At 43.3% G+C, this 126,217-nt stretch overlaps 3 protein-coding genes and 1 long non-coding RNA gene across 7 annotated transcripts in view; 2 read left to right on the top strand and 2 right to left on the bottom strand.

Annotated features, from left to right (window-relative positions):
- The first annotated feature begins 12,315 nt into the window (after positions 1-12,315).
- Positions 12,316-69,163, top strand: TMEM255A (transmembrane protein 255A). 2 transcript variants are annotated; one of them, XM_072955565.1, is made up of 10 exons: positions 12,413-12,605; positions 19,256-19,398; positions 27,912-27,974; positions 30,076-30,165; positions 42,207-42,275; positions 43,744-43,815; positions 44,214-44,302; positions 51,494-51,656; positions 56,091-56,234; positions 66,606-69,163. In XM_072955565.1, exons 1-10 carry the CDS (start codon positions 12,548-12,550, stop codon positions 66,762-66,764), a joined length of 1,050 nt encoding a protein of 349 aa, XP_072811666.1. In that variant the 5' UTR covers positions 12,413-12,547; the 3' UTR covers positions 66,765-69,163. The 2 variants fall into 2 exon arrangements, with proteins under 2 accessions (XP_006215952.1, XP_072811666.1); XM_006215890.4 differs by lacking the exon at positions 43,744-43,815 and having other exon boundaries at positions 12,316-12,605.
- An 85-nt stretch (positions 69,164-69,248) lies between these two features.
- On the bottom strand, positions 69,249-76,790 carry ZBTB33 (zinc finger and BTB domain containing 33). 3 transcript variants are annotated; one of them, XM_072955564.1, is made up of 3 exons: positions 76,579-76,776; positions 74,924-74,988; positions 69,249-74,230 (listed from the first exon to the last, which is right to left on the bottom strand). In XM_072955564.1, exon 3 carries the CDS (start codon positions 74,226-74,228, stop codon positions 72,210-72,212), a length of 2,019 nt encoding a protein of 672 aa, XP_072811665.1. In that variant the 5' UTR covers positions 74,229-74,230; positions 74,924-74,988; positions 76,579-76,776; the 3' UTR covers positions 69,249-72,209. The 3 variants fall into 3 exon arrangements, with proteins under 3 accessions (XP_072811665.1, XP_006215951.1, XP_072811664.1); XM_006215889.4 differs by lacking the exon at positions 76,579-76,776 and adding an exon at positions 75,808-76,567; XM_072955563.1 differs by lacking the exon at positions 74,924-74,988 and having other exon boundaries at positions 76,579-76,790.
- A 6,490-nt stretch (positions 76,791-83,280) lies between these two features.
- On the top strand, positions 83,281-92,585 carry LOC107034689 (uncharacterized). The gene is made up of 5 exons (XR_012067506.1): positions 83,281-83,715; positions 87,112-87,238; positions 88,566-88,636; positions 88,809-88,946; positions 91,251-92,585. It is a non-coding gene; the product is annotated as an uncharacterized lncRNA (long non-coding RNA).
- Positions 92,586-120,173: 27,588 nt separating this feature from the next.
- Positions 120,174-126,217, bottom strand: part of LOC140692035 (uncharacterized) — a 6,051-nt gene continuing 7 nt past the window's right edge. The window contains exons 1-4 of the mRNA XM_072956715.1: positions 125,977-126,217; positions 125,627-125,810; positions 124,325-124,370; positions 120,174-120,764 (exon numbers count right to left, since the gene is read on the bottom strand). The exon at positions 125,977-126,217 is cut by the window's right edge and continues 7 nt beyond it. Of these exons, the coding sequence (XP_072812816.1) occupies positions 120,261-120,764; positions 124,325-124,370; positions 125,627-125,810; positions 125,977-126,073 (831 nt within the window). The 5' untranslated portion in view covers positions 126,074-126,217 and the 3' untranslated portion in view covers positions 120,174-120,260. The remainder of the gene's footprint in view (positions 120,765-124,324; positions 124,371-125,626; positions 125,811-125,976) is intronic.

Genomic DNA, 126,217 nt, shown 5'->3' with positions numbered 1-126,217 from the left:
AGCATGATCCAATTATATGCTGTCTACAGACATCCTTTGGATTCAAAGACACAATTAAGTTGAAAGTAAAAGGATGAAAAAAGATGTATCATGAAAACAGTAACTAAAAGAGAGTTGACATACTAATATCAGACAAATAAACTTTATGACAAAAATTGTTACTAGAGACAAGGAAGAACATTTTATAATGATAATAGGGTCAATACTTCAGGAAGATATAACAATTATAAATATATACACACCTAAAAAGAGACCCCCCCCCAAACTACAGGAAGCAAAACCTGACAGAATTGCAGGGAGAAATAGACAATTCAACAATTATAGCTGGGGACATTACTACTGAACTTACAGGTGTTTTTTTTAAAGGCATACTATGAATAATTATATGCCAACAAATTAGATAACCTAGGTGAAATGGACAAATTTCTAGAGACACAAGTCATCAAAACTGATTTAAGGAGAAATAGAAATCTGAATAGACCGATACAAGTGAAATGAATCAGCCATCAAAAATTTCTACCAAAGACCTCCCCCTCCCCAAAACAATAACACAAACCAGATAGCTTCACTGGTGAACTCTACCAAGTGTTTAAGGAAGAATTAAAACCAATCCTTCTGCTCAAGCCAAAAACCTAGAAATCTTCCTTGACTCTTCCCTTTCCATCACCCCTCCCCCATGTATCCCAAGTGCTTAACACAGTGCTCGGCGTATTAATAAGCATGTATTCATTTATTCAATGAATATCGTGTTCTTACCATATTCCAGGTACTGTTCTAGGCATTAGACCTACAACAGCGAACAAAAGTCCCTGACCTCATGCGACTTACATCCTAGAGAATGAATGAATGAGTAAATCTTTTAATACTTAAATCAGGTACCACTTCTCCCACCCCTTCTCAGTCCTCTCTCTGTATCCAGCATACACCTTTACCATTGCATTTAGTTTTCTGTGCTGAAATTATCTTTTTTTTACAAGACCCCCCCCACTTAACTGTGAACTCCTTGAGAGAGAATCTTATTTATTTATTGAATCTTATTTATTTCTAGGACCTGGTACATAGCAAGTGCTCAATAATGATTTTTTCTATACTATTCAAGGTATCCTCTAACTTTGAACACCATCTCCACCCTCTCTGGTTCAGTTCCGCCTCTAGACCCTACCACACACATACACGACTTGATGTGGTCAGGAACACCAGTCAGTTCTTTGTTTTTCCTGGATTCCAGATTCATTTCACACATAGGACCTTGGGGTGGTGCCTCAGGCAAAGCCTGCAAGTCTTGAAGTCATCTCAGCTGCCCGCGGAGAAGAGACTGCTCAGCCCTTTCTTTGAGTTTAGAGGGGTTTGTTACAGCCTGGTCATTCTGATCCGTTTGGTCCTGAAAGGCTACCCTTTCCACTGTAAACTGGGGTCTTAATAATTCCAAGCTCTTGCCTCGTCCTGGGTTAAATCCCTGCGGTGAGTCTGGGGTACAATCTGGAGGGGTTAAGTGGAAGATTTTCAAAGTGGGGAAATAAAGATCAGCAAGAAAGTGTGACTAGTGCATTCAGCCCAGCTCCACTCCTGGGAGGACATCTCAAACCACAGCTCCTGGTGAGGAAGGCCCAGCACAGTCAGCTTGGACGTAAGGCACACCGGGTCATTTGAGTGGTGGGACGTGGCAGTCCCCTCGATCCCTGCCGCACTTCCTATCTGTTAGGGAGTATAAATAATGCCGACCGCAGGATGTCTGCAGGTCAGTGTAATAACCGCCGTGCTTCTGTCAGGAAAGTGGGCCAAGAAGGGTTAATTAGACCAAGGGACTCCAGTCATTTTGGGGAGGAGAGACTATTTTTCATTCCACATAAGCCTTGAGAACACCTGTGCGGGGCGGGGAGGCACGTGTGCTTGTGTGTCTGTGTGAGAGTGTTGGACGAAGCTGTCAGTGAAGGCCTTGAAGCGGGTGGGGGGAGCACGAAGAGTGATGGATTTGAGGGACTCGGGAACGGATAATAATGAAAGGAGGGGGTTAGAGGAGCCGACGGGGAAGACCCTGGGGGCAGGAACGAGGCTGACAGTAAAGGTCCTGGGAGTGGGGAGGGGCTGACAGTCTGACCGCGGCGACCCTACCCAGAGCCCTGGCAGGGCTGCGGCTGCTGCCTGCATTTCCTTGCTAGTTGCTCCGGTGTCCCAGGCGGGCCCCCGTGGGCTGGACTAATACCGTGCGTGCCCCGCCACAACGCCAACACATCAAACAAGGCGCCATTAGGACAGGATCGTTTTCCTCCAGGCAGCTGCTTGCTGCAATCATTCTGCTGATTAAATTTCATTCTGGAAAGTACTGCACAGACATTAATCAGGTGTCACAGCCACTCCATCCTATAGAGCCAAAGCCTCGCTGACCTTTAAAAATACACCAAACAGTTGCTAGAACACATGTCCCCTGGGAGGATAGGTCCTCAGGCCAGCCCACAGAAATCTACGCTCTTCTTGCCCCCTTCCAAGCCATCCTCCTCTCTCCTGGAGATAGAAAAGGGTAACAGAGACCTTTCTGACACTTTTGCCTGGGGGACTCTGGTCAGCTGTCCATCTTGGCGGTGCCAGCAACCCCCTACATAGGTGGATTTGAAGGTCTGGAAGGTCTTCCCCATCTCAAAATAGCTTCCCCACTGGCCTGTGCCACCGCCTGACATTTTCACTGTAATAAGCACTCCTCCCAGTTAAAACATTGTAGTCTCCAGAAATCCCCTGCTTAAATAAGACAAACTAAAACTGGTTTATCTACAGGAGAGAATCCATAAATAATAATGGCACCTGACAATCACATAGCACTTTTCCTTGCTTTTAGTGGACTTTCCCCTCTGTGATCTCGTTTCATCTCTACATCAGCCCTTTGAAGAAGATACTATTATTATTATCCCCATTTTGCAGATGTCAAAATGGAGGCTCAGAGAGATTAACTGACTTGATCAAAGGCCTAGGGCTAAAAAATGGTCTCCTGATGCCAAGCCTTAGGTGCTCTCTGTCATGCTAATACAAATGAATACTGGCAACGGAGAGTTCTAAAAAAAGATATGTTTTCTACATACAGGCACATGTAGAATAGATAAACAAGATTATACTGTATAGCACAGGGAAATATATACAAGATCTTGTAGCTCACAGCGAAAAAGAATGTGACAATGAATATATGTATGTTCATGTATAACTGAAAAATTGTGCTCTCCACTGGAAATTGACACAACATTGTAAACTGACTATAATTCAATAAAAAAGTTAGAAAATAAAAAAATAAAAAGAGATGTGTTTTGATGGGGGTGCAGGCAATGGCTGGTGTCACCTCCAAATAGGGTGTCGGAGAAAGGGCTGTCTAGCCAGAAGACTAATGGAGACAGTGAGCCCCTGAGTGTAGAGGAGGGAGATGGGGGGGTAGGAGCAGTTGAAAGCAGCCTGGTCTCCTTCAATTCGAATGTTAGTATTAGTGCACCCCAACTTTTCTCCCAGCTGGTAGGTGGCAAATAAAGTGCCTTATCTTGCTGCCAGAAGTGGTGGAGAGATGCTGGATGTAAGTGGGGAAGGGAAGTTCACATATTTGTGTCTCCCTGGGTTGGGCTGCCCTTGGTGCCATGTACCAGCAGCTTCTGGCCGCCCCACTCTCTTCAGGCAGTGTCCATTCAAGTCCAGGGCATTAAGATGAAGACAGAGCATTACAACACTGTATCAGTAATATAAGACAGTGCCCTGTCCTTAAAGTGTAATATCATTTAAAATGCAGTGTGTAGTTGACTGCAACTCAATTGGAAAGGATGCCTTGGACCATTTGGGACGCTACAGAACATTTGGCATAGCCATTAAAAAGTGTCCTCCAGAGCCCAGGAAACTAATTGCAAATGGTTAGGTAATGCACTGCTGATGGAAAGAAGATTTCCCCTTAAGTTGATTCCATGGAATATGTACAAGGATGTTTATTGCACTATTGCTTGTAACTATGAAAAACTGGAACTAAATTAAATGTCCAACCATGGGGAGTTGGTTAAATAAGTCTGAAACATTCCCATGATGGAATGTTATATAGTTACTAAAAAAAATGAGGTAAACCTATATATACTGACATGGAAACATGCCCATGAAATAATATTGTTTTTTTTTTCAAAAGTAAGTTACAGAATAATATTTATAGTTTGGTTCCATTTTTGTTCTCTACCTATGTGTGTAACTCTGTGTGTATGTGCACATATGCTTGTTGTATATGCGTAGGAAAAGTGGAAAGGTCTGGAAAAATATACACCAGGCTTTTTATCAGGTTACTTCTGAAGAGTGACATTGGAGAGGGAAGGAATTTCACGTTTTAATTTCTACACTTCTGTATTGCTTGAAACTTAGGTGCATATTTCACTTTTGCAACTGCTGACTGTTTGTTAAAAGAAGGCAGCCTTTACTGAGCAGCCCCTCCTCGTTATAGCAGGATCTGGGTTCCTAGCAGGGCTGAGAGGCAGGCATGGAGCTGGGTGCATGTAACCTTCAACAGAACTTCTTACCCATCCAACTGAACTGCAGTGCTACATTTCTTTTTAACAGCAAGACACTGAAAGACAACCTTACTAAGATACCCTCTCTACTAAACAAAATTGCTCATTCTATCCCTGTCTCTACTCTGTCTTTCCCTCAAACTCCCACCACCCCATCACACCCCAGGCAGAATTTCTTTTATCTTCCCACAGGTCAGTTTCCCAGAAAGCTGTTCCTTTCAGGCAATCCACAGAGTAGACAGCCCCCTACTGGTGTAATTTCAGGGGCCTAGAAAGAGCTGGACCAGAAAAAGTACTCGCCACGGGCCAGCACCAACAAGCTTTAATCACACAATTAAAGAGAAGTACAAATTCCCTTTACAGAGGTGACATATTGCCTGAAACTTGCACTCTGGCAAGGCAGACTGAAAGCAGAGCTCTGTGTGTGTGTGTGTGTGAGAGAGAGAGAGAGAAAGAGAGAGAGAGAACCAAAGTAGGTGAGTCCTAACTCCAAGTACACAGCACAGGGAGGACAGAGTACAATTTATGAAACATTTACCTGTTTGTTTAATTTGTTTATCAGATAGAATTTGGAGGGCTTGGGGGGCTAATTTTAATAATAATACATGCTCACTGAATATATTTGAAAGATACAGAAAAGGATAAAGAAGTTAGTCACCTGTAATTCTGCCTCCCAGAGATAATTACAGTGAATGTTTATGACTTTCCTCTTAGTCATTTTTCTCTGCATAGATACGCAATTAAAAAAATCAGGATCAAACTATACATGCAGTTCTTAGCCTACATATTCACTCATCATTATAGCTATTTCTATGTTCTTAATATTTGAAAACAATTTTCATAGCTATATAATATGAGCATCATATGGCTGTGGTATCATCTGGTTAATCATTCCCTTAATTTGGGGCATTTCTGGTTTTTTCCAGTTTTTCTCCTTTTATAAATAACATTGCCGTGGACATCCTTGCACATAAATCTTAGTCTGGATTTCTCTTTCCTTAGTACAGATTCCCAGAAGTGGAATTACTGGGTCACAGAGTGTAAACATTTTTAAAGGCTCTGTGGAGCAGTTTGAACTGGGAGCAAATATATTGATTCCAAGAAACTACCGAACACAGAAATCCTCTCCAGTCCAAACCTGAACAAAGCAGTTGGACACACACTCCCACCCGCAACAATGCCACATCTATTAGGTGTTTAATGAATGTTTTTGATGGGGATAAAGGAAAAGAATGTACTGAGCTCTGTAATTAATTAGAGGAAGGAAACAAAGCAGTTACAACTTCACTGAATCCTACCCCGCTATCCCCACCAACCGCCATCTCTGGCAGGTAAACCAGGGCATTCGTGAAACCCACCGAATGATCACCAGACCTATTCCTATGGGCTTAAGGCCACTCACCCTCATCTCCTGCCCTTTTTCCCCCTGATTATAAAGCAGTACATCCAGTGAATTTTTCTGTATGGATTTTTTTCCCTTCAATAGAGAGTTTACTGTATAAAATATGTTAACCATGTTTACTCATTGGCTGATCTCGCTCTAACCTTAACCTTTTGTGATGATTAACCTCTGTCACATTTATTCTAAAATTCAAAAAAGCATTATCTAGCCATTTTGAATATCAAGATTTCCCTAGTGTATTCATTGATGCTTGTGTTATTGTTCTCTGTTGCTGTTTTCTGCCTTCAAATTAGGAAAATGTGAAACTCTGTGGGAAAAAAAAAAACCTTTGATTTTAAAAAGAAATTACCTCCTTTCTGTAGTAAGAAACAGGTTGTTCTTCAGAACTTTTCTATCAAGAAGTTACTAGACATATGTATACTGGTATCATTTTTACGCTTTTGTTAATGTTTCCAAAGAATGTACTTTGAAATCAGAATCATTTCTTTATATTCATTTTCGTATAATTCTCTTGATGCTCTTAGGAGCATTAGAACATATTAATGATTAGTGATCAGAAACAAGCTGTAATTTCCACTCCCTGCCTTTAAGAGCTAAGTAGGTATTGTAATACAAGTGGAAGGGAGCTTTATTGTGCAAGAATGAACTACCATTGGGTTTGATTGATTGAAGATGAACTTTGATGTGGTGTATTTGAAAGCTATTAAATGCACCTTACAATGCTTAACAAAAGTATATTATATTATTATCGACAAAGTTTACGTTTTAAAAGGAGTATTTAACTCTCAAAACAAATAAAAGTAAAAAACAGTGTACGTGGAGAAAACTATCGGGAAAAATGCATTCTAACCCATGAATCGCTGTTACCTCTGGGGAGAAGAACTGTGGGGGAGAGGGTAATTGCTGCGTCATGCGCCTCTTCAGTGTCATGTTTTCTTTCCGTAAGCAGAAAAAAGCAAGGGATAAAAAGTGCCATATATTTAACAAGTATTTAAGACCCTACTATGTACCAGGCATAACTAAGTGATCATTGTAGAGATTTTGAAAGCTGCGTGCAAAGACAACCTGGGGTATGTACAACAGAGAGCAGTAATGAATAAAAGAAAACAACCGAGCAGTTGGAGGTTTCTAAGGTACTTGTGGACTGTGACACTATGTTGCCTGCCTTCTAGGACTGCCCTCAGCCTCCGGCTCCAAGATCTGTGATTCCCACTGGACGCCTGGTACCCAGCTGAACCCCAATCCGGCTCTTTGACAGGTCCTTCCCGTCGCTGACTGTAACCAGGTGTGTTTCAAGTGCTACAACATCTCCTTTGCAAAGTAAAGCCAAGAAGGTGTGAGGACACAGTTATTTTCACATGCTGATGGGGAGAATGTACTTTGCTATAAATATTTTGGAGGACAACTTGGCGATATATATTAAAAGCCTTAAAAATATTTGGACTTTATAAAACTCAGAGTAGTGGTTACTTCTAGGAGGGTTATTGGCTGAGAAGGGGGTCAAGGGAACCATCTGGGATGTGGGAAGGGTTCAACATCTTGATCTGGTGGTGGTCACAAGAGTATATTTATGTAAAAATTCATTGATATGTATACTTAAGACCTGTGTACTTTACCATATGTTGATAAAAATGTTTTTTTTATTTTATTTATTTTTTATTTTTTTTATTTATTTTTTTTACATTTTTATTGATTCATAATCATTTTACAGTGTTGTGTCAAATTCCAGTGTTCAGTACAATTTTTCAGTCATACATGGACATATACACACTCATTGTCACATTTTTTTTCTCTGTGATTTATCATAACATTTTGTGTATATTTCCCTGTGCTATACAGTGTAATCTTGTTTATCTGTTCTACAATTTTGAAATCCCAGTCTATCCCTTCCCACCCTCTACCCCGCCCCCCCCCCCCGGTAACCACAAGTCTGTATTCTCTGTCCATGAGTCCATTTCTGTCCTGTATTTATGCTTTGTTTTTGTTTGTTTTTGTTTTTTAGATTCCACATATGAGCGATCTCATATGGTATTTTTCTTTCTCTTTCTGGCTTACTTCACTTAGAATGACATTCTCTAGGAGCATCCATGTTGCTGCAAATGGCATTATGTTGTCGGTTTTTATGGCTGAGTAGTATTCCATTGTATAAATATACCACATCTTCTTTATCCAGTCACCTGTTGATGGACATTTAGGTTGTTTCCATGTTTTGGCTATTGTAAATAGTGCTGCTATGAACATTGGGGTGCAGGTGTCATCCTGAAGTAGATTTCCTTCTGGGTATAAGCCCAGGAGTGGGATTCCTGGGTCATATGGTAAGTCTATTCCTAGTCTTTTGAGGAATCTCCACACAGAAATGTTTTAATTAGGAAATATATATTTAAAACTTTTGAACCAAAAATTCCACTGTAATATTGTATCTTATGGTAATAAGGATGCAAATATTTAATTCACTGTGTTATTTATAATGTTGAAAAATTAGAAACTTCTAATATATCCCATAACAGGGAGTGATAAGTAAATGATATTCCATCCATTTAAAATCACGTTATGGAAAATGGCTTCTTAGTATTGGAAAACACTTATGATGTAGTGTTTGGTCACTAAAGCAGGTCACAGAATAGAAAGAAAACAATAATAAAGTAAAGGCAAGTACCAGCTTTGTTCCTTGGTGCTGTGGTGATGTTCCTGGTACCTGAAGAAAAAGACCAGCTGACAATGGGAATGTATCGAGTTTCATGGGCAAAATAACACCATCAACCATGGTTCTCCTCTGATTCTGCTGTTTGTGGTGCAGGCACTGGGTACTAGGCATTGACCTAAGGTAGTCGGCTGGGTAAAACTCAAGCCTCGATTAGGGATGTTGGACTCTTTCCAGTTCTCTGTTATTCTGAAGCTCCTCTCTATCTTTGGTCAACTCAAGGATGGGAGCTGAGAGGTAGGTGGTGGTAAATCATGGTGGAGAGGAATGGTTAGGATGTAAATGTGTGTGTATGTATGTGTGGGTGTGTGTGTGTGTCTCTGCATTTGTGAATACTTGTGTGGCCACTATTTCAAATATGCATGAATGCACGTCTGTGTATGTACACATGGAGACATGATCCCTCTAGCCCACATTCCCAAATTTGGAATCAGAAAGGTACCACGCTAATTTAACCAAGTCAAACTGATCATCAAAATAAGGTGGTGATGGGGGGAGAGTATGGCTCCGTGGTAGAGCACACGCTTAGCAGGCATGAGGTCCTGTGTTGTATCCCCAGTACCTCCTCTAAAATCAATAAATCAATAAATCAACCTAGTCACACCCTCCACCAAATAAATTAAAAATTAAAAAAAAATAAGGTGGTGATGGAGTGTTCTGGCTATTCCCAGGGTGAACGTGCTAGAGACAGAGCGCCATCTGGCATTTTTCTAGTGGTCTGAAGGCTTCTGGGGAGCACACTCATCACTGGTTTGAAAAAGACAGAGAGAAGCAGGCTGCAGCCCCATTGGCAAATGTCTCCTCCTGCTATAAAACAGTTTGTAACCTACGGCAACATTGTATGCTTGATTAAGCTTGCAATGAAAAGGATTTATTTTAAGCCATTTTAATAATTTCTCTTTTATCAGAAGCTAACCAAGCAGTTTTATAGTAGCCCTCATTAGCATGAAAGACCTGTTCCCTCATCTAGGTGGCTTGCCTATTGGTAAATTTCACAATGAGCTGATTTATGTGTAAAACGCACAAGTGTTTTGACGTGAAGAAAATCAGAATAGAGCTCCAGAAAAATTGCCTCTAGCTTTTTAATTGTCTAGCTCATTCTGAGTTAAAATAAACTTTATTTTGGTGGAAAGGGGGTCTTCGTACCAGGCTTGGTTGAAATGTGTTGTGGGTCCCCCCTCCCCCCCCCCCCAGTTCCCATTCTAGTCCCTCCCCTTATCCCAGATCCTCTGTCCAAACAAGCCACCACCTCTGGGGAGAAGACTGCTACTATTCTCTGATCTGCCGCAGCTGCTACTATTGTCACTGCTCCTGGTCTCAAAGTCATTTTTAACTTGAGTGAGCCTGCTGTGTTCCAAGTCCCATACGGTACCCCGTGAGACAGTTCGAAGGAAATATGCAGTACACAGTTCTTTGAAATAGCCAACTCCTCTAGTATTTTTTTAAAATAGTGTTTCATTTCCATGCAGGATTCAGACATACAGATGTTGCATACAGCAAGGCTCACCCCCATTAAGGGCCCCTCACTAGTTCACGGCTTTGATTATAAAAGTCACATTACAGATGCCTTCTGTATCAACTAACGGGTAATGTTCTCTCTAAAATGAAAAGGCCTGACTCTGTCCATGGAAACCAGCATGGTAGCAAGTTTCTCTTCGGCTTCTTCAGGGATCTCCAGCTGTATGGTTGCTATTGAGGAGTCCAAATCCCTAAAGAAGGTGTAAAGCTGTCTTTTACAGCCTGTATAAAAACTGCTTTTCTTTGAGGCTACTTTCACAGAAACAAAATTAGTTAATTATGAACTCCTGAGAAATCAGTGCTGGTTGCTAGAGTTCTTTGCATTAAATGCATGAGATATTTAGAGTGGGGGAAGGAAGCGAGAGTAAACAGAACTAAAGACAAACATGGCAAGAGTGTAAATATGGACTTTCTCTCCGCCTTTGTGGAGCTTGTGGCCACTCTGACACAAGCCAAACATGCTTAAGACACGCACGTCTACAAGAGTGGGCCTCTTGTCTGGATCTAGGACATAGATCACAGGTTTCTAAGGCACATCTATGGTGTAGGGCTGCTGATAATACCTGACCCCTACGGTGCCCAAGTTCTTTATAAAGGGCCTCCTTTTCAGTTTTCAGGAGGCATCTTTTCTTCCTTTGGAAGATGGGAAAGGGCAAGGGCCCCTGGTTCCATTTCCTGGATAAAGAAGCAAAGCTTTGCAGTAGGTTAGCAAGCCAGAGCTGGAAAGACCCACGTTCTCTTCTTCATCCCATCAACTCTCAGGAAAGTTTTATACTTGATTTTGGGGGTATTTTGGGGGTGCAGGTGGAGAGAGGGTTGCAGCAGTCATCAGGGGGAGGTGGCAGGAAGGAGACCTGGCAAGCAGAACCCGGGAGCTCTCACTGGGAAAGAACGGATGCCTTCGAACAGGTGAATTCTCTGGGACTCTGGGCCCACAGGGCTGAGTTTCCTAAAGGAGCTGTAGCCCACTGCTCTCCCCTTCCTTACCTTCCACATCCCTTGGCCACCAGGCAGAAGCCTCAGGGCACTCCAAGGAGGCCTCATCCTATTCTGCTGCTGTTTGGGGGACACCAGAACCACCCTCTGGGCCAAGGGCATAGTGATTCCAGCCCAATATCCTAATGGGGTCTGGAGGGACAGGCTGGGGAAGGATGTGGCTGTTCTCCAAGATCAAGAACATTCCTACCACAACCCGTTTCCCTTAGCAATCCACAGTAGATCTGTCAGCCATAACTTTCTCACTCTTTTCAAGACTATTTGTATTTTCATCCTGTTGCACCTCTTGGGGCTAATGAATTCCTTAGGCTCTCAGTATGCAATGTAGAGTAACATTTCTTTTCAGCTGCCGTAGCAGGAGAAGCACTGACCTGGGAGTCCAACAGATCTAGGTTCAAATCCCACCTCTATCACTTACTGGCTGAGTGAGTACAGGAAATTTTCATCCTTTCTCTGAGACTCAGTTTCTTCATCTGTAAAATGGGATTATCAATACCTCTTCTTCCTGCCTTGCATGGCTGCTGTGATGAGAAAATGAGATCCTTGACATAAAAGAGCCTGGAGCAAAAGCACAAACAGGGGTGCTGATACAGAGTCATATTTGCTTTAATTGAATCTCCTTCTAGCTCTTAGGGGGCTGTTGGTTCTAGAATTCTCAGATCTGGTGAATAAGACTGTGTTCCCTTGCTCCATCTCTGCATAATTTTATACACTCTAGTCACATCCCTTCCCAGACTTCATCCTTCTAGACTAGAGTCTGCATTTGTTTAATCTATCTTCATATGGCAGCCCCCTCTCCCTCCCCCATTCCTTGATTATAGAGTGGCCCTTCTCTGGATCATCTCCAGCTCCATTATGTCATTCTGGAAGCACTAAGACCAAACCTACACAAATGTGTGTGTGTCTCTGTGTGTGTGTTCTCAGCTCTGAACCTCTTACTCTGCCCTCTCCCCAATTATAAATACTAGAACAAGATGCTTGCCCAAGACCCTCTTCAAACTACAGAGAAGGCCGGTTGGCCCCAGGCTGTAGCCTCCCCCTCTTTCTCTGCGCAGCCCTGGCCTCAAGGGGCTAAAACAGCTCCCTGTCTGGCTTTGGAGGCTGGGAGGTGGATAACTAGGATGGGGGGGCCGAGGGGGAGGGAGGAGGGGGGTCTTGCGCAAGCGCACGTCGCTGCTCGGACCGCCAATGCTGCTGCCTCCTGGAGCAGAGGGAGGCAGGAGAGGAGCGAGGGAGAAGAGGGGAGGGGGAGGGGGAGGCGGCACTTGGGCTGCAGCTCGCAACCAGAGGCAGCCTCTCTCAGCTCTCGGGAGGTACCGGGAGCGGCAGCCGCCGCGGAGTAGGATGCTCTGCGGGGCGCCCTGAGCCGGGGGCGCGTGAAGCAGCTTCGGGGACCGGGGCCACAGGGCAGCTTTCACCATGCATCAGTCCCTGACTCAGCAGCGGTCCAGCGACATGTCCCTGCCGGATTCCATGGGTAAGTCTAGCCGCCCTTCCTAGGGGCGGCGGCGGGCAAGGGGTGAGTGCGCTGCCCTCCGGACTAGGAGCGCCCCGGCCGCTCCGACAGCCAAGGAGCGGGAAGCTGGGCGAGGGAGGGGGTCCGCGCGCCCCAGCTTCGGAGTCTCGGACCAGAGCCCCAGGGGAGCGGCCCGGCGGGGGCGGGGACGATGCGCGGAGATCTGAGCGCCCAGATTGCGTCGGAGTATCCCTGCCCCGGAGTGCGGGTGTGTGCGTGTTTGTGTGCGTGTGCCGACAGACTTGCAGCTGGTGGTAAATCCCAGCTGTCTGGGGATCAAAACACTTCCCTGCAACCTGCGCCTTCGCTTTCCATTCGACGCTCCCTCTTTGCAAAGTCCCCTTCACTTCTAAGAGCTCGCGACTAACGATAATTAGAAGAAGCAGGGTCCTCGCCCCCTCCCAACTCTGTCGACGCTGCCCTGAAATTCAGAGCTGCAGTACGGGGAGGCCTGACTTGCACCTCGCTGATGGGGGGGTTTGCGCAACCCTGGGGGATGGGCGAGGGGGAGAGAAGAAAGGAGAGGGGCTGGCAGGAGGGGAATTCCTGAGGAATCACTCAAGAAAGCCCAGCCTGACCGTCTGCAGCGGCAGGATCAACATTCCTTGAATTTGATTCCTATTTTGCTCCAAATGCACGGAATGTGCGTTAGTGTGAAAAGGGGGGGGGGGGAAACAAGTGAAAGCGCGAGAAAGAAAGAGCCAGCGCTCGAGCCCGCGCATCTTCTGAAGTCGCGCTTTCCCACTCTGGGTGGAAGGGAGGGGGAGGGGGGAACCCACTAGCTTGATTTGGTTCAATATCTTTCCTTATGGAAACTGGGGGACAGCTACCTCCAGGCACCAACTTGGCTGCCCCTCGAAGCTGCTTTTTGGTAGTTACAAACAAACAACCCTACCCCCCCCCCCGCCAGTCCCCGTCAGCTTTTAGGCACCTTCCCAAGCCCTATGATTTCACTGGGCGGAGAAATTAATTTGGAGCCCAGGAGAGCGGGAGGGGATTGTCAAACCATGATCCCACCTAATCTTAAAATTCGCCTCGGATATACTTGAACCAAATCGAATTCTCTCTTTCCAACATACTTTACATTCTGCAAAATCCCTCCGTCCCGAATTCTTGCCATCCAGTCTGCTCAGGTCTTCTCCGAAGAATTTGCGGGAACATCGAGGGGAGGGGGCAAGGGAGAGGGCTGAACCCCCTATGTGAGCGCCCTACTGCTTGCAAAAGACTCAGTTTCAGCAGAATTCGTTCACCGCAGGGGCCCCAGAAAGTGTTATCTCCTGGATGGTGGAAAGATCCATATTTTCAATGGTTTTGCATATTCTGTATAAGAATTTGCTCTTTTTTTTTTTTAAGGGCGTAGTTATTTGCAACGTGGTACAAATGAGGCCAAGGACTCGGGTCCGAATCCAGAACCCAGCAGTACCAGACTCCCCCCCAGCTCTCTCCCCAACACACGCGCACACACACACACACGCACACGCGCGCACGCACACAGAGTGCACTCCTCACCTTGGCCAGCTGTGGCGCCAACGCAGCCCTGGCTCCCCGACGCCAGGCTGGTGCGCGAGGGAGGGCTGGGTGGAAGAGTGCGAGGCTTCGGCCGCGCGCATCCCCTCAGCGGGCCACAACCACCTGCAAACGCGGCCCCCAGCGCCGCCCGTCTGCCGGTTTGGGAGTGGGCAGGTTAGGGGCCCCGGACTTAAAGCGTTGCTCCTTGGCACGCTGCTCTGTGTGCTGGGGAGCAAGATGAAGAGAGTTCTTTCTCCGGCTCCCAGGGGCCCTCAGCCAATCACGCGTTTTCCGAAAGATCTGCGCAACAAGAAGATGAGTGGGCTTCGCCCAGCCCAGAGTCGACACTGCGGGAAAAGAGTCACAGATCCCATATGGACGCGCGAGCCCGCTCCGCGCAGCCGGCTTCGTAAAGCCCGCAGACCGAGGGCACTAGCAAATTCCCGAGTCGGTGGTAGTCCTGGGTTTCCAGAGTTTGGACAGGGGAGTATCCTCGGAGTTCCCTGGCGCTGGTCCCGCACAGCCCAGGCCTGAATCAGCGTCTAGGCTGTTTAGGAGCTACTCCCACTTAACTCAGTCCTGGCAACGCCACCTTCCCTTGCATGGGGGGAGGGGAAGTGGGGGTGGGTGGGTTAGTGTTTCAGCCTCCAAGGGCAGCATTTCTGAGGGGATTCCCTCTACAGGCAGTACACAATCGCAGCCAAAACAATAAAATATAAAATACACAGACACACACTGCTCCAAGGTGCCTGCACTCTATGCTTGCCGGCTGCCTGGGGATGAGCGATTAGTCCAAGGCTCCGATCGGAGCAGGCACTTGGCTGGTAATTTGATTCCAGCGCCCCTTCATCCCACTCCCAGCAACCCCCATCTCCCTTTTGGCAACACCGCCCCCAGGCGCTAAGGCACCTCCACTACAGCGGGGCGCTCCTTCCCTTGTAAATAACACATTTGTAATCCACTGGTGGCCTCGGGTGTCTCTGGTCAAAGAACTGCCCAAAGGGGGGATTTCAGCACCTTTAAGGAAATGTTTGGGAGATTGGCAGAGCCTTCAGGCTCTTGTGTGGGCAGCCACCTGTATCCACGGATGCTCAATGCTGGGACTTCCTGGGACCCTCCCTGTGTGGCAAAGCTGACTCAGGTAAGCAAATCCTAACTGGTTCAAATATCTGCCCGAAGAATTAGTCAGTCAGCAACAACGTAGTGCACAGGACAGTATACTGGGCCTCCATCCTTGCTGCACTCTGATAGAGATTCCATACCCTGTAATCAAGGGGGAATCAAGAACATGTACAAGGTAAAAAACAAGTGAGCAGAGACAATCATCCTGCCTTCTGGCAACCCACTCTTTGGTTCCTGTCAGATACATAATCCTGGAACTAGTGGACATCATGGGTTGTGGACCAGACCCACAACTACAATTGGAATTGTAGTAGTTATAATTAATATACTGAGTGCAGTATCTAGGAAGTCAGGGACATGAAATAATGAGTGGTTAGAGTAGAATGAGCTTAATCAAGAAAAACTTCTTGGAGGAGGTGAATTTTGAACAGGTTTTGAAGGAAGGGAGGGACTCAGGTTCAAAGACTGCAGTGCAGGTTGGGGCTCTGACCAGGGGGGGAACATAGAGGAGGGAGAAGCTGGCTGTGTTTGGAAGGGTAGAGACAGCAAGTAATTGGGCGCTTTTAGAGCAGAGCATCCTGGTCGTCACGAATCTGGGGTGGAGGTGGGGCACTGCAGAGAGGGAGGGCTGCAGTAGTTCTGCAGGGAGGCTGCTGGGGGCGGGGGGGGGTGGCAGTGACGGGATTCAGACTCTCCCACTGCTGTTGGTTGCAGGGGTGGTTGTTGTTGCCTAAATAGAAAAACACTGGGCGCCAAGTAGACAGGCCAGTGAGAGACATTGGGGTTGTGACCCTAGTTGGCCAGAAGGCTTTTAGTTCTGGGGAGCCCTTGGGTGTACCCTGTTTTAAAAAATCAATTCTATGAGCGTCGCCCATATTTATTCACCCAATGGCCCCCACAGTCTTTTTGATGAGAAGGGAAGCGATTCTGAGATGTTGCCTCTTGTTTATTCAACAAGTATTGACTGTTCACTCGGTATCAGACACGGTGATGGGCGCTGTTTTCAAATACCTGCTCCTTTATTTAAGTACCTCATGGTGTCTGAGGTTTTTTGATATGTTTATTTACTAAACAAAATCGGAATAAGGTTTTCCTGTGTTTACAGGAACATCTAAGGCAGGTCCCACATTGTACCCTAATAAGAACAGAGCTCTAATTCTCCCTTCTCAAATAAAACAACCAGCAGGAAAATGTCCTAAGCAGACACACTAAGTTGCCTTTTGGGAGCCTGGGCCACACCTTCAGAAGACCGGTGCCTCTTGCTCTCAGTAGATGCGACTTTTAAGTCAAATTGACACTAAAGATACACGGAGGGGTGACACTTGTCGAAAGGATTCACCCTGGGGTTCCTTACAATGGTCAACTCCCCAAGTGCAACTAGAAATAACTTCATTTTATGCAGTTTTAGTCCTTATGGTGTAAAATAAGGGGTGACCTGGGGGAGGGCGTGAAGGGACAGAGAATAGTCAAGGGAGAGTTTTCTTAGGAATTTTATCCAAAGCTAATCCTATCTGGAGGCAAGGCCCCTGTGGAGCTGCAGGATCTCTGCCTGGGTTTCTCAACTGACTGGATTTTCAATTCAACTTCTAAAGCAGGAGGAAAAAAAAAAGATTTTCAAATGACACCATGTGGTTTGCTGAGTCACTTTTCTGACCTGGCTCTTGTGCTTTTAAGAGTTAGAGTGATATTTGCAAAGGAGACCCAAGAGCTGTGAACAAGATCAGAAGCCAGTTGGCGGGGAAGGAGCAGACGAGTGATACCCACGACATTTAGAAAACCCGTACACACTACACACACACTCCCCCAAATCCAGTCTCTAAGGCGATGTGTTTTCCCTGTGAGGTGTTGAGACACTTTGGTGTGTCACAAAGGTACTCTCGGTGTATCCAGATGTTTCCTCACTCTGTTTTGCCAGTTTGGGGCTGGGGAGGGCCAAGATGGTGTGAGTGACAAAGGAGAAGGCAGACAGGACTGGGAGGTGATGTTGGTAAGTTCGTGTTAGAGCCCCTCTGTGGAGCCAACAAGCACATTCACTGAGAAGCAGCCCATCATCAAATGGACTTAGGGACCTCGGTTTAAAGACTCATTTAGGATCCCTAGGAATCTCGAGGAAGGATAACTAACCTTCAGATAAGCAGGAGAAACCAATTCTGCTCCTCCCCCCCCCAACCCTTCGCAGTTGGAGTCTCCCACTGGGCTCCTAGTGTTTACCAGAAGTCCCCTCCCCATTTGCATCCCAAATAGCCCTCTCACACAAAGGGCCCTGATGTCACAGGTGTCTCAAGCGGTCCTTCTGTTTTCTCCCCTAGAGGCTGGACTCAACCCCCCCTCCCAGAGGAGCCTCGTTTCCCAACTCTCTTTACCTCTCCTCCCAAGGTGTGATGTGGCGCTTTCATCTGTGGGTGCCTCGAAACGCTCAAGCCACTCTACATTTCGATGTAAAATGGTCTTAGAATAGTATCGTATTAGAAATGACCCTGATGAGTCACGGCCCTCACTTTCCAGGCTGACGTCAGGGGAGAGACCGCCAGCCCCTCCCCCCTCCCTTGGAGCCTTGGGCAGGGACCGCACGAGGGGAGCCGAGATGGCTGGTGGGCTCAGCCAGGGGGGCGCTCCTGACGTTCTTCTCTCTTCGAGGAGGGGGAATCTGCCCGGGGCTGCATGGCCAGCCGCAGCCCCTCCCTCTCACCACCAGCAGGCCTCCGGGGTCTTGCTGCTTTTCTCGCCTCCCTCCCCCTTCCTTTATCCCCTCTCCCCTCCGTCCCAGTGGTGCAGTCTGGGCGGCTTCACCGGCAGCTGCTTCCTGAGGCTGCAGTGAGGCCTCCCAGAATGACAGGGTCCTCGGAACAGTCCCCAGTGGCCTCTTTAGGCCTATAAACGACAGCCTAGTCACCTGGGTGGGCGACCCCATTATCAGGCTCCCCACCGCTTCATCTTACCCACTGGAGAACTGGTCTCTCATAGCAATTCCCCCAGTTGCTTATTTTTATGATGATGCCTAGGTGGTAACTCATCCCTGGTCTTTCCTGTTGAGAACCCCCTCCTGTGCCAGAGAAACGCATTCAGAGTGTTGAGTGGTGCTCCATTCCTTAAAAAAAAAATTAAATTGAAAAGCGAGTCTAGATACCATTTTTCTATCTGGCTTAATAAGCCTGTTTTCGAAAAAAATATTGGTCTGCGCTATCATGTCTGATAAGCACTGAGTAGGAGAATGGGTTTCTCATCATTCGTATTTATGTCACCCTCACATAAGCCTAAACGGTATAAGTTATAATCCTCTCCATCTACCTCCCCCGATACACATCTTTGTGGACTAATAGCCTCCAAAGACTTAGTTTATTACACACACTTGTTATATGGCAAATCTTGCCAACACACCATTTTAAAGTTTATACATGAGGTGGCAAATGTCAGAAATAAATGAAAGAAAAAAATCCCAGTACCCGGCTTGCTTCTGATGTTTGCACTGAAAATGAAATTTCGTATCTTCAGCTTATGAAAAAACTCTTCTTAGTTGCATCTTGGCTTTAAAATATTTTCATTTAGCCGGGGCCTTCGATAGCTCAGTTGGTAGAGCGGAGGACTGTAAAATATTTTCATTTAATACCTCCACAGTACACTTTCCATTTATCATATGCCTTGTAATTTGGCCTAGAAAACCACTCCACTAAATAGGTATGACACATCTTTTATAGAATGCCAAAAGCAGAAAATTTGTTTAGCTTTGGTTTTACATAACTGGTATGATTTCTTCTGTTGTTTATTTTCAAACTGGAAATATATATATTATTATTATTGCAAACGTGGCATCTGATGGCTGCAAAAAAACTAGAGCTCTATCTCTTCCCCAGAATCCCACTCCCCAGAGATAACCCCAGTCACCAGTTGGAGTAGGAAAGGAGAACCTTCCTAGTGATTCTTCTAAGTCCATCCCTTCTCTCACTGAGATAAGCAATTTCTGTTTCTCCGTGTGTTTTCAGGAGCCTTCAATCGGAGGAAACGAAACTCCATCTATGTCACCGTGACTTTGCTTATTGTGTCCGTGCTAATTCTCACGGTGGGCCTCGCTGCAACCACCAGGACCCAGAATGTGACTGTTGGAGGTTATTACCCGGGAGTTATTGTAAGTATAGAACTCATAGGTAGGTCTCAGTAGCTTGCTGGCTACAGACATTCGGGTTCTACTCTGATGGTTTTCAATTCTGTCTGAGTTTTTGTGTTTGCTCAGCTTTCCCCCTTTACATATCTCCACGTTTACATAGAGAGGCCACTCTGGGCCCGTTTAGAAGAGCACTGGACTAAGAAACAGAAGAATCCCAGCCTCGTCTCTTAACTAGCAAGTCATGTCCTCGGTTTTCTGATCTAGGAGATGTTACTAACTAGCAGTGTTAACCTTAGGCTGAGGTCCTTTCCTCTCTGGGCATCTGCTTTCCTGTATATAATAGAGGTCACCTGATCTTACCTGAAATCTGAGGACCTTGGCAACCTGACAGTCTATGACCTACAGCACTGATCTCCCAAGTGATCCTGCCCTCCTATCAGGTAAATTGTGAAATAGTTACTCCTAAAATATGTATATTTATTCATTTACAAATTATATACATGTTCATCAAGCATACAAAAAAGGAAATGCAAAAATTTGATAAAATGAAATATACATTAATGTTTAATATCTTCATACTAATACTAAAATTTTGAAGAATGACATGCACTTCACATGAAGTCTGTCATTAAAGAGAGTGATTATAAATCCTTATTTCAAATAGCCTCCTAGATAATTTTGACTACTTTTGGCTGACTTCTTATCAGATATGTTTAGATCATCATTGTCGTCACTGGTTTTTAACGTGATCTCACAGCGTGGCTGACAAAGAGCTCACCCTGAGAGTTCCAAGTGTCAGTTCTGTCATTTTCCTCTTGCTCGCTGTGTTTACATTATTAGGGTCATTTTCATTTTGCGATTTCTCAACAGGAGTCTTTCCAAACCGCTTGTCTGTTTTGTTGGGACTAGTTTAGTTAAGACTAGATAAGACTGTCCAGGCATATGTAAACTGCCCCACCACCAACCCTTTGCTGCTTGGAACTTGCCCTCCTCCAGAAGGACAGCTCGCCTTGTCACCTGGCATTCACACCAACGGAGGGCGCCAGTGACAGTCTGTTTATTGAATATGTAACATATAATTTCTTTCTTCTTCTTTTAGATAAGTGAAAAATAAGAAATGAGAGTTCAAGTAGTTTCTTTCCACATTTCAGTGGATTATTTTCCCCGTCCCTGGGGTGCCTGCAGTCCACTCTGGAAACCATTGAACCCTGCACACAAAACCTCATTTTATAGCAAATCATCATGTTGTATGCTTTAAATACATACCATTTTATTTGTCAATTACACCTCAGTAAAGCTGGGGGAGAAACAAACAAAAACCTCATTTGGATCTACACACACTGCTGTTCAACCCAAAAACCTAACTCTAAAGTTTGGATCATATTTTTAATCTCAATTAAATGACTTCCCAACTGTAACTGCTAGAGAAGGGAAGGGAACTTTAGGATGGTTGGTTTTTTTTCTTTCTCATTTTAGGTTAGCAAAGAGGTCAGACGTCTTTGTTGTTGTTTTGTTTCTTTTCGTTCTCTCTCTCTCTTTTTTTTTCTGGAGAGGCGGGGGTTGGAGAGAGAAGCAAAGGAAGGGGAAGGGATTAAAGATGGATGCCTTTGAGAAGCCAGCGCTGTGAGTGACCAAGCCTGACGCCTGTTGCCTAGGTCACCAATTCCACAGTCAGCCTCCTCAATAGCCCTATAGCCAAGCAGGGGCCTGACGTGGGCTGTGCCTCCCCGCGGCTGAAGGCTGCCCGCCCCGCCTGGGAAGCTCCTTCCTCACAGGTCTCTGGCAGGCAGGGCTCCCCCCAACCCAGGGCAGGTGTCCCACAGACACCGTTTGGTGCCCTCTGTTAAGCATGTGATGTGAGAACTCACCCCGTCCACTTCCTGTGGTGAGGCAAGAAAACCAGTCGTCAGCAAAATTGGGTTTTATTTTTAAACACAAGAAGGGGGAGTGGAGGGAGGAAGAGGGGTAAGATTGCATTTTGGTGGCTTGGAAAAGCAATTTATAGGGTCTGCGTGACTTTGTGTGCTTCAGGTAGCTGCATTTAGTAAAAGATTTCTGACTGATGAGCCACTGCTCAAGCCAAGATTCAGACTCTCCCTGGGTGGGGGAAGGTATTTTCCGTGTCATTTAAGAGTAGCAACTGCTATTCATGAACGGGGGCTCTGAACCTTCTCTGTGGAATATCTGCCTGTGGGTGGCTGGGTTGGAATACATTAACAAAGGAAGGAGGGCGCGTGATTGTTGTTATTCGAGTACCTGATGTTCAGCTAGCGCTGGAAGTTAAAGCGCTGGGGGCGTGTGTGTGTGTGTGTGTGTGTGTGTGTGTGTGTGTGTGTGTGTGACTAAGAGCTCGTTTGGAAATGTTATAGGAGAGCCATCCCTAGCAGTGTGCCCTATGGTTTAACCTAAAAAATTTTGCTTTTATAGTTCCTGTAGATTGTTTCTTTAAAATGGGTTTTAATTATAGAAAGTGAAGGGGGAAGACTGCAGATTGAAGACCAGAAAAATCCATTTGAGTTTATAGGTCAGGTCATTTGTAACAAATGCAAGAACGACTCATACCTCGGAAACAATAAACTCCTGAGAATCCAGACTTATGTGAGCATGCAGTGCTTTCACTAATTGAATAGTTTGGTTATTAGAGAGGTGCTGTGCAAACTCTGAGCCAGTGGTTTCCCTACCTCGGAGTGCATTTTAATGAACACTCCAAGGGAGTGTAGTTCAGGTGGATCAGCAACCACCTGGAACACTAAAACAGTAAAACCAGAATGACCATACTGTGATATTTTAAGATTCTGCACTATCAATTGGTCGGTAGGAATATAAATGACCATTATATAGACTTGTGAAAAAATGTCAGGTTAATGGGAACTCTGCAGATTATTGGTGACTCTGGTTAAAGCTGTACATGAGAATTTAAATTTTTAAAACAGGCAAATTAGGGAGCAGTTTATTAGATTAAAAGAAGACTTACCATGCAATTCGTTTCAATGTTGAGATCTCAGGCATTTCAAAATGTGACTATATTTGCAGAACTCTAAGTCACACGAAACTTTTCTGAGGCATCTTTATTTTGCCAAATGAGATGCCCTTGTACAGGGAGGTGCATTTTGATAGGGTGTTTGCTACTCTCCCTGAGCTGGAATGTGTTATCATCATCCAAAGACACATATGCAACATGCATTTTTAAAGGTGTGCTAATCTGTACAGGCTGAACTGTACAATTTTTTTCAACATGAAAACCAGCACAGAAAGACAAACTGGCTTAGGACTTGTACTGCCTTTGAATATTCAAGACCTATTCCATTGCAGAAGAGTTCCAGTGAGCTTTCTACTCTGGAGGCAGAACCTCCTCCTAAAAAAGGAAGAACCTGTGTTGTAAGAAGCCGAAAAAGTCAGGGGAGAGAGCCTGCACCTCTGTAACTCTCTTAACCTTTGATCCAGGAGAATGATGCCTCTAAATGTGTTTCCCATGCAACCCACAAGATGGAGTTGGCCACCTGATCAGGGCTTTCATTCTAGCACTCTCTCCCTCAGCTGTTGTACTGCTAGGGCCCACACAGCCTGGGTTTTCTTTCAGGAAAGAAATCAGGAGTTTCTGCCTATTTCCCAGGTGGGGGGGTTTGTTAATCAAAAATTACATCAGTATTACCATGGGATAATAGGAGACAGAGACAACAGGGCTCATGAAGAACAATCAGTAGTCCAGAAACCTTCTCTAGGCCAGGGCAGCGTCTGCTTCACATGTGAAGACTCTTGATAAATCCAACAAAGTTTTGACTAACTTGAATGTTCAGGAAATGTAAGGAGCTCCGGGTACTGGGATTTGGTGGTTTATTGTGAATTAGGCAGAATTTTTTTCCACCTCTTGTTGAAAATGTTTCTAAACTATAAGATCATTCTAAGATAAAGTTCCTAGCTTAGTAAGTACATTTCAAAGATGAGACTTGAGTTTTGATTGGCTAGATAAGATTAACCTTCATTGGCTTCCTGCTGCCTCAGCACTGTCATTCAAAGCTCTCTGAAGACACCCTAGGCCTGGGCTCCCCTACCTCTCTTTTGCCCAGATTGTCAATTCATAGTCCTCTGAACATGACTTGGGTTGGAATGCCCTCCCTGAATGCTTTCTCTGTTTATCTAAATACTCTGTCCTATCCCAACTTAAACTCACAGTTAGGACATTTCTCAACCACTGGGATCCACAGTGGTGTCTACCATCTTTGAACTCCCTACCATAGATTCCTCCTACTCATGGTTCTTAGAAAATACTCACATTCTCCTGTGTGAGAAGTCGGGCTGTATTTTCATTTACCTTTGTTTATACAGGTCTGCAATCCCTTATCTGAATCCAGATGTGTTTTCAAATTTAGACTTGTTTAATTTCAGAAAGATTACACAGCGCATATATCATACATTATCTAACATCCCAATGGGGTCTTGAGATCTACCCCGTAATCAAATCCCTTCATCTTTCTATAATAAACTGTGAATTTTTATACTAAGTAGATAAACATTATAAGATAACCTCACATCAGTTCAAAGTCAGGTTTTGCCACCAACTTAGTTACAAAAAGCCCTTTTGGTTTTAAGAGCTTCATGGATTTCAAGATTAAGGAAAGGGATCGTGGACCCCTTTACCTAAATATAGCTTCTCGAGGCTGAGTCTCATTGGTCTTGGTATCATATCCCACCTCACTTCATGGCTTCCAAATCACAGGTCTAGCACAGTGCCTGCCACAGCATAGCTGTCCAATGAATACTGAATGATTATTGAATGATTAATCCTTTTGAGCCTCAGCCCCAGTGGATGGGAATAGGCTTAAGTTATAATGCCCAGCCTAGAAAGAGGCCTTGAATCTGACTGATTTCTAATGATTTGTCTTTTTTCCTCTACAAGTGGAAGGCAGCCAAAACAAAGCAAACTGGTTATTTGTTCAGGTAATGGGGAGTCAAGATGGGGGTCCAAAGGTCCAAACATTCCATGATTCCCCGCAGTTTCTGAGGGATGACCACAGAACTTACCTTTCGGAGGCCTTGGGAGAGCAAGCAGTTGATTAGAAGCAGCTGCCCAGTTTCAGGAAATTCTGTTGACTTTTCCTTCTTTACTTTCACCCCCTCAGCTCTTCCTCAAATAGGACTTCTCAGTCCAGCCCTGTAGAGAACTTCTTCCCTAGGGGGCAGCGGTGAAGGTCACTATTCTGCTAATAGTGGCCACAAATGCAGTAAAGCGTGGCTGGAAGAACACCAGCTGTTAGTCAGGGGATCTGAGAGCTAGTCCTGGCCCTGCCGTGAACTTGCTCTGAGTGGGGACGAGTCCGTACAATCATCTAGGCCTCCATTTTGCTATCTATCAAATGGGAATGTTAGGAGCGCCACCAACCTCTGTACCAGTCCTGTGACCAAAATGGACGGCAAGTGCCTCTTTAAGTTAAAATGCTTTTCAGTTGTAAGGTAGTTTTAATGACACTGGTGAGTTCATCACCCTGTCACCCAGATGAGTGAATTTCTCCAGCCAGGATTTAATAGATGTTAGTTTCTCACCCAGTGAACTCTACCTATCTTTGATCCCACCTAAAAATGTCTCCTCCTCTGTGAAATCTTAGACTTACCATGTATTTAGCAGCCTAGCAGCTGATATACAAGTCACGCTACATATAGACCTTATCTCATTTAATCCTCTGAGCAGTCTTGTGTGGTAGGTACCATTATGACTCCCATTTACAGATGAGGAAACCAGAGCACAGGGTGGTTAAGGAACTAGCCCAAGATCACACAGTTTATAAGTAGAGGAGCCAAGGATATAACACAAAATGAATTATTCTCTACTTCTATAGCGTTTTCTTTGTACCTCGCCTGTGGTCCTTAACCCGCAGTCTGTCTCTCCTGCACTATACTATGAACTACATGTCTTTTTATTAATCTGACAGAAGTACTTAGTGAATGTTAGAAAATGGAATGAACCGGAGTGGAATAGAAATGGAATGAAAGAAAAGGGGAGGGAACTGGGGTAAGTAACTGGCTGGCCTGGAATTTCCAGTCCCAGAGCGCCTTGTCTTTCCAGCCAATTCCATGAGGCTTCAGCTCACCTCTTCCAGTCTCTGTCATTGGAGTGGTTTGAGAATGTCAGGAACAGTGTGTGGCTCTGCCTCCTGTCTTAAGGCAGAGACTCCTGTTGGGGCTCAGCAGCCATTCAGCGAATATCTGTGGAAAGCGATGAACTGTTCAGTCAAAGGGCTTCTTTTCCATGTAAGAAGCTGTCTCTGACTTTCTCTCAGTCTCCACAAATGGCCCAGAGTGTCATAAGCACAGACTATTCATGGAATTCTTTCTGAAAAATAAAAGCTGGGGAACATATTGGAAGGGGAGATAAGATAGAATACAAAACTCTTAAGAAATAGAGCAAATAGTGACAGGATTTTCCAGCTCAAATCAGGTTAGAGCTGCTCAAAATTTAAATGTCTTTAAAAATAGTAATAATAATCACTATAACAATAACATTTACTGAGTACTTACTGTATGCTAAGCACTATGCAGAGTTCTTTGGCTGTAGCATCCTGGCTAATCCTTACAAAAACCCTATAAGATAGTCACTACTGTGGTCCCCATTTTCCAGATAAGAAAACTGAGGCTTAGAGAGGTCAGTCTACTTGTTCAAAGTCGGACAGACAAAGTGGAAGAGCTGGGGTTAGAAGCCAAGCTACTCTGATGACGTGGTGTCAAAAATTTTTTTAATTGAAGTATAGTTGATGCACAATGTTGTGTTAGTTTCCAGTGTACAGCAAAGTGATTCAGTTACACACACACACACACACACACACACACACATTCCTTCTCAGATTCTTTTCCATCATAGATTATTACAAGATGTTGAGTGTAGTTCCCTGTGCTATCCTGTAGGTCCTTGTTTTTTTATCTATCTTACATACACATAGTGGTGTGTGTCTGTTAATCACAAACTCCTCATTTATCCTTCTCTCTCCCCACCATTTCCCTTTGGTAACCATAAGTTTGTTTTCTACACCTGTGAGCCTGTTTTTGTTTTGTAAAAAAGTTCATTTGTATCATATTTTAGATTCTACATATAAGTGATATCATATGATATTTTTCCTTCTCTGTCTAACTTATTTCACTTAGTAATGATAATCTCTAGGTCCATCCATGTTGCAGCAAATGTCATGATGGCATTCTTTTTTTGTGGCCAACTAATACTCCATTGTGTGTATATACCACATCTTCTTTATCTGTTCATCTGGCGGTGGATGGTGAGCAGATGTTAATCACTATACTTAATCACAACACATTTTAATTACATTTCAAATAAGACCAGGTGGGAGACAGGCATAGTTCAACTGTTGAGTGAGGCATATCCTCTTCAGTTTCTGTTTCTCAAGAGGGGCTGCTGAGTCGTCCTGCAAAATGAGTCCTTGAGAATTTGTATTCATTCCTTCCCTTCATTCTCATTCATGCTTGGGTTTCTGAGACAACTACCCAGTCTCCCTACACTGCCCCACCCCAAGCTCATGGCCAGTCTTTGGGTCCATTAGATTTCCAAGCCTAGCTGTAGGGCTTGGGGGCCTCAGACTGAAACAGCTGCCCCTGTGAGCCAAGGTTAAGGCTGCAGATGGAAAGCCTGGTCATTAGTGAGGCTAAAGAGAAATGTAAGTACATTGCTGGAGTTGTGTTAAGATTTACTAGTCCATTCCCATCACTTTTTACTTCTTCCACTTTCATCCCTGTCAACAGCCATTGGTTAGTGATTGTTTTCAACTGAGGATGGCAGACTCAATCCACTAATGGCAGAACTGGGAGGAAAGTGGGATCTGCTACACTGAGCCATCATCCCAGCCACTTAGACAAGGAAATTGTTTTTCAGGGTTTTACACTGCCATTTCTGTTCACCCTTTAATGAATGTTTTCTGTCCATAAATGAAGCAGAGATGGAAGAGGAAGTGAATAAGTGCTAACATAAATTGCAGTAGGTCAACCACAAATACAGGCTTTCAAAAAATAGTTTTTTTTTTAAGTCTAGGTTAAGGTGCTTGCTGATTCCTAAAGTACTCCCTGGGTTTGATTAGCATGCCAGATGCATCAAAAATTGCTATTTCAAACCTTTATTTTGTAATTCGTGCACCAGGGTAGAAGGTCTCTTTTCAGACAAAAGATAATGATCAGAATATAATGCGTGCTTTTCACAATTATCTGTCTCTTACTGACTCACCAGTTACATGGTAGGTAATGGATACTGAAATTGAAATAAACAGGCTATGAAAAGTGATGGTTGACTTTTACTTTTTGCTTTTGGGCACATGAATTTCTTTTTAGGTGTGATTCATATCCACAAGGAAAAATTGGCAAATGGTGGGAGAAAGACTTTTCTTGCTCAGACTGTATTTGTGTAAGTAACAGCTGCATGGGCTTTAGCATCTATACCTCAGGTATTTTCTGTTATCCTGAACCATATCCCGGAGCTGGAATGATCGTGTGGTTAGGCTGACCATTTTCCCACATGCTTTGTGTGCCCTGTTGCTTTGCAGCTCGGCTTTGGATCGTTCCTTGGAATCATCGGCTCAAACCTTGTGGAGAACAAGCGGCAGATGGTAAGTTTTCATCGCCGTAAAATCAAATTCTTCATCTGAAAAAGCTCAACATTTCTATGGATAACACATTTCTTAAAGTTGCCCAAATGGGGCCACAAAAGAAACGGCTACTTGGACTTTTCTGCTAAGCCTCCAGGGAACTTGGCTTAAAGTGATCTTGCGACATGGAACTGGTTCTCACCTTGCCAGACGCTCCCTCAGTGACCTGGCTCGTCTCCCCTAAGTCACAGGTGTAAAATAATCTGTATCTTGCTTGCCCTTTGCTTTCCTCCTCACTTTCAAAGGAGTGCGCCAGCCTATCCAGTCGGGCTATTGTCCTCACCAACAATGCCTTTGCTCCTGTGATTTCCGCTGCCACAGCCCCGGCTTCCCAGCCACCCTCACACCTTCCTCTCTGATGCATAATCTTTGGGGGGAATTTTCGCAGAGGGTTCCTGCCTTTTAGGCAATTCCAATCTAGGGAAATTTAATTAACAGAACAAATATATTGAGGGCACAGGAAGGCAAGATCAAACTATGAAGCCTTCCCTTTAGTTCAAGCCTAAGTATGTGGTAAGGTTGAGAAGAAGGGTAAGCATGTAACAGGAGGTGAAACTTCCCAAGTTCTACGTCCTCATGGGGGCCCACAAGGGCCAGCTGTTATATTTTCCTGCTTCAGCCTGAGAAGGCTTCCTAGAGGGCAAGAGAAAAAAAGTATAGACCCAACTGCAAGCATATTACAGTTTTATGGGCTTGTAAATCAAGATGCCTGGTGAGTGGTCAGATGGTGGACTGATTAGCTCCCCTGGTACAAGTCTCTGTGGCATCTAGACTTAGATAATGGGGTCTATTTAACAGCAAGTTTAATCAGATAACGTAATAGCTCCAGGGACAGAGAACTCTAACCATATGTTCTCCCCCAGCAATGTGGGGAATCACCCTCGGGGGAGTTCTAATGGTTCTCTTCTTCCATTTCACCTGGGTTCTCCCGCTGCCAGTTGTGTTTGCACTTTGGGTTTAAATTATTCAAAATAACAGGGGAGTTCTAATTGTAGAGCTGATCATAGCACAGCTAATAATGCCAATTTCATGACATCTTTCATCCATTATTTACCAATTCTCTGTAGCACTGTGAAGTGAGATTTATGGGGCGAGGTTTCTGAACAGCGCCCAAAGGGCATTAAGTCTTTCTTCCCAGCCTGTTGAGATGGGAGAACCTTAGGGTGGCTTTGACTTTGATTTCCTCCTTCTCCCTTCCTGGAGAGCAGCTTAATGCCACGTAATTCCCCCCCTTTCCCTCACAAACACCTCAAGGAGGGTGTTTGAGGGTCAACAGGGACAGAGGCTCAAGCAGCACCTGTCCCTGCCCTTGGAAACACCTTGAAACACCTACCCCTACATTGGATTGGAGTATCACCCTTGTAATGGAAGACAATTATGAAATTTTCTGTTATCTAACATGATCAGAGAATAAGGTTCCAGCAAACATTTTTTCTTACTTGAAAATGTTCATATATACCACACAGTTTCGGAGACTTCAACCCTTGTAAAGTGTCTTTGACACCTAAGCTTTAATAAGTTGAGTGTTGTCTTTCTTCAGCGTTGCCAGGCCATGAAGGCTTGTGAGGGGCCTTAGAATCACCCCTGTCTTCATCCGTGCCCACCGTGAGGGGTCGGGAAGAACAGTGGACTAGGAGTGGGCGGGGACAGGCTCTTCTCTAGACTGGATGATGATGCTGTGCATGCTGCCTCCCCTCTCTGAGCCTCCAATTCCACAATAAGTAAAATAGGGAGTTGGACTACATAATGTCAAAAGCCCAACATTTTTCTGAGTCTGAGAACAGAAGAGCCACGCAGTCTGATTCCTCAGCCTCCTCTTCCTTTGTTGCTCCCACTCATGGAGTGAATTTCTTAGCTTGCCCTCAAAATGTGAGATGCGCTTTGGCCGCCCTTCTATGCACCCCACTCCCCAGCTCCCACTGATCCCGTGGGACTGAAAAGAGCATCCCTGCGAGGTGGCAGCCAGAGTTCTATTTGGCTGCTGGTCTCTCAGGGATCGCCTGGTCTCTGGAAGCGGTGAGAGTGGAAGGCTAACAGACACTTTTGCTTTGTACCCCCGCAGCTGGTGGCTTCTATCGTCTTTATCAGCTTTGGTGTGATTGCGGCCTTTTGTTGCGCCATAGTTGATGGGGTCTTTGCTGCCAGACACATCGTGAGTATTTTTAGTCCTGGATTAAAGTAAATGTGCAATACGATGAGGCTGTATCGAGTGTGTGTGTGCTGGGTGTGTGCTCAGTGCTGTGAGGGGTACAGAAGAGGGAGAGGGCGGTATCCCTGCCTCAAGGGGCTGACATCAAGGTGACGACATCCCAGGAAACACACAGGCATGTAGAGAACTGGGTCTAAGCTGAGGGGTCTAAGCTCTAATTGGTTTATCTTGGACTCGCGGTCAGGGCAGGCTTCCCAGTGGTGGAGAGGCTGGAGCTAAGCCTTGTTTGACATGTGGGCAAGATTTGGAAACTTCAAAAACAAGGACATTGGGGCCAGGAGACTGGCCTGGAATTTGTGTCGGGAGTGAGGAGGTGTGGAGAGAGCAGCAAGAAGCCACATGACTTCCTGAGAGCCTCGAAGGTGGCAGAAGTGACCTCCCTCCCCTTCAACAGCAAGACAAGAGCTTGAGGACACACACATTTCCGCGGATACCTGAACTTTGCTGCCCCTATAGCAGAGGTTGGAGAGGAGCCCTCTGATTGGGGTCTGGAGAAAGCCCCAGATCTACAAGGCTCCAATCAGAGCCCTGTCCTGGAGTTTAGGTGCCAAATGCTCCCTTCTCTGGAGAAGTCGTGCCTCAAGAAAGGCCGTTTTACTCCTGAAACCCACACCTATGCTCTTTCCCCAGGGAAGCCTGGGATTTGGGTCCTTCCCACGGGGCTGTTTCCAAGCCCTCGCCCTGCTTCTGGCACTTTCCATTTCATAGAATTCCAGAAATCTGGCCGAGGACCACCTTCTCCATTGGGCTCAATAGACACAGTCCCTACGACCCTGGACTTTCAGGGTCCCCTAAAAATATTATAGTTTCTTTTCAAATCAGAAGAAAAATGATGAACTTTCTTGCCAGAAAAACAGGCTTTCACAAATATAAATTTACTTGTCTTTATATCAATGCAGTCATAAGTTATAATTAAAATAAATAAAGCATAACTTTCAATATTATTTAATGGAGGAAGGGAGGAGTTCATAAAAGCAACAGTCCCAGGGAAGTGATACTGTAGCCCTGATCTGGCCCCTACACCAAAATCACAGCAACTTACTGGGACCCTGCAATAAACTCAGATGCTCATTTTTTCCACAACTGAACCAACACTGAAAATGAAAACAGCCTGTGAACCAGTTGGAATTATGTGTTTTCTAAAACAATTGAATTAGAACAAAATTGTAATATCAGAACATTCTATGGATCAATGATGCTTTATTCCATTTCTGTCATTGGCTAACAGGGCAGGTCACCCTGAAGTCATTTATGGGTATCATTGGATCCAGAGAAGGATGATTTGCAAGATGATTATTTCAGTTCCAACTTGTTCTAAGATTCTCCTCCCAGACATAAGAGTCAGTCTCTCATTTGTCAAGATGAGAGGAACTCATATGGTCACTGCTGACATCTCAGGAGATAATTTCTGGGCGGGGCAGGGGTTGGGGGAAAGTAAGGGGTGGGAGAGAGAAGCCTTTTGCCCAGTCTTCTTTTGGGGCTGGAAATATGTAGGCTCCTATATCAGACCCATCCTTTTGATTTTAGCTGAGAGCAGCCATCTTTTTCTTCTTAAAAAGGTGAATGACACAACAGGTACCATCCACAATCCTACCACCCTAACATAGCAATTCTTATCATTTTTGCATATTACCCTCTGAGTATATACCTACTTTTGTAGTCTGCTTGCATTCATAGTATGTGTGCTATTTTGTTTCAACAGAAGCCATCTTATTAACAATAATTCCTTTTTTTTGTGTAGTAAATTTAGTGGTTCAGTGTGCCTTGACATCTATTATCTCATTTGAGACCCACAGCAATCCTGTGGGATATGTAGGGCAGGCGTTATTATTTCCATTTGACAAGCACTCCTCACTCGGAGGCTGTCTCCATGGCAACATAGGCCTAGTGGCCAAGAAGCCTGCAGTAGATTTTGATGGCATCATGAGCTAAAATGGCTTTCTCTTTTCCCTCCTCCCCCCACTCCTAATTTTTCTTAAAATAGCTTTATTGAGATAGAGTTCACATCCCATATAATTTACCCATCTGAAGAATATAATTCAGTGAGCTTTAGTACACTCACAGTTATGTGCAAACTATCACCACATCAATTTTAGAAAATTTTCATCATCCCTTAAACAACCCCATACCCTTTAGTTGTCACTTCCCTAATCCCCCTATTCCCCCAAGTCCTAGGCAATCACTAATTTACTTTCTTTTTCTATAGATTTCCCTATATTAATTAACATTTCATATTAATGAAATCATATATGTGTTCTTTAGTGACCTGAATTCTTTTACTTAGTATAATGTTTTTCAGGTTCATCCACATTGTAGCATGTCTCAGTGCTTCATTTCTTTTTCCAGCCTAATAGTGTTCCATTGTATGGATATACCACATTTTGGTTATCCATTCACCAGTTGATGGACATTTGGGTTGTTTCCACCTTTTGGCTGTTATGAATAATGCTGCGATAAACATTTGTGCACAGATTTTTATGTGGACACATGTTTTCATTTTCTTTGAGTATATGCCTATGATTGGAATTATTGGGTCATGTGATGATTATGTTTAACCTTTTGATGAACTGCGAATGGTGGCTGCACCATTTTATGGTCCCACTGGAAGTGGATGAGTTTGCCAATCTCTCCACGTCCTGCCAATTCCTGTTATTATTTGACTTTTTAATTCTAGCCATCCTAGTAGGTATGAATTGGTTTCTCATTGTGGTTTTGATTTGCATTTCCTTAACTCCTAAACTCTACTCCTAAACTCCTGAGGTTTTTGATCACTGGCATCAGTCAAAGGCAAAGGGAGAAAAATCCAAATTATATTTACTGGAAGTTTCTTCTAGTCTTTGACTCTAGGCTCTTTGTACTTCCTGCCGTTAGTGGCCTGTGATGGAGCTTTGGATTTAGGGGTTTAGAGTAAGGCTGGATAAGTCTTTGAGAAAACCTTTCTGCCTATACTGTCCCTGTCCTAAGATATCTGCCAGTCCTCACTGACACCAGCTTCCCCTCAAAACTTACCTTCTGACCCATCCCTCTAAATGTGTCTCATTCCTTCTCTCTCTTGTCCTCTATTTCCTTCCTTCCTCCTCCCCTAATGTAGCCATTCACTAGCTGGAAAAGTCACTTTACCTTCTGGTGCCAGTGTCTCCTCTTCCAGAGGGATGTAACAGTAACCTGGTTGCCTTTCAGGGTTTAATATGAGGACGATGGGAAATAACAGGTGTGAACGCACCTAGAGAGGGCAGGGCATAGTGCACACAACACTCAGTGGAAAGAAGTCTCCTCCCCCACCCCAAGAGTTGCTAGGCCTTCAGATGTAGAAAGCTGCCACGCCCTCGCTGAGTGGCCTTTTCTTACCTCCCAATCCTGTAGGCTTGTTCCTACCCAGGTGGTCTCAGTGTAGGAGAGCAGCCAGAGGCAGCACATGGGTGGCCATCACACGTGTCTGTCTTCATTTAGGGCAGTTGGTGGCTGAGTGCTCTTTGCAGAACCAGGAGATCACGAGGGCTATGACCAGCACATCAAGCCTCCCTTTATGTGTGATAATAATGACGCCTGCCATTGCCCCAAAACGGGAAATAAACCCTCCAGGTGTGAACATGAGAACTTGTTTCCAGCCGGACTCCAGGCTAAGCCCACTGGACAATGTACTTTCAGAACATGGAGCAGTTAGGAGGTTCATGTAGAAGCAGCTGATGGAAGGTCCTAGGTCCGTGATGGGGCAGCAGGCTGGGAGGCAGGAGGCACTTGGGTGTCAGGTACAGGAGATGTGCAATCACATGGTAGACTCCCCCTGCCAGGGTGATTGAGCCAAACCCCTAAGGTCAGTTTGCATAAACCACTTGTCCTGTCCTAACTGCTTTTGGCTGAAGCCCCCTGTCACTCAGGGGATGATTAGTTCTTTAGTGTCCCCCTGAAACTGGGCAGCATCCCCGCCCACAGACTTTCATGCAACACCGGATTGTGTCCGTCTGTTCAACCCCAGCCCCCGTGCCTGAGAGCTCCATCACCAGGCAGCTGGCCAAACCAGCAGGGTAAGTCAACTGTCCTTGAGCCCCATGTTAGTTTTCTGGGCTGTAGCAGTATTTCCGGAGTTCACTGTCTTTATCTAATCTGCCTAGTTGGATGAAAAAGGTTCATAGTTCAATTGAGTTAAAACCTACAACAGTCTCAGTGGCTGCCCATCCCCTTGGGGCTTGCTTCCTGAGTTCTTCCTTCTGGAAAAGCTGTGGCAGTGACAGCAGGGAGTACGTGTCAGCCAGCCCTGTTCCTGTCCCCAGGTGATAATGAGACCTCATTATTGGAGCTTCCCTCCCTCCGTTCGGGAGTGTGATGTTGCAATAACCTGGAGTTTTGACTCTTGTTCCCTGGGGATTCTTTGCAAAAAAACAAAAACTAGAAATAAAAGAAAACTAGAACAGAAATTTCAAGAAACCCATTTCTTCTCTTTTTTGATTGAAGTATAGTTGATTTACAATGTTGTGTTAGTTTCTGGTGTACAGCTTAGTGATTCAGTTATATATATATGTATTCTTTTTTGTATGGGTTATTACAATATATTGAGTATAGTTCTCTGTGCTATTCAGTAGGACTTTATCTGTTTTATATATAGGAGTTTGTATCCACTAATCCCAAACTCCTAATTTATCCCTTTCCCCCTTTCCCCTTTGGTAACTGTAAGTTTGTTTTCTATGTCTATGAGTCTCTTTCTGTTTTGTAAATAAGTTCATTTGTATCATTTTTTAAAGATTCCACATATGAGTGATATCATACGATATTTGTCTTTCTCTGTCTGACTTACTTGACTTAGTATGATAATCTTTAGGTCTGTCCATGTTGCTACAAATGGCATTATTTCATTATTTTTATGGCTGAGTAGTATTCCGTTATGTATATATACCACATCTTCTTTATCCAATCATCTGTGGATGGACATTGAGTTTGCTTCCATTTCTCAGCTATTGTAAATAGTGCTACTGTGAACATTAGGGTGCATGTATCTTTTCCAATTAGAGTTTTCCCCAGATATATGCCCAGGAGTGGGATTGCTAGGTCATATGGTACCTCTATTTTTAGTTTTTTAAGGAACCTTCATACTGTTCTCCATAGTGGCTGCACCAAATTACATTCCCACCAGAAGTGTAGGAGGGTTCTCTTTTCTCCACATCCTCTCCAGAATTTATTGCTTGTGGACTTTTTAATGATGATCATTCTGACCAGTCTGAGGTGATACCTCATTGTAGTTTTGATTTGCAGTTCTCTGATAATTAGCAATATTGAACATTTTTTTTCATGTGCCTATTGGCCATCTGTATGTCTTCTTTGGAAAAAGGTCTATTTAGGTCTTCTGCCCATTTTTTGATTGAATTTTTTTGGTCATTGTATGATTTGTTTATATATTCTGAAAATTTAGCCCTTGTCAGTCGCATTGTTTGCAAATATATTCTCCCAGTCTGAAGGTTGTCTTTTCATTTTGTTTATGGTTTCCTTTGCTGTGCAAAAGCTTATAAGTTTGATTTGGTCCTATTTGTTTACTTTTGGTTTTATTTCTATTGCCTTGGTAGACTGCCCTAGGAAAACATTGCTACAATTTATGTCAGAGAATGTTTTGCCTGTGTTCTCTTCTAGGAGATTTATGGTGTCCTGTCTCATGTTTAAGTCTTTAAGCCATATGAGTTTATTTTTGTGTATAGTGTGAGGGCGTGTTCCAACTTCACTGATTTCCATGTGGCTGTCCAGCTTTCCCAGCACCATTTGCTGAAGAGACTGTTTTTTCTCTGTTGTATATTCTTGATTCCTTTATTGAAGATTAATTAATTGTAGGTCTGTGGGTTTTATTTCTGGGCTCTTTATTCTGTTCCATTGATCCATATGTCTGTTTTTGTGCTAGTAACACACTGTTTTGATTACTGTAGCTTTTTTGTATTGTCTGAAGTCTGGGAGGGTGATGCCTCCAGCTTTGTTCTTTTTCCTAATTATTGCTTTGGCAATTCTGAGTCTTTTGTGATTCCATATAAATTTTAGGATATTTATTCTGATTCTGTGAAAAATGTCATGGTAATTTGATAGAGATCACATTAAATCTGTAGATTGCTTTGGGCACAGTGGCTATTTTAACAGTATTCATTCTTCCAATCTAAGAGCATGAGGTATCTTTCCATTTATTTAAATCATCTTTAATTTCCTTTATCAGTGTTTTTATAGTTCTCACCTCCTTGGTCAGGTTTATTCCTAAGTATTTTATTTTTTGATGTGATTTTTAAAGGAATGGTTTTTGTACTTTCCTTTTCTGATATTTTATTGTTAATGTATAGAAAATGCAATGGATTTCTGTACATTAATCTTATATCCTGCAACTTTGGTGAATTCATTTGTCAGTTCTAGTAGTTTTTGTGTGGATTCTTTAGGGTTTTCTATATATAGTATCATGTCATCCACATATAGTGACAATTTTACCTCTTTTCTTCCAGTTTGGATCCCTTTTATTTCTCTTTCTTGTCTGATTGCTGTGGCTAGGACTTCCAATGCTGTGCTGAATAGAAGTGGTGAGAGTGGGCAACCTTGTATTGTTCCAGATTTTAGTGGGAAGGCTTTTTGATGAACATAGATGAAAAAATTCAGTTTTTCACCTTTGAGTATTATGCTGGCTGTGAGTTTGTCATAAAGAACTTTTATTATGTTGAAATATGTTCCCTCTGTATCCACTTTGGTAAGAGTTTTTATCATGAATGGATGTTGAGTTTCACCAAATGCTTTTCCTGCATCTATTGACATGATCATGTGGTTTTTGTCTTTTCTTTTGTTGATGTGGTGTATCACATTGATTGATTAGCGTATGTTGAGCCATCCTTGTGACCCTGGGTTGAATCCAACTTGGTCACGGTATATGATCTCTTTTATGTGTTGTTGGATTTGGTTTGGTAATATTTTGTTAAGAATTTTTTCATCTATGTTCATCAAAGATATTGGCCTGCAATTTTCTTTTTTGGTAGTGTCTTTGGTTTTGTTATAAGGGTGATGGTGGCTTCATAGAATGACTTTGAATGTGTTCCCTCCTCTTCCATCTTTTGGAAGAGTTTGAGAAGGATTGGTATAAGTTCTTCTTTGTATGTTTTGTAGAATTCCGCAGTGAAGCCATCCAGTCCTGGACTTTTGTTTGCAGGGAGTATTTTTTTTTAATTAGATTCTGTTTCACTTCTAGTGATCAGTCTATTCAAATTACCTATTTCTTCTTGATTTAGTTTTGGTGGACTGCATGTTTCTATGTTGTCCCATTTTTTGGCATATAATTGTTCATAGTATTCTCTCTCTCTCTCTCTATTTTTGTATATCTGTGGTATCAGTTGCTATTTCTCCTCTTTCATTATTTTATTTATTTGGACACTCTCTTTTCTTCTTGGTGATCCTGGCCAGAGGTTTGTTGATTTTGTTTACTCTTTCAAAAAAGAAGCTCTTGGTTTTATTGATTTTTCTATTTTTTAATCTCTATTTTATTTATTTCCTCTCTGATCTTTATAATTTCTTTCCTTTTACTGACTTTAGGTTTTGTTTGTTCTTCTTTTTCTAATTCTTTTAGGTGGTAGATTAGGTTGTTCTTTTGAGATTTTTCTTGTTTTTTGAGGAAGGCCTGTATTGCTGTGAAATTCCCTCTTAAGACTGCTTTTGTTGCATCCCGTAGATTTTGTGTGGTTGTGTTTTCATTGTCATTTGTCTCAAGGTATTTTAAAATTCATTCTTTGATTTTATCATTGACCCATTGGTTTTTAGTAGCATGTTGTTTAGTCTCCATGTAATCATTTTTTTCTTGTTTCTCTCTCTGTGGTTGATTTCTAGTTTCATGCCATTGTGGTTAGAAAAGATGCTTGAAATAATTTCTATCCTCTTAAATTTGTTGAGGCTTGTTTTGTGTCCTTGTATGCAGTCTATCCTAGAGAATATTCCATGTGCACTTGAAAAGAATGTATATTCTGGGGTTTTTTTGGATATAGTGTCCTGAAAATATCAATTAAGGCTAACTGTTCTATTGTGTCATTTAGGATCTCTGTTGCTTTATTGATTTTCTGTCTGGAAGATCTGTCCATTGATGTTAGTGGGGTATTTATGTCTCCTACTATTAGTGTATTTCCATCAATTTCTCACTTTATGTCTGTTAGTATTTGTTTTATGTATTTACGTGCTCCTATATTGGGAACATGTATGTTAATGAGTATAATATCCTCTTCTTGTATTGATCTTTTATCATTACATAGTGTCCTTCTTTATCTTTCTTTACGTCCTTTGTTTTAAAGTCTATTTTGTCTGATATCAGTATTGCTAACCCCACTTTCTTGTCATTTTCATTTGCATGAAATATCTTTTTCCATCCCCTCACTTTCACTCTATGTGTGTCCTTTGCCCTGAAGTGGGTCTCTTGTAGGCAGCATATTGTAGCCTCTTGTTTTATTATCCAGTCTGCCACTGTATGTCTTTTTTTTTTTTTTGGAGGGTAGAGGTAATTAGGTTTATTTATTTATTTATTTTTAAATGGAGGTACTGGGGATTGAACCCAGGACCTCGTACATGCTAGGCATGCACTCTACCACTGAGCTATGCCCCTCCCAACTATATGTCTTTTGATTAGAGCATTTAGTACATTGACATTTAAAGTAATTATTGATAAGTATATATTGCCATTTTAAACCTTGTTTTCCAGTTGATTTTATATTTCTTCTTCATTCCTTTCTTTTTCTTTTTGTTTTTACTTTTGTGATTTGATGATTTTTCTTTTGTATTATGCTTGAGTTCTCTTCTTTTTGGTTTTTGTTACTCTATAGTATGCTTTTGATATGTAGTTACCCTGTTTTTCAAGTATGTTAACCCATTACTGTATCTACTTGCTTTAAACTGATAGTCATATAGGCTCAAACACATTCAGGAAAAAGAAAGAAGAAAAAAACCCTACATTTTCTTACTCCTCTCCCTCACATATTATTATTTGGATGTCCTCTTTTACATCTTTATGTTTATTCTTTTGCTGTTCATTGTAGTTATCATCACATTTCCAATTGTGATTTTCTCTATTCTGTAGATTATTGCTTCTTTTCTGTTTACAGAAGACCTTTCAATGTTTCTTTTAGGATAGGTTTAGTATTGCTTTATTCTTTTAGTTTTGGTTTGTCTGAGAAATTCTTTATCTCTCCTTCTATTCTAAATGATAATCTTGCTGGGTAGAGTATCCTAGGTTACAGGTTTTTCCCTTTTAGGACTTTGAATGTATCTTACCACTCCCCTCTGGCCTGTGAAGTTTCTACAGAGAAATCAGCTGATAGCCTGGGGGTTCCCTTGTAACTAACTGTTTTTCTCTTGCTGCCTTTAGAATCTTCTCTTTATCTTTAACTTTTGCCATTTTAATTATAATATGTCTTGGTATTGGTCTTTGGGGCTCATCTTGTTTGGGACCCCCTGTGTTTACTGTACATGGATATCTGTTTCCTTCTTTAGGTCTGGGAAGTTTTCAGGCATAATGTCTTCAAATACATTTTCAATCCCTTTTTCTCTTTCTTCTCTTTCTGGGACCCTGTTATGCATAGATCAGCACGCTTTATATTATCCCATAGGTCTTTTACCTTACTTTCTATTTTTTTCATTTGTTTTTCTGTCTGTTGTTCTGATTTGGTGATTTTCATTATTCTATCTTCCAGATCACTTATTCATTCTTCTGCATTATTTAATTTACTGTTTATTGCCTTTAGCTCGGCTTTCATCTCAGCAAATGAGTTTTCTAATTTTACTTGGCTCCTCTTTATAGTTTCTATCTCTTTATTACAATGATCTGCATTTCTATTGATAGCCTTTCTTAATTCCTTCAGTATTTTTATTATCTCCTTTTTGAACTTGTGATAGTAGACTGGAGAGGTCTCTTTCATTGTTTGTTCTTTAAGGAGATTTGTCTTGTTCTTTTAATTGGGAGTGGCTCCTTTGATTCTTCATTTTACTTATATTTCTGACTCTGAATTTAGGAGTAATAGTTATCTACTGTGATCTTGAAGGGTTGTTTTTTTCAAGTGGGAGCACCCCTGTGTAGACTGTGCACATCTAATATTTTTGCCATGAGGGCTGTTTTTAGTATGGATGCTTGACACATCTTTCTTCCATGTATGCTGGCTGTTATCCCCTTGATAGGGGGTGTGGTTGGTGTAGTGGTGACCAGAGCCTGCACTGGATGTTGAGTAGGGCCTCCTCTTGGCTCTGTGGTTGTCACAGCTCTGTCGGGGACAGGATCTGCTCCCCACTTGTTGGCATAGAAGCCCCCAGATCCATTTCTGAGCTGCAGTGTGAGGTATGTGGGACTGGAGCGCTTCCAATGGGAGAGGAGCCACTGAGTATTCCTCCACAGGAGCTGTCCACTGGGAAGTGCACTCTGTGATGTTGTCTGTCACCTGTTGTGTAGGCTCACAAAGTACACTGTTGTTGGCACTGCCCAAGGCCCTACCTCAGCCATGGGAATTAAAGTAGCCTGTCCGGGTGTCCCTCAGGTGCTATGCTCACAAAGTCACCAGTGCATATCCACTGAAGTCAGGCATCAGGGCTCACCATACTTGCATGTAGTCACGCAGTTGGATCCACTTTGGGAGCTACAGAGTCAGCCCAAATTCCAGCCCTGCCTCTGCATGTGTACCCACTGCTAACTCCAGACCTGCCCCAGCCATGCACCAGTAATCTGCTCAGATGTCCCACAAGGCACTGAGCTTACAAAGGCACCGGTGGCATAAATCCACCAAAGCCACCTGGGACACAGCTCAGATTTCAGCCCTGCTTCCGAAGTTACATGGCCCCTGGAAATAGACTCAGATTTCTGCCCTGCCTTAGCTTGGGAGCAACCTGTCAGCACTTGTGCTCTCCCAGAGCTCTTAGAGGCAGAGCTGTGCTGGCTGTGAGCACACTGAGAAGGGGGCTGCTATAGCAGGGTTCTGCTCCTCCCTTTGCATGCACACATTTACAGTGGGGCTTCTACGGTGGAGCAATGCTGGCTATGAGCATGCTGAGAAAGAGGCTGCTATGGCAGGGTACTGCTCCTCCCTTCATGTGCATGTCTTAACAATGGGGTTTCTATGGCAGAGCCACACCCCTGTAAGCATGCCAAGAAAGAGGCTGCTATGGCGAGGTCCCGCCCCTTCCTTCACTCAAGTTAACAATGGGGCTTTTTATAGCAGACCCAGGCTCCATTGCACACACTCCCAGTTGTGGCCCATACCACACTCCAGCCCAAGGAGCCCAGTCATCTCCCTGGGTCTGTCCTCTAAAGCTTGAATTTCAGCATCTAGCCCCAGCGTGTACCAGCAGATGTGCGTCTTGGGCTGAGGAGTGCAGCGAGGGGGCATGGACCCTCTGTGCTGGGCTCTCTCTGTTCTGCCTGCTGCAAACTGGCTGCTGCATTCTCCTTCGAGCCTCTGAAGCACCCTTTCTGTCCTGGCTGAACTCCCCACTGGTGAAGGAGCTTCCCAGGGTGAGGGAACCTTTCCTCTTTCACAGCTCTCTCCCAGGGGTACAGGTCCTGTATCAATTCTTTTTTCTTTTTTTGTCCTACCTGGTTATGTGGTGATCTTTTTTGTAGTTTTGATTGTATAAGATCTTCTGCAAGAGTTCAGTAGGTGTTCTGTGAGAATTGTTCCACATGTAGATGTATTTTTGAGTACTTGTAGGGGGAGGTGAGCTCCATGTCCTTCTCTTTCACCATCTTGATCCTGAGCCCATTCCTTGATAAATTTCTTAATTTCCCGTTAAACAAGTGGCCCAGTAGAAAGAAGTTATTAGAACATTTTTATCTGATCCTCACATTCTCAGGCTCCCTAGATGGGCAACTTTCAGAAATTAACCCACCCACTGTCTGCTCTTGGGGGGCGGTGTATGTGTGTGTGTGTGTGTGTATCCAAAAATTTTACTACAAATTAGAGCACCTGAGGCTTTACTTTCCAAAGCCAAAACCCACTTTGGTTTGGTGTTTCACTTTCTAGGATCTGAAGCCACTCTATGCCAACCGGTGCCACTATGTCCCCAAGACATCCCAGAAGGAAGCTGAGGAGGTAAGAGCCAGAATGAGGCTGCATGTCTTACCTCTTGGGAAAGTTTCTGTTCTGCCTGGAAACCCCTTCCTTTAACTCCTTTACTCAGGCCTACACCTTGTTGTGAGGTTTCTTTAGTTGATTTGTTCAGTGGGTCAGAGCACAGTGCTAATGGGGCTATGGTCATAGGTTAGAGCATCAGGAGGCCTAATCAGATTTACTTTGTTCTGTGGCCACAGGCTGCCCCTCTGACCCTAGCAGGCATCCTCTCAGTGTGTGGCTTTGATCCCACGAAGGACAGATGAGAGTACAGAGGCCACAGGGCAGGCCCCTCCCCCATTGCTGTGGCTGATGGTTCAGCTGCCTGGACTCTATGTCCAGCTGGAAGAGAAGCAGGAGCCCCACCAAGGCCCCAGGCCTGGACCAGGGAGGCAGAGCCTGAGTCCCACATTCAGGAGGTGTCAGGAAGCCAAATGAGGGTAATTGAGAAGCCTGGTCCACTTTGACACTCTGGGGAGACCTGGACTGCTGGTCTGGCCCCTCTGATGACACCTCCAAGAGGCCAGTCTCATAATGCTTGCAGGGACACACACAAGGTGCGTCTCTCCTGCCCTGCACAGCTCTTCTTGCATTCCATGTGGCCTCACACAGAACTTGAGGCAGTGGGTGGTGAGGTAAAGCTCGACTCCAGGTCATTTTTGGGCAGCTTTCATTTCAGTTCACAATCTTCCTTCCCCATCCCAGAGACACATTTAATATGAAACTCTACCATGTGCTTCTAGGAACCTCAACCATTTGGTACTCTATTAACCTCAAATTGAAAGTCAACCTCCCCCTCACCCCCAAGAATAGTTAGAAAAATGGTAACTTTGTGATTGGGAGAAAAGGGAGACAAGTGGATGTAAAATGGCAATCACATTGCCCAAGTTCAGGGGAAGCCATTCTCCATAAAATACAGTGTGAGCAGTGCCCTTGGAGTCAGGCAAAGCGGTGGCCCTGCTCCAAAGGCATTGGGGAAAATACTTCAATTACAGCTCTTCTATCAACTTGTTCCATTTTCCTTCCCCAGTCACCAATTTACCATTTTTCGAACTATTCTTGGGTTAGGAGGGAGGAGCAGAAGTGTGTATGTGCCAACAGCATACCAGAAAGGCATGAGCTTTTGTATGAAGGACCCAATATAGAAAAATGTGCCCATTTACCACCAATATTCTCTATAACACAGCAAAACAAATTTACAAACACTCCATTGCATCTGTATGGGAGTCTGGGAAAGCCTGGAAAATTTCTCACAAGCAAGAGACAGTAAATGGAAATTACTTTTTAATTTTTTTTGCAAACTCAAGATGTATAAAATGTCATTACTATTTTCTTGATTTCATTGTGATCACTTTCTTGTGTTAACTTGGTGACTGTACAGATGTTAATAATGACTTCCACAGGTTTGCTTGTAACCCTGGTCCCCCTAACCCTATTTTTCCTATATAAGGTCATAAGTTCCTCAACCAAAAATTCTCCTTCCGCGAGGGTTATGAGGAACCTTACCCAGGCAGCTAGAGAGGTACTATTGTACTTCAGAGTGCATGTGATGGCCCCTCTGTCTTCCCTCCCATCTGATCCCCATCCCTCCTCTACCCTGATTTTCCTTCCGCTCATATCTTCATTTCCTACTGTCCACTTGTTCTTCTGTCTGTCCTTCCATCTGTCCTTCCTCCTCTCCATCTCCATCCTTCAGGGATGGGGCACTGAGGGCTGTGGCTGTGGCTGGACACGAGCCCAGCTACACAGTAACTTACCTCACACACAGGTTCAGCCAGCCACCGACCCAGCCCCATCCCTCGTGTTCATTTCACAGCCATCCTTACCGTCTCCATCAGTCACTAACTCAAGTTTCCAATCCCAGAGGGTCCCACCTCCTATCCAATGCCATCTCATCTCTTCACTGTTGTGTGCCCTCAGGTGAACTGCCCTCACCTCAGCCGTGGATTCTGCACACCTCGCATCCGGGGCAACACCTGCTTCTGCTGTGACCTCTACAACTGCGGCAAGTGAGTGCTGAGGTCCTGGGCACAGGGATGATTATTTGGTCACAATGGCGTGAAAAGGGCTAATGTGGGGGAAGGGCGCCTGGTAGGGATCAGAGAAGTAGAAGACATTGGTCTGCCAACAGATTTCAGCTGACATGCATTAACTGCCTTCTCTGTGCCAGGCATCGTGCTCAGTGTTCTCAAATATCTGATCTCATTTAATTCTTATCTGTGATGTATGGAGAATTATTATCCCCATTTTACAGATGATAAGAGTGAGGCTCAGAGGCAACGGACAACTAGCCCAAGGTGACACAGAATTTAAAAATGGTAGAGGTAGGATTCAAACCCCATTCTAAGTCCAAGTTCAACAACACTCAACAAATAGTCATTGAGCACTTTGTGCCTGGCCCTGTTACAGACACTGGAGATTCAGCAGCCAACAAAACAAGGTCCTTGCCCTCGTGGAGCTTATATTTTATTAGGGAAGAGTGTCAATAGACATGTGAATATATACCATGCCAAGTGTTGATCAGAGCTCTGAAAAAAAAATGAAGCAGGAGAGATAGGTAGACAAAGTGGAGAGTGTGTGTGCCCCATTATATGGAGTATCCAGGAAAGACCTCTTTGAGGAGGTGAAATTTGTGAAGAGCCCTGAATGATATGAGAGGGCAGCCCAAGTAGGTACTTGGGGAAAGAATGTCTCAGAGGGAACAGCAAGTGCAAAGGCCCTGAGGCAGGAGCTGGCTTGGTGCTCGTTCTGCTAAAGCATGTTTAGGTGCCAGGAATACAGAGACTCCTGCTAAGTTCACAAGCTAGTAAGGATGACAGACATGGGAGCCACTGATTACAATAGTGTGTGAAGAGATCCATGGACATACTGGGGAGCCTCATGACACAAATGACTGAAAGTCAGAGTTGCTGGGGGCAGGAGGTGGTGTCAAGGAGGAGGTGATGTGGGAGCTGGGACTTCAAGGATAAGTAGGGAGTTAGGAAGCAAACCCAAATGGGGTGGAGGTGGAGACGGTATTCACAGCAGTGGTGATGGTGTGGGTGGTTACACAAGGTAGTAGGAGGTGAGAGCAGGACTGTAGTCACAGATCAGATCATGCAGGGCTCATTGGCCATGGGATGCCTTTGGACTTGTCCCTGTAAGCAATGGGGAGCCATCGAATGGTATGGCATGGAAGATGATTTGAATGGTTAGAGACTGGAGGCAGCTAGGGGGGCCACTTTAAGAGTCCAGCCCAAAGGGAATGGAGCCTAGATGTAGTTGGTTTGGGGACATTTGAAAGCAAGGAGTACTTTTAAGAGTAATTTAGAAGGTGAAAGAGACAAAAATGCGAGAGCAGGTGATGCCAAGCCTGAGTGGACAGCCATGCATGTGGGGCATGTCAGCCAATGCCTGCCACGGACATATTTTCTTCAGACTCTCAGTGCAGGGATGCTGAGGGCCAGAATGGGGAGGGTGGAAAGGAGGAGTTGGCCGAGGGGGCCTGGATGGAGGTAGATCGATCTAGAGGGGACACATGGAAGCACCCCTTCCTTACTCACTCCCTGCTCTTGGTGTTGGGGGGCCAGTTTCTCCTGTTTGAGAGTTAAGACTGACAGATCAGGGGTGGGGTGCGGGGGGAGGAGAAGAGGGACTCATAGCACTGGTCTCATTTCATTACAAGGCTTGGCAGCAGAGGAAGAGAAACTTAAAGACTCAAATGAGGCTTGGGGATTATCTGGAAGGTTCAATTATTCATGTTATAATAATAACTAACACTTGTAAAGGACTTCCCGCCTTCACAGCGGTGATGGAGAGCTGGCTATAATTGTACTTCCTGAGCCCATCCTTCCAAAAATGATCAAAGGAATGGAAAATAGGTCCTTGGGGAACTGGAGTTATTCTGCTATCTTTCCTCTTGCCTCCCCTTATCCCTCCCCCTGCTCTGTCCTTCCCGGTCTTTTTACCTTCTCAATCGTCTCGACACCTCTCCTCCACCGGCTCCCCTCTTCGCACTCCTTTTCCATTTCGCGGCCTCCTGCGCCCGAGGCTGGGAGGTGGCCAGCCCTGGGCCTGAGACCCCAGGAGGAGAGAGGAGGCCTGCTGGGAGAGAGACGTGATTCCTGGCTGGCACACCTTTGTCTCTGCAATTAGGTGTGTTTCTGGAAAAAAAGATTTGACTAAACTAAACCCTACTTTAAATTCCATTTAGCTGAGCCCTTAGGTGAATTATTTTTTAAGTGGAGACGCATGGCCAATTTATCTTCCTGTCAATCTGAACTTCATAACCACTGACTTTCTTAAAGCAAGTTATGCCGGTATTGTCTTCAAGGCCCTAGAGGAATTTTATGAGGAGCGCTGCTAAACTCTGGGCTCCCTAAAGGCAGAGAACGTGACTTAATCTTATCTGCATCCTCAGGCCCCCAGCACAGGACGGGGCTTGAGTAAAGACCTGATGACAAAGGAGTGACATGTTTTGAAAAGGATCAGAAAGAGGAACACCTTTTACCCAGGAAAATAAACTACGAGACTAGGCAACTAAGAGGGGTCCTGAGGACACTGCCCCATTAGACCTTCAAGCCTGGAAATGGTGTTCACCCACCTGGTGCCTGGAGACCAGTCTTAGGCGCCTTGCCCGGGCAGGTCTGCGGTGCTGAGATTCCAAGGGCAAAGCCACTAGAAAAGCACTTACTAAGCTTTTCATCAGGAAACAGTCCCACTCGGTGAGAAACCAAGGCCGTGAGACTTAAGAGGCGATGATCCTACAATAGAGGGAAAAGATTTTCCTTGATCCAAGGCTTTTTCCAGCCAGCTGAGGGGAGACTGAAACTCTAGGCCTAAGCATAGCTGGCAGCAAGCCTTCTGAGGCTGGGAGACTAATTTTGCCGAATGCATATTTGTTTTCCTCACACAAAGCCTATTTTTAATCAATCGCCAGCTCCTCCAGTCCATTTCCTGGAAGGGAGGCCAAGAAAAAAAAAGTGGGAACCAAAACATCAGGCAATCATTTGTACAGCACTGTGGAAACAGGGTTTCTACTGTCCCCTTGGAGCCACAGACCTTCTTTGACGTCAGGGGCAGTGAGGTTTTGATCCCAAGTTTAGATGACTCCATTTCGTCTTGTGTGGGAAGGTTGCTTTCTCTAGGACACATCTCAGCGGCTGCCTTTCAGGACTTCACTCAGCTTTGAAGAGGTCAAGTCAAGATCGCTGGTTTTCAGTGTGTAACCTCCAGGACACGAAAGAAAATGGGGGTAGTTTGTGAACTACTGCAGCTGGTAATAAATCAAATACGGGATGAGAGTTCACTTTCATTCATTCCTCCCTTTGCCACTTTCATTGAGCTCTTACTGTGTGCTGGGGACTGTTCTAGAAGAATAGAACATGACATCCCTAAAATATCATTTTGTCTTGAAGGAACTCAGTTCGCCAGGGGAATTGTGGGGAGAGGGGTGTAGACAGATACACAGAATATGTGCAGTGAGAGAAATGCACCAAGGCTGCCCATTGCTGTTGCGGGCCACCAAGGTCCCTTTCAAAGAGCAGAAGGATGCCCTTCAGCCTTATCCAAGGTCTGTTGCCTTTTACTTTGTTAAATGGGGACTGAAACACAGAGGTTAGTGGTTTCTCCAGGCACACCCAGCCAGTTGGGAGCAAGGCGGTGAAAGCCCGCATTGGGTAATCAATCTTAAGATAAATGCAATGCTCAGCAGTCTTTGAACTCAGTTACTCATTCACTGAGTATCTATTGACGACCCATAACGTTTCTACCACTGAGCTAGGAGGCCGTGAGGGAGACACAAAAGAAGTGTGAGATGACCTTGCCCTCAAGAGGTTACAGTTTAGATGGAGCCTTCATGTCCACCTTGGCCTTGGGTGTAGCTTCAGGTACCCCACACAGTACTCAGCACTGAGTCGGCTCTCAGTAACTAACCATCGAATGAAGGGAATAACTGAATTATTGACATACGCAAGTGCCAAACTAGGAAAGACAGACTGTCCGAGGCTGTGGGAGTCCAGGGGAAAAGCTAAGGAATGGGCACTGGCGTCCTTGAAGAAGGCACTGGAGACGTGTGTGTTGAACTCTGAGCAGTGGGAGAGAGCAGGTTGTGCAGAGAACAGAAGGCAGTACCTCCCATGCAGGGGCAGAAATCTGAGCAATGGTCTGGAGTCAGTGCCCAGCGTGGCCAGTTTGGGGCCTCTGAGGACTCCGGCCTGGCTGGAGTGTGGACTCCATTCTGGAGTCAGATTATGGCAGACTGAGGAATTGGGACACTTTTCCCTGAAGGTGATGGGGAGCCACGGAAGGGTTTTGATTAAACGAATGACTGAGTTTTAAAAATGTTTTAGCAAGCTTAATCAGGCAGCAGTAGGGTATGGCAGGAGAGCCCTGCCGTCCTGGAGGCTTGAGGGAGGGAGCAGTGAAAAGGCACAAGATGGCATTTCAGGGCAGGGGGAGCTCTGCCCAGAGACTGAACCAAACAGAATCGTGACTCTCAAACAGAAACAAACCACATGAATTTGTTAAACCCTGAACCAGATCTAAGTATTAACATTCTTTTGCTTCATAGTTTAGTTAAAAAAAATTTAGTAGGTGCTAAACCCACACAAACTGAAACCAAACATATGTTCTCTACAACTACTGAATATTTTTAAATGAACTATTTTGTGGTCTGTGCCTTTTAAGCGTGACTGCCTTTAAGAGCAAGATTCAAAGGGTTGAATCACGTTGCCAGAGGCTGGCTCTTAGAAGGGAAAAATATAGCTACAGGTTTCCAGGGGGCTCTTCTCAGGTGCTGGAGTACTTTTGTGGGTCCACTCATTAAATCTGCCTGGCTCAGAGAGGTTAAGAAAGTTGCTCAAGGTCAGTCAGTAAATAAGTGGCAGTGCCAGGTTTCACGTGCAGTCCGACTCCAGAGTCTGCTACGCCACATGGCCCACCTGTCCGCGCTACCAGCCCTCCCGCAGCGTATTAGGAGGTAGGCAAAATAATTTGGGGGAATTCAGAGCTCATTCTTGAGCCCCCTGGGCTCCCCTACAATGCCCTGCTCACCTTCACACACTCGCCTGCCCCTTTCAGGGGCTGGTGCTTGTAAAGCTGTGCCCTTTCGAACCAGAAGTAATCCGTGTATCCTTCCTGTCCCATCCCCAGGCCTGAGTACCATGCCAACTGATGGGAGACACTCGTATACGCTTACGAGTGGCTCCTGAAAGGGCTGAAATCCAGTTCAAGTTCTGATGAATTGGAACACCTTTAAAATTCCACTATGGAAGCTTACTATTTAAAACAGTGGGTCTCAAATGAGTTTGTTAACACAGATTCCAAAGCCTCATCCCAAGAGATTCTGCCAGATTTATTAGTAGGACTGGGGCTGGGCCTGGGAATCTGCCTGTTTAACCATCTCTTTCTCAAAGAGGCGTGCACACGTACACAGACCCACAGAGACACCACAGGCACACACAAATAACGCACTGACACACACAAGCAGGCACACAGACACACTAACACAGATGATTCTGATGCAGGCTGTCCTGTAACCACCTGATTTCAAGTCCTTAGAGGAACACTGGCTTTAAAGAGTTCTAAGGTAATTCATCCGCAAAGTTTCAAAGTCTTTTCTTGTGTGAATAATCCCTCCCAGCTTCATCATGGAGGTTAACTTTTAATTTTTTTTTCTTTTTCATTTTTGGTGTTCTTATAGCAGGGGAGTCACATGTAACAACCTTTCTGACATCAGGGCATTGGGTGGTGACTTTAATTTTAAGAATCACAGTGTTTGAGATTTGTTACTGATTCCAGTGGCCAAGTTGTAAACTTGTTTACAACATCCAGGAAGACAGGAACTTTCATTTATTAATTTAACAGGTATTTCTATAGCACAGCAGTGAACAAAACAAACCAAGTCCTTGCCCTCACAGAGATCACATTCAAGTTGGGACTGGGGGCCAGACAGTGAGGAAGCAGACACGCTATGGAAGAATTAGGGAAGGGAAATGTGTGAGTCAGCTGGAGCTGCCATAACAAAAATACCATAGACTGGGTGGCTTAAAGAATAGATCTTTATTTTCTCATAATTCTTGGGACTGGAAGTCTGAGATCAGCACAGTCAGGGTCTGGTGACAGCCCTCTTCCCAGCTTGCAGACAGCCACCTTGTGGCCATGTCCTCACGTGGCCTTTCCTCAGAGTGTGCATGCGTGTGGAGACATCACTCTTCCTCTTTTTGTAAAGCCACCAATCCTGTCGGATTAGGGCCTCATCCTTATAACCTCAGCTAACCTTAATTACCTCCTAAAAGCCCTTTGCTAAATACAGTCACCTTGAGAGTTAGGGCTTCAATATATGAATTTTGGAGGGGGACACAAGTCAGTTCATAGCAAGTCATGGGATCGAGAGTGACTGGGCTGGGTGGGGTTGGGATGTCTTTGGACAGAGTGATCAGGGAAGTCCTCTCCAAGGAGGTGATAAGCAGATTTTGTGCAGGAACTCAGCTTTAGTTCTTTATTGGAATACTGTTTTTTGTTTCTTGGTGGTTTGTTTTGAGAGCAGAAACATTGAAATTGTTGAAGTCTGAATTCAGATCCCAGCTCTACCACTTAGGACTTGAGCAAGTTCCTAACCTCTCTGTGCTTCAGTTTCTTCATCTGTAAAACGGGAAGGGTGGTAGTACCTGCCTCATAGAACACTGAAAGGATTTGCAGTGCTGCCTAATAGAACCTTCTGTGAGGATGGAAATGTTCTGTAATCTGCTCTGTCCAGGACAGTAACCAGCCATGAGTATGGCTGTGGAGCACTTAACATGTGGCTGGTGAGACCAAAAAACTGAATTTTAAAATTTAATTTTATTTAATGTCAATGTAAATCGCCACCTGTGACTAGTAGCGGCCGTATTAGCACAGATTAAATGACTCCACCATGGAAAATACTTAGCCCCGAACCTGGCACGCAGCAAGTGTCAATAATTGTCATCTAGCATTAGCAGTAGTGATAGTAACAAGTGTTTCTCAGCCAGGTAGGAGGGATTTTTTTTGGGTAAACAGCCATTAAGCTTTGATAGATTATAGTGTCTTGCTCCCTGAGTGCATACTTGGCTACGATGTCCCTCGCAATGGCTCCCCACCCGCCCACCTGTCTTTTCCCTGAGCTGCATGCGTGGTAGCCGAAGCCCTAGGGGCCAGTCTGCTCCCTGGGGACTGACTGGAGTGTGCTTCTCCCTGCGCAGCCGGGTGGAGATCACCGGTGGCTACTACGAATACATCGACGTCAGCAGCTGCCAGGACATCATCCACCTCTACCACCTGCTCTGGTCCGCTACCATCCTCAACATCGTCGGCCTATTTCTGGGCATCATCACTGCTGCCGTCTTGGGGGGCTTTAAGGACATGGTAAGGAAGGAAGTGACTTCTCATTCTGCAGGGGCCCCCTCCCTCCCATCAGGGCCGGGCGAGGCTAGGCGGTCGGGGGCATTGGCGACCCATGTTTTGAAGTTAGGAGAACAGAAGACGTTGCTTCAAGAATGTAGCTGCCTTCAGACATCTCAGACATCTCAAGTCAAAGGAGCCAGTTCATGTCATCAGTCTGCTAAGACTTCTCGTTAACATGAGTTGTCTATGTTCCTGAGGCACCTTCTGGGGGCAGGTGGGGTTCATGCTGATTATGTAAACATAGCTTTTCATTACCACCCACCTCCACCCACACACACACACTTGTAGTAGAAACCTTTTTGGGTGGTTTTTCCACTAACAGACTTTGGGAGAGATGGAAGGAAGACGTTTTTAGCTACAGGTAAGAGTACTGCTAGTCTCCCCCTCCCCAGGAATTTCATCCTGGACCTTGTCCAGAAAGAGCCTTGGGACTCCTTCTGCCTGCGAAGGGCCAGCCCTAGGCTAAGCTGCTTGTCAGACCTTGTCCTCAGCCTCAACCTCAGTCTCAGCCTCCCAGGGTCCCCTACCCTCCTCCTCAACTCTTTTCCGTATTGGCGTGTGTGCCTGCAAAGGCGCCCCAGGACTCATCACCCAGGAGGTGTTCTGTAATAGTAGGCGCCTTCCTTTGCTTTTAAAGCATTTCAAAGCATTTATTTGCTTATTTAATAAATCTTGACCTCATTATGGAGATAGTCGCTTTAGAGCAATGGTTATCAACCTAACTTCAGATTAAATGGAATCACCTGAGGTGCTGTAAAAAAAAGTGCCTGGCCGCTCCTCCAGAGATGCTGGATCAATCGGTCTACATTGAAGCCCAGGCCTCAATACTTTTGTAAAAGCCCTCTGCCAGGTGACTGCAGTCTGCGGCCGTGGTGCAGCACGGCTGCTTTAAAGAAATCTCCCACGTGTGTCGAAGAAATTATTTTGTGCCTAAAAAGGATTTTATTTTCACCCCAGAAATGAGGCAGATAACGCCTAGGCCCTTGGCTTTTCCTGTCCCATTTCGGGGTTGCTGAAGAACAGGAACGTGAAAGGCTGGCCTGTCGAAAGGATGAGTAAGGGAGAGTGAAAGGTGGGTAGGTCAAGGGAAGGAAAGAACTCCGCAGTTTGGGGCAGCAAGTGGTCAGCGGACCCGCGCTGACTGGAGGTATTGAGTGTTCCTGCTGGTGACCGTCAGTCAAGGTAAAGCCTTCCTGCTCAGCCCTGTCTGTCTTTCTCTTTTTTCTCTCTGGCTCTCATCCACACGTTTCTCCTTCCCACGCCCCTCCTCCCACCTGGGAAGCCCGAGCACTGAGCAGTGGGGGAGGCATCAAGGTAGGTGGGCCCCTCAGAGGGAGCGCGATGTTTGGGCCTGCAGGAGCTTTGGGGTGAGAGAGCTGTTTCTGGGTTGGGGCATCTTTGGAGAAAGATGAAGGTGAAGAGCAGGGGCGAGAGAGTAGATTCATGAGGTGAGGGGATGAGTGGGAGTTAGAAGATGGGGCCTCCAAGGAGGAAGCCCTGCCTAGATGACTTTATTAAAACAAGACATGGCGTCGAAAATCCTGGGACAGCAACCAGGTAGGCCCACATAAAACCTTTGGCCTAGGTCCAGATGTGCGTGGTGGCTCGTGAGGCACCTCCTTCCTGGGCGGAATGCCCTGGGGGCCTCAGGGAGGCTGGGGGTGCAGGCTGATGAAAGGCCTTCCCAAGGAGGGAGGGCAGGTGCCCAGGGCCATGAGTCCACAGCCTTCAACGGGGTCAATGAGGGGACGCCATCTCCAGAGTGGCAGGAACCCGAAAGGAGGAAGGCGGTCTTCGTTCCTGACCAGAGGGGTGTGGGGAAAAGGCTCTGGAAGAAATGTTTGATGGCCGAAATGTCTGCTGCCCAAAGACAGAAGACTTTGAGATGACTCTTGAAAAAGAGATTCTGTCTGGCCGTTTTCTCCTACTTGGTGTCTTTGGCTTACAGTGAAGTGGCATTCTTTCCAAAGTCCGCCGCCACTGTCTCAGCAGAGACTCCGCTTAGCCCAGGCCAGACTGCTCTCACCGATCCCTGTGCCACCTGGTCACCTGTTGCCCTGGCTCTCAGAATGCTGCTGACCCAAAATGGGGATCTCATAACTTAAGTCCGAGAATTTGTACAAAAATACACTCTTATGTGCACACACACAAATAGAGCCCACATTTATTGTGAAACCAGAATTACTGATGTAAAACAGGACCAGGCCATTATTCGGGACGGTCCCTTTGCTCCTTCCCTGCCCACCTCTTCACTCCCTCGACCTCTCCTGGCGTCCGGTCGGTTTTCTCCACGTCCTCTGCACTTCTCTTCTGTGACTTTCCTGTACTTATTCAGTCTTCCTCCTGTGTTTCTTTCTCTATAATAGTCAGCTTCCTTTCAGAGATGATCCTGGCCCCCCGGCCTCACTGCACATACACAAGCCTTTATAGATACAGTTTACATGGCGTGATTCTTTCTCTATGGTTAGGCTTAGTTTATTTGTGTAGAAGAACTGGTTTTGCTTTGCAAGAATTGCTGGAGGGTATATTTTTAATTGACACATGGCCAAGGGAACATGATTTCTGGAGCTTCCTCCAGGATTACATTTCATCTTAGAATCCTGGTGGAGGGGTAAGGACACTTCTGAGCACTCTGCCTCTGTAAAGCGAGCCAGCCCTTGGAATGGTCAAGATCGCAGCCGTCTCCCACACACCAGAGAGGCTGAGAACATTTCTCTGGTTGTCTGTGAGCAGCATCATAATGACTGAGGTTTGTAGCTCTTCAAACCTAGAGATGTAAACAGTAACCCACTCCAAGGAAGAGAGCAACAGACTGTGTTGAAACTTGCTCTCAAGGAGTTTCCTCTGCCAACACCCCAACATGGTTGCCTGTGCCATTGCCAAAGCCTGCCCACACATTTTCATCACTTGAGAGGAAGCTTCTGCTCTCCGTTCATGCAAGGTAGATGTGTACCAGAAACCAGATGCGTGGGTTTTGCAGACAGTTCTTGATTATCCACACAAATGGAGAGGGTGTCAGTGACACGAAAGATGGAAATAAAACATTTACCCTACCCCTTGACCCATGGGGCACTCATAAGGTACAAAACACAGTCCTGCTTGGGAACTAATGAGCAGTGGGGCCTGCCTTTAGTGGTGGTCGGGCCTTCTTGAGATCAGGGCTCCCATCCTGGACAGGATTAGCTTTACCCCTTGAGGGGCTCCACACACCACTGTTATAAAAAGTGGTATTAAATTCTTTCTGTATTATTTTGTTTGCCCCCCAGAAACGGAGGTATCAATATACTCTGCTTGGTCTTTTCTGGTTTCTGTGCTAGGGTTTTGCCTCCAGCCTTTAGGGCTGATGTGAAATGGACATCCTTCATTGTCTGCCCAAGAGCTCCTCAGCAAGGCTGGAGTCTGCAGGAATCCTCATGACTTTTACAAACCCTTTGTAGTCAATCACCTTTCTGTCAGAGGAAGAGCCTTAGCCTTGTCTGTTTGACATTTTGTAGTTGGGATCTTAATTATTTTTTTGTGAAAACTCACAAATAAATGATTCCAACTTTTTATGGGTTTGAATTTTTCAGAATAATAGGTTGGGAGGAAATGTCACAAGTAATACATATTAGTTGTAAAACCTTTGGCTATATAATAGTGAAGAGTCCCCATTTACTTTCTAATAACCCCTGCCCTCCTCAGAGATAACCAGAGTTAACAGTTTGTCCTAAATTTTTCCAGATTAGTTTATTTTCATTTACAAAGTACGTACATATATCATTGTTTGCATCTTTATTTATACATAAACTGCGATTGTGGTATATTGATATAAAATGGTGGCTTTTTAAAAGACTTTATTTTTTTAGAGCAGCTTTAGGTTCACAGCAAAATTGAGAGGAAGGTACAGCGATTTCCCATGTACCCTCTGCCCGCACACAGGCACAGCCTCTCCCACTGTTCACATCCCTCATCAGTGTGGCATATTTGGTACAATTGATGAACCAAAGTGGGCACATTATTGTCAGCCTAAGTCCATAGTTTACCTTAGGATTCACTCTTGGTGTTGTACACTCTATGAGTTTGGACAAATCTGTGGTAACATGTATCCAGCATTATGGTCTCATACAGAGCATTTTCACTGTCCTAAAAATCCTCTGTGTTCTGCCTACTCATCCTTCTCCCCACTCCCAACCCATGGCAACCACTGATCTTTTTATTGTCTCTATACTTTTGCCAGTGGCTTGTTTTTGTTTTTTAACTTTAACCATATATCCTGGACAACTTTCACCAAATATAGGTGCACATCATTGCTGATCAAGAGTTGCATGGTACTCTGTATTATGGATGGGCCATGGTTTATTTAACCGTCCTCCTAGTGACAAACACTTATGTTGTCGCTAATTTGTTTTTCTCCAGAACCCAACCCTCCCAGCCCTGAACTGCTCTGTTGAGAATGCGCACCCGACTGTTTCTTACTACGCCCGTCCTCAGGTGACATCCTACAACACCTACTACCACAGCCCTCCTCACCTGCCACCGTATTCGGCTTATGACTTTCAGGTATGTTTTGAGAGAAAAAGAACTTTCCATGACCCTTGCTCTCATTCATGCTGTCTTGTTCTCTCCCTAACTGTGGAACCTTCCTGATGTGTATGAGGTAGCTGGGCTCTCTGTCCCTGATGGCCTTTGGCAGCCCATGGGTACCCACGGCTAGCTTAAGGCCTATGTGGGCAGGCGATGATGGGAGAGATGGGGAGAGTGGGAAAGACACAAGAGGAGAAGAAACAGAATAATGGGAGAAAAGGGGAGAGAAAGAGACAGGGCCCAGGTGTCCTAAATTGCCTTGACCTACACTGGGGAGAAGATGGGGGCTCATGAGTATGTTACCATGGACCCCTGATCAACAGTGGCTTTTTCCATTTCTCTGCCACAGGGAGAGGCCTACCTAGTCCTACTCCTTAGCACAAGGGCATTCTCAGCCACAAATCTGTAATGAGGATGAAGTCCCTTCTTTTTCTCCAGCCTTCCTAAGTGGGACCATAGAAAATATTTTTTATAACACCCCCTCCCCTTTTTTGCCTCGTTATCACATGAGACTGAAATAGTGTTACCACACTTGCACTTGCCTATTGTCCTTTTGAGCTAAGACTAAGCACAGAAAAACAGAACCACAAAGGCTTAATTAAAAGGAATTCACTGTAGGCAGAGCACTGAACGAGGCACTTCAGGAAAACAGATGAAATGCTCTTTTAGGCATTTGCGCTGATCATAAACCCTGGACTACAGAAGAGTGGGATAACTCTTGAATCTGGTTAATGCAAAGTGTGGGGACCAAGGCAATGCCTTTGAAAGGATGGAGACTCATAATGAATTTACTTCTATTGACTAAGAGTGCATGAATGCTCCAAGGGGACATAAAAGCATGACTGATTGGGGGTGCTTCCAATTAACCAGCCAGCTGGGAAAAGCAGAGTCCTTGGGCAACCTAATTTCAGCTTCAAATTAACAAAATAATTGAAACTGAAAAACCTCCATTTAGTTGAATTAAGTGTACTTTTGTTTGGTTTAGATACTGTTTGGGGATGTCTAGGACTCTATAGTGCAATAGTAATACGTATGTAGAGTGTGAACCTGGGCTCGTTCCCTGTTGTAAAATATAGCACCAGCACAAGGAGGCATTTGTTAAAGCTTGGAAAAAAATGTTAGAACTTGTTTTAAAGCCTGCTGTGTTCACAGGTAGACAACTCAGAGAACTTGTTACCCAGATAGGTAATATAGACTGGAAAACGTGAATATGTTCAAAAAGGGCATAGATAATTTCTTTTTTTAAAATTGAAGTATAGTTGATTTACAATGTTGTTAGTTTCTGGTGTACAGCGTAGTGATTCAGTCATATATATATGTGTATATATTCTTTTTCATATTCTTTTCCATTATAGGTTATTACAAGATATTGAATATAGTTCCCCATGCTATACCATAGGACCTTGTTGTTTATTGATTTTATATATAATAGTTGTATCTGCTAATCCCAAACTCCTAATTTATCTCTCCCACCCCTATTCCCTCTGGTAACCATAAGTTTGTTTTCTATGTCTGTGAGTCTGTTTCTGTTTTGTATATAGGTTCATTTGTATTATTTTTACATTCTACATATAAGTGATATCATGTAGCATTTGTCTTTCTCTATTTGACTTATTTTACTAAGCATAATAATCTCCAGGTCCATCCATGTTGCTACAAATGGCATTATTTCATTTTTTATGGCTGAGTAGCATTCCATTGTATAAATATGCCATTTAGGTTGTTTCCATGTCTTGGCTATGGTAAATAGTGCTGCTTGAACATTGGGTGCATGTATCTTTTTGAATTAGAGTTTCTTCCAGATATATGCCCAGGAGTGGGGTTGCTTGATCACATGATAACTCAAGTTTTTTAAGGAATCTCCATACTGTTTTCCACAGTGGCTATACCAAACTTACATTCCCACCAACAGTGTAGGAGGGTTCCCTTTTCTCTACAGCCTCTCCAGCATTTATCATTTGTGAACTGTTGAATGATGGCCATTCTGACTGATGTGAGGTGACCCCTCATTGTATTTTTTATTTGCATTTGTCTGATAATTAGCAATATTGAGCATCTTTTCACGTGCCTATTGGCCATCTGTATGTCTTCTTTGGAGAAATGTCTGTTTAGGTCTTCAGGGCATAGATAATTTCAGTAGTGACAGAGACAAAAAGCAATCCGTTAAGAGAATGCAGGGATGCTGAACCTAGCACAAGAGGGTCACCACTCTTTGGAGCACCTATAATATAAAGTCATCCTGGGATAGAGGGGCCATGCATGGGTCCAGCTGAAGAGACTGCCTCTATTTTTTTTATATCTAAGTAAATTATATTGACTATATTGATTTTAGGACTTTTCACTTTATAATGAACTTCTGAAGTAGGAACAGTAACCTCCCTGGTGATGGTTGCTGCAAACTCTAACATAGGAAGGCCCTGTTTAGGGGATGGAGCCATCTCTCTGTCCATCATTCCTCATTCAGACACTGCCCTAGGCATGAAAATGAGATTGGCAAAGCCAGTGGTGACTCGGGCTGTTGGTTTCAGTTCCGCCAGTGTTTCCTCTGTGTTCCTGTGTGCCAGGCACTGTGCTGGGAGCTGTGGACATAGGCCTTGCATTAAGAGATCAATCTAGGGACCTGAGGGGGGATGGTCCGGGGACAGTAGTGGGGACAAAAAGGTAAATTGACTATTACCCATAGTGCTATGGAAACCCAGAAACAGGATTCTTAGCCCAGAGAAGGGATCCAAATCTAATCACCTAGCCCAAAGCTACACTGTGGGCTTCTAGCAGGCACTTCAGGGATTTCTGGGCACCTCACTTTTGAATGACAGCCCCTATTCAGTGAGCACTTACAAGCGTTGTGCTAAGTGCTTTACATATATCATCTCATTTTAGTCCTCTGAGGGAAATACTCTGGTCATTGCCGTTCTTAAGTTGAGATGACTGAGTCACAGAGAAAGTAAGTGACTTCCCCAAAGTCACTGAGCTGGTAAGTGGAGGACAGGATTTGTACCCAGGTCTGTCTGACTCCAGAGATTGGCTTGAGGGATTCTTTGGAGAACCTGGAAATCTGAGCACAGTGTAGATCTTTTCCCCAGTTAATTTGAGGATATTTACCTATTCTACTGGTTTAAATTGTGGGCTTCCTAATCATGACTCAGAAAGAATCTCTTTATCTTATTACAGCATTGAACTGCTCCCCACTCCAAAGGCTGCAAGGACACCCCTTATACCTCTCCTGGTTCTTTCCCTAGGTTCAAGCCATCTTTTGTATTTCCTTTTTGGAGACTTTATAGTTGTATGTTGTGGGTTTTGAGGAGTATATTTTTAAGTGATTTGTTGCCATCTAGAACTTAAGTGGCATTTCATTTTAGTATTTGAGTGGAGCTTTCTTTTGTTTATCAAGTTCCCTCCCTTATCATTTCATAGAAGGAAATACCAGTCTTTACCCAAGAAAGCCAAGAGGATAAGGGAACATCTGCTATGTTCCCAGATAAATAGAAAGCAGTCAGCAAAATGCACACCAGCTCTAGCAATAAAATCACCAGAAGCATAGACCTGCCAAAAAAACAAAACAAAACAAAACAAAACAAAAAAACCCAGAGCTCCCTTATTCTCTTCTCAGATTGTAAAAGGGCCCAAGTTATAGCAGGAAAACTGACCTTTCTAGACTTTCTTCTGAATGACTTCCCCATTCTGGTCATTTCCAAATAGGACTATTTATGTGACTTTGCTTTTGAAGACTTCTGCTTTCTTTTTCCCCTGAGGCTGACAGAAGGAAGAGGAGAGAGATTTGTAGGGTTTTGTTCTAACCCCTCAAAGTCATGCCCTTCCTGGGTAGCTGTCCAGTTAGGAAGCTTGGGAAACATTTCTTGTGATCAGATATGAGTAGGACTTGGTCAGCTGGCCCTGAGGATATTGTGAGTGCTGAGCTTGGAGAAACAGGATTCTTTTTTTTTTTTTTTAACATTTTTTTTATTGAGTAATAGTCATTTTACAACGTTGTGTCAAATTCTTTATCTCTCCTTCTTTTTCTCTCCTTATCTATTCTACATTTTAAAATCCCAGTCTGTCCCTTCCCACCCCTGCCCCCTTGGCAACCACAAGTTTGTATTCTATGTCTGTGAGTCTGTTTCTGTTTTGTATTTATGTTCTTTTTTTTTTTTTTGACATTCCACATATGAGTGATCTCATATGGTATTTTTCTTTCTCTTTCTGGCTTACTTCACTTAGAATGACATTCTCCAGGAACATCCATGTTGCTGCAAATGGCATTATGTTGTCGGTTTTAGTGGCTGAATAGTATTCCATTGTATAAATATACCACCACTTCTTTATCCAGTCATCTGCTGATGGACATTTAGGCTGTTTCCATGTCTTGGCTATTGTAAATAGTGCTGCTATGAACATTGGGGTGCAGGTGTCATTTTGAAGTAGGGTTCCTTCTGGATATGTGCCCAGGAGCGGGATTCCTGGGTCACCTGGTAAGTCTATTCCTAGTCTTTTGAGGAATCTCCATACTGTTTTCCACAGTGGCTTTCCTTGCTCCCCTCTCCCACTCTTAATGATTTAGATGTCTTCTTTTACAATTTTATGTTTATTCTATTATTTGTAATTCATGGTAGTTATCACCTTTCCAGTTATGAGTTTCTCATTTTTGTAGCATCCTGCTTCTTTTCTACTTAGAGTAGACCTGTGAATATTTCTTTTAGCATGGGTTTAGTGTTGCTAAACTCTTTTGGTTTTTGCTTGTCTGTGGCTTGTTTATCTCTCCTTCTATTCTAAAGGAGAGATAGAGTATCTTGCTGGATAGAGTATCCTAGGCTGCATCTTTTTTTCATTCAGGACTTTGAATACATCTTGCCACTCCCTTCTGGCCTGTAGTGTTTGTGTAGAGAAATCAGCTGAGAGCCTTATGGGGGTTCCCTTGTAACTCACTCTTTGTTTTTCTCTTGCTGCCTTTAGGATCATTTCTTTATCCTTGACTCTGGCCATCTTGATTATGATATGTCTTGGTGTGGGTTTGTTTGGGTTCTTCCTTTTTGGGACCCTCTGAACCTCCTGTACTTGGATATCTGATTCCTTCTTTAGGTTTGGGAAGTTTTCACTCATGATTTCTTCAAATACCTTTTCAATCCCCTTTGTTCTTTCTTCCCCTTCTGGAACCCCTATTATGCATAGATTGGCACACTTTATATTATCCCATAGGTCCCTTATCTTGTTTTCATTGTTTTTTATTTGTTTTCTCTCAGCTGTTCTGATTGGGTGCTTTCTGTTGTCCTGTCTTCTAGGTCACTTATTTGTTCCTCTGCATTATCTAGCCTGCTTTATACAGCCTTTAGGTCAGCTCTCATCTCAGCAAATGAGTTTACTAATTCTACTTGGTTCTTCTTTATAGCTTCTATTTCATTTTTGACACATTTTTATGTATATAAACATTTTTTATTGAGTTATAGTCATTTTACAATGTTGTGTCAAATTCCAGTGTAGAGCACAATTTTTCAGTTATACATGAACATACATACATTCATTGTCACATTCTCTTTCACTGTGAGCCACCGCAAGATCCTGTATATATTTCCCTGTGCTACACAGTACAATCTTGTTTATCTATTCTACATTTTGAAATCCCAGCACCTTCCCACCCCACCCCCCCATTTTGGACATATTTTATATCTCTAAACACTATTTCTTTTAGTTCCTTCAGTACTTGGATCACTCCTTTTTTGAAATCTTGATCTAGTAGGCCATCAATGTCTATTTCCTTGATCATGCTTTCAGAGGATTTCTCTTGATCTTTTCATTGGGAGTGGTTCCTCTGCTTCATATTGCTCATGTCTCTCTGGCACCAGTGGGCGGGCAGATCACTGCCCTTCCCAATGCTACAGTCAGATGCTGCACTTGGGCGTGCAGGTGGGCGGATTGCGCCCCCTCCCAGCACTGTGGCTAAGTGCTGTGTTCCTGCCAGGAAGGTGGGTTGCCATCCGCCCTCTCCCAGTCACTCCGCTGCTCTGTGCAGCTGCCCACTCCGCCTTGGGTCAGCGCTCTGTACGCGGGCTCAGGGAACACCACGGAACAGCCCTGTCCCTGCTCTGTGCCAAATCTCAGCTCCTTGTTTGTCTTGGCGGTTTGAGTTCTCTGAGGTGCCAGGACAGAAGATCCTATCTGCCTCAGGCTGTAAACAATTCTCAGTCCTGCCTAGGAGGTTGCAGAGCCCCCGGGTGTGGATTCAGGGCTTGGCCCTGCCCCTTCCCGGGTGCTGTGCACAGGAGGAGATGGCAGCTGTGACTGCGCCCCACCTCTCTTCTCATGAGAAGCACCAGTAATGGTGCCGCGGGGCTGAGGAGACAAAGGCTAAGGTGCCCCTCCCCCCAGAGCACCCCAGCTGTGTTGCTTTGTTTTTTTGCAATTTATGGGGGACCGAGGTTGTTCTGCTCTGTATCCCCTCCCAGCCATGGTGCGCAGCCCCCTGCAGTCCCACGGGGCTGCCTCAGTGCAGCCGCCCCAGTCCTCCGCCCGGCTCGGGCGGCCTGTCCCGGCCCCTGGCTGCCGGCTTGCATCTTGGGCTGGGTGTTGCGGGGACCCTCTGTGCCCGTTTAACTTAGTTCTGTCAGTCAAGGGCTGCTCTGTACAGATCCGAGCCTCTGAGGCTCCTCCTCTGTCCTGCTGGCCTCTCGGTTGGAGGGGGGGAACCCAGCGAATGAGCGCCAGTCCTCCTTTGCCGCTCCCTCCCCGCAGGACCCGTCCCGCACTGTTTTGCTTTTCCTTCTTTCTTTTTTCCTTTTCTCCTACCAGAGTTTTGGCGTCTTTGTCTTTTGAAGAGGGCAATGTTCTGTCAGAGTTCAGCAGGTGCTCTGGTTGGCTGAGTGGGTCCGTAGATGTGAGTTTTGGTGTATTTGTGGGAGAGGGTAAGCTACAAGCGTCCTTCTACTCCACCATCTTGCTTCTCTCCCAGGATTCTTTCAAACATTGCACAACCAGCTGTCCCATCCACCCAGGCAGGAAGACTAGAAGCCGAGACTCTTGGTGCCTCCTCACCTCCCCAGCGCTCACTTCTCTTTCCCCTTGCATTCCTTTCCCCATTACCTGTACTTTGTACTTCAGTGTCAGCCAAATTCTGTAGCATATAAAACATCAGTTTCTACTTCTGCTGGGAAAGTCATCCCAGTGTAGCTTTGGGTAAGCCCCTAAAGGATTGCAGCCATCCTTCCCAGCCTGGCCTACTGGACCAGCCCCCTGTTTTACTCTAGCCATGGACTGGTCCCTTTCCTGTCCATTTGGTGACCTGCCAAGTTTAGCTTCAAACCAAAGTCTCAGCCTATGCAGTATGCAAGCACCTCTGTTTATGCTCTTTTTAAATCACATGAAGGTAACTAGGTTTCATCGTCACCACTGAAAAGGACCCATTATAAGTTGTGGACAGCAGTAGTCCAGGGGAGGTGGGGTGTGGCACAGGTTGCCAAGAGCTTCGAAGGCTGCTGCTGCCACCCCTCAATTTTCCCCCTTTATTTCCCCTCTCCTGCTGAGTTTCTCCTTTCTTCTCCTTTGTCTTGTTTCTGATCCCCCCTTTTCCTCACTTTTCCTTTTCTCTAGTCTTCTTTCCATACCCCAGCTTTGCTTTCTGGGCCAGAAACAGAGGGGGGATGCAAAGAACCAAGAGCCCCTGGATTTTACCCTTGGGATACAGGATCTTCTGCTGGTACCCTTTATCACCCAGCTGGTTCTGGGGCTCCTTTCAGAGTCACTGCCTCCCAGTGCTTCTAAAGAGAGCAGCACGCATGACAGGAATGCACAGCAGTCGCGCGGAGTGTGGTCAGCCATCGGGCAGGGAGGGGCGGGCTAAGGTGGGAGATGGGAGCCTCATGTGTCCGGCAAGGGCGCTCCTCGGTCCTCCAGAGCACCGCCCCCCTCGGCCACCCCAGCCTCTAAGAAGCAGCTCAGGAAGCTGGAGCTGACCAGACCCAGCAGTAGGCCATTTAGATGCTTTTCATGCTTTTCATGCTTTGTGGTGCAAAAGGATTCAAAGCTCTGTTCTTCCAAGCTGCCTGAGCTGCCTGTCCCGTTAGTCAAGTCGACTCTAAGGCAGCAACTAAAATGCACCTGGCCAGCTCTCCAGCCGCAACAAAGCCACATCTTTCCCAAGGTGCCTGCCTGTTGCTAGGAAACTACGCACTGGTACTGTGGGCAACCCCTCCCCGCCAAATCCCCAGGGCGCATGGACTACGGTCAGTGAGCTCCCTGGCTCTGCTAGGAGCCCTCGGATTTGATCCTTAAGATTCCCAGCATCCTCAAAGGGAAGTGAGAAGCATCCCACTCCCTTCCCCCTTAATACTTCCTCAAACATGAAAATGAGAAGTGAAAACTCAAGGCCATCGCCCCACCCCCTTTTATGATCAAAGTGTACAACTGCCACCTATGGCAGCCTTTTGCTGCCTCTTAGGACAGAACAACCTTCAGGTCCACTGTAGAAAACTTGACCCTCCTGCCTTCTGTGCCCGGTCTGCTGCACACTGGCCTCCCAACTCTCACCATCCCAGAGTGGGATTTAGGAGGGCAGAGAACCACATCCTGGTCACAGAGATCTTGCCCCTGGTGGGGTTTTGCTCTCCTCTCTGATTTAAGAGGACAGTGCTCTTTGTTGATGAGAGCAACAGGAGAGAGGAGAGAGTTGTGCAGGGTGGAGCAGAAAACCAGGAAATCACAAGACCGATGTCTTAGAAAGCATATCTTCTCTGGGGGGGAGGAGAAAAAACTGGGATTATAGAAAGGAATCTGACTTGTTTCTCAAGTTGTTTTGCCTTTAAAGGGCTTTCTGTGACCCTGTCATTCCCTCACTCAGGGAGAAAGAATGGATGGGGTGAGGGAGGAGGGGATGGTGGCAGCTACGGTTTCTTCCCAGTCCTAACATTATATGGCAAGAGACAGAGATTTCAGTGTCTCAAGCATGACCTAAGGAGTGCAAAGGTCAGGCCTGGGGATAAGGAGAATCAGCCAACTGGTCTCAGGCTCCAGACACCTTATAGCAAGGCTGACTATAGATCGCACCAGGCCTGGAAATAACACGCTCTACTCAGACTCAGGCCAGCAGAACAAAGTAAAGGTATTGCCCACCCCCATCAGCGCTTGAACCTTTGAGAAATTTTGGTGTAAGTTGGTCTTTTTTTTTTTTAATATAGCGGTTGCTCCTAGAGCTAAGGCACAACAGACAATCGCAGTTCTGCAGCTCTGTTTGGTGGCTTACGTTGGCTCTTCCTGAGAGCCTAAAACTGGCCTCCTGCCTCTCACCATCCCTGTAGACCCCTCCTTCAGGCCTCAGCTGTGCTCCACTACTTCAGCAAGGCAGTGGTACCCACAAGATGTGACCATATTCATTGGAAATAGATTTTGTTTTTTTTAAAAAATGCCAAGCTCATCTTCTATACTCCTGACGTTATGGTCACTCATCCAACATTTATTGAGGGCCTGCTACTTGCCAAGCACCATTCTGAGCTCTGGAGAATAGCAGTGAACAAGAAAGGCCAACTTTCCATGAGCAAGAAAATCATTCAAGTCAAGGGTATACATGGGCCTGGGAGAGAGAAGTGGCCGATGACTCCTAATGTGCTGATTCACTAGGTATTTTTAAAACCCATATCTGTCCCCTTCCCAAAGACTACGAAAGGTGGACAACACAGAGAAAAATGGAATCCTCAAGCGGCCCTGCAACCTGACAAATTGCTCCTCATTCTTATCACTGGCCTTCTCACCTCCATGCCTTTTGTTCCTCTTTGCTCTCCAGCTGACCCTGCACTTGGGGGTGGCGGGCCAGAGTTTAGATGAAATAGACATTGTTGGACTTAGAAGACCCTAGATCCAAGAAAGCCACTTAACCTCTCTGACCTTAGTTTTGTTTTGGTCTGAGATGGGCTCTGTGACATATTTTTGTAGCAAAGACTTTCCCAGGTATTAATGGCTGAACCGCAAATGTTCTTAAGGCCCAGACTACTTTTTTGAAGACTAGCTGGGACGCTGTTGCCATAGCTCAAGGGCGAAGTACTGGAGGACTGCGTTAGAAACGTGGTAAAGGGAGCAATGGATTCAAGAGTAAGCATAGAAACAGGAGTAACAGGATTTGGTAACTGACTGAATGCAGGGTCCAAAGGGAGGGGGAGGAGAATTCCGAGGCATCTCTGCATAATAAGCTTTGGAGCCTGAGTGACTAAGTGGGACCAGCTCAGTTTCATTAACCCTGTGAGGTTTGGGTGCTCTTCGTTGTTCCAAACAGAATCACACTGGGTCCATATCTATTTTTAAATAATGACTGATATTGGGGCATTTTGATCTCTCTGCCTAAATTGATATTGTTTTATTTTGATTACACAGCATTCCAGTGTCTTTCCATCCTCCCCTCCCTCTGGACTTTCTGACGAGCCCCAGTCTGCCTCTCCTTCGCCCAGCTACATGTGGTCCTCGAGTGCTCCACCCCGTTACTCTCCACCCTACTATCCACCTTTTGAAAAGCCACCCCCTTACAGCCCCTAAAGAGGAATGCCTGCTGGCTATTGACATTATTGTGGCTTTTGTATTTCTGCTTTAGTGGAAGTATGTAGGGTACAGCATTCAAAGTTGATTCTTCTGCATAGTTTAAAGTTTTACAATGGCCTGCCTGGCTAGGGAAAGATAGGGAAGAAGCTTATTTGTTATCAGTGGGGAGCAGGGGTTGCTAGGCTGAGCGCAGCACCTCCGAGAAGGGCAATGCACACTCTCTAACCCAGGCTGGAGAGCCATCCCAGCAAGCAGCTTGTGTTTGGACCTGCGTCAACCTGTGGCTCCACCTGTGTGCAGCAGAAGCATGGTTGCCATCTGCCTCACTTCATGTAAATGGAGTGTTGTCCTTCAGCCCTTGGCAGATTGCCACCCTAGCACCTCGGTTAAGCACCTGGCTTAGAGGCCCTATCTTTCCCTTCCACTACAGTCAGTCCCTAAGGAAAATTTCCCAGATGATGGGGTACATGGTCGTTCCAGCGCAGAGAGTTCTGGATAGGACTTTGTTTGCTTGTGTCTAGATGTTGAAAAAAGCTGCCCCTCTTTTACTCCTTTCTTCTCCGTATTGTAAAAATGGCTGTTGTGATCATTCAGCTCAGCTTTTGTGATTGGTACCTCCCAAAGGGAAAAGTGCAATATGCCTTCAAGTAGTGGAGAACATGACTGACTGATCAAGCAGCACTGAAATACACAGAGCAACATGTGAGATGTTTAAATAGATCTCAGTTGTACATCTGATAACTTAGGAGACAGCGGTTCTACTACATGTTGCACTTGCTGGAGATAGAAATCTTAAAATTCAGAGTTATAAAATGCTAGATGAGGTTCTTTGGGTCGTGATATGAATTGTTACTAATCTTTGTGACTATTTAATCTTCAAATACTGTGCTTCAACCCCAGCAAACTGCACGTATCCTGCACCCCACCCCAGAAGAATCATCTGTATTTTAATACCACTGCTCTTATTGGTCCTTTTTTTTCTGTTGAGACCAATCATGACAGCGTTCAAGATTATGAAAGTGTTACAATGCCGCTTTAAGTCTGTAAAACCTCAACTGTAGCCAACTTGACAAATTCTTCAGTACTACTGTAGATTTAAAACCCATCTGGCACATTGTGGTAGGTATTTGTACAGTTCTTTTAAATATATATAGCTTTAAACCATCAACCTGATGAATTTAACACTTTGGCACCCATGCCTTCACTTCGGAACGAACATTTTCATTGTGATCTTACGTTAACCTGAGAATCGACTGATTTACAGGACAATTGATAATCCTACACTTGTACAATGTAAAAATACAGGGGCTACAGGAGGGTACCTAACTAGACAGTTCTGCAGACACAGAACACACACAGGAGAAATTTCCAGCCAACTTCGCTACCTCCCGACTTGCTGGATTAGAGGTAGCAGGCAAACGCTGGTGCTCCCATCTACCTTGTAGACACCCAGTCATCAAGAATTATCAAGGCACAAATGCCCTCACTGTTAACAGTAAATGTTTGCAAAACCTTCAGTTGAACTTTTGGCATCATGAACGATGTCTCATCCGGATTTCAAATCTGAACAACTATAATCCTTTTGCGTTACATAAAATTACTATTATTTTCTAGTTCTGAGCATATTTAAAATTCTATTGGAGTTCAAAAAGGAATAACCAATTGACTTACTATGACAAATATCAACTTGTAATACTCAATATTTTTTGCCGTTTACACTTTACATTTTGCTTTAGAGAACATGTATGAGTATTTAATTTTTTAAAGGCACCATTACACAGTATATTCTATATTTATCACATTTCTTAGTGTTAAGATTCTATGACTCATTTCTATGTATTTTTCTTACTTTACAAAATAACTTGAAACAGTGTAGATTTTGTAACACTTAATTTGAGCAGCTTTTTTTATTACATTGAATTATAAAAAGTGCATGTTACCTTAGAAAAATTAATATTTGCTGCTATACTCTTTTGCAAAAACATTTGCTGTAATGAAGGAATTTATATTTCCAAAATGTACCTTAACTGCATTTTGTAATATTTACTGCTGTATTACTTATTCTGCTTTAAAGTATTGAACTGGGCATGAAACATTAAAATATTAATCCAGAACCTGAATAAACTGGATGTTGCTTAAAATCTGTATCACTGCCATGTTGGAAACCCAGACTGCTTTTGTGATGTTTCAAATTAATAAAACTATCCTCCTCCTGATCAACTTACATGTGTCTTCATGGAATCAACAGACATTATCACGAACGCTCTAAAGCAACTGACAGCAGCTGACTGACTTTTGACTTTTATGGTTCAAGATACAATGGGCATGCGATTAACCAACATATAAAACCTAATGGGAAACTCTGTCATGCTGTCATCAGAAATACAGTTCCAGTCTCCTGCTACAAAAACTGAAAAGCAACAGAATATAAAAGTCTATATAGTTCCTGGAAGGTAATCTCATAAAAAATGCACTCAAAAATCAGAATTAAAACATTTTATTTTTGCCACAAGAAGCTCTATGAACTAATATCAGGTAATGGTTAATGAAAAGTAGAACTTAAAGTCATGATAGGGAAGATTGTACAAGTATGAACATTACAGTATTGGGTGCAAATGAACAAGGTTTCAAGACTGACATAGGTGAGAAAGCCAGTGCTGCTGAATTAGCATTTCATTCTTTAGAATCCACATGCCTTGACAATATAAAATACCTTGATCATTTTTACTATTTGTTTTTGGTACAACGGGAAAAACCGCAGCGTCAATTCTTCATAGTGGTTGTATGTGGGGGATCATTACCAGCAAAATGATAATGATCATTTAAAATATGTTAAGTGAATCTTGCAAGACTGCCATGGCATTTAAAAATCTTTGCTCAGTTTGAGCATTTTCATTTTGTCATTTCTTTTTAACAAATTGCTATTTGAAATAGTTCCTATCCGGAATATCTATAGGTAATGTAGCATAGGAGCAAATTTGAAGCCAACTTGAAAGGAAAAAAAAAGTTCAAATACCAGAAAACTAAGTATAAAATAGGAAAAGCCCATGGTAAGTTTTAAACAGCATCTTGCTACAGATTTCCAACCCCATAAATACTGGGAGTGAAGGGTTTTAACCCCAAAGGAGTATTCCACATGAATTCTGAACTTTGGATATAGAGACTTCTAGAAAAACTGAAACCCTGACATACATGCAAGTAAGAGTCTTCTGGCAAAAATACAATTTAAAGTGAATTTTCCAGTTTTCTTCCTCCCCCAAAACTCCAGAAGATACCTTCAGTAGGCAAAGTTTGAAATTTCATACTCAGAATTTACATAGAGCTCAGCAGCAGCAAATAATTATATCCAGATAATTCAGAACAGATAGTTTTCCATTATAGAATTAATTCCTGGTTTGTCATAATAACCTTGTAGAAACTACCAAGTTTTATTATGACAGACTAATTTATGTAGCAGTTAAGTCTGAAAGGACTGGAAGCTCTGCTGGCATCAGTATCATTCACAACTTGAAGAATTATGTCTAACTGGTGGGACAGCATTAATGAAACAAATTTCCATTGAAAATATTTCAGAGTGTACCCTATGGTCAAAGAGTAATGTTACCAATATCTACACAAAAAGGAAACAGATATTCTAATTCCAGAGATCAGAGTCTTAAGTTGTAAGGTAATTTAAAATTTTCCAAGGATTAGTTTACAAAATGGTCTGAAGGTCTCAACTCACAGAACAGAGAACACATAGCTGCACATCATTCCCATCCTCGGTATGCAAACGGTTATATTTTTCTTTCTCCTTGTATTATTGCAAATACTGATGCTGGATACCCTCAGATACCATCTTAAACACTGAAACCATTATCTTCACATCTAGTTCACTATCAGAAGAATGATGTATACATGGGAAATTATGATTAAAGCTTTAAGTTCAAAGTCAAGAAATAAGACTATTTTCAAAAATACATGGTTAAGGAGAAAGAAAATATCTATGTTGAATTAAGAAATACTTAAGCAAGGTTACAAATGACTAATAACTATGCACAACAATCTCTTTCAGTATCTATTAATTTTTTTCCTTTGCAAAAAGTCATTTACAGAAGTTCAACAAGTCAATCCTGTTATAAATGCTAGACTATATATTTGTTCCAACCTGCTTCCCTTTTAATACTAGCACTTTAATAAGTTTTGACTTTATTTTCTAAGTGTTTAAATGTGTCATTTTAAAAGGGAGAAAAATGGTATTTATTGTTCTCAAGATAAAATGGGAAATCAACAAGCCTATTTAACTTCCAAAGACAGCTTCTGATCGCTATAATATTGCAGCAATTTGCAGATGGAATGGAACTTATTTTAGAAGGGGTAAAAACCTAAATGGTCTTGCTGAAAGGACAATACTAGATCACTGATTCAACTATTTCAAAAAAAAAGTCCTATTAGAGATTCTAAGTAATATGAACATTTAAAAATATATGCCAGTAGCCTCCTGCCCAAAATATGTAGGAGTCTCATTTATGAAATTTGTCACTTATAAAGATGTATACATAAAAATTTACTTGGTGGTTTTCAAATTCAAAATTCGAAAAATTTCATGGGACTATTTTTAACCATACTGAGCAAAAAGTAAATCTCCATTCACTTCCATGCTCTGTCTCTATCCCGTTAAAAGCACAGAATTCCAAACAAACACGACAGAACTTTTCATCTCCTATCTGCATTATGGAGATTTGTTGTTTTCCCTTAGTATTTTTGCCCATGGAAACCACATTGCAAAAATATATATATATACTGTATATACAGTAGTCCAGCCACCAAAGTCTTTTCCAGACTATGGCGATAAAAGTAAGATTTCTCATTACATAAAACTAATTCATTCTTCAAATGAGACACTTGTCTGCATGGCCATTTTCATGGGGGGCGGGAGGCAGGAGGTTGCTATCTATTTGGACTAGCAGTATACACAACCAAGCAGAGACTCATTCTGAAAATTTTCAGGACAACTTTAGAAGTTCTTGTTACCTTTTTATGCCATATACAAAACACAACACACATTTATAGTCTCAATATTAAGAAAATTGAGAATTCAGCAGTAAAGTGCTAACACGGAAGGGGAAAGTTGCAAGACATACTAGGGTATGCTAATAACTCCAGTTATTTTCAAAGAACATTCAGACTGCTTCAGATTCTATTCAGGAAACTATCTCTCCAAGCTTTTTTTTTTTGCCTCTTTTAAATGTGCTGAAAGCTAACTATATAAACAGATACTGGGGGAGGGGGACTTCTTAATCTCTATTCACACTTCCAGAATAATTTGTTCCTAAAAATTATTAACAAATAATCCAACTAGACTACCTTCAGATGACGTGGCAGATCAAATTAATTTGTTTTACAGGTCTTCTGAAAGCCCTGCCCCTTAATCCAAACCAAAACTTTCTGATTTTTCAAAGTTCAGTAAGATTCTGGTATTATAAATTCAAACTCAGTACTGCCATCTGTTACATTCTGTTTAAAAATTGAATCATTTTCCTGCTGAATAAAAATATCTTCCCAGGTCATTGGCTTGTTCTGAGGAGTAGATGTGGTCCCTACTGGAGGTTCTTTCCCAGCATCAACCTTATACCCAACACCATCATCCTTCATCACAGGCATAGTGCCTGACCTATCAGAAAGGTATGCATATTGTCTGATCTGTAAAGACCTGCACGGATGTAAACGATAAAGCTTCGAGTCTCCAGAAGGATCTTGACTATGAACTGACTTTATGTGTGAAGACATGAACTGATAGTTGATGAAAGATTTGCCACAGGCCAAACATTGATACCTTCGCTCCCCTGTGTGATGAATTTCATGCTTTGTGCGATATTCTGCAAGAGGAAATACCTTCTCACAGTAACGGCAAGGATACTTCTTCTCCCAAGAATGAATGTTAAAATGTCTCCGCAAGCTTGTCAGACAGACATAGGACCTTTTGCATACAATACAGATATAATAGACCCTTCCATCTACTATTAACTCATAGTGATCATCGTGTTTTACTTTCATACGTTTATTTGCCGTCTCACTGCTAGATGTTTTTGGTAGCTCATTCTCAAGTCTGGCCTCCCCTTCGTCAGGGTCATCTTTGACAGGGATCACTATATCATAAGTATCTTCACCGATATTTGCATAAACCTTGCAACCCGTCGACAAGCCTTCGATTTCAGTAGCTGTATCTAAAGTAATGATCTTCTGACCCTCCATTAGATGTTTTGATCCTAAACCTGGATCATTAGTGTTTCTAGTAATTATATCTGAAATTTTTAAAGAATTGTTAAGTGGCTCTTGCAGAAGTGTAGGAATTTGCATCTTCTGTATCAATGATCCATCAAAAGTGGTATTTGGGGGGTTATCAGCCTGTGGGACCAAAGAGGTATTACTGACCGCTGAATCTGGACTGGAGCTAATAGTGTCATCATCATCATCTATAATTTCCTCCTCTTCCTCTTCATTGGCCTTGTTTCCTGTTAAAACAGCACTGTTTGGTGGCTGCTGATTCTGCACAAGTAAATTGATTGAAGGAGACATATGATTTGGAAGTGAAGAACTGACATTTGGTGGTGTAGTAAGTGGTGTCTGATTTAACAAAATAATATTGGGAGTCAGATGTGTCGGGGCCGAAGATACCAGCACTTTTTCACTTCCTTGTGTTTGGCTCAGAGTTGCCTGATTCACAGAAGTAGGAAGTTTCTGAGTAGGTGTGATATTTGTTAAAGGGGGAGAGCTATTGCTAGCACAAGGTGCAATATCTGAAATAGCAACAGAGCCTGGGTTAGGCTGGACCTGTGCCACTGCATTGGTACTCGGTAAAGTCTCCTTTGCAGGCAGAATCTCAGAGCAGAAAATGACGTCATCGTCATCATCATCTGAATCGGTAACAATGATCTTTTTTGTCTCATAATCTTCAGCAGATAAGGAAAAAGACTCTGTTATAATAGGCATTATAGTAGCCCCATTATCTTGGGCTTCATCTTTTGATTTTTGTATTTCAAGGTTCTTGTCACTAGAACCAGGAGGTAAGGTTTCTGCATTACCATCTTGAGCTGTACCTGAGATGCTTTTAACCTGTGACAATGGAACACCAAGCTCTGCTATAAATTTAACTCCTAATAACTGCCCTGATTTAATTAACTCATCAAGTAAATCTGATCTAACACGAACAATTTTAGAACTATAGATATAATTGAGAATTTCTGCAAAGATCTCTGCTCTTATAAAGCTCAGTTCAACAACTTGCCCAGCAACTGAGAAGAGCTGATGGAAATAAGTACTGGAAGCTGAAAGAATGTTCCTGTGGGCTCGGAATTTTCGGTCTTCCACAATAACAGTGACATCGCAGAAGAGTCCATGGCCACGTTGCTCATTCAAGGAGTTCAGCAGACTGCCAGAGTATTGAATGTCTGTAGCAGAAATCAGTTTTCTAGTCTCCATGTCTGTAAGAGAAAGGGAGGAGATGGGAGATTAGGATAGAAAAACAGAAGTACCTCGTCATTCAGAATTTCAGCTACAGCATCATTAAATAGTTTATTCAAGTTTTAACCAAAGTTTGGCATAACTTTTTGGTTTTTATATAAATTGTTCATACAGGCTGGTTTTTAAACCACATGTCAAATCTCATGACTTCCCCCTGAGAAAAGACAAGCAAGTTTTAAACTGATCTACAGATTTGAACACTAATCTCTTCCTGTGAATCAGTTACATGCATCACCACTAAGCAATTTTTAAAGACTAGAACTAATTTTTCTTAGTTCCAATTTTGGATTTTCTCAAAAAGAGTCAAGAGTTAATTTTTAACTACCTTAAAACTTTAAGAAAAATCTTCATCATGAACAAATAAGTTATTTCACCTGTAAATGAGTGACTTAAATGTCAGAAAAGCCTTTTTTGTGTGCAGTACTGAGTCTGAAACAGTCTTCCTAAATTTTAACTTATCTTTAAGAACATCTTCAAAAGCTACTCCCTGTAGCCAATGACTAAATTAGCATTTATAAACACTGGCGATGATTAACTCTAAACTTCCCATTATATTTCTGTTCTTATTTAAATTGGGATGCCTCATCTGAATAAACTATGAAACACCTTTCTTAATCTCTCCTCTTTCTTCATCCCTTGCCCCTTCCCCTCACCTCTTTACCCTTACAATCTCCAGAGGTGGAATGTTAAACAGAGTGCCAGATGAAGTCAACAGATGCTGTTGTGAAAAAATAAAACAAAAGAAAAGGAAAGTTTACTATTTCTTAAAGCTCATTTGCAAGAAAACACAAAACAATTCATTTTGTTGGTAAAGAAGTAGGTGCACTGATATGAGAACTTTCTTCACACCAAATACATTAGTGAAAACGAAGACATAAACTTACCGGAACAGAGCAAACATTACTCTAAAAAAAGGGGGAATGTCAGTAAGTCGTATTGCTGTGTACCACCCCCTAAACACTTTTTGGCACTTTGCAGAAGACATTCCCAGTAACAATGACACTGAATTGTAAAAAAAAAAAAGAATCAAATAAAAAGTATATATAATAGAAATTAGTTGATAAGTACTTTTGGAAAAGAAATTCTTCTATTGCTAATATTCTTTCCCTTTAGAGTTAGCAAAATAGTACCACTGTCACAGTGCTTAAGTTATATACACATGGAAGGCAGGGTGTCTCAAATATCTTCTCAATTTTTCAAAATTATAACTTAAAAAAGTAGGAGAACGTTAACAGTACCAAGGAATTCCAGGTTACCATAAAAGCATTAATCAGAAAGTGTGACCTTTGGACAAGCCAGCAACCAGGGCTTCCGAAATATGGGGATTTCGGCACAGGTTACTTTTCAGTGGATAGATGGGTTTTTCTGAATAAGGTCCCACAATTTTTGTCCTCTGCAAGTGGGTTTTCCCAGTAGGGAAATGCTTCACATGTACGTGTCCAGGTGACACTGGGACTTAGATTCATTTTGTTGTTTAGGTTTCCACCTCTTCCCCGTTACGGTGGGCCCAGGAACAGCACAATCGGTCTGAACCTACCCCAAACAAGATCTGCGACCTGACTGTAGAAAAGCCATTCTGCATCCCTGTGAAACAAACCCTTGACTGAGGGCAGGTGAAGGTGGAAGAGAGAGAAACGCCACCCGCGGGAGTGAACCAACCAACACGCGGTTCCCTGCGGCAGCTGAACCCCATCTCCCTCCTTCCCCTCCCTCTTCCCCATTTGCACCCGGCCGGCGGCAACCCAGGCTTTTCACCCCAATTCACGTGAAAAGGCAGCTTCTTGCAAACACCGAAGGAGGCAAGGCCAGCCCAGCCAGGGCGGGGGTAGTAAGGCGAGCCGGGGAAAGTAGAAGGTGGCGAACGGGAGGGTGGGGTGTTGGGAGGGGATGAGGCCAAGCAGGAGGCATTGTTGTGCCCTGGGAAGGGGACGGAAGGGGAGGATGGGCCCGGCAGAAAAGCTCTAAATCAAAGTAGGGGCTGGGAGGGAAGAAAGAGGCGCAAAAAGGAAGGCGGAGGGGCGAGGAAAACGCCCAGCAGTTCTCCGCCGTGGGCTCCCCACGCTCCGGGCCTACCCGGGGCGCCGGCAGCCCCTCGGCCCCTGCCGGAGGAGGGAACTGCGCCGCGGCCCTCCGGGTCCGTCCCCTCCTTCGCTCCCGGGCCCACACAAAGGAAGGGCCGGAGCAGCCGAGCCTCCGACTCCGCCGCTTCCTGGTTCAAGTGAGGAGAAAGCGGAGGCAGGCGCGGCCCAGGGACGGAGGAAGCCGGCGCGCTCCCTCGCCCCCTCCCGAATCGGGCCCGGCTCCTCACCTGCTTCCCGGCGCCGCCGCCTCTCGTCGTCGGGCCGCGCGGAAGGGTGGGAGTCCTCCAACAACCAGAAGCCAGACTCGGCGGCGATTCGGCTCCTTCTTTAAACGTCGCTCCAGTCTTGGTCGACGTCGACGCGGCTGCCGCTTCCTGCCGCCACCGCTGCCCCACGCCGCCGACAGAGGGCAGCGCGCGGGGGCCAGGCGCCGAAGGCAAAGGCGCCCTCCCCTTCCGAGCGCCGCTCGGCTCTTTCCGGAGGGGCCCGAGCGCTAGGCGGCCCCGCTTCGGCACCCCGCTCCGCCTTCGGCTCCTTCCGCAGGGGGCGAAGGAAGACTGGGAAGCTCCGGGAGCGCTCGGCCCCTTCCGGAGGGCGAAAGGGTGGGAAAAAGGAAAGGGAAAGATGGGGAAATGCGGTCACCAACGGCTGGGATGCTAGTGAAGCTAGTCTCTTTCACCTCCGTTCCGTGTAAGCTTCTAGGGCGTAAAAACTTGAGAGACTAGAAAGGTTTCGTTTCTTTAGCAAGTTTGAAACTGCTGTTTAATAGTCTGTTTGTTAGATGATAAACCACCTTGAAATATAATCGGAATAAATATAATAAAAAAAGTATCGACTCTTTATGATTTAGAGAAATTCAAGTTCTAGAATAACACAATAACAACTACATGAATAATAACTACTTTGAAAAAATAAATCCAGTTTTTGGACCAGTACTGTCTTCTTAACTGAATACTAAATAATGCAACACCACGTTGATTCCATCATTTCAGCTATCATTTTCTGACCACCTGTTTGATCTGTACCAAATCTTATTTTAGGTTCTATGGAATTCAAAAATGAATAAGCCAAGGTCTCTACCTTTTAAAAGAGTTCAGTAGATAGGAACACAAACATTGACAAAAGTATTTGTAAGGTACAGAACCCGGAGAAGGGAATAGCAAACTGAATTTGAGCTACATCTTGAAAGATAAATAATATTAACACTTACATTGTTTATTTATTATTTTCATTTACATAGCATTTCCTCCTCAGAGGGCTTTACTGTCTGACACATAGTAGGTGTTCAATAATTGTTTAATGAATGAATACATGAATGAATTGTAGTAGTTTTAAAAACTCCCCTGGTGATACACTTCCGACTGAGACCCATGATGCATGAAGCAACAGGATGGGTGTTTGGAGAACAAAGTATTTCCCTTTAGGCTGATTATTGATCACATTCAACTAAGGAATCAAATAGTAGCATTTTTCTTCAACAATTAGAGCCATTCACTACCTTCATTTTCTTTTTCAAAAATGTATAGGATAATATTGCATCAGTTTCCAGAAACTTGAATTGGCAGCTATTTATCATTCAGTTGGAGTCCCTGTGCTTCCTTCCTACAAAAATCTTGCTGAAAATGTCTATCGGGATATTCCAGAATAAAAACAGATCAAACTATATCTAATTTTCTTCAACATGAATTCAGACAAGGAACTCATTATCTATCCATTTCCAATCCATTCTACATTCTCCTCAGTAAAGTAAAGCCACAGAGTAAAACATCAAAGTACTATAATACAGCTGTATTTTCACATGGAGATAAGAAATTCACATGAAATTCCTTAGGCATTTCTCCAAGGTTTTGTATCGTGGGAAAATAGTCTATGTGGGAATTACAGCATTACTGCTTTTTGATTATGACTCAAAATTATTAAAGTTTCATTGTTTATATAATGACATTTCATGAGAAGTGGGAATGCACTGTTGTAAAAGAAACTAAGACAGATGGTAGTATTTTCTTGGCAACTTAACACGATTAGTTAGCAGATTAATGACCATTTTTCTGAGTCAACCTTCCCCAAAATTTAGTACCAAAAAAAAATTTTAGGAAAAAGGACAAAGTACATCTTGAAAGTTTAGGATCTATTTTCAGTAGCTTAGTTGACTAAAACTAAAATGAGACGTACCTTTGAAATATAGATCACAGTGGCAGTAGCTGCCACTCTTGATATCAAATATTTGATAGTTTTCTGTCAGTAAATTTTAAGACACAATACAATTTCTTTTGCACCAGCATTAACAGCACCAAGGCTACTGACAGAATTGCCTTTCCTTTGTCCCTTTCTTGAAAGGGCTTTAAAAGTGTGGACCCCCCAAGCGAAGTATGATGAAAAACTGTTAATTCAAAGTATAGGAAACCTTCTCTTCCTTCTGTCCGTGTCGCTTACCCCATAACTTGGCAAAAACTAATCTAAAATTAAAAAGCCACCTATAACCCATGCACCAATGTCAATTAATCTACGACAAAGAAGGCAAGAATATACAATGGAGAAAAGCCAGGCTCTTCAGCAAGTGGTGCTGGAAAAGCTAGACAGCTGCATGTAAATCAATGAAATTAGAATATTCCCTCACACTATATATTAAAAAGAAAACTCAAAATACTTTAAAGACCTAACCTAAATGTAAGACATGACACCATAAAACTCCTAGAAGATAACATAGGTGAAACATTCTCTGACATAAATCATAGCAATATTCTCATTGGTCAGTCTCCCGAGGCAAAAGAAATTAAAGGAAAAATAAACAAATGGGACCTAGCCAAACTTAAAAGCTTTTGCACAGCAAAGGAAACCATCAATAAAACTAAAAGACAACCTATGGACTGGGAGAAAATATTTGCAAATGATGCAACCAGCAAGGTGTTAATATCCAAAATATACACATGGCACATACATCTAAATATCAATAAACCAAACACACAATCAAAAAATGGGCAGAAAATCTAAACATATATTTTCCAAAGAAGGCATACAGATGGCCAACAGGCACATGAAAAGATGCCCAACATCACTACATATTAGAGAAATGCAAATCAAAACCACAATGAGGTATCACCTCATGCTGGTCAAAATGGCTATCATCAAAAAATCTACAAATAAATGCTGGAGAGGGTGTGGAGAAAAGGGAACTCTCCTTCACTGTTGGTGGGGATGTAAATTGGTGTAACCACTATGGAGAAACAACTAAAAATAGACTTACCATATGATCCAGAAATCCCATTCCTGGGTATATATCCAGAGAAAATTCTAATTCAAAATAATACATGCACCCCAATATTCATAGCAGCACTTTACAATATCCAAGATATGGAAGCAACCCAAATGTCCATCAACAGATGAGTGGATAAAGATGTGGTGTAGCGATACACACACACACACACACACACACACACCCCCAATGGAATACTGCTCAGCCATAAAAAAGAATGAAATAATGCCATTTGCAGCAACATAGATGGACCTGGATATTATCACACTGAGTGAAGTAAATCAAACAAAGAAAGACAAATATCATATGACATCACTTATATTTGGAACCTAAAAAATGATACAAATGAACTTATTTACAAAACAGAAACAGACTCACAAGTGTAAAAAACAAATTTATGGTTACCAAAAGGGAAAGGGAGGGAGGGATAAATTAGGAGTATGGGATTAACAGATACACACTACCATACATAAAATAAACAACAAGGATTTACTGTGTAGCACAGGGAACAATATTCAATATCTTGCAAGAACCTATAATGGAAGAGAATTTAAAAAGCAAAAGAATATAGATATAAACATATGTATAACAAAATCACTTTGCTGTACACCTGAAACTAACATAATATTGTAAATCAACTGAACTTCAGTTCAAAAAATGAAAAAAAAAGATGTGGTATACACACATACACACACGATGGAATATTACTCAGCCATAAAAAGAATAAAACATTGCCATTTGCAGCAACATGGATGGACCTAGAGAATATTATGCTTAATGAAGTAAGTCAGGCAGAGAAAGACAAATATTATATGATATCACTTATATGTGGTATCAAAAAATAATACAAATGAATTCATATATAAAATAGAAACAGACTCAAAGGCATAGAAAATCAATTTATGGTTACAAAAGGGGAGAGGGAAGGGAGGAGGGATAAATTAGGAGTATGGGATTAACAGATACAAACTACTACACATAAAATAGATAAGCAACAGGAATTTACTGTATAGCACTGGGAATTATATTCAATATCTTATAATAACCTTAATGGAATGGAAAATAATCTGAAAATAATCTGAATGGAACCTTAATAATGGGAAATAATCTGAAATATATATATATATCTGAATCATTTTGCTGAACACCTGAAACTAATGCAATATTGTAAATCAAGTATACTTCAATTAAAAAAAAACTAAACATATAGCTACCATATGACCCAGCAATCCCACTCCTGGGTATATACCTGGAAAAAATGAAAACTCTAATTTGAAAAGATATATGTACCCAAATGTCCATAGAAGCACTATTTACAATAGCCAAGACATAAAAGCAATCCAAACGCCCATCAACAGATGATTGGCTTAAGAAGATGTGGTATATACACAATGGAATATTACTCAGCCATAAAAAAGAATGAAATGCCATCTGCAGCAATATTGATGGACCTGGATATTATCATGCTTAGTGAAATAAGTCAGATAGAGAAAGACAAATACTATATGATATCACTTTTATATATAATCTAAAAATAATACAAATGAATCTATATATAAAACAGAAACAGACTCACAGACATAGAAAACAAACTTATGGTTACCAAAGGGGAAAGAGGGGAGGGATAAATTAGGAGTTTGGAATTAGCAGTTACAAACTACTATATATATAATAGATAAACAACAAAGTCCTACTTTATAGCACAGGGAACTATATTCAATACCTTGTAATAACCTATAATGAAAAATAGGAAAAAGAATATATATGTATGACTGAATCACTATGCCATACAACAGAAACTAACACAACATTGTAAATCAACTATACTTCAATAATTAAAAAAATAGAAATGAGTCAAAATAAAGAATTAAGAATGGACATTCTGCAGTGAGCCAGTCTATTTAAATGGAGGACTAAGACCAAACAACAAGGTTGATTATGAATATGTGATAGAGTGAAACTATTATAAACCCTGATACAATAAAAATCCATTAATTCATTTGTTCATTAAATTCATATCAGTTAGTATTTACTCTAGGCCAGGCAATGCTGTACACATTATGGATACAATCATCATCAAGATGAACTCCCAGTCTTCATGAAGTTAGATTCTAATGGGAGAGACATACAACATACTATCTAAATATGTAATATAAAATAAGATAGTAATGAGTGCTATGACAAAAAATGTATAAAAAGATAGAGAATGATGAGGGTGCTGTTGTAAATAGTGTGGTCAGGGACGACCTCTCTGAAAAGATGATCTATGAACAAAGAACAGAATGAACTAAGGAAAAGAGCCATGGCAAATGTCTGGGGAAGGGCATTCTAGGCAGTGGAACACGTCAATGCCCTTCAACCAAAGACCACCAGGAACATACTCATAGTTGACAAGTTGGGCTTATTAGTTTTTGCAGGGAGGGAGAACAAACAAACTGTGGAGTGTTTCAGTAAGAGAAGGTGAGAAAGAACCCACTATAGTATTTGGGCAATTTAGGAGAGGGTTGAAGGAAGCAGGAGTTTGCTCTAAATAAAATGCTGTCAGAAAGCAGAGGCAACTGTATGACTGGGCATCTCAATAATCTTATCTACAAGGGGTGGGGGTGGGGGTGCAGACTAGAGCAAGAATAAAGTTGTAATTTGTAAAGTAGCAGTCACCTATTTTGGCCAAGAGAGGGAGTATTTGGTGTTTTCTGGGTGGCACAGTGACTTTTTTAATCCTTCTGTCTGCACTTAGAAAAATCTATGAAGTGGTCTTGTTTTGTTTCACTTTGTCAGTCACCTAGTGATTTTGACTTAGGTTGGGGTTCTGTGAGCTTACGTCCAACAGAAGAAAGTGGCCTGAGCGCTAGCCATCTTCCAGGTATCAGGGGCTGCTTCCTAACCCATTTTCTCAAACAGCAAGTGGAAAACCTTAGAATATAAGGAATAAATTTTAGAGGTGTTGGGAAAGGAGAGAGGAGGTATAATTGTGGCTATGTCCTCACATTTAATAAAAATAGTCATTTAATAGTGTATTATTACTCTATGGGACACACACTTATCCTAAAACATTATTCATTGTTTAGCTGAAATTCAAATGTAAACAGACCTACTGTATTTTTTTTTGCTAAGCCTGACAACACTAAAATAAATACACTGTCAGCTGCATACTGAATACTTTGTGCCTTTCCTTTTCATTCCATTTAGAGTCTTCTTTTAATTCAGGATAGACTCTGAAAAAAATATGTAATTCAATTTGAGCCACTCCTCTATATTCTATATGGGCATATATATGCACATATATGTGCATATATTATGTATATGTACATACGTACACACAAACACGAGACACAGTAAGCACCCAATAGTATATAACACGTAACGAACACACACAGAGCACTTGGAACACAAGCAGAATTGACTATGTTGGCAATGCGGCCGCTCTGTGAAATGTATCCTGTGGCTTGTCATCCTTCCCTTCAGTCATTTCAAGTACAAAGCTGAGAAAGACACGGTCTCAGGTCCAATTTAGACCTGGCGAACCTCTTGCGGAACCGGAAAGATGCGCAGAACCGATTGCAGCGGCGGCTTGTTTACACCGATGCACACACCCCTTTCACGTCGCCTGGAGGCCACGTAAGCCGGGGGAAGGCTTTTGCCGATGTACCCGGAACGGTTTCCATGGTTGCTTCAGCTTTGCAGGGGGTTGCCCCGCGGCGGGTTCTGAGAGCCCAAGAGATCGAAATCTTTGTAGTCTCGAGAGACTGTTCCCTCTTTTCTCGGCAACAAGGGCTCGGGTGATCTGACTCGCACAGCCCGGGATGGGAAAGCATCATAGTTCGTCAAAGAGCCCCGAGCCCGCGGGGCCGCCGCTCTCCCTCCTACCCTTGCTCTCGGCCGGGAGACCGGACTGGCCTCGGCCATCAGTGAGGTGGCCTCAGCCGAGGCTCCCGAATCCAGCCCTGCGGCTCCGGCTCGCGGCTCGCGGCGGCTTTCGCAAGAGCAGCCCTCGGCGCCGCGGGGCGCCCCCTCCGCTTCTGCTTCCTCGTCTGCGGGGCGCGGCCGCCTCTCGCGCCGCTGCCGGAGCGACGAGCCGAGACCTAGCCTCCTGGACTGGGACTGGGAGGAGGTGAGTGATGCGGCTGCACCTTCGCTCTGAGGATCCCACCTGCCTTCAGAGTCCTTTTCATCTCTCATCCCGCTTCTTACTGTTCGCATTTCGCTTTCTACCTTCCTTACGCCCATTTCCATCTTTTTGCTTCAGTCTATCCACGACAGCGCCTTATTTGCCCCTCTCTTAATTCTCACTTACCCTTGAGCCCCTTCATACGGTGCTCTAACCGCTCCACCCCTTCCGCGTCTGGTCTGGCAGTGGACATGGCCAAGGGTCTCAGACATATGAATAGGATTTATTTACTTTGTGTTATCATTTGTGAGCAAGTTTTTATTCTCCACTGGACTGAGTTCATGGAAAGGAGGAGCCCGATTTTATTCATCACAGAATTTGCAGTGCCTAGCACTTAGTAAGAGCTCAACCATAGTGTGTTGAATGAATGAACAGATCGGTTTGAGACGATAACAGGATGTGTAAGTGGAAATTCTTTGTAGGGAGCTGGGGAGCGCTGAGATTAAGGGATTAAGGGTTTAAACTGAAGAGGAGAAAACTTTCCCCCAAGACATGATTGGATGAATGTAGGAAAAGTGATGTGCATAAATGCAGATGAAGCTACCTCGAGCAAGATCTTGTTAAGTGGTCTCAGACCTTGAGGAATGAGGGGAGGGTGAGATCAATTTTCCTCTAATGAAAGTGAGTCCTGGAGGGGAAAAATAGTTAACAAAGAGAAGGAAAAGTTGTAATTATTGCTGAGTAAGTATTCATACCTACAAAGTGCCGTGAATGCGCTAAAAACGAGAAATTTACAAACATTACAGGCATTGAGGGTCAGGTTGAAATTACAACAGTTGGGAGATGTCTTGATGATATTTTTTTCCAGCAGTGGGAAGTGAGGAGGAGGATAGTGGCTGGATTCAGATTGCCTGAGTTTGAAGCCCTGCTTTGCCACTTAATTAATACCTGTATGACCTTGGGTGTCAAGAGCTTACCTGAGCTACTCCATGGTATTGCTGCCTCAGCATCCATTTTGTTTGCGGGGCTTGCAGGGACCTTAAATTGTCACTGGTCTCCTTATGTAATCACATGCCCTAGATAGCAACTTACAGAGTCACAAACAAATGTAAGTTCCTGGTATGACTTCTCCAACAGGCCTTGTGATCTACAGTCTCCCCTGCCTCCTAGCACCTGTATGCTGTACGAGCCCCTTAGAAAAGACCACCATGGGGCTTACCAAAACCCCTGCTCTTTTGGTTTAAATTGACCAATCTCGCCCTAGTCTGGGACCCCAAAACACTCCACCCACAGATCCTAATAAAAGCATGTGTCCCAGATCCTGTCACTCTCTGTCTGCACGATAACTTGACCTCCTTGTGTGCCTCCTGGAAGCAAACTGTGTACTTCCTCCAGGACCTCTGAGTAGTAAACTGTTCTATTTCAGTTTGTCTTGTGGTCTGTTGCTGACCTTTGGCTCACCATCCAGCACCCTGTGCCCCACTTAACAAATGTTAATTTAAGAAAGTAAAAACATTGGTCAAATTACTTAACATCTTCAAGCTTCACTTCTTCACCTATAAAGAAGGGGATAAAAATAGTGCTGACATTTTTAGGGTTGTTGTAATGATTTAGTGCCTGGAACATAATACACATTTCGTCTTAGCTATTAGGGTTTCATACCTGGGAGCAGGAACAGCAAAAATAGTCCTGAGTTATATTGGAGAACTACTTCTCCAAGTTATGTGTTTCAGAAAGGTCTCCCCAATCTGTGTCAGTCAGAAACCAAACAGCTTTAGAGTCTTAACCAAAAGGTGTAAGGACAGCTTGGATGAAATTTGCATTTGTCCATGTAGAAGATAAATAATTTATCTTAAGAATCCAGATGAAAGCAGATAGCAGCCGGGACTGTTTTAATGGTCTCCTATTCACCCTGTTGGAGGGAGAGAGGGAATCCTCTCTTGGGTTATGGGGCAGCTGAACACAGGACCCCTGACACTGGACACAGAAGATCCACTCTGCAGGGCTAATCTGGAACTGCTCCTGTCCCTTTGATAGAGAGGTTTGTTTGGCTAGAGGACCTTATCTGCAAGAGCAGAGTGGGAAGGGGAATCTGCATTTAGGCCATTGGAGGCCCTACTGGTTTGCCCAGATGTCAGGTAGTACATAACATTGGGCCTCAATTTTAGGCCCTGCACCACAAGGATTCTGTGTCTTTGCAGCCTGGCTGGCATCATTGACCCCTATACTTATATATTTCAAGGACTGTTATTTGTATGTTTACTTTTTAGAGTGTCTGCTTCTGGGAGCGAGAGACCCTGTGAGTCCAAATCTGTATAGTTATAATACCTTTTCCCCTGAATAAGGAAGTAAAAAATAATTTATTCAAACAATGAAACCAAATATATTTATTTTGTAAGTATTTTTTAAAACAGAGACAAAAGCAGCTAAATGTTGGGAGAATTAAGCCTCTGTTAGTTTTTTTTCAGTTTATGAGTAATAATAGCAAATATTAAATAGAAGAAATGACAAACATTACAATAAAACAAAAAAAATTTTAATGTCCTCCAAAGAGCAGATAGACAATGTACTCCTATTCTAAAAAGGAACTAAAGGGAAAACAAGAGAGAGAACAAACCCTGAATTTCATTGAATACAACTTTTGTCACATAGAACTTTTCAGAGCTCCCTTTATTTTCTACTTCTTCTAGTGCTTCATTTTAAAAAGTTGTCCTTACTAATTCTTGGGTTTCTGAAAACTAAAGTTTTAACCAAATTGGAACAGACTTCTTTTTCCTTTCATAAATATGCATAAACAAATGAAGTTATTTCCGAATGTAAAACTGTTTCTGTCACGTATTGCAGGGGATGAAATGAGCAGTTAGGAGCTGTGTCATGCGTGCAGCAGAAGGGACACACTTGACAGCCTCGCAGGCTGCATTTCTGGCCAGGCATCTCAGCTGTCTGTAGTCTGTGCCATTTGATAGAACTACCAGAACACCAGATCCTAAGTGTTGAGTTTACATTTATACCAAGTTTTTATTAAAGTTTAAAACATAAAGGGAGGATAGAATAACTAAACTTGTTGAATGTGAAAATATATATACATATAAATAACAGAATTCAGTCATCAAGTTATAATTTACATTCACATATCTTCTGGAAAGTTAGTGAGAGAGGATTAGAGAATTGGGAGCTCCTGAAGCATGAGGACTTTCTCCAAAGAATCCTTGTTATAGATTGAACTGGCTGCCCCCCAAATTTACATGTTGAAGCCCTAACCTTCAAAGTGACTGTATTAGGCAGCAGCCCTAATTCAATGGGACTGGTGTCCTTAGAAGATGAGGAAGAGACACCAGAGATCTCAATTAACCAGTCTCTCTCTCTCCCCCCCGCCTCCTTCCCCTGACCTGAGCACAGAGGACACAGAGGAGAGGCCACATGACAACACAGCAAGAAGGTTGGGGGTCTACAAGCCAGGAGGAGAGGTCTTACTAGAAACCAACCCTGATGATACCTTGATCTTGGATTTTTAACCCCCAGAACGGTGAGAGAATAAATTTCTGTTGTTTAAGCCACCCAGTCTGTGGGATTTTGTTATGGCAGCCCTAGCTGACAATATAATCTTGAACCAGAGTAAGTCTTTTAAAAAATGTATTTTTAAAAATATGACATTTGTTAAATCCAGAGCCCATTGTTAAATTTTTTATTAAGTGAAGAACTCTAAGTACATTTCACATATTTCTTCTTTCTTGTGAGTTTTCCTTTTATATCCCTTAAATTTTAAAGCTATGGAACATACATAAGAAAACATGTTGCCAGTGGATTTCAGCATGCTACTTGTTCTCTTTAAATTATAATTCATGGGGTACTAATTTCTTATTCATAGAAGGGTTCAGTGTTAAAACAAATATGCATTTATCTCATTTTGAATTATTTTTTCCTCAACTAACCCAATAGCAGGATGCATGCCAGATTTTAGCATTACAAAGGGATTTTTGAAATGAATGTGCTGGTATGGTTTTCTTTAGTTAATTTGCCTATATCCAATACTATCTAAAGGCTTAATGCTTCTTCTGTTTCCTTATTTCTTTTCTGTTTGGTGCTATTCATTAGCTGCTGCTTCCCTTTCCTCTCTTTCTGTGTCTGCTTTAGGTTGAGTTGAGACAGTGTGCTTGACAGATAAACCTGTAATTTGTGACAAGTTGATAAAGCATTATTATCAGAAACTTGTTCTTACATATATTCTTTTAAGAACCTGAAATCATAGAATTAGAGAAGTCACCCTAAATATAATTTTCTAGGCAATACCTTTATTCTAGATGTGACTTCAGAGAAAAAGATTATATGACATGGAAATTCCCATTCTAAACTATTGTAGCATGTTAATGATACTCATTTTCGGAATTCTCTACAACAGGATGAAATCCCTTTACACTGTAGTGTGTTAGGTTCTTGCTCTGGGGAGACAGAACAGTTGCTGCTCTACCATATGCCTGTTCCACATGAAGAGTAAAATCACCAAATCTTCCCTCAGCCTTCTTATCTCCAGTTTCTTTCATCTTTCCTTATGATTCCTGTTTCCCTGCATTTTCCCTATGGTTTCTTCTGAAAATATAAATCTTACATCCTGCTTTCAGTGTGAATAGCACTTTGTAAACTCTAAAGCATTATGCAAATAAAAATGATTATTATGTTATTATGAAGGTGGTAGACCCTTAAACTGTACTGTTACAAAAGCAGTCCGGTGCTGGCTCTTAATGGTTCTTGGACAATCAGTTTGTTACTGAAAAGTTTTAAGTCTGTATTTTTATACTCCATGGTCCGTATTTTATCACTTTTCTGATTCTCACAACCATTTTCTTTAAACTCAGCTCTGATGAACATACACCAGTAGAGGATGAAGAGCCAAAGAAAAGCACCGCTTCAGCTTCTACTTCAGAAGGTATTTTTTAAATATGGAAATTTTTTATTGAGGAGTTTAAGAAGTTTGTAAATAGTTGAACATTAGACTTTACTCAAATTGCCATCATCAGTTCCTTTCCAGTATTTCAAATGCGATAAAATTGATGCTCAGAAATACTTCTTTGGAAGTTGTTTTTTCGTATTTTATGTAGACGACAAGAAGAAGAAGAAGTCTACTCATTCAAACGAAAGGTCCAAGAAAAGGAGGAAGAAAAAATCATCTAAAAGAAAACACAGGAAATATTCTGACGATAGTGACAGTGACTCTGATTCTGAAACAGACTCCAGTGGTAAGGAAGCCAACATCGTTCTGCGCGCCTTGCTTCAAAACTATTTTTACTTCTTCAAGGCTCATTTTAGAGGAAGGTTCTTAAAAACAATAATAGCCAAGAGTTTTGAACACTCCCGACTTTGTGTGGGGCTCCCTGCTAAGTGCTTGATATGCACTATTGCTATTTAATCCACACAGTAACTGTAGTTCACCTCTTAGAGATGCGGAAAGGGAGGCTCGGAGCAGGTTGTAAATACTGCACCCAGGGTCACCCAGTTGGGATTCAGACCTAGGTGCTGCGGCTCCAGATTGGTTGTGTATAGCTGTACAAAGCGTGTGGTGCCAAACCAAGTCATAGGGGCTGCATCAGCCCAGTGGAGTGGCTCTTTTGTGCGATTCTCACACTCAGTGGGCAATTGCACTTTGTACAATTTTCAGAAAGCCGCACCACAGAGGAGCCGTCAGGCTGGCAGCTGATTTATGGAAGACACCCCCTGGGGGCCGATGCATCCCAAAAAACCACCTTTTTGTGCCCTCTCCCAGCTGATGATTGATAGAGGGTGTCTCCTGGGGACACATTACACAGAGGCACCCCTTCCTCTGATGTCACCTGGGTTTCCTGGCCACCATTGTCACTTTTCTTCCTCACTGCTGGAAGGCTGAGCTTTCTTGAAGCACAAATCTGAACGTGTTGGTCCTTATTTAGAATCCTTCAGTAGCTCTCCGTGGCCTTCAGGGTGAAGTTCAGACCCTGGTTGAGCTCTCTCATCACACAGACCCCGCGCTCTCTTGCAGCATCCTCTGTGGCCTGAGGATGACATTCTGTCTCCTCCATATCGCACGTCCTTTCTCATGACTCTCTTACTTGGTACAGAGAGTCCGTCTGCCTGCAAGGCCAGTCTCTCCTTGCCTGTGACTTGGCTTACTCATCTTAACAGTGGCATGCCGAATTTTTGTAAAAAAACTGATTTTAAAAGAATGAGCTTAAGAGTCACCTTTTCCTGGTCAACCTTTCCTCAACCACCCTCCCCAAATCAGCCTGATTTTGAGATTTCCTCTGTGTGCCCAGAACACCCACGTCCTTCTCTCAGTGGGATTCTGTTTACCTCTTTATCTCTATCTCCTACATTAGATTGAGCTCCTGGAAAGCATCCCCCGCAATACACAGCAGGAAAATACTCTCACATTCAGAAAAGTAAAGGGAATAGTATAATTAATATCATATACATATCACCTCAATTTTAACAATTATTAGTATTTTGACATATTTTTTAAAAATACAGGTTTTTTGCTGAGGTATGTAAAGTAAAATACAAATTTCATCTACACTTCGATGCTAAATATTTCTGCATGCAACTCTTAAAAAGAGAACATGTTCCTGCTTAACTACAATACCATTATCTCACCCAGTAAATTAATATTTCCTAAATCATCAAATACCTAGTGTGACTTTAATTTCTATGCTTTTCATGTCTAGCATGGTTTGTAGCATAAATGTGTGAATGAATGAATTTTTCTGTAAGAATAAATGGGATCGCAAAAGCATATTTATCTGGTCAAAGGTATTAAGGTTTTAGAGGTAAATTTTTTTTCAGTTTTAATATTTTTAAATTTTCAGATGAAGATACAAAAAGGAAAGCAAAAAAGCCCAGAAAAAGGAAAAGAAGAAACATAAATGACCAGGGTTTTTTTCTTTAATTTTCATTATGGCAAAGGTCAAATATATATATACAAGTATAGAGAACAGTGTAATGATCTCCCATATACACACCACCCAACTTGAATAATTATCAACTTGTGGGAAGTTGCCACCAGCCCCCAATTATTTTGAAACAAATTCCAGATATCACTTCATTTATAAACAATTCAGCATGTTTCTTTAAAAGATAGACATTCTTATTTAAACGTAACCACATTACCATTACAATGCCTAATACTTAACAGTAATTCCTCAGTTCTTATCACACTTCATTTTTATTTTCGTTTTCTAGCCTGACAGTTTCACATGAGGAAGACAGCTTAAAGAAATCCAAGGTCTCACTGCTTCTTTTCAATGATTCATTAATCTGGAATATTCATCAGGGGAATCCCTTTTGCTTCCAGCAGCACTAAACCAAAAGGTTCCCTTTTAGTGTTTAGTCATCAGGAACCAGGGTTCTCTCAAGGATGCTGAATGAGACAAAATACATTTGAAGACATGACTGTCACTTCTTAGCTGGGAAGACACAATAATATGGCCTCTGTGGTGGGGGGAGGGGAGAAAAGGGAGAAGAGCCTCTTTCTGGCGTTGATGGCATCTCCTCTTGTGTTTACTTTGAAGCAGCAGTTCCTTTGGGCCAGAATGGTTTCCATTCCCCTATATGCTCCGCAAGAAGGGAGAGCAGTGAACAGAATTTGGAGCATCTAGAAGAAAACTAGGTGAGTGTTTGGATGCCAACTTCGGATAAAGCCCTATGAATAGTGGGCTTCTTAAGAAGATTCCTGAGAGTCCAGGATTGTGCCTGAGCTTCTCATCATGGAGCTCGACCATGTCTTGCAACATATTGTTCTCTCAGTAGGGACCTTCCCCACCCTGTCTTGTACATGTATGTATCTGAGAAGTGCAGGGCCTATTGACAGTGAGTTAGGGATGTCACCTCATGAAAAGAGACCACCTTGATATTCCTTAGCGATTCTTACCCATACCCCACTTGGCACACAAAAACAAGTATACGAGGGAATTCACATCTTTACTGAAAGTACGAAAATGTGCCTTATAAAAACACGATGCAGTTTGCATTTATTCACTTCATTTGTCAGGCCTTTGGTGAACTGCTCTTGATGATGTGCTATGAAGAATCTGAATCTGGTGGAAAAACATTTTGGAAAAACTGTCACCCTGGAAGAAAGTATATCTATATACACTTACATAGATAGACAGGCAGCACAGGTGTAGGAAAAGTGGTTCTATTTTTTTCCCCCTTGGGAACTCATGTTCCCATTGGTAATGGGCAATTTCCACAAGTTGGAATTTACTCATCCCGTTTACTACCCATTAAAGCCCCCAAAGTTTAAAACTTATTTTCCAATCATGTATAGGACAAGGTGTCCAAGTCCTGAAGCAGGCTTTAGAATGGCTGCCCTGCCAAGTTGCTTTTTTCAGGTTTACTGACCTGCATTCTAGCTTCGGTCTCATTCATGCATATTGCAAGCTCCTTCCTGAGGGGAGGGAGCCACAAATGTTTGGTAATTGGAAATGTGGATGAAATTAAATATACAGATGTTATTTCATGCTTGTTTTAAAATTTCTATTCCCCTCAGGCCCCCTACCCCAGTATACTTTTCTATAATATCCAACTCAAGGCTTGCTTTAGAGGGTGGTTTCCTCTTCTGTACAAAATTTAATGTGGCACCAAAAAAATCAGGAATCAAGATAAATAATGTTTTAATGCAGTATTTAACAAGTATCAAAATTAGTGCAAAAATAATCCATAATGAAAATACTACCTAAATTTAAACATAGGTAGCATCTGACCCTGTACTTGCTTCACCGTGCCTCATGAATGGTTCCAATAAAACGTTATTTACAGAACAAGTCTCTCGCCAGTTTCCCTACTTGGTGGATTTAAATACTGCATGAAAATATTTACCTTGATGCCTAGTAGACACTGACCCCACCCCAGAGTCCTGGGGAAGGGGGCCCTGGTGGCAGCTTTGGGCTATGAAAAGGAGAGAAGGGACTCTGGAAGAGGGCCAGAGGCATCCAGAAACAACAGAACTAGGCACCTCCAGGAGCAAGCCTCATACACAGGGAACACATGGGGGTGTCCAGTGTGGTGTAAGAGGCTCTCCATCTGTAGCTGCAAAGGGGTAAATGTGATGCAGTAGAGGTGATGCTGCCTGTCCCCAGACTTCAGCCCCTCAGGCTCCTGGCCACTGCCACCTCGTCCTCCCCCGCCCCTGTTCGGACCTTATTTCCTCCTCTTCTCCCGCTACCATCCCTGAGATCTGGGGAGGCTTCATATCTGAAAAGGGGGAAAGGGAAAGGGAGAGGCTATAGGGAGGCGAAGGACTGCAACTGAGAACAGCAGCAGCGTCCTGTCCACTCGCCTTTCACCAGGAAAGGACATTTCCTGGACTTTGCCAAAGCATTTGTACGGGTCCGAGCACTGACCACGCAGTCCTTCCCAGTCTCCGTCAACTCCAGGCAGTGATAGTATCGTCAAGGCTGCCCCCGAGCCCAGGCTCCCCGTCTTGAGTGCTGTGGATGAAGCTGACTCTGAGCTGGATCCGCGGGAATGCCCTCATCGGGGTTAGATGTGGGGCCAGTGGCGGGGTCAGGTCCTCTTTCCGGCACCTGGTCCGGGTTACAGTGTGTTGGCTGCAGGTGCAGTGCTGGGCGCCTGAGGCCGGGGCGTGGCCATAGAGTTGTGGGGTGTGTGCAGGGAGGGTCCTGGCGGGGGCGCGCCGGTTGGGGGAGTTGGAGCTCCGGCTTGTGGCTTAGCTGACTAGGCCCTGCTCGGGCGGGATGACTGCCCTGAGGAAGGGGCTTTGCTGCACTGCGCGAGCCGACTTGGGGCTGGGGAGGGGCGAGGAACCAGACCTCACTCGCCTCCGAGCCCAGGAGCAGTGTTGGGAGCATGTCTCTCCGCCTGGCCCTTGACAGGCGCAGCTCTGTTGCTTTTAGTACCCCCGGAGCGAGAGACGCAGAGATGGGGCTGGAGAAAGCGTGAGGTCCCCAGCAGCCCCAGCTGGCTGAAGCAACGATCCAGTGATTCAGATGAAATCATTAGCTAGGGGACGGCCTGCTCTGGGTTTTTGCAACAACGCTGAAGCAGAGCCTTCTGGGCTCCGGGAGGCGCATGGTAGTGGGATTTGGGGGCTGGGTTTGCAGTGCCCGCTGCAAGAAACCCAACCTGTCCCTTGCAGATGCAACAAGTACTCCAGATTTGTAGTAACAGTGTAGAACTTGCCAGTGCTTAGTGTATCCAAGAACGCTTACAGTGCAAGGGGCCCTTCCTTGGACTTTGCACATAATTGTGGAGCATGCATCGTCCACCTCTGGCTGCAGGCACCCTACAAAGGCGCACGTTTGCCCTTTACTTGGGCGTGTGCTGAAGACCAGGGAGTTTACATCTTCTACAGCGGTGCCCCGGGGAACTTACACCCCATCTCCCTCCCTTCTCCTCCCACCCTGTCTCTCCTCTAACTTCCTGTTTCCCACTGAGAAGGGTCAAATTAAGAACCAGGTCAGACTGAGGGCTTTATGGTTCTTCAAGAGGTGTTTACAGGGGCCCTAGGACATGTTAAAATCCTGAAAACTTTGCAAATTTTCTCTTGAGTGAGTGAACTTCAGGGGTTGGAAGTTCAACCTGGACTGGAGGGGCTATGCCTCACCCTGCATTGCTCTGTCTGTCCCCCAGGGGTGGGGGGCATGGGGACCATTCATTTCCTGGAGAGAAAAATAGTTTTTTTTTAATATCCTGAATACTAAGAATAGCTTCTAACCATGGGTCCTATGCATCACATGATTTATCCGATTTTTACCTGCATGACCACCATTATTATCATCCCTTTTAAAAAAGACATTAAACGAGGATGGAATGGCTCAACCTCACTCATAGACAAGCTCTGCCCTGATGATGAGGTGGTTCCACTCACTGCACTTAAAGATGTGGCCTGTCTTCCACCAGTGAGTTGTAATAGAGAAGAGCAGGGAGACAACAAACCTGCCTTCAAGGGGACAAGGGGATTTGATTAAACAGCCTCTTAGGTACCTTTATCCTAAAGAACATTAATCATTTTTTTCGTTAATTAATTCCATTTATAAATTCTTCAAATTTCTCATTATTAATGACACTTTAGGGCAGGTGTGGAGGAGAGGAGGTGAGATTTGTGTCCATATCATTAATGGGCTCTTTGGGAGCTTGTCTTGGAGAGTGGAGGTTACTTACATCATGGGCACTAACACTTTGGGATTGAATATTTTCACCAAAACTTTACAGATGACCATACCGCACTGCTTTATATTCACCACTTCAGTCACCTTCTATTTATTTATTTATTCATGAGGGTCTGTGAGAGGGGAGACGGTTGTCCTTGGGCGGTTTGCAATGAGGAGAGGATGTTTTCTTGTGAAATAATGTCCCTCCTGCACCTTTTTGTACCTGTGAGCTTCAGTCAATAAGCCAGTGTTGGCTGCTGGTATACAGGGCCCTGTGCTGGGCAGTGTTGGGGCATGTCACAATGCCTGACCCTGGGGGTTTTGGCAAGCAGAAGGGTCTGTTACAATTTGTTAACCCAATCATGGGCTCCCACATGACCCAGCCCTTGTGCTGTGGGTTCTCAGAGTCTGGAGAGGCAGATCGGCCCACACCACAGAAAGAAGCCACACATTATGGAGGCAGACTGCCCAGCCCGACCATTTACTCGCTCCGTGACCCTGCTAGTTGGCTGACCTCTGTGTGCCTCAGTTTCCCCATCTGTAGAATGGGTATCACAATGGCACCTGCCTTATGGTGCTATGAAGTTTAAATAAAGGAATAAAGATAAGACCCATGGTAAGCTCTCAGTCAACATTAGCTGGTGCTGGAGTAAAGGGATCAAGAGTGCGGTCAGTCTGTATCCACGTCCACATTGACACTGAAGATGTCAGGTGAGGAGTTACTGCGAAGAACACAAGCATCTGTACAGGTTAGACACAGAGGACAGTGCCTGGCACAGTAGGTAAGTACTTGATTCACGTGAGCTACTGCTATTATCTGCATTGTTGCTTCTGTGTTATTGACGAAAACTACCTCTAATTCATTGACCCTTATCCGAGTTATTGGCTAGCAGTGAGAACTGAGCCTGGATGCAGGGAATGATTAGGAATTCAATACAGTACACAGCTCAAGCAGAAAAGACTTGAGCCAAGGCCCCAGGCCGGGAGCAGGCAGGTATGTCCAGGAGATGGAGGAATATCAGGGATCCACAGACTGTGCACGATGGAAGGGAGACTGGAGTATCATAGGACGTAAGGTTGAAAGGGAAGAAATAAAGATGTGGCCCTGCTGGGCGCAACTGTCAGTTATTCTATATGTAAGGGGAACCAGGAGATATTTCAAGCAAATGAGTTTCATGAGCACATTCATATTCTGGGAGGGTGACACAGGCTGCTGGGGGTGGGAGAGGAGAGATGGAAGCTAAAGTTAGGGATCAAGTAGTAGTTGGTGGTAATAATAAGTTGTAAAAGCAAGTCCCAATGAGGGCCTGGCAATGAGAATCAGAAAAAAAGGGAGAATCAGAGAATTTACGAATTTGAAGACGATTAGAAGGGAGAGTGTCAAACAGCTGTGAAGTTTAGAGCATGGTGACTGAAGGGTGGTAATGCCATTACCCAATGTAGGGAGCACAGGCTTGTGGTGGTAAACAGTTAGGGCCGCACATGTTGAATCTGAGATTCATGTGCGATTCAATGAACTGTTAGAATTATGATCCTGGCATTTGAGAGACAGAGCAGAGATAAAGGATAGATTTGTAAATCATCAGTGCAAAGGGATGATGGTTGAATCCACGAGAGCAGAAAACATCGTAAAGGGATAAAGGGTAAAGTGAGAATTCAAGAGTGCTAAGACTGGGCTTTGGGCAAAACTACACCTCAAGGAGCAGGTAGAAGACAATCAGCAAAGCAGACAGAGAAGGAGCAGTTGGAGAGACAGAAGAAAATCTCATAGAGTGCAGCTCATGGAAACCAAGAGAGGGAATTTCAAGAACGAGAAAGTAGCCAACTGTGCTGAGAAGTACAAAGAAATAAAGAAGACTGAGACCTGGGTTTGGGGGTTTGGTAAGTCCCTGAGGAATTAAAAAAAAAAGATGGTAAGATAGGAGTCATATTTAAGGGACTGTAGAGAAAAATGGAAGGAAGAAAAATAAGTTGGCAATAAACATACAGTACAATTTAAAGGAGTCTGACATCAAAAAGAAAGGAAGGGTAATAGATAGTTACTTAATTGTCCTGTACAAATCTTTTTTTTTAATCAAAAATTCTTTTGTCAGCTACAGTAATCAAAACACCATGGTACTGGCACAAAAACAGACACATATATCACTGGAACAGAACAGACAGCCCAGAAATAAGCCCACACACCTAAGGTCAATTAATCTTCAACAAAGGAGGCAAGAATACACAATGGAGAAAAAATAGCCTCTTCAACCAATGGTGTTGGGAAAGCTGGACAGCCGCATGTAAATCAATGTAATTAGAACACTCCCTCACACCACACACAAAATAAACTCAAAATGGTTTAAAGACCTAAATGTAAGACATGACACCATAAAATTCCTCTTTTTGAACATAGGTGAAATATTCTTTGACGTAAATCTTAACAGTATTTTCTTAGATCAGTCTCTCAAGGCAAAAGAAATAAAAGCAAATTAAACAAATGGGACCTAATCAAACTTAAAAGCTTTTGCACAGCAAAGGAAACCATCAACAAAATGAAAAGACTACCTATGGAATGGGAGAAAATATTTGCAGATGATGCAACCAACAAGGGGTTAATAGCCAAAGTGTACAAACAGCTCATACATCTCAATATTGAAAAAAACAACCCAATCAAAAAATGAGCAGAAGACTTAAGACATTTCTCTAAAGAAGATATACAGATGGCCAATAGGCATGTGAAAAGATGTTCCACATTGCTAACTATTAGAGAAATGCAAATCAAAACCACAGTGAGGTATCACCTCATACCAGTCAGAATGGCTATTATCAAGAAATCTACAAATAAATGCTGGAGAAGGTGTGGAGAAAAGGAACCCTCCTATACTGTTGGTGGGATTGTAAATTGGTGCAGCCACTATGGAAAACAGTATGGAGATTCCTCAAAAAATAAAAATAGAGTTATTACATGATCCAGCAAACCCACTCCTGGACATACATCTGGAGAAAACTCTAATTTGAAAAGATACATGTACCCCAATGTTCATAGCAGCACTATTTACAATATCCAAGACATGGAAACAACCCAAGTACCCATCAATAGATGAATGAATAAAGATGTGGCATATATATACAATGGAATACTACTCAGCCATAAAAGAATGAAATTTTGCCATTTGCAGCAACATGGATGGACTTGGAGGGTATTATGCTTAGTGAAATAAGCCAGACAAAGACAAATAATATATGATTATCATTTATACATGGAATCTTAAAAACAATACAAACAAATCCATATACAAAAGAGAAACACTCACAGACAGAAAACTTACGGTTACCAAAGGTGGTAGGGGGAGAGGGACAAATTAGGAGTATGAGATTAACAGATACAAACCATTACACATAAAATAGATAAGCAACAAGGATTTACTGTATAGCACAGGGAAGTATATCCAATATCTTGTAGTAACTATAATGGAATATAATCTTCAAAAAAAAAACCCTGAATCACTATACTGTACACATAAAACTAATGTAATACTGTAAATAAACTATACTTCAATTTAAAAAATTCTTTTGTCATGTCTGTAATCCTGTATCTGAGTTTCAAATTTGGATGTAAAATAAGACTCACCTAAACACAGTCATAGGTTTTGATCAGAGAAGCAGAGTGAAAAGCAATGAGGGATTTATTATAGGGATTAGACCTGATGTGATCGTGGGAGCTGAGGAAAAAGTCTATGAAAGGCTGCACATGCACTTGGCCCAGAATCTGGAGATGTTGGAGGAGGAGATCTTGTGGGCTGGAGTTGCTGTGGGCCCTACTGCTGTCCCACACCAACAAGGTGTACCAGAGGGTCAGTGCCACCATGTGCCAGTGGCAATGTTGCCTGGTCCTACACCAAACTTCAGAACATAGTGGCTATTGCTCCACTTCCACCTCCCAAATCCTGCTCCAATTTTTCTTCTGGCAAACCTTTACTCAGAACAGGGAAGACAATCCCAGAAAACATAGTTCCAGCCTAGCTAAAATGACAAAGCCACTACAACAAGTGTGAGACATTACAGTAGAATGTAACTGGTCACCACTGGAAAGGAGGATGGCACCCCATGGCAAAGACACACTGGGGTTGTTCCAAGCCTCAGTTATGCACAAGGATTTCCCAGCATTTGGTGCTCAGATTCAACAAAAGCTGTGTCCGGGAAAGACTCATTTAAGCACCACATTTACTCCGCCAATCCTGTTGAGTGTATCTGTCCACAATGCTCAGTGGAGCAGAAGAAGGAACAGTAAGTATGCATGGAGTTACAGTCAGCATTTTGGAAACATTCTGGTCACCGTGAATTTTGGTCACTGACTACTGACTTCTGAGGTAGGCCACCCAGCTGTGAACCGTCCACTCAGCTCTTCAAAGAGGGTGAGTATTCCTGGGTATATAGCCAAATAAATGAAAACACTAATTTAAGAAGATACATACACCACAGTCTTCACAGCAGCATTATTTACAATAGCCAAGATATGGAAGCAACCTCGGTGTCCATCAACAGGTTAATGGATAAAGGAGATGTGGTGTATACATACAATGGAATATTACTCAGCCATTAAAAATGAAATAATGCCATTTGCAGCAACAGGGATGGACCTAGACATCATCATACTAAGTAAGTCAGACAGAGAAAGACAAATACTGCGTGATATCATTTATTTGTGGAATCTAAAAAATACAACAAACTAGTGAATATAACAAAACAGAAACAGACTCACAGATATAGAGAACAAACCAGTGGTACTAGTGGGGAGAGGGAAGTGGGGAGGGACAAGATAGTGGTAGGGGATTAAGAGATATAAAACCACTATGCATAAAATAAATAAGCTACAAGGATACAGTGTACAGCACAGGGATTATGACCAATATTTTACAATAACCATAAATGTATAATCTTTAAAATTGTGAATTGCCATGTTGTACATTTGAAACTTACACAATATTGTACATCAACTCTACCTAAATTTTTAAAATTAAAATATAAATAAATAAAACAGAGTGAATGTTTCCTTCTTTTTTGACAACCCTTGGAGAAATAAAGGTGACACAGGGTCGGATTAGCTGTATAGGCTTTGGTAGAACAGTGATTAGTTTCCAAAGCTTCCGATGGGAATATGAACCTGAAATCTGTCCCACTGTGACTCATGGATATCTTCCCAGATTAAAAGCAGAGTTTCAGGGGTTAGGGTATAGCTCAGGGGTAGAGCACATGCTTAGCATGCACAAGGTCCTGAGTTCAATCCCCAGTACCTCCATTAAAAATTAAAAAAACCTAATTACCTCCCCCCACAAAATAAATATTTTTTTAAAAAAAAGCAAAGTTTCAGAGGCAAGAACTTCTGCTTCTGTACTCTCTCTCATACCTATTTAAATAAGAACTAGAGGGGGACCTTGGATACAAGAGAAAATCAGAGGAGAAAAGCTTAGCAGCACTGGGATGCTGCACAGGTGAGAGCAGATATTCTGCTGATTGTACGGGATATGCTGTGATTTAAGCACTTTCCAAAGGAGAAAGAATCAGAGGTGGCTTTATTACAAAACAGTTGATTTTTACGTAAGAACCTCCAACGAAAAGTTACACTTTTCTGTTTTGACTGGCATTAAGCTCTATAACCAGAACATGGTAAGCAGCTCTACAGCCCACACTTCATTGAAATTTATAAGTTATCCTAGGGATAAATTAAGTTAGAAATAGGAAATATTAATTTAGCTACTAAAGCTTTACACCTAAAAACTTTTTCATGAAATTCTGATTACTGTCTTTTAAAGAGTAATAGAAATTATGGGAGTTATTTTGAAGAACTAGTCTTCTTCAAAATAATAAAATAATAATAATAATAATAAATAGCTAATTTTGATTTAAGACTTGCTATGTGTTAGGCACTAACCAATTATTTAACATGTATTGTCTCATTTAATCCTCCAAATACCTGGAGGCAATCAGTAGTCTGACTGCTTCCACTTAAAGATGAGGAAATTGGAGTCTGGAAAGGTTGTGATATGTGTAAATACACACAGTAAATTACAGAGCTAGAGTTGAAACCCAGCCTACACCACTGCACTACTTTCCTACAAAAATTCACACTGATCAACAGATAGACATTACTTCAGCAAAAGATGTATAAACAGGAAAGTTCAGTGCAGCATCTTTTATAGGCGTTTAGCATTTGAAAAAGTTTATATGTTTATCATAAGGGGCTGTGATTAAAGCCCCTTATGACAGCCCTTCATTAAATTGTTTCCACTTAAGGATGAGGAAATTGGAGCCTAGAAAGGTGGTGATTTGTGTTGACGCTAAATTCCAGAGCCAGAGTTAATGAAGGTACCTCCATTCAATAGAATAGTTATGCATCTGTTAGGAATTATATTGCAAAGAAGTATGGATAGTGTGATTCAATTTTAGTAAATATAGCATCTTTATCAGTACTTTTATACAAGAAAAAATCTGGAAAATTATGCAGCAAAAATACTAACAATAAACATTTTGAAATGATAGGATGCTAGGTGAATTAAAATATTAACTACTCCCAACTTTTCCTACAACAATCATGTAATAAAGAATAGAATAAAATCTTTCAAAATCACACTACTGCCCTTTCACTGAGAGTTACTACTTCCCTCTTGAGCTCCAGACTGGAAATCAGCCCTGACTGCACTCTGGTGCTGTGAGGCTTTGAACGTCACTTACCCTCTCCCGGCCTCCTGTTCCACATACATAATGATGAGAAGGTGATTTCACTTCAAAAATTCCTTCCAGCTCTAACATTCTTTGATTTAGTCAATTTCATTCCTAGCGAAGTTCTTTATTAAAACAATGACAACAACACAGAAAGGACTTGTGGGGATTTAAATGTTGATAAACGGTCTCCTCACGCTTTATCTGTTTTCTCTGCCGTATGAAGTTGTGCCCATTATTCCCTTCCCACCAGTCTTGTGAAGGGAATGTTAACGGATTTCACCACAAATGTGTCAAATCCCTTTAGAAAAATAAGGGTCTTTTCCCAGAAAAAAACATTTTTAACCTATAGATTAACAAACAGGCAGGCAAACAAACAAAAAAACCTCATTACATGCCGAAACAGCATACCCTGCAACCCAAGCCAAAAAAAGAAACAAAAGCAAACTATCCAAACACAATCCCCACTTCTGTTCTTGTTCCAAAGACTCTAGGCTTCTTTCTTAATATCACCTGTTACCTATACATCTGAACAATGATGATGATGATAATAATAGTAACAACAACAACAACAACAACAACTAACCTTTCTTTTGCTTCTATGCATAGGGCCATTTAAACTAGCGAACTCACTGCAGAGCAGAGGAAGATGAGGAAAGAAGTCTGCTTTTTAGAAAGGCGGCAGCTGCCAGGTCTTGGCTTACTACATGCCCGGGAGTTATTCCCGCGCAGGGGCGGCCCCTGCGCAAGCGCGTCTGGCCGGGGAGTGCCAAGAGGCTCTCCAGCGCCCTCTGCTGTGGAGTTGGCTCCACGCCGCCTCTGCCCGCAGATGCTCCTGGCAGTCTCTTCCCCACCCGCAGCTTCCTTGCAAGCCTCTGGCCCTTGGTGGGGTGATATGAGACTGCGAGGTGATATGGCGTGAAGTGGAGCTTGCGGGGGGCTGTGGTGGAGGGAGTTTGGAGTCTGAGAAGTAATGTGCAGACTGGGGAGAGGTTGAGGGGAGTCTGTCGGGGTGCGAGAGTGATGTGCTGGATACCGTGGCACCAACACCTATTCTCCCCTATGCGAGCGAGCATGGTTCTGGCATAGCCTGTGCCCCGACATCTCCCGCACCCCGCAGCCCTTTGCTCTGCTTAAGGAAGTGGTACAAAGCCGGGGGCGGTTTTTCTATTGCCTCTTTAAACCTGCTTCCTTCCAATAAACCTGAAAATATACCCTTAGAGGAAAAGCGCTGTGTTTTCTATTATCCTTCCCAGCCAGGGCAGTCTTTCAGCAGTCTGTATTAAGAAAACAGAAGATACACCTCCCCTCCCTGGGAGGATCATCTCCCCAAGAGTCAGTGGGCTGGAGTCTTCCTTGCTCCCTACCTCTACTTTCCATTCCCTTAGCAAATACTTTCCTAGATGATGTATTCTCCTAAGAACTGTAAGATTCTGAGGTCTCATTTATTTCCACTCGCTAGCTGTGACAGCAGGTAAATCACTAAACTATTCTGAGCTAATGACATCAACATCATAGAGTGGATGAATAAACCTCTCTTATTCACTCGTTTCACATATGTCCAGCAGCTGGGCACTGGACTAGGTGCTGGAAACACATCAGTGAGCAAGACAGATGCTTTCCTTACTGTCATGAAATTTGCCACCCAATTGGGAACCCAGACAATAAACTAATAAATACACAAGTGGTGCTAAATGTATCCACGTAAGGAACATGGTACAAGGAGAGAGAATCCAATGGATTCTCATTTAGGCTGTAGAAGTCAATTCCAAGGAAGGGACAAGAAAGCTTAATCTGAAGGATAAATAAGCCAGATGAAAAGTGTTGGGCAAAGATCCTGAGCTGGGAAGGTTTCATATGTCCCAGGAGAGGCGGTGTGGCTGGATATCAGGAGTGAGGAGAAGAGGGGCTCCAAAGGAGTTTGGAGAATTAACCAGAGGACTTGTAGTGTTGTACATTCTATGGGTTTGGACAAATATATAATGATGTGTATCCATCATTATAGTATCAAACAGAGCATTTTCACTGCCCTAAAAATCCTCTGTGCTCTGCCTACTCATTCCTTCCCCTGACCCTCAACCCCTGGCAAACACTCATCTTTTTTCTGTCTCCATAGTTTTGCCTTGTCCACAGTGTCATACAGTTGGAATAATACAGTATTTAGCATTTTCAGATTGGCTTGCTTCACTAAGTAATAATGCATTTAAGTCTCTTCCATGTCTTGTCATGGACTCTCATCAGATATTCTAATATGTCCAAAGAGCTAAAAGAAACAATGTCTAAAATCTAAAGCAAAGATTCTGCTCCAACATGTGAAGTGCTTACAAATCATCACTCCCATCTTCACAAGAAAAAAATATGAACAGATTAAAAATATATGACTATTCTTGGATAAATCACAGAATTGAGGTCACGGGACAAATTGCAACCTTCAAACTGTAGAAATAGGTGATTCTGGCGATTACAGATTACAATGAATACAGATCAGTGCACCTGAAACTGAAACTTCTGAAATCTGTAAAACTGGTACTTAAATGGTAGCGTCAGTGAATTGCTGGTGCCTGAGTGTGAACTAATTTGAGGGGGCCTAATCTAAGTGAGCCCCCTCCAACAATCATGGTGTTCACCCCTAGGATCCTCCACAGATTTTCTTGGTAAAGATCAGAGAAAAACTGCCTCGTTTTTGGCCAGGAAGTGTGGAGAAGTAACAATTTTGAAATAAGCCAAGAACATTCTCCACAACAATGGCCTACCCAACAAGGGAGAAGACTTCACCAGAGTCTTTTTGGACTTGGGGTAAGGGAAATTACCAATCTTCAGACCCTCTAGCCATCCCCTTTCACATCAGGAGGGGAAATCTGAGAAGCACTTGTGAAGGTCACAGAACAGGAGGACAGGCACACTAAAAGACTGAGATTGGATCATAGGATTATATAATACATCGCCGCAACCCAGACCTGACCAAACATCAATAAGGGCGCCTGTATAATAACAGCGGCTCACAACTGAAAGAACTGCAAGGCTCAGACTCTATTTAAGAAGGGGTTTCTGGGGGAAATGCAAGATGCCAGAAGACAAAAACAGACACTTATGGAAATTGAATCCTCTGATACTACATATACAAAAAACAGTAAACACAGCATATCTCCTGGCCAGATAACAATAAGATGTCATACAAAGGCCTGTCTAGTCCTTAATATCTGATAATTCATGGTTGGCTTTCAACAAAAAAAATTACATGACTTGATAAAACGAAAGAAGAAACAGTCTGAAGAGACAAAGCAAGTGTCAGAACCAGATTCAGCCATAGCAGAGATTTTGAAATTATCAGACTGAGAATTAAAAATAAGTAAGATTAATATGCTAAGGGTTCTAGTGGGAAAGTGGATAACATACATAATGTAGACTGAGACATAGAAACCCTTAGAAAGTATACAAAGGAAATACTAGAATAAAAAACACTGTAAATGAAGAAAGAATGCATTTCATGGACCTATCAGATGATTGGAAAGAGCTGGGATTAGAATCAGAGAGCTTGAAGATATATCAGTAGAAACTTCCCAGGCTGAAATGCAAAGAGAAAAAAAATAATTAATAAAAAACCGAATAGAATATCTTCCAATTGCTGTAAGACAATTATAAAAGATATAACATATATGTAATGGGACTACCAAAAGCAGAAGAGAGAAAGAAACAGAGGAAATATTTGGTTGAGATTTTTCTAAAAGTAATGACAGAAACCACACCATATATCTAGGAAGTTCAGAGAACACCAGGCAGGATAAATGCCAGAAGTTATATACACCTAAGCATATTATATTCAAATTGCAGAAAACAAAACACAAAGAGAAAATCTTGAAAAGAGTCAGAGAAAAAACACCTTACCTAGAGAGGAACACAAATAAGAATTACATCAGACTTCACTTCAGAAATAATGAAAGCAGGAAGAGAGTGGAATGAAATATTTAAAGTGTTGAAAGAAAAACCCAACACCTAGGAGTCTATATCCAGAAAAATCATCCTTCAAAAGTGAAGGGACTAACTAATATATATAAAATGAACAGCAAGTTCATACTGTATAGTGCAGGGAACTATATTCAATGTCTTGTAGTAACTTATGGTGAAAAGAATATGAAAACAAATATACGTATGTCCATGTATGACTGTACGCCATGCTGTACACCAGAAATTGACACTACATTGTAAACTGACTATACTTCAATAAAAATATATTTTAAAAAGTGAAGGGAAAATAAAGACTTCCTTAGTGCATTTGTTTGCAAGGCTTCTATAACAAAATACCACAGAAATTTAAAGAATAGGTGGCTTAAGCAACAGAAGTTTATTTTCTCACAGTTCTGGAAGCTGGAAATCAAAGGTCACTGTGCCTGAACGGTTATTTTCTCCAGTGGCCTCTCTGCCTGGCTTGCAGATGGCTGTCTTGCTTCTGTCTCCTCACATGGTCTTTTCTTTGCGTACATGTGCATCCTTCGTGTCCCTTCCCTTTCTTATAAGGACGCCAGTCATATTGGATTAGGGACGCACCCTTATGATCTCATTGAACCTTAATTACCTCCTAAAAGCCCTATCTCTGAATACAATCACATTGGGAATTAGAGCTTCAACATAATGGATTTTGGAGGGGTATACAATTCAGTCCATAACTCTCAGACTAATACAACTGAGAGAATTTTTCACCAATAAATATTAAAAGATGTTCTTCAGAGAGAAAGAACATGATATTGGTCAGAAATTTAAATCCACATAAAGAAAGGAAACGTGTTAGTGAAAGAATAAATGAAGGTTAAAATAAAATCTTTTATGTTTCTTATTCTTATTTAGTGTAATGCATAACTGCTCAAAGTAATAATAGCGACAATGTATTGAATGATTATAGTGCATAGATAAGTGAAATGAATCTCTGCAGTGCTATAAGGGATGGAAAGGAGGAATTGGGAATTCTCTGTTATAAGCTAACACTACCCATGAAGTGGTATAGTATTATTTGAAGGTTGACTTAGATTTCTTATAAACTTATATTGCACACTCTATGCCTAGGGCAACTACTAAAAAATTAAAAAGAAATATAACTGTTATGCTAAGAGAAAAGAGAAAATTAAATAATAAAAAATGCTCAGTTAAAACCAGAGAAGGTAGAAAAAGATATATTTAAAAAAAAACTAGTGCAATAAATACAGAACATTTACAAACACGGTAGATATAAATCCAACTGTATCAATAATCACTTTTAAATGTGAATGGTCCGTAGAAGACTGGACTATATGCCAAGAAAGGCAAAGGGCCATCACCGTGCAGACTCTAGCGGGACCACCTATCAAGTCTCTTATCCCATGGTACCTGGCCCTGAGTTCCGTAGTGGGGAGCCCATCAAACTCCTTTGAGGCCCCATTATTGAGTGACCAGATCCAAATGTCTTTGGGAAAGCCCTTGCCCAAATTGTCCAGAAGAGGGCGCCTGATTACCATTTTTACATTGTTCTTTTCTTCCTGTCACTTTTTGTTATTTTTGCAGTAACCGTTTATTTCTGTGCCCAGGAAGAGGGCAGGGCTATGGTTTGGGGCCTGCTGTGGCACTAGAAGGTTCACAGCAGTTGGCCTGATAGGCTTTAGGGAAACCAGACAAGTGAGCAGAACTGAGGCCAGTCACCATCATCGGCAGTATTCATAGCTCTGGAGCCTGCGTGCTCCATACAAGTCATCCTTCTTCCTTGGCTGCTGGCCGCTGACCCTAATGAGGGAAAGCTCAAGACACATCTGCTCCTGTAGTACTGAGAAAATTCTCCCAGCTTCAAGGAAGCAGTGGGCTCTTTCTGATTCCTCTACTTTTTTATTCCGTGTGTTGTTAGTCTCTTCATCATCCATCATCATTGCAGTAGCTAATGTGTACTGAACACCCACTGCACACCAGGCCTTGTTCTGAGTGCTCTACATGAATCTCTTCATTTCATCTTCTTTCAGTTCTATGAACTAAGTACTCTTAAAATCCCATTGTACAGATGAGACTCAGAAAGCTGCAACAATCTGTCCAAAGTCATAAAGCTAGTATCTGGCAGAACTGATTTAATCCCTGCAAGTCCAAAGTTTTTCTCCTTCCTATTAAGCCACACCACCTTCCACACTCCCTTCTCCCCCACCCCCGGCAGGCCTCTAACTCTCCATGCCACCTCAGCAGCACAGTCTGTGTGGGGGTCCTGGGTGTGCGTGGTATCTTCTAGGCAGTGAGCTCAGAGAGGACACTTAGCAAAGTACTTTCCTTTCTTTGTTGGGATTGAGACCAATTGTCTCAACATGAGAAACCCACCACTCCATATACAAAGCACAGTGGTTAAGGGCAGGGGCTCCCAGCCTTGGAGATTTCACAAACTAATAATATTAATAAAATAAAACTGGGTTCTGACATGGGTCATAATCTTTTCATTTTACTAATTAAGAGCATTTAAAAGAACACCATTCATTCTCCTACTACTAATAATATTAATAACAGGAATAATATCTAAACCTTACAGAGAAAGGTTACAGTGAACCAGGTACGATTCTCAATCTTTCAGTGAACTGAGTTCATCCTCATAAAAATCATATTCAGCAGGCATTTTTGTTATCGCCATTTTATAGGCAAGGAAATTGAAAAAGAGAAGTGTTATGTAAATGACTCCTGATTCTGTGTTGATAGTCATGATAGTATACTCTCTCTCATCTATTTCATAAAAGATAACTTTAAAAGAAACCATCTTACATTTCCCTTGCAAACCAAGCATACAACAGAGGCCCTGATCTCAAGTAAAAATACATTAACACTCTGTGTCTCTGTTTTTTTGAAATTTAATATGAAAATACTAATATCTGTTGTGAGGAGTAAATGACAATATATATTGAGACCTTAACCCAGTGACTGTCACATAATAAGGAACCCCCAGTACATACCAGCTGCGACGTTTATCACTGTTATTCCTCCTAGCACAGTCCTGCAAACTCATCACTTGCTGGGAAAAAACTGACTATGGATACTATAGACTAGTCCTGTTACTGAGGTCAGGGAGTTTCTGTGACTGGTTCTATCCTCCTTCCTTCAATTGTCTCCAATTTCCCCATCCTTGAGTGAACTGAAGCAGAGAGAAATGTGAAATCTCTTAGGACCAGTTGTGTTAAAGGAGGGTAGCCTTATTGTTTGGCCTTGTGATGGGGGATGTGGAAAGGGAGGTTACGGTCTGATTTACATATTAACCTGAGTTCTGTTTTCCCCTTATATCTTTTTCTTGTAAAGCCCAGCTGGCCAGAGCCACTTCCTTGTTCCCTTCTGACTTCCTCCCAGAGGCAGTACCTAGCTGCTTTACCCCTCGCCCCTGCTTGCCACCTCGCTCCCCCACACCCCCAGACAGCTCTGGGCTCAGCCATTGCCATGGATTTCTTTCTCCCCTAGGCCTCCACATCCTGCTTTTCCACTTCTGATTTCAAGGCATCCTTTGTTTCATTTTTTTGTCTCCCTCATTCAAGGGGTATGAGACAGAGAGTATTTCTTGTTCTCTGTCTTGCTTCCATTATTTTTCCTAAACTAAGATACTTGGCCTTAAAATAGAAGATCCTAATCCAACTCTGCAGTTGTCATAGAGGCCCTGGTTCTATCTGGGGACTGGGCTTTGAAGGGGCACATGTGTACCAGCTTTGCCATCCATGCCTGAATGCTGCCTCTGAAATCACTTGTCTTTGTATAACACAACAGAACATGCTTTCAGAAGGAGTCTTGTATTCTTTGTTTCTAAAATATTGGGAGAACGGTTTCCAAGATATTAGCCTGCTTTCCAAAAATAAAAATTAATTCAACATAAGCACAGAGCTGGTTGGTGCTCAAGCATTGTTCTGTCAGTTGGCAGGCACAGATGTGCAAGAAGATTAGGAGAAAAGAGAGTTACAGTGAAGTCACACCTGGCCTTTTGTAAGGAAAGTACAAATTGAATCACTTTCTCAAGGCCCACAAGAATGGACACCAAGGTAGATACTGCATGCCTTCTGGGGAGATCGTCTACTTTTCCTAGAAAAATAAAAAATGGCCCATTCCTAAAAACTCATCCAGTGCCATGGCTTGGGGGAGAAGCCTTGAGTCTTCAGCCCTAAGTGAAAGGTTTCTGGGCAGGATGGTGTAGTAAATGTCAGGCTATGAACCTGGCTGGTGTATGTTGCCGTAATTGTTGGCCTTCTCTAAGCTGGACTCTGAATGTTCTCTTGAGCCGGCCACGCCACTGCTCTATGCCTGCACTCACTCATCGGAAGAATGAAGGCAGTGGACTGGATAACTGCAAAGGTCCCCTACAGTTGTTGTATAAACTATAGAGTCCAAAGTAGGTCAGTATAACAGTAGAGGTTGCTTACTTTTCTTAGAGGTAGACTGGCCCAGAGCTGAGGCTCAGAGCAGAGCCTTAAGTCTGTAGCCCTGTGAAGAGTTCTGAGCAGAATGGAGGTGGTAGGCACTGAGCAGCTGAATCTGGGGTAGTGGGCACTGACTGTACCTGGGTGGGTGACTTGGGCCTGAGGGAGGGCATGGCCACTCAGAGGCTGGCCTTTTCCAGAATGCATGCTCTCTTTTGAAGGCCATTTATCTGCTATGGGCCTGTGTTCCCTCATCTGTAAAGTGAGAGGAGTAGGCTGAGTGCCCCCAAAAATTGTTGGAGGGAGTCTAAGTGGCTGCCAGGGCTATAGGAGTTCTTAGCTGTGCCTCCAGTCCTGCATCTAATGACCAGGGCAGGCAGGGGTGGTGGCTAGAGCTGGTGGTCTGTGCACACTCAGCTGTGGGGGGTAGCTGCAGGTGCCTGTGCAGTGGCAGGGGCCAGTTACAGACACAAACGTAGTGGTGGGAGCCAGGGCCAGCAGAAAAGGCCTGGGCCAACTGTGGGCACACTGGCAGTTGCAAGGGCCCCAGTGACATGGGACAGGGCCAGATCTGGCCCCACAAGCAGTTGTGGGAGCTCTGGCTATCAGTGTACACACAACTGTAAACAGCATACAGTTGGATCCTGTTTTTGTAATCAGTGCTGCCCAACTATGTCTTTTCATTGGGAAGTTTAATTCATTTACTTTTAAAGTAATTACTTATAAGTAAGAACTTACTACTGACATTTGGTTATTTGTTTTCTATGTGTCTTACAGCTTTTTGTCCCTGATTTCTTCCTTACTGCTTTCCTTTGTGTTTAGTGGATTTTGTGTAGAGAGATGTTTTGATTCCCTTTCCATTTCCTTTTGTGAACATTTTATACATATTTACTTTGTGGTTGCCATGGGGATTACAAATAAAGCCCTAAAATGATAACAATCTGTTTTAAAGTAATACTAAAATTCAATCACATACAGAAAGTCTAATCTCTTACGTCCTTGCTTATTTTCTGTCTTATTCCAGCCTGATTCAGGAACACTGGGTATAGTAGGCAGGGGTCTTTGTCTTCCCCCAAAGGTAGACATGCTCCAAAGTAGGAAACCTCAAGAGTGACTAATATTTTGGACCATTCTTTCTCACTTAGCTTTTATCCCCCTCATAATGGAAACAGTGTGCTCTGCCCTCTGGAGCATGGATGAAAGGTGTGGAGGCAGAAAATGCTGGCCTATCTCCTTTCCCACCCAACTAGGACTTCAGAGAACTTTAGGAATTGCCTACCCGGGGGCCTTAACCTTTGACAGCCTTGTGAGAGGAACAGAGAAAGCTGGGAATTTCTCCCAAGGGAGTGGGTAATTTTCCTCCACCAATTTCAACCAGTTTCTGTTCTGAGGAAGTATAATGAGAAGATATTTAGAGCCATCCTTCTTCATATACCCCACTAGTTATGCATAGCAACCCCCAAACTCCTCAGCCATATGAAGGGATCAGAGACAGGTATAGGATGAAGTAAAAACTCATGAGCCTTTACATCTGACAGTGCAGTCAATACATCCCAAAGCTAAATAAATAAAAATGACTTTTGGTCCATGCACATCCCCTGTTAATATGATAATTCTAAAGTTGGTGATAGAGAACTCCATTTTTGGTGAGGCATCTTTTTCCTTAGGCCACAAAAACACCATTTAATTCACTAGGATATGTAGGAGTATAAAATTTCCATAGGGAAAAGTAAGACTGTGATGGTACAAACACTAGAAATATGATTGTACTTTTCACAAATACTTTCACACCTTGATTTTGACATATTTCTGGGGATTGCTGAGATGATCTCATGAAATTATGTATGTGAAGCAATTTGTAAATGTATGGCCCTAAGGATGCAAAAGGAAACAATGCTGGCATAGTGAGTAAGTACTTCTTTAAAAGCTCTCCAGCCAACCCCAAATTCCCAGAAGGAACTAACCCAAATGATTGGGAAGGAAATTTAGGCCCAGTGCATAACCTTAGGACTTCGCCTAAGGATGGGAAGTGGTTGCCAGGAGAACCAACCCTGTGATTAGAGGGTAGTAATTTTCAGTCCCACTGCTGACCTTCAAGGGAGGGTAGAGGAGCTAGAGATTGAGTTAATGGCCAACAGTCAATGATTTAATCAATCGTGCCTATGTTATGAAGCTTCCACAAAAACCCAAAAGGATGGGGTTCAGAGAGCTTCGGGGTTGGTGAATACATGGAGATTTGTAGGGGAGTTGTAAGCTTGGAGAGGGCATGGAAGTCCTGTGCCCCTTCCCCACATCATGCCCTCTGCGCCTCTTCCATCTGGCTGTTCCTGAGTTATATCCTTTTATAATAAACCAGTAATCTGGTAAGTAAAATGTTTCTCTGAGTTCTGTGAGTTGCTCTAGAAAATTAACTAAACCCAAGGAGAGGGTCCTTGGAACCTCCCTGCACCTCCCACCTCCCATATTAGTCAGGGTTCTTCAGAGAAACAGAATCAATAGGAGAGATGATATATAGATATAGATAAAATAGGAATTGGCCTACGCAATTACAGAGGCCGAGAAATCCCATAATTTGCCATCCACAAGCTGGAGAATGAGGAAAATGGGTAGTGTAATTCAGTCTGAGTCTGAAGGCCTGAGACATGGTTGGAGGGGGGAGTGGTGAGTGAGGCAATGGTGTAAGTGCTGGTCTGAGTCTGAAGTCCCCAAAATCAGAAGTGCCAATGTCTGAGGGCAGGAGAAGATGGAGAAGATGGATGCCCCAGCTCAGGCAAAAGAGCAAATTTGCCCTTCCCTCTGCCTTTTTGTTCTCTTCAGGCCCTCAATGGAACGGATGCTTTCCATTGGCAAGAATGATTTTCTTTACTCAGTCTACCAATTCAAATACTAATCTCTTCCAGAAATACTATCAGAGGTACACCCAGAAATAACATTTTACCAGCTATCTGGACATCCCTTAGAGCAGCCAAATTGACACATAAAATAAACCATCACACCCTTCCCATTCCCACTCCAGAGGTACAACATGGGGAACCTGAATGAGGAAAACTGAGCTTAAGATGCTAATGTGAAGACTCAAATGAACACTGGTTAATATACATACAGAAATGTTCAAAGGCTGTTCAAATCATTCTTGGGCTGATGCCCATGGGAGCTGAGTTGATCGTGTAGTATCCATCCAACCTTGGATCCAATAATGATGTTGAGAAAAGGGACAAAGTACTGCCCTTCTTAGTCCTGCTCCTGACACACAGATAGGTAATTCTAAAACTAATATAGCAATAATTAAACTCTCTTCCTTCCTGTACTATCCATTTTTCCACACCACTACTGTCTCACTAGAGACCTGATCTCATCCTTACATCATTCTTCAGGATTAGAATGAAACCATTTAACAGATTTTTCTCAAGGCTGCTTCATCTATAACTTCTGAGGGGGAGCAGAACACATCACCCCAAAATGTGCCACTTTGGCATGTGGATTATTTTGAACTGAAGGCAACTAAGACCAGCAGACTCAGGAAAAGCTTTTTACCCCTCCTCCTTATCTTCCTAAAAGAATTGAGATGGGGGCTATACTAGGAAGAAAACTACCACCAGAGAGAACTTTTTATATCAGAAAGACACATGTGCAAGGCATGGCAAACATTTGCGCTTCTCATCTTCCTACAAATTGTCTTATTTCCATTTGAGTCCCAGACCCCTCCCCTCTTCTCCTTAGCTCAGGATGATATATAAGCCTCAACTGCCTGACTGCCAGTGAGGGAGTCTTCATGTCTTGGTGGGGCTGTGGTACATAATGAAATTTGTTTTTCTCCTGTTAATTGGTCTTATATCAATTTAATTATTAGACCAGCCAAGGAACCTACAGGGGAAAAGAGGAAAAGTATTTCACCTCTATACTTAGAAGATCATTTTTCCTACAGTAATTAAATTATCTTGTCTCAGAGGAAGGTTTTCTCCTTTCCAATTAAAACCTTTAATATCAACCCTTCCCAATTCCCTACAAAGCATTTGTATTTAAATATCCTGTTATCCTCTTGAACCTATTATGTCTGTTCATTTATTCAACAATGTCTGGGAGCCTACAAAGTGCTAGGGACTGCAAACTCTGTGATGAATAAAATAAGTCTCATTTTCATGAATTCAGTATAGTGGGAAATAAACAAATACTCAAGAATCGTATCAACATAAAGCAAGTAGATGCTACAGTTCTGGTATATCTGCAGGGCTTAGACATGTCTGCTCCAAGCCAGGTGGAGGTGGAGGGAGAGTAGGGAATTGTTTGAAGGAATCATATTATATATGCTTTTTGAATATAAACAATTATTAAATGTAAACGTTCTTTCAATTTAACAGAAGAAAAAGAAATAAAGGAGATTGAAAGAACTGCTAAATTGCAGGGGGAAAATATTTGTTTACCAAAAGAAATATTAGCTTCCTAAAATCCCCTTTTCCATCTCTGGGATGCTCTGACATCCTCAGCCTCTTACCTTATCTGTTGAGGCCTAACGTTTCTTAAGGCTCGCCCCAGTGGCCTGAATTATTAAAACAAACTACAAAGGTGCCAGAAAGGTCAAGTCATGTGGGGTCTAAAGCCTGATTTGTTATTGTGATGTCTCCTGTTTTCAATACTTGTGATGTCTTGGTCTTTAGTGGTCAGGGATTTGAGATCAGAACTAGGTCATGAGAGTGAAAGACAAAGTTAGAGAAACCCACAGGCAAGGCTGAGGATAGCAGAACAGAGCACATATGGGAGTAGTACTTATATGATGAGGGAAAATAGGGCAGAATGATGGTGTGGGCGAGTAGAACACACCACTCCAAAATGTGCCACTTCGGCATGTGGATTATTTGAAGCTGAAGACAACTGGGGCCCAAGAGACAAAGGAAGAGCTTTTTCCCTCCCCTTTAACCACCTAAAAGAATTGAGACAGGTGGCCTGTACCAGGAAGAGAGCTATTGCCAGAGAGAATGTTTTCTATCAGAAAGACTTCTGTGCATGGCATGGCAGACATTTGTTTACTAAACATCTGCTCTTCTCATCTTCCTGTGAATTGTCTTCCTCCCTTTTGAAGCCCAAAACCCCTGCCACCTTCTCCTGGGCTCAGGAAGGTACACAAGCCTCAAGGACTGACTGCTGGGGAATCTCATATTTTTATGGGGCTCCTTTACTTACGAAATTAAATTTTTCTCCTGTTAATCTATCTTCTGTCAATTTATTAGTGCAGCCAAAGAACCTAGGAGGGAGAAAGTGAAACGTTTTCTGCCCGTAGCATTTTAGGATTGTTGGCTTTAGAAGTGGTTTCAATTACATTGTACTGCTCCAGAGTTTTGAAATTTGCTTAAAATTACCTTCTCAGGCAAAGGTTGCAAGTTGGCAGCTGCATCCTGTATCTGGTCTGCAGACCTATTTTACAGGACTAACACATTTTTGAATAGAGCATATTTGAATTGATTGCCAAGATTTAAAGAATATAAGGTTTCATATAAATATTTCTACTCTGGCCAGTCTTGACAAAGTGGAAAACCTTCCAGCTCCAGGTCCCAAATCTCCACCCAGAAAAACTGAGCTGGAGCTGAGTATTAGCCTTCCCTTTTGGAGGAGACATATCCTTTCAGTTTGCCACAGTCTCCACTTTGCTTCTTTTCCTCATTTATGGTAGCATTTAGGTTTTCAACCGAGGGTCTTTTTGAAAAATAATTATTATGGAAAACATCCAACATATACAAAAACAGAGAAAATCATAAAATGAACCCACATATAGCCATCACCCAGTTTCAACAATTACATTCACATCCAATCTTGTTTCATCAGTACCTTACCAATTCTCCAACGCCCTTGCCCTCAACACATGATTATTTTGAAGCAAATCTAGACCTCACATAATTTCATCAGGAAGTATTTCAGTGTATATGTTTAAATGCTACACATTTTATACACAAATTATAGTGTTATTATCACAGCCATTACACAGATAAGTTTTTACTATCATCAAATATCCACTATGCTTACATTTAAAAATTCCTCTCTTTTCTATTTATTTTATTTCCTTTCTGTGTATTTGGAGAGGAAGGACAAATCAGAAGCACTGGTCTTGGAAGTGTGGTGGAGAGCAGAAACATGAATAGGACCCTCCAACTTCTAGCAAACAATGCATTAAATGATTGCCTGCAAAACACATTGAATCCATTTTTGTAAAAAAGTTTTGGAAACATGCCTGATATTTTTTTCACCATTAGACCTATTCCAAATACATGGGTAAGGCTGTAACTACCATGATTCTATAGATGGGACAACAAAGATACAGAAGGTTAAGTGGCTCGTTCAAAGACACAGAGAAAATAATACAGCTGCAAGAAGAACCCAGATCTCCTGCCTCCTAATCAGGCCTCTATCCTTTATGCCATATAGAAAAGGTGAGACAACAGGTTATAACATAATAGGAGGTGATGTGGAATCAGAGTAGTGAACAATTCTCTGTGCTTACTCTGTGACTAGGCATTGTGGGAGAAACTTACATTTATCATTTATTCCTCTCATCAATCCTATGACTTAATATTCCCATCTTATAGAAAAGAATGGTGAAGCCAGAGAGGTTAAGCAAACTTCCCAGGGATAAACAGATAGGATGCGGGAGAGCTGGGCTTAGGAGCTAGATTGTGCCATCACAGTGTCTGATCACTGTATTAAATTTGATAAAGCATGGGCTCTGGAGTCAGACAGACTTGGTTTCAAATTCTGGCTCTCTTATTAGCTTTGTGACAGCGGGAAACAGGTTCCTCCTCTTTAATGCTGACAATAGTACCCTGTTCTTAGGATTTATTTGAGCATCAATAGCATATTGCTTGCACAGAGTAAAGGCATAATAGACGTAAGCTACTAGTAAAAAGGATTTATAAAAGTACTATTTACACCAATATGACCCAGTGTAATGAATACCTTGTTCCCTACCCAGCCCCCTGAACTAGCCCCATCATATGCTACCTCAACAGTATGTGGTTCAAGATCAGTTTCTAGACATTCTGTATGGTTTCTAAGTGAAATGGCATTTTAGTTCTAATTGCACACATTTTAATTATTTAAAGTATGAGAGTTTTGTTTGGGAAGTTTGGAATCTAGCATACCAGTAGCTAGATAGCTTCTCAGACTTTGATCCTAAGAGGTGTCAACCAAGAAAATGCAGAAGGCTGCAACTAAGAAAAGAGTTTATTTGGGGGTCTTAGGAAACACAAATTGGGAGACAGATCTGGGTAAAACTGAGACTGTTTCAGGGAAGAGAAAGAGTCAGGGCTTATAAAGGCAAAAGCCACAAGGTTGTTAAACTTGCCTGGCAAGAATTATGATTGAACTTGATGCAAGAAGGATATATTTGTCCTTAAGGGATAGACTGTCACGAGTTCTTTTAGGGTAAGTGTGCAACAAGTAGCTAGGTTGGATGCCCGATTAAGACAATAAGTGGTCAAAAGTCCATCTGCACTGAGGCATACATAAGTCTCACTTTCTAAGTGGCCTCCCGGCTACATGTTACAGAGGTCTCTTACAATACCAACTCCATTTGATTTCCTTTCGATGGACTTATCAGACGCATGAAAGCTAATGCCAAGTGATTACAGGATATAGCCTTTTCTGGGATAAAAAGAACTGATATATGGTTGAAAATCTCTTTGGATGGTGTGAAAATTTGATGAATCTGATCACCATAGGGAGAGATAATGGGAGTGTGATTTCAATTTTCTCTCGCCTTTCCCCACCTCTTTGTCCTGAGTATCTCCAGATCCCCAAGGGTTTTAGTATGAATGCAGGACTAAAATGGGTGGACAGGGCTAGACAAAGTGGTAGAAAATATACCAAGTAGAAATAATTTCCAGACTGAAATGTGTACTGACATGGGACTTTCTGTAAACAGTTATACAAAGCACAGCACAATGGAAATAATAAATAGCAAGAAATGAAAGTCTCGGGGGGGAAGGGGGTGGGAAGGGATAAACTGGGAGTTCAAGATTTGCAGATACTAACTACTATATATATAAAATAGATAAACAACAAGTTTATACTGGTTAGCACAAGGAATCATATTCAATATCTTACAGTAACCTATAATGAAAAAGAATATGAAAACAAATATATGTATGTATATGTATGACTGAAACATTATGCTGAACACCAGAAATTGACACAACATTGTAAACTGACTATACTTCAATTAAAAAAAAGAAAGCAAAGTCTTAAGAAGACAAGAAAGACTCCTTTTGGCCAATGGGCACCCATAGGTGCAGGCATACACAAGTCTCACTTCCTCAGTGGCCCCCTGGCTCCATTCATGGAATTTCTTCACTCCTGCCAGGGCCTGAGGCCTGTGGAGCAGCAATACATTGCTCTTTGCAAAAGCCCCACATTACATGTAATTGTTTTGCTGATGCTTGATGCCCACAATTGTGAAGGTAGGAGAGATGAGAGGAATGAAAAGCATTAGACAGCTTGGCAAAAAGCATGTACTTTTCCAAGAAAACAGAACCTTCCTTCAGACTGGCAACGTAAGTTCTGTGAAACTGACCTTCACTTAACGCTCGTGAGAGGGAATTCTCCCATAGCCATAGCTCCTTATCTGCAGACATTGCAATCACTTCACAGTATGAACATGGTGTTCTCAATTAATCATTTTCTCTTTTTTTGTGATATATTTTTCTTTCTTTGCTGTAGATAGATACATAGATAGATATAAATTTGCAATTCTAACCACTTAAGTGTATAATTCAGTGGAGTTAATTGCATTCATATTTCTAACACTGTAGGGGCTTGTGAGATAATAGAAAATATATATTGGACTCTGCCCCCAAAGTCTGCCAAAGAGCTCTTAAACCCTTATAAACGCCTAAGTGATAAAAGCTAGGAGCATCTATTGTTAGGTGTTGTTTCTCTGAAGATTGAAGTTACAAACCAAGAATTATTGATTCTAACTCCTCTTTTCATCTGAACTCCAGCAAGCTATTATCCAATTGTCAGTTGAAGTTTATATACTGTCCTGAGCTCAGGAGAATGGGGAAGGGTCTGGGGCTTCAAAAGGAAGGAAGACAATTCACAGGAAGATAACAAGAGCAACTGTCCCATAAACAAACGATTGCCATGCAACTGAGTCTTTCTTATATAAAAAGTTCTCTCTGGTAATAGCTATCTTCCTGGTAAAGAGTTCGTATCCAAAATCTTGTAGGCAGTTGGGGGAGGTAAAAGCTCTTTGTCTACAGGAAGCCCATTGTCTTCAGCAGCAAATCATCCACATGTTAAAATGGAACAATGCAGGGTGGCATAATCAGCTCCCACTCAACAACAAAACTAACTTTAAGAAGGCTTGCATTGCTACACAGAAGGTAATAGTTTTTCAACATGAGCCTAGCCTCCTTTTCCAACCCCCATTTTTTCCCCTAATTTTCCACACTGAGGGTTCCATTCATAGAAGGCAGCATGAACAAAGGCAAGGTCTACCTGCTTCTTTTAAAGGAAGTGATTATCCTGGTCATTGCTCAGGGACCATCCCTTCCTTGCTCAGGCAGCACTAAACCAAGAGGTTTCCTTTCAGTGTGGAATTAGCTGGAACCGGGTCTCTCAAGAATGCTGAAGGTGCCAAAATACATTGCAAGGCCTGATCCTCTGCCCTGAGCTGGGCAGGGGGCAATGATGTGCAGTCCACATCCGGGCTGCGGGAGGGGAAGGGAGAAGTGCCTCACACTGGCCAAGAGGGAGTCTCCTCTGAGTTAGCCCTGCAGAGGCAGGACCCTCCCTCCCTCTGGAGTGGTTTCTATCCCCGCTTCCCCTCCACAAAAGGGAAGGCGGGAACAGAACTGGGAGATGAACCCCCAGCTCCCTCTTCTCCATAAAGCCCTGTGACTAGCCTCTTAGGAAGCCTCCTCCAAGGGGAGTCCGTGTACCTGAGCTCAGCACCAGGAGTGGGGCTCGGGCCTGCCCTGAAACACGCTGTTCTCCACCCCGACTCGCACGTCTGTGTTGTCCTAGTGTGGCAGGGTGGGGGGAGGATGGGGTGTTGGGGGAGAGGGTGGAGGAGAACCGGTGGGTCTGTGGAAAGCCCCCATGGGCACCTGGGGAACTTCTGAGATGCGTGTGGCCTTCCCATGGAGACTCAGGCCTATTACTGCGTGAACGGAGGCCTCCTTGACAGTTGGTTTGAATGGCATTGGCTTAGCAATTTCCATCAAACTTACTAAGCCCACGCGACACACGAGACTGTATGCAGAGAATTCGCAACTTTATTAAAACTACAAATATGAGCCCTAAAACAGTGGGTCAGTGAATGTACCTGTATTTAACACACTTAGCAGGCATCTGGTGAGCTGTTCCTGGCGCGGAGGCAGGCAGAACTGGAATACGGCTCAGAGGCATTTTGAAAACCCCTGTCACAGAGACCATTCCTGAGGACACTGGGACTACAGAAGTAGCACCGATCGGAGGGGACCAAGCCACCCCCGTGAGGGCAGCCACAGGGACGAAGAGGTGGAGAACCCCAGGGCACAGGAGGCAAGAACTGAGGCAGGAAGGGCCTGAAGGGCTGGAACAGCAGCAGGGGAGGGAAGGGCAGGACAGCTGGCAGGAGCCTCAAGGGCTGCACAGGGAGCAGCGGCAGCCACAGGAATGGCCCAAGCAGCAGTGGCACGACAGGAACGCACATCCAAACCAGCTCCCAAAAAAGCATGGCACCGCAGGGTTCCCAAAAGCCTACGACGACGACAGGGGAAGCCAGGAGCACGGGGCTCATGTTTCTGAAAATTAATGCCCTCTGCTGTCTCCTCCACTTGGCCCTTCTGTTCTTAAACCAAACCTTCAATCAGAGAGAAAAGGGAATTGCTTTAGTACATTCACCACTTAATGTCAGACATGAAAAAACGCATTGAATTGCACCAGCAGAAGCTATTTGCTTCTTTTCAAACCTCTCAGGACAGTTACCAGCAAGGCCCGCCCTTCAGCTCACCCTTACTGAGCAATGACTACCTGCCAGGCTCTGGCTTGATTTATGGCTTAGTCTCCCTCCTCCCACCTTCACTATCACCCCCGCCCCCCACTCAGATGCAGCTGGAGTTGTCGAACCGCACTGGGTCCCTGCTGCGATTACTGGGCCTGGTAGGTCTGCGTCCTGACAACTGGCCATCAGCTGCCAAGCTGCCACTCACCCCTACACACTAGGCTCGTGTCACCTCGGATGTGGACGGCACGGGAAACCGTGGCCGCCTTTAAAGTGACGCAGAGGGGGACAACTCCCATTTCCAAAAGCCCACCCTCTGTGTACAGTAAATAATCAATTAGAGTGTGTTGGACTTTTCAATAAAAGCTGTCCTCAAAGATGACTGAAGGGTCATTCATCCTCTGAAACCTCTTGATGGCTCAAAAGATGGAGATGGTTTGTGAGAGGGTCTTGGTCATGGGGTTCCAGGGAGATTGCGGCTTGTCTTGCTGGCACACCTTGGTAGCTGAAGCCCCGGACGCTGCCTTTCACATTAGACTTTAGGAATAATGAATGTTTAGAGCAACACAGCCCAAATTTACTACAACTCTTAAAGTCTTTGCCAGCCAAGAGTTCGGGGCTAAGAGGCACACCATGGTCGCCCTGCGCAGTTCCGCACTCTGCACCCTGCCCCGCCCTCCAGACTTTCCTGCGCTCGGGACAAGGTCAGCTCACTCTGCTCTGCCTGCAGGTGCAGGACCGCGGACCGCGGACCGCGAACCGCGGACCGCGGCCTCTGCTGCCGGGCATGGCTGGGCCCTCTAGTCCCTGCTACTCCGCCAGGAGATCCCCAGCCCGTCCCTTATGCTTCACATAAGAAGGTGCAACCTGTGTTTTAGGAAGACGGTCGACAACCACGTGGGTGAAGAGTCACCAAATGGCTCCTCCCTAAATATCTGCCAACTATGAACAACTGAAAATAAAACCTGTCCCGCGGACGCCACTGTTCCCTTAGCATCCCAGTTAATGGACTTACGTCCATTTTAGGGGGATCAGGTGTGCCAGTGGTCACATCTGCATAAGCAAAACGCAAAGCAGCCTGAACTGAGGTACAGGCTGGTACTACTTCCATTTTTCCAATACTGGTTTCATAAAACAAGTCTTACCGTATTTGCAAAATGTGGTGGGGGGCAGCCATTAAATTTTTCTTCTGTCAGACACAGAATAACAAATACTGTGTGATCTCACTTCCACGTGGAATTAAAAAAAACCCCTCAAACTCATACAAAAAGAGATCAAATTTGCGGTTATCACAGGCAGGGGATCGGGGAGGGGGAACTGGATGAAGGTGGTCAGAAGTTACAAGTTTCAGGTTATAAGAAAAATCAGCACTGGGGATGAAAATATAATTAATACTGCTCCAGAGTATATAGGAAAGCTGTTCAGAGACTAAACCCTCAGAGTTCTCATCACAGGGAAAAACTTTTCTTCTTTACTTCTGTATCTATATGAGATGAAGGATGTTGATGAAACTTACTGTGGTAATCATTTCATGAACATGTAAGTCACATCATCATGCTGTACCCCTTCAACTAATACAGGGCTGTCTGTCAATTACAAGTCAACAGAAGTGGGAAATTTTTCTTCGGGACATTCATGCTGTAGAGTTTGGCAACAGATGACAACAGTCTCTCTGTTTCCTCATTTGTTTCTTGTGGCTCCTTTTCCCCTCAGAACCCCATTAAGAGACCACGACGCAAACCCAGGAAAAGCAAGTCACCGAAACTTCAGTTTTTCTTTTCCTCTGAGCTCCCTTTGCCTGCTTGAGAAAGCAGAGGCCTGGGCCTCCCAAGCCCTGGCCAGAGCTGACTGTGAGCCCAGCCCGTGGCTTTAGGGCGCCAGCACTGCTTTCCAGACTCCCCGCCACCAGCTCTGCAGCCCAGGGCCATCGCAGCCCTCACACACGCTCTCTGCAGCAAAGCTAATGATCCCATCCTCATTTTTCTTCTTCTCTCTTTCTTTTCTTTTGCTTCCCCCCACCAAATCCTTCTCTGATAAAACTTAGGCTTTTCTACGGGCTCGGATAATCACTCCTGATCCATTGACCCACAAATTGGTCATCACTGACTGAGCAAGAGAAAAACTATTTCAAACTATCAAATGTAAGACTCCAGCCTGGCCTGCGGTGGGGGGTGGGGTGGGGTTGTGTAGCTCGAGTGGTTCAGCACATGCTTAGCATGCACGATGGCCTGGCTTCAATCTCCAGTACTTCCATCCAAAAGAAATTAAATAAATATACCTAATCACCTCCTCCCTCCCCCCAGATGAGCTCTGAACTAAGAGCCATCCCCCACCATCAACAATTCCATGCAACCCATCTCTTCATAACAGCACCACAAAAACAAACAAGAGACCTCAAGTGCTAGAAATTCCTCAAGAGAATATTCACGAATGCATCTGGTAGTCTCAAAACTTTGACTGTGTGAGATACCTGCCTGGCATACGTTCCACTCTTGTATAATCATTTCCACTCTGTATAATTCGTGCTTAACTTCCACCTTCCTTAAGTCAGTGGAACTCTGTTGGAAATTGTTGGTTCGGTTTGTTTCACTTTTACACATATTTCAAACGCTGCAACTCACCCTCCCACCTCCACCGTGACGCCCAACCTATTACGTCAGCAATGCTTTCGGGCTGGCACATCAAAGAATTCCAGAAAATTAAGATTCAGGGCTGCTACTGTCTACACTGCTTTACCACACACTTAGAAACAGCAGCAGGAGAGGGCCTCTGACCCATGGGGCTGTGAGTGGGGGGTTCCTTTTTCTCCCCACTCCAGTGGGTGAATACTTATAAATTCACCCCTTCTGCAAAGAGCTTATGCTTGGTTTTAAATAATTTAGTATAACTGGGCTCTTCCGTGTATTAACTGAAGAATTTCCACTTCTGATTAACCCCAGTGTGACGCCACACAAAAGTGTTACCTCAAGGATACCGGTGTTTGAAGGAGTTGAACTCTGTGTGTGTGTGTGGTTGTAACTCGGTGACATATATGGTTATATAGGTATAGTTTATACAAAGGTGTATATATATAGATAGATATATCTATCTATCTATCTATCTATCTATATATATATATATCTCGACATGTACACGTATATGCCTTTGTATACAAGGAGTAGCATAGTCCGGGAATATTTTTTCTTCTTTTGGGAAAGCCTGTCCCTCTGATAATAGGCAATTTCCAAAAGTTGGGGTTAACTTATCCCATTTACCAAAGGCCAAGACCCCAAAGTTCAAACCTTATTTCCCAATCATGGAAAAGGCAACAACAACAACAAAAAAACCAATGGGAGATGTCTAGGACAAGGTGTCCAAGTCATGAAGCGGGCTTTACAATGCCTGCCCTACAAGTTGAAATTTTTCAGGTTTTTACTGACCTGCAGTTTGGCTTCAGTCACTCCCATGCGTCTTGCAAGATCCTGGCTGTGGGGAGAAAATCAGAAATGTTTAGTATTTGCAGCTGTGGATGAAATTAAATGTAGGATGTTATTTCATCCTTTAAAAATTTTTTTTCCTCTAAAGTGTCAGTGATTTATTTTGTGAACAAATTTCTGGAGTACGTAAACACACTTTTTCAGGATTTACAATGACATTATATTGACAAAACGTTTAGGGAAAGCCAAGTGTCATGGCTAAAAGAGGCACAGTTCTAGAAACACATCACATTTTACTTAACACTTTCAGTGATACCAACATCAAAATGAATAAAAATCTCGGTGGAAATATCTTTACGAACATTTTTTTTAACATTGCAATTGCCCGTTTTATGGTTTAAATTAAAGCCTTGAAATAGCTTGCCCAACAAATCAATCGATCGATCTATCAGTGATGAATAGGCTGGAGTACATCCTAGTAGGTTCGAACGGACAGCGCAAACTGCTCTTCACTCTTTGGTTGACTTTTTTTTTTTTTTTAAATCAGCAACACCCCTAGTGCCGACCTAGTATACTACTCTGTAATATGTAGCTTGAGGCTTGCTTTAGAGACAGTTTTCTCTCGAGAGTAAAATTTAAGGGGATGGAGAAAAGTCACTAATCAAGATAAATACTTTGGGGGGGGGAGGTAGAGAGCTCAGTGGTAAAGCGCGTGCATAGTATGAACGGGTTCCTCGGTCCACTCCCCAGTACTTCCACCACAAAGAAACATACAAATAAATACAACTATTTACTCCTCAAAAAGACAAACAAAACATAATAAAAACAAACAAGACTATTTTTAAAGATAAATAACTTTCAAATGCAGTATTTTAAATATACAAAGCAATGGGGAAAAAATCTATGATGAACAGGTTTATCAAAATTTTAAATAAAGGTAGGATCCTATCTTGATTTCCTCCACCTCAAGCTTCTCAACTTTGTCTCTGCCTTGGTTCTAACAGAACATTATTTCTGTTAACCGGCAGCCGACAAAGTTTCCGCACATGATTTGTTGAAATGCCGCACAGAAACACTCACCCGCATTCCCGCGGGGCACAGCCCGGACCCCCACCCTAGGACCCGAGGGCCGTGGGGTCCCGACAGCCGCCAGGCTCCGGGGGCTCTACCGCCCCGCGCGGAGGAGAGAGCCCCGTGAGCGCGCCGCCCGCCGCGAGCCGCCCGCGCCGCACCTCAGCGGCCGCCTCGCCCCGCCCCGGCCCGCCCGCTCGCCGGGACCCGGCGCCACCCCGGCCGCCCGCTTACCGCACGTGCGGGCTGAGGTACGGAGTGTGCAGGAAAATGCCCTCCAGCTCCTGCATCTGCAAAGGCGTGAACGCGGGGCGGGGCACCCGCTGCGGCACGACCACGAGAGCCTCGACGGCGGCCTCCGGGGGCTGCCGCTCCTCTCCCCCCTCTCCGGGAGCCGAGCTCTCCGCGGGCTGCGCTTCTGCAAGGGAGGAAACCCAAAGAGAAAGATCAGGCCGTCCAGCGAGCCCGGCCTGTGGGGACAGGAGGGGACAGGCGGTGCCGGAGGGGGGTCCTGCGGCTCGCCCCTCTCAGGGAAAGTGCGTTTCCTGGAATCCGCTGAAACCAGCGCCCGCACCGCCACTGACCGAGCGCCTCTCCCCGCTCCTCGTCGACCCCCGGGCTGAGGGAGCCGGCAGCCGCATCGGCAGCGGCATCGCGGCTGCTCTGAGGCGGAGGCTCCATGTCGCAAGTGCTGTCCGAGAGGCTGTGCGCTTCAGCGGAGGCTGCGCTCGATCTCCTGAGACCTCGGCTCCCGGCACCTTCAGGGCTCCCCTGGCGGCTGGTCAGGAAGTCTGGTGAGACTCCCCCTGCGGGCTTCCCGCCGCC

The sequence above is a fragment of the Vicugna pacos genome, chromosome X (assembly GCF_048564905.1).
Source record: "Vicugna pacos chromosome X, VicPac4, whole genome shotgun sequence".
NCBI lineage: Eukaryota > Metazoa > Chordata > Mammalia > Artiodactyla > Camelidae > Vicugna > Vicugna pacos.
The sequence above is the reverse complement of the archived record's forward strand: the minus strand, read 5'-3'. Positions and strand labels throughout refer to the sequence as shown.

Bases quoted from the DNA above. Each gene is read 5' to 3' on its own strand.
- TMEM255A (XM_072955565.1), top strand. From the start codon at position 12,548: ATGCATCAGTCCCTGACTCAGCAGCGGTCCAGCGACATGTCCCTGCCG. The intron at 43,816-44,213 runs GTACTATTGTAC...GTGTGCCCTCAG, and splicing joins TTACCCAGGCAGCTAGAGAG to GTGAACTGCCCTCACCTCAG. The intron at 51,657-56,090 runs GTAAGGAAGGAA...GTTTTTCTCCAG, and splicing joins TGGGGGGCTTTAAGGACATG to AACCCAACCCTCCCAGCCCT.
- ZBTB33 (XM_072955563.1), bottom strand. From the start codon at position 74,228: ATGGAGACTAGAAAACTGATTTCTGCTACAGACATTCAATACTCTGGC.